Source organism: Dermacentor andersoni, chromosome 7 (genome assembly GCF_023375885.2).
Source record: "Dermacentor andersoni chromosome 7, qqDerAnde1_hic_scaffold, whole genome shotgun sequence".
Taxonomy (NCBI): Eukaryota; Metazoa; Arthropoda; class Arachnida; order Ixodida; family Ixodidae; genus Dermacentor; species Dermacentor andersoni.
The window spans coordinates 130,442,106-130,586,284 of NC_092820.1; the positions used below are offsets into that span (position 1 = coordinate 130,442,106).

The 144,179-nt window shown below is 43.4% G+C and overlaps 4 protein-coding genes across 5 annotated transcripts; 3 read left to right on the forward strand and 1 right to left on the reverse strand.

The window, feature by feature from the left end:
* Positions 1-50,190: 50,190 nt before the first annotated feature.
* On the reverse strand, positions 50,191-65,863 carry LOC129385613 (uncharacterized). The gene is made up of 5 exons (XM_055072408.2): positions 65,420-65,863; positions 62,331-62,665; positions 57,897-58,134; positions 53,405-53,698; positions 50,191-52,397 (listed from the first exon to the last, which is right to left on the reverse strand). Exons 1-5 carry the CDS (start codon positions 65,609-65,611, stop codon positions 52,146-52,148), a joined length of 1,311 nt encoding a protein of 436 aa, XP_054928383.1. The 5' UTR covers positions 65,612-65,863; the 3' UTR covers positions 50,191-52,145.
* Positions 65,864-70,832: 4,969 nt separating this feature from the next.
* Positions 70,833-81,147, forward strand: LOC140219608 (hapless 2-like). The gene is made up of 4 exons (XM_072289523.1): positions 70,833-71,157; positions 74,244-74,384; positions 80,727-80,838; positions 81,143-81,147. The coding sequence occupies exons 1-4, from the start codon at positions 70,963-70,965 to the stop codon at positions 81,145-81,147; spliced, it is 453 nt and encodes a 150-aa protein (XP_072145624.1). The 5' UTR covers positions 70,833-70,962.
* On the forward strand, positions 80,910-89,894 carry LOC126534531 (uncharacterized). Its single transcript, XM_055072180.2, has 6 exons — positions 80,910-80,962; positions 83,107-83,278; positions 84,764-84,895; positions 87,062-87,180; positions 88,610-88,652; positions 89,700-89,894. The coding sequence occupies exons 2-6, from the start codon at positions 83,114-83,116 to the stop codon at positions 89,892-89,894; spliced, it is 654 nt and encodes a 217-aa protein (XP_054928155.2). The 5' UTR covers positions 80,910-80,962; positions 83,107-83,113.
* A 1,088-nt stretch (positions 89,895-90,982) lies between these two features.
* On the forward strand, positions 90,983-101,700 carry LOC126533816 (hapless 2-like). Of its 2 annotated transcripts, XM_055072001.2 has the most exons (6): positions 90,983-91,389; positions 93,415-93,512; positions 96,190-96,349; positions 97,172-97,337; positions 98,631-98,790; positions 101,060-101,700. In XM_055072001.2, exons 2-6 carry the CDS (start codon positions 93,441-93,443, stop codon positions 101,147-101,149), a joined length of 648 nt encoding a protein of 215 aa, XP_054927976.1. In that variant the 5' UTR covers positions 90,983-91,389; positions 93,415-93,440; the 3' UTR covers positions 101,150-101,700. The 2 variants fall into 2 exon arrangements, with proteins under 2 accessions (XP_054927976.1, XP_050036978.1); XM_050181021.3 differs by lacking the exon at positions 90,983-91,389 and having other exon boundaries at positions 93,099-93,512.
* Positions 101,701-144,179: the final 42,479 nt, after the last annotated feature.

Sequence of the window (144,179 nt, forward strand, 5' to 3'; positions counted from 1 at the left end):
TAGATTAGCTCGGTCAGAGAGGATCTTGTTGTTGTTAATGTAGTCGATAGTTCGAAGGAAGTGGTGCATTTCATGAACAAAAGATTGTAGGGTGGCCAGGATGTTTGACAGGTGGTGGTTTAAGAATTAAGATAGTGACCCGATAGGTATGTTCTTATAATACACTATAGACCAACCTGGGATTTCTGCTGAAAATATTTATTCCACTGAAACCGTGCGCATTTTAGGAAGAAGATAAAAACAGCCTGCTTCTTTGATCTTGGGCATCATGAAGCGAATTTAGATTGGATGAACGGTTATCTGGATAGCAGCTCCGCTGATGTACTTTACACAAGGTTGCTGCAGTCTGAAGTTGGACTGGAGTCACTTTTCTGTAATGGGTGTGGTTCCTCAATTGTTTGGATGCCTCAGTATTGTGCTCTTCTATTGGCCAGATTATGGTACTGCCGCCATTGTCCGCTGGTTTTATTACTATATTCTATCTTTCTGCGCGTTCTTTAAGAATTTGGTGCTGACCGGGACACACATTTTCGCACCTGTGGCGATGGCGCGTTGAAATTGAGGTTAACTTTATGCATAAATCAAGGTCTAGGCACTGCTCGGTTTCCGGTGTCCATGTGCTAGGCCGTCAAAGACAGTCCTCATCCTGTTTTGCTACGTATGGCATATAGAAAAAGAATTTTTTGATGCACATGCGTCTTGAAAACTCTGTCATACGTTTGTAGAGTTCGTGTTGACTTACTGCGTTCATCGTAGGACAAAACGATAGGGCACGTTTGAGGATATCAACTTCATTGGTATTTAAGATATGTCTGCTACGTAGCTGCGGTTCTCTGGATGCTCGTTCATCGCACTATCGGTGCAGCCATGTGCTGTAGGGGTCACATTAGTTTTCGTGTGTAGTGTTTTCGGCCATAGTGTCTTGGGGGACTGAATTAGTAGGTTTTCCTTCCTAGTTTCGACGAAATGTTCAAGTTCTCTTTTTTCCTGTTTGAGATAAATTGATGCTGTCGAGCTGATTAGTAATTATCGTAAGTTGTTCCCGGCTGTATTCGACGAGAATATCAATTAATGAGAGCTATGCATTCGCTAGGACCGCATTCCACTTCAGTATCCTGGAGGGTAAAGAGCCAAGGGCACGCCTAACCCTAATTCCAAGGCCTTTTTGGATTTCCCTGTGTTCACTGCATCTAGTGTAGGTTTTTACGTGAAATCTGTAATTTGCTTCGCAGAGAGTTTTCGGGATTGGAGGAAAAGGCGAGATTTGTTGTTGCGTATGCTTTTCGTAGTGAGTGACAGTCATTTCTGTTTGGTTGGGCAGGCCGCTCGGACGAAACATCTTAGGTGGTGTCCTTGTATGCCTCATTTGGTTGTTGATGTCTGCACCGATGCCTGTGTAACTGTCTGCCTGTTAGTGTATGCCGCTCTTTGCGTGAAGGCTTCGCGGGTGGTTGTGAGCTTCTGTATGAGCTAGAATTGTCCAGGTGGTTCAGTTCTTGCTTAGTTGCAGTGCCTATACCCCGTCACCTTACACGCCAGTCTTTTTATACATGCAGTTACCAGCATAGACCAATGTGTCTGGGAAGTGCACTGCGCCAAAGGCGGGAAAAGGCAGTTGGACACCTTCACAAATGCGTGCGTTTGACCTTGTCTGAGTGCGTTCGTGCGCTTCTTCACGTGTGTGTATGTGTGTGTGTGTGTGATTACTCTTCGTTTTGTGTATTTTCCATTGCTCCGTTCAAAGATGCTTCTTTAATAATAAGATCGGTTTGACAACGCGTGTTTGTGGGAGAGTCACTTCTCTGTATCAAAATGAATTTAAAGAAAGCGTAAGCAAATTACATAAACGAGACAGAGAATAGCACTTGCGCTTTTCAGATCCCAAGTTTGCTTCTGCTATTTTTTTTTTTGTCTTGCTCGCGTCTTTTCTTTGGACTCTTTCACTTCATTCTAAAACTAGCTCGGATTCTGACCTTTGTAATGCAGTATAATTTTTTTTCCTATTCCCAATGTCAAATTAGATGCTGCTCTTCGCCTTCAAGCAGGCATTTTCGAGGAAGCTTTGAGGCCTCCGTAGGGGTTTTAACTGATTTAGCAATATTGTCGGATGAATCTAGCGGGATGTTCTTTGAGGAAACTTAAGCGAGCTTGCAGACGATTCCACAACATCCTAATTGGCAGCCGCAACTCTTGGAGTAGCAGTGCGCGTTCTTCAGGGAAAACCAGCGCCGCAGATTCCCTCGAGGCCGCCCGCTCGAAGCGCTAAGTAAGCCCCTACCAAGTACTCGTCCGTGTTTGGCAGGGCAATCCTTAGCCTTCAAGGTGACACGTGTAAGAAAAAAACCAAGAGCAAATGATGGAAGCTCCCATGTCTCTGCGTGATCAAGTTTCCTCAAATAGGGGATTTGTCACATCTATACTTTGTTGGTGGAGGGCTTAGCACTCGTGTGTCCCAATATTGAGCTCACTTTCGCTGCCACTAGTTCACTAGATCGATGGACACACCAATCAGTGTGGCTTCACAGTGCAGCTACTGGTGAAGTTCAACTTCTGTTTATTTGCACAATTGCAGCTATGGCGTTCTTGGCTGAAAAAAGAAAATGATTTCCCTGGACATTGCCCAAGCCCTCGAATGTACACGACGTCATCTTACGTCAAGAATGAAAACGAAATACAAAAAAAAGTGATTAAATTTTCAAAAACAACTACAATTCTTAGAGCAATGTAATGCACAAAGAACAACTCCACTGTAAAACACAAAAGATGTTGCAAAAATATCACGACAAAAAATAAATTGGATTAAGAAATGTTCTGCACTTTTCAATCCCTATATTTTGATAAATACTTTTTTTCTGGAAGGAGGGGGCTTCTATTTATACATGGGCGGTGGTTTGCGTGCTTTGTTTCCTGAACATGCTGATTATGTCGAACTCGTGTTCGCCACAGTTGAACATTTCGCCTTGAAGTGCCTCAGCAAATTATTTTTCAATTTTTCTACAAGGTGCCCTCAAGCTTTATTGCGGAGCCGGGCTGAATATGTTGCTGCCCTTCTTGTTGGAGAGATAGTGCGATAAAGTGCGATAGTGCGGAAAGATAATGCGCTTTGTCCGGTCGCCATGTGTATTTCTTCTGTCATATGCAGGCTTTCATGTTACCCTTAAAACATAAGTAGGTACACACTTCCTCAGTTTACTTCCTTGCCTATAGTGCTTCCAAACCTTTGCTTTAGCTCTCCACCCACCCGAAGGGCGAAATCTCAATCAAATTCTGAGAGTTCTAAGCGTGTTAAACATTGTTAAACAATTAAAGCAATACTATTCTGTCGCATTATTCTCACTTTTTCCAACGTTCATGGCTTCCCGTGGTGACCTCATTTACTTGTGTCACTAATTACGTCGGCGCCGTACTAGATCTGGAGTACTCAGAATGGCCAAAGAAAATTTAGCACATGTGGGAATAAGAAGGCAACACCGGTATCGCCTATATCAGCGAAAATGAGAAAGTGCAGGCGGTGCTTTGCACGCCATTCATTCGGTTTGACATACCTGTGAGGACGTATTGTCGAGTTATTAGAAGTGGGAGCAACGCTGTTGGGAATAGTCACCAAGTACAGAATAACACACGTAGACATCATGCGGTTTAGCCGCTAACAATTTTCGGAAACGCAAAGCGTTGTTAGTCTACTCGCATCACCGTCATCAAAATAATTTTAAAATTTTCGGAAATCTGATGTAATTTTTCTCAATAATTGCATTCCCAGTGAGTAGAAGAATAGTGCAAGTCAGTGGTACGAATACCACGGCGCAAAAAAAAAAAAAGAAAGATATGACACAAATACAGCTCATGACATCAGTGTGTTGTGTGAGCTTTCGCACTGAACTTATTCACGAAATATTTTCCGAGTACTCCACGTAATCCGTCTGCGGATAAAAGAAAAATGTTTACCAGTGAGTTGGAATGCTGTTTCAGCTGTTAACGCAGTTGTGTTGACAGTTCCAGTTACAGCAACCTCCACAGGCCACACTCTTGACCCCCACGCCAAATACCTTCGATACCGTTTTGAATGCAAATGCTATTAACTGTGCTTCTTTCATTGAAGCGTACTGTGCCGCTAAAGGATAACTTGTCTTCAGTAATCTTTACTATAATGCCAGCAAATGTTTGTAAAGCACTATCACTTTGCAGGGAACAGTATAAGAGACCGAACAAGCGAGTCTAAAACATACACACTGCCAACTGTGTTAGCGCATTTTTAACGTGATAGTGCCGTCTTTTTCTCGGTACCCTTCAAAAATATTGCTTTACTAACTAGTTCGATCGAGATCTTGCTGAGCCAGAGTATTTTCATCTATTCCCCCTTGTAAATTTAGATGGTGCGATTTATGTTCCGGGAATACTCTCGAACTAACTGTCATGTTTTGGCACCGCCATCGTTGCTTTTTTCTACCAACTGTAGGCGACTTAGGAGAAAATGTAAGTCGGCTTGGAGACTAATCCGCGCCATGCTGTGTGGCAGCCGCTGCAGATGGGATTGCACCTTGTGCTCTTCAGGAGAAACCAGCCCTGCCGCTTCCCTACGGACGACCAGTGCGAAGTACTAAACCACTGCCAAGTGTGCCGTCGTTCTTTGGTAGCACATCATTAAGCCCTTACGATGCTAAATATAGGAATTGAGCAAAAGTACACAACTGACACTAGTGTGCCTCCACTACTAGCTTCCTCTAAAATACCAGATTTGTCAGGTGTCTACTCTACATGGCTCATGCGTCGTGTGCAAGCACTCGATAATTACTTCACTTCGACTGCCACTTGTTCGAAAGTTCTTATTTAATCATTCTTTGGAGTGTACTCCATCAACATCTGCTGTCCTGTGACGCCTTATATGTACAAAACAAATGCGTAATTGGTTAACAAATGTTGGTGTGATAATAGTTTACTAGTCGATGATTGATAGTGTTAGTAAAAAAATACTTGTGACCGGGATTCTAAACGCGGAGAGCAGCGTGCGTAAGCGATATTTGGAGAGTACTCCCACAAGATCTGTGCGACACGTGACGCCTTATATCTGCAAAATAAAAGCATAATTAGTAAAGTGAGCAGATGTAATTGTTTTAATAATGTAATAGTAGATGATTCGTAGCGATGGGTAGGCATGCATAACGCTAGATAAGTAAGCAGAAGCAAAGCAACATCCGAGGCACAGAAAGCACAAGAATTAGTAGATGATTCTTATAATTATAGTAGCATTTTATTTTGTTCGACCTCCTCTCGGTATTTCGATTTTCTGTTCATAGCTACTGCTTATTTTCTCTCTCTGCTCAAAGCAGGGAACATATGAGGAAAGGAAAGGGGGGGAGCGTAATTTATACAAGGGGGAGGCCCTTTGTTAGCTTATTTTTGCTGAATGTGTGGTTTATGTCAAACTTTTCATCGCCAACGATGACGACTTCGCGGAAGTGTTTGGAGACACTGTAGCTTTTACGAAGAGCCCTGAATATATATTGTGGCACAGGGTCGCAAACATATTAGTATTCGTAAGGTTACTTGGGCAGCTTTCCACCTATCTGAATGACATTACAACATTGAAATTGCACGATCTCGAAGGGTGCTAAAGCATTATCAAGGGGCTAAAGCCCCATTATTTACGATGTCAACACATGCGCAATCGTAAGCATTGGTCTTTTGTGAAGCTGTCACTTAGCAAGCAGCTGAATTTATCGGCGTTTGATTCAACCTTACGCTTCACACCATACAAACGCCCGCGTGTACACGTGTGTATGAAGATGTATGTGTACGTTTGCACCAGTGCTAGCATTTCTGGCTATCCCAGATGCCGTGGCTGCCGGATTTATTTCCTAAGCTCCAACAGCCATATCACCGGGGAAAAATATACATACGGGTGTATAGATTGCCAACGCCCGGACACAATAGTGTGGCATCCAGATAAAATTCCCTGCGATATGTGTTCTCAAGTGGGTGCAGCTAGCCTAATATTTATCTAGGAGCGAAATGGTCACAGTCCGTGACAATTAGAGATGTAGTGGAACGTACATGGAAAAATCGCAGGTGGTGTTCATTCGCGGATATGCGCTGTATCCGTGTTTGAGAATGCATAATCGCCGGCTGAGAGTTAAGATTGCGGTAATTACAACATTTTCAGCGTATCGAATTTGTACGAAAAATATTGCAGTTAAATGTTACACTTAGAGCCGAATTTCAGTACAGAGGTGAACACCTTAAAGAAAAATTGTTCCCGTAGGTTTCGCTACATGGAAAACACGGGGAAGGCGTAGGTGGAAACTCAAGACGATAAGCAAAGCGAGAACAAGGTAACAGCAGGAACGAGCGTTTCGACAAGTGTACTTGTCTTTTTTTTTTAAAAGGCGTGATATGGAGCGCTATAACGTAAAACTATTCAATACTTTTTTATTCTATTTCTGCAATGAGCCCTCCGCGATTGGTCAAATACTTTTTTGGACCACCCCCACTTCACCTGTGTCACGCGACATAACGAAAAGCGCGATAGCTTTTCATTTGATACACTGATTATGTCTGATTTGGCTGAACAAAAGAGAGTTATTTTGATTCGACGCCTCTCCGCCATAAGCCCTCGGCTATTGGTGAAAAGTTTTCGGGCTGCACCTACTTCACCTGCCTGTCACGCGATGTCACAAAAGTGCCAAAACTCACCGCGTCAAAGTGACGTGTATGCGTTAAAGATGCATTAATATGCCGAACAAAACTATGCTTTCTTCTAAATACCCGCAGGCTGCCCTGTTCCGAAAGGAATACAAGTTGGCTGCCCCCGACCACTCAGGCACTGGCTTCGCACCTGCTGGAGTGCGTGGGTTTATTTGCGTATAAGAAAACTCTTTGCGTGGCCGTGCAACTTTTTATGGCACTTTCGGCACGTTTACGACCCCGTTCTGCAAACTCATCTTTGCTGAGTATCCATGTTAGCGCCAATCTGAAGCTTCCGTTGCATGCCGCCGCGATTTGCGACCAGCCACCAGAAGCTAAGTAAAGGAAAGCGGGCCAATCGCAGACGCCGGCACCGCCCTCTTTGTGCGGTTATCAATTTTTATTGCAGTGGCTCGGCCTCATCGAATCCATCCCCGCTTTAGCTTGTTCCTCGCCTCTTGTCAGCCAATTAGATAAGACAAGCCGCTCAGGGTAAGCAATGTTATTCGTTTTTCAAGCAAATAAAAGTGACTTCCTAAGAATGAGGAGAGCGCTTGATTAGTCTATTCAGACAACCCTGTGGGTGGCCGCCTGATGCTTGCGTCGGCGGTTACGCAAATTTGACGTCAGGAGATTGGAATAAAAACATATTGGCAGCAGTGACAGCTGATCGGCGCAACGCTAATAACTTGATCCCTGTACTGCAGATATCGCGAATCTTGCTGACCACCAGGAGCCTTGGTCTGCTTGCGTCACTCCCTTGACGGTTCTTCCGCTGAGGACGTCATCAGAACAAGCGGTACAAAAGCCGGCTGCCTTCGCTGGACCGACACTTGGCAGCAGTGACAGCTGATCGGCGCAACGCTAAAAACTTGATCCCTGTACTGCAGATATCGCGAATCTTGCTGACCACCAGGAGCCTTGGTCTGCTTGCGTCACTTCCTTGACGGTTCTTCCGCTGAGGACGTCATCAGAACAAGCGGTACAAAAGCCGGCTGCCTTCGCTGGACCGACACTTGGCAGCAGTGACAGCTGATCGGCGCAACGCTAAAAACTTGATCCCTGTACTGCAGGTTGGTGTCCCAATTATACATGCTTTGTAACTAGATAGCTTATGCTGTCGCTGCTGCCTTTCTGTATTGCTGTGTATCTATTGTATATTTATTATACCTTCTGTCCACTGGTACTGTTCATTTGCGAAAACATGACCAAATCTACAGCTGAAAGGGAAAGCCGATGCGAAATCCGAGAACTTCGTGCTGAAATGAAGTCTCTCGTGGACAGTGATAGATTTATGAGCGATCAATTTGAGGACATGAAAAAGAAGCTTAGAGAAGCCACAGAAGATAGGGAAGCCTGGAGAAAGGCGAACGAAAAGTTATGTGCTAGGTGCATGGAAAATGAAAATGTTATTCAACAACTTCAGAAGAGGGTTGTTCAATCGGAGCAATACTCGCGCAGGTCCAATATAGAAATTAAGGGACTTGTGCAACAGGACAATGAACACGTTACTGAACTTGTTGGGAAAATTGGTGATGCGCTGGCTGAGCCCATAACTTCTTCTGACATTGAAGTCTGTCACCGTGTGCCCACTCGAGAAGCTGGAAAATCTAATATAGTTGTCCAGTTTAAGAGCAAACAGAAGAGGGACAGTGTTCTTGAAAAAGCGCAGAAGGCTAGGTTGCGAAACAATCAGGTTGGAATTCCTGATGATACCAGAGTATTTATTAATGAGCACCTCTGTCCGACCTTGAAACGTCTTCTTTCGCTGGCATTAGCAAGAAAGCGCGAATGTCAGTGGCGCTTTGTCTGGACGCGAAATGGCAAAGTACTTGCACGCAAGACTGAAGCCAGTAGTGTTGTCCACATTGCCTCAGAGACTGACCTTCAAAAGATTGCCTAAACTGCAGCGTCTAAAGAAGTTAAACTTTGCTCTCTTTTGACTACACGATGTATCGTGAGTACAGCTTTCCAAGCGAAACTTCTCTGCCCGCACACGCAAAAAACATTTCCGCGCTTCACGTGAATGCGCGTTCACTTGCCTATAAGTACGACATAGTAACTATGTTTCTAGCCGAGTTTACTTTTCCATTTGACATTATCATGTTCTCTGAAACATGGTATCAGGAACACAGTGAAATGCTGATCATAGATGGTTACAGACATTTCTTTATTAATCGCACCGATAAACGTGGGGGCGGTGTAGCATTGCATGTCAAGCGCGGCATACAGTGTGATGTGCTTGAGGAATTCACCTGCGTCACGCCACATTACGAAGTGCTAAGCGTTAAATCTGACAATAACCTGTTTGTTGTGATGTACCGACCACCTACTGGTAATATATCTAATTTCTTATAATTTACTGAAAAGCTATTAGAGCATGCTACTTTTCACAATTACAAAGTGCTTCTTGGTGGTGACTTCAACATTAACGTGCTTGATGAAAGCGCTCCAACTCGTGCAGTAACTAATGTAATCAATTCTTCCGGTTTCTGCAGCGTTATTACGACACCTACTCGCGTGACACCAATTTGTCAATCAGGTCTCGACAATTTCATTGTTAACGCTGGTGCAGAGATATACACAGCCGGGACTATCAGCTATGATATCAGTGATCATTGTCCGATATTCATAATATGCTCATTTTATATTCACGAAAGAACTTTACCTGATACCACGTTCAGCTACAGATGCCTGTCAAGCGAAAATATGGAACACTTTCGCGCACTTGCTTTGCGCACAGACTGGTCTTCTCTTTATAACAATAAAGATGCTAGTCAAGCGTACGATGAATTTCTATCCATATTCAGTCGCCTATACAATCTGTCTTTCCCGCTTAAAACAGGAAAGGTAAAAAAACGCATTAGAAAGCCGTGGGTGCAACCACAGCATGCTAGAATGATTAACAAAAAAATAGGATGTTCAATAAATTTCTGCGTACGCGTCAGCAAAGGGATCTCGCTGCATTTAGGAAGTTAAGGAATACATTAAATAAAGAACTGCGAAAAGCTAAAGCACTCTATTACGAGAGCCTTTTTGCAGCCGTACAGAGAAAAAATCCAGAATAGACTTGGACAATTATCAATGATGCAATCAGACAGGGGAATGTGAATCGCAGTTTGGGTGAGATAACCGTGAATAATGAAAAGGTTTCGGGCATCCTCTTAACCGAATGTTTCAATGAACACTTTGTGAACGTGACGGCATCATCAAATAGCACGGTCAGTGGTACTACTGTTAAGAGATGTACGCACAGCATTTTTCTCGAGCCTACTGACGATGCCGAAATTTGTCGTATATTTTTGGGCTTAAAAAACAGCAATGCTGTTGATGCAGACGGCATTCAAATCAGACCTATAAAATTTGTAATTGATGTCATCGCAGTTCATCTCGCATTTGTGTTTAACCTTGTTATAGAATCTGGGCATTTTCCAACAAATATGAAGAAAGCAAGGGTGTCAGTTATTTTCAAAGGTGGGAACCGAAATGACCTGGGGAATTGTAGGCCTATTTCCATTTTATCCGCTTTTTCTAAGGGTTTAGAAAAACTGATTTCTGCACGCATTACCAATTTCTTTGCGAAGAATGACATTCTTTCTGATTGTCAACACGGATTCCGCTCGGGCAGGTCAACCGAAACAGCTTTGTTACGCCAAAAAGAACTAATAATTAATAATATTGATGCGGGCAAACTAACGTTGGGTATATTTATTGATTATAGCAAGACATTTGATCGTTTAAGTCATCAAATTTTAATAAGTAAACTAGAAGGATATGGCATCCGTGGCGTGGCAAATCAGCTCTTTCAATCTTATCTGTCTGGGCGGACGCAGTGCGTTGCTATCGAAAAATACTGCTCTTCATATAGGGAAATTAAGTCAGGTGTGCCCCAGGGTAGCGTTTTAGGCCCGATTTTGTTTAATATCTATGTAAACGATATTGCTGAAATAATAAGTGACACATCCATTGTACTATACGCTGACGATACGAGCCTGTTTGTCTCTGACAATGATCTTGATAATCTGTTACAAAGATCTCGCAGTATCCTTTCTAAACTGTCGAGTTGGTCTCGTGATAACGCCCTAACAATTAATAGCTCCAAATCAAAGGCCATATTGTTCAAGGCAAGAGGCAGGCGGTCTTATTTAAATGAAGAATTATTGTTGGATGGCGCGCCCATTGAGATTGTAACCAAATACAAAGTATTGGGCGTGACGCTGTCAGAAGATATGAACTGGACATATCACATTGAACAAATTATGAAATCATTGTCATCTGCCGCAGGTGCATTGTCCCGTTGCCGTCATTTTTTCCCAGAGAAAGTAAAGTTGTACATATGTTATGCCTTGTTTCAATCGCATCTGAATTATTGTGTGCTTGTATGGGCTACCACCACGAAACGTAATCTTCATGCGCTTCTTCAACTTCAAAAACGAGCACTTCGACATGTAGCGAATGTACCTTATTTCCATTCTACTGCGCAACTTTTTGAAAGTTATAACATAATGCAAGTAACTAACATTTACGAATACAGGCTACTGTATTCTTTCTGCTTTGGCTCCGAAAAGTTTCAGATATTTTTAAAAAATACGTCACGACTTGAATATGACAGAAGTGATGCGCGTACCCGCAGCAAGGACAGGTGGTTAGTACCGTACAGGCGTACAAATTACCTCATGCAGTCGCTAAGACACACGCTACCTTCACTGTTCAATAAATTTGGGAAAGAAATTGTTATGACAAATACCTTGACTCAAAAACAGCTTAGAGCATATTTTTGTAAAGAAATTTTTGAAATGTTATCTTTGTAATTATTGTAAATGTAACCCATTGCATTGTATACTGTATTTGTATTTGTACTGCTGTCATGTGAGGGCCTTCCGGCACATTCAAGCTGTATGTCGCAGCTTTTCGCCTGGAGGACCCCCAACAGGTTTGTTGGAAATAAAGCATTTTTGATTTGATTTTTGATATTGGAAGAGTTTTGCGTTATACGGCCCATAGTGTCCAATCCGAGAGAAGATCGAAGCTAGAAGGACATCTTCCCTAGCAGAGCTCGTCTAATCGAGAATGTGTTGTTCTTGGCAAGTGTTTCACTGGAGGGCCACTGCTTCGCGACCATTTATTGCGTGTAAAATAGAAAGCCGCTGCTCTAACAGATAATTCACGAGGTGCAACACGACACGCTGTTGTGGCTCAGTGGATATGGTGTTAGCCTGCTAAGCACGATGTCGGGGGATGGAATCCCGGCCACGTCGGTGCCATTTCATTCGGGGCCAAATGTGAAAGCACCCGAGTGCTTAGATTTAGGTGCACATTATGGAACCTGAGGTGGTCCAAATTACTCCGGAGCCCTCCCAATATGGCGTGTCTCAGAACCAAGCCGTGGTTTTGGCACGCAAAACCTCGTAGTTGAAATTTTGATGTGCGATACGACATACTGCACTGTGGCTGATGGCGACAGTTAAAGTTCACATGACTCGTGCGAGCGGACGGTCGGACGAGCTTGCACGTGAGACTTGTCGCGACGGGTTGAAAATAAGCGAAACACGCGAAAAGAGCACCAAAAATAAATATGACCTAAAACAAGGCCTTCGCGGCCGTATACCACAGTGTTTATTTCTAAGGAATAAAAATTACTTAATTCAATCTTGAGCCTGTATAGGCAACAGTTCCGCAAAATTGCAGCCAATAAACATCGAACTATATCCTAGTGCGAGCGAAGCCACTGCAAGAAGTCTCTCTAGCCTCCACAGTGCTGAATGCTGTGTATGGAACTGAGTATACAGACTGCCCTGACATGCGAGAGAAAAAAATATCGGCTGTCAGCTGTAAGGGAAGAACAGAACCTTCTGAATATTTAGCGACCAAGCGCTCTTTATTTCTGACGACAACAATGTAACGCCAAGAAAGGTTCATGATGAGTGACTTGACATTAGCCTCTGGGAATATCTCCCAACTAAGCGTGCAATGAAACCACGCGCTGGAAGTCTTCGCCCAATGCACCTCCGGACTGCCGTGTATAAACATTTCTAGAAAAGCATGCGGCATTTAAGCACACAGAAAGTAGGTGTAGCGAGAGGTTTAATAATATTGATTGCACTTTATGTGTCTGTCAAAGGGAAGCAATATTTGTCATCGCTTTGTAGACTCAATAAATACGCGCAATGTTTATGGAGGAAGTTACGAAACGAAGATTGATGACAAGCGAAGTGTTGATGCATGACGTCTAGGCAGTTGCAACTAAAGTAAATATCCCAAATAGCTCTTTATAACAGCATACATTGGTTTCTGGAAGGCAATATTTATTGAAAACTTATATCCTACCTTCTATCATTCATCTTACGCCCGCTAATTGTCATGCAACAGGTAACCCGAAGGCATTTTATTAGGCGCATCTGGTTCGGAAGAACTTTATTTCTCAGTTACTTTTCTTGTGAACTGCTAAACTGCGATTCACAAGGGTGAAGTGCACAACAAGGATAATTGCTGGCTCTTCCATAACCGAGAGTAGATGTCAGCTTGAAATGGCAAACGGCAAAGCAGATTGGTTTGCGTGGTTTGCAATTGTTTTGTAATCTGACTGTATGTGCGACGCGAACTGTGAAGTGCACACTGGAAGGCAAGAGGAGCCAGCGATTAGACTGGAAACTTCTAAAAGTCATTCATAAGAGCCGACACGCTTGGCACGCAGATCAAAATTTCCACTATTGCCGACTCTGCAATATGTCTCTCTCAAGTTATTTGCCTCAATATATCGCGAAATGAAAAATTGTGTAGAGCTACGCTCCAATTTTTCATTTGGTAGTATTCTAATCGTCAATCATTTTTTTTACTTCACACTCAATACCCCAGTGTGGCATCGTAATTACTACAGAAGTTCTATGCAATTTAGTCCTTTGTGTTGTATGCTGTAACATTACATTGAATTAGCTTGTGATAACACAGATCTAGTTTTAAAGGTCAGTGTGTTCAGTTGGCGTTGCTTTCGAAGGTGCCAGCTGAGCCATGTCATGCAGCTAACCCTCGTACAATGCATCTCTCAGCATCGTTATGATGCCGTCCCAATTATACCTTCTCTCGATGCACTCGGATCCTCTTCGGAAGAGTCAAGGGAAGCAATTAGCCCCAACGATGGCTCGTACGTGCCTCGTCGCAATACACCCTGGCACAAAAGAGAAAGGCACTAATTAGCTGCGACTTCCTTCCTGTTAACGGCATGAATGTAGGTTGAAAGGGTAGCATAGCCAAGAAATTCAAGCTGCATGAAGTGGGGAGCGCAAAGGCAACTACCAGGTTAATACAAGGTGTAGCAAATGGGGCACCTAATGTAAACAAACTGATGACAGCGATCTCTTTCTGCCACAGCTGCAGAAATTAGGAACAGCAGTAGTTCCATAGCAATGACTGCGAAAAATCCGCTTGAACGACGGGCATCGCTGATAGGCAATTTGAAAGCACAGATATGTTAAGAACTGCGAAGTCGGGCTAAACATTGAGAGCAGGCATTCGTGTATCTTAGTTTAAGGATGTGGTTGCTTGTCAAATTATATTTTAAACATACTATAGGCAGATTCGGATCTACATATTCTTTAGGCAATGTTGGAGTGTTTTAGATTTTGAAATTTCGGGCCTTAAACTTAAATAGGCAGTTGGGATTGCACAGAATATAATTTTATGTTCAATCAAGTACAAAGAATAACAAAGAGAAACGGAAAATTTACTGCTGTTTCAGTTTTTGAAAAAAGACTGTAAATGCAATAAATACTTGTTTGATCGATTATGAAATTAACGAACCAACTGCAATAGCCTTGGCTGTATTAGTGATCTAAAGCTGCGCCGTGAGTTCATATGGCAGGCTAGAGAAATGGCTCGTAAACCAAACGTAAACTAGGGACCCTATAACGTAAAACTATTCGAATCTGCTTTTATTACAATTGCCTGACGTCAAATTTACATATCCGCCGACGGAAACATCGGGCGGTGACCCGCATTGTTGTCTGAACAGCCCGATCAAATGCCCCTCTCGTTTGTAATCGGTAACTTTTATTTGCTTTAAATACGAATAATATTGGCTAAGTTGATCATTTTCTCTTTCTAATTGGCTGACGAGAGGCAAAGAGCACGCTCAAGTGGAGAGGGTCTCGATAGGGCCGATTCAGCGCGCTGAAAATAGATAGCCAGATAAGGAGCGTGGTGCCAGCGTCTGCGATTGGTCTGCTTTCCCTTAGCTTGCGGCGGCTCGTCGATAACCGCGACGGCGTGCAACGGGAGGTTAAAAAAGTCGCTAAAACGGATCCTCAACAACGAGGAGTTCGCAGAGCGATGTCGTATACGTGACGACAGGGTTCGATAACGTTATACCGAGAAGCAAAAATATTTATCATAACCAAATAAATCGATGCTTTCAAGCAGGTGCGAGTAGTCAGTGCCTGAGCAAACGGCGGGCTGCCATCTTCTATTCATTTAGGAACGGGGTAGTCTCCAACTGCTAAGAAAAACGTACAGTTTCGTTCGGCATGTAGATGCATCTTTAACGCGTACACGTCACTTTGACGTGGTCACTTGTTGCGGTGTTGAGACGACGCGTGACCGGCAGGTGAAGTGAGCGCAGCCCAAAAGATTTTGACCAATAGCAGAGGGCCAATGGCGAAAAGGCGTCGAATCAGAAGTAGTTATACTTATTTTGTTCAGACTAATCATACATAATCAGTGTGTACATGTCATATCAGATGGCGCGCTATCGCGATTTTTCGGACGTCGTGTCCCAGACAGGCGAAGTGCAGGTGGCCCAAAAATTTTTTGGCCCATCATGGAGGGCTGATTGCTGAATTGGAATAGAAAAGTCTGAATAGGTTAATTTATAGTACCCTAGCTCAGATTTGTAATGCATATCGCATGCTATACAGTTTGATATATATTAAATCAATTGACCATTTCTAATTCCAAATGATTCTCACTTGTTGAGAAATTAAAAGTGTCGACGGCCCGCTAGAGGTCCTACAGGCCCGCTTCGCGAAGGTTCTGCTCTATTAAGGGTAATGAACTAGATAAATTGTGACAGTGAGTCTGAATTTTTTCTACGCACAACCATAAGAAGCCATTAAACGAAAGAATACAAGGAAAGCAAGGGGGGAATAGTAGTTGCGGTTGTAAATGAAATACACAGAAACAACTTTCCGCAGGTGTGAGCCGGATCAACTAATGCATTACTTATTGGCCCTTTGTCAATTCATCTGATCTCCCTGTGGCCAGCCTTGAGTGTTTTTGTATGTATACGAGGTCTCGCCCTAGAAGTGATAACCAGCGCCACTTGAGGTCACGGTCGCAGGTGTGGGAGATTATATTTTTAAGTAGTGCTGACAGGAAATTCACCGGTGATGATGTTTTACTCTTTGGTAATACATTGCCTCCAGGGGACCCTAATAAACGCCGGCATATGCTCGATTGTGTCCGATTTTAATAATGAATGATTTTCTTCACACAATTACAGATTTTAAAATTCCATCCAGCTGTGGTGGATCAGTTTTGAGTGACGTAAATAATTAGCACTCGCGGCGACGTGGAATCCGCGGGGACCAGCAAAACATAGACAACAACGAACTCGTCTATAGTCTGCTCAATTTCACACCTTCACTTACGTTAGTCGACGCGTTGGGCACGCGCACTAGCCTGCATCCACCAACGCACATACAGCCACTCTGAAGATGCGTCCGCATCACTGTCTTTAGCACCACTGTTTTGCTCTCAACAATGACGTTTTCATGATGGCTGTTGCGACGACCCCAGTGAAGGCAGACATGTTTAACTTTCGGACTTTATAATTGAAGTAAATTAGATTTTGGGCGCCTGATGTGAGTCATCCTTCGTGATGGCAGTCCTCGGAAGCATAGAAAACTTACGCTATAGTCAATTTAGCGTCACGTTTTGGTGTCTGCGCTTCGTTAAAACGGTGTACAATATTCTTCATCAGTACTTGGTTTCGATAATATTTTGCTGTCTGTCTTGCTTACGGCAGAAAGCAACAATCCTTCGTCACAGCATTGATCTCGAAGACGAGATATTTATTTATTTATTTATTTGTTTACTTATTTGAAGTACCTTACAGGCCCGTAGGGCATTGTGTAAGGGGGGGGGGGCGAGAAATCCCAACAGTGCATACAAACCAGAAAAGAAAAAAAGTACAATACATGGTAAATAAAATTTGTGGACATAATAGCAGTAATGAAGAGGGGAGTAAGCAATGCGGAAATAACGAGATGAATTATGGTGTATAGATTAAAAGCACACCAGTACATGAAATACCGCATGGCACATAAATAAATGCGCAATTCATCAAGAGTGTTCTTGTAAATAAAAAAAACAAAGAAAAACATCCTTCATGTCTGTCATGTTTCTTTCTTTTATCTTCATAACAAGTCATTGCACAGTATGATCTAGAAACTGCAGTGACCTGCGTGAGAAAACATAAAGAGCCCCCAGTTGTAGGTGAAAAACAGAACCATCTGAATATTGAGCGACCCCAGCACCCTTTGTTTAGGACGACAACACTGCCTCCCCATGAAAGGCTTTATGATTAATGGCATGTCATGAGTCTGTGGGAATATCTTTTAACTAATTGTGCGACGAGGCTACATATCAGAAGTCATCGCCTAACGCATCTCCGGACTGACGTGTAATAAGATTTTCTAGAAAGGCATATTGCATCAAAGCACACAGAAAAGGAGCTGCAGTACGAGGTTTAGTAATATTGATTACGTTTTACGTCTCTGTAATTGGTGAAACATATTTATCGTGTCTTTGTCGGCTCAATAAATACGTGCAATGTTTACGAATGAAGTTACGAAGATTGATGACACGTCCGCTATTGTTGTATCATCTCTATGGAGTTACAACGAAAGTAATTGTCACAAATTGTTCTTTATGACAGGATGCGTGGAGATCTGGAGGGCAATGTTTACTGAGAACTTGTTTTTCTACCTTACATCACTTATCTTGCATTCACAAGGCGTCATAGAACGGTTAAGCCAGAAGCATTTAGAAACATCTCGTTCTGACATTTTTTCCACTATATCTCGTGTGGAGTGTTAAACTGTGATCCACAAGAGTAAAGTACACAAGAAATAAACTATACAAACCTCGACTGAGTGTGCTTAACTTTCAACTTTTGAAACCGGTGCAGGCAGAACAAAATAGTGGGCTCCCGATTACAGAATGATGAAACAACGGTTTTGCTGGTGTTCAACTCCTAGTTTTGGTCAAAGCGATATTCGTTAACGTAAGAGGTCCGGATGCTCTTGCATAAGCTTTAGGTAAGCGTAACCTGTAGGTAAGCACCAGTTTATTTATACTACGTAACACCAAATCAATTAACGCTGTACTGGTGCATAGTACTTCTGCTGTTTGTTTCACCAAATGGAAGCTTACCTAATCACTTCATTAAAACCAGGCGCTTGCACTACTCTTTGTGAACAAAAGTGAATTCCGTACTGCTACTTACAGATATATTTCTAACCAAGGGGCATTCACCTATATTGCGAATCTTCAGTGTTCCGTGCCCTTAGATCCAAATGAGGTTCGCCAAGTGAAATACGATAACTCCAGGTTGCGATTAATGTTGAGCTGTTTGTTGAGCACCAAGGATGCTAATGTGTGTGAGTAAAATTTAAAACGTGCTCCGAGATATAATTAGGTGGTTGACGTTCTATTTCCGGGGATGATTATCCTTTTTGCAGATAAGACGGATCAGTGTACTCATTGATTTTTCAGGGATTTCTTGGAACAGAGTACAAGTGTACTGCTGGAGGAAGGGGATGTGATTTCTTTAATAATATTTTCAATTTGTCCGATAATTTCTTGTAAGCGGTAATAGCAAATTGCTCATCTAACTTGTCAACTCATTAAGAGTTTGATTAATGACTGATATGATTAGGTAGTAGAAATGTTCATGCTGAGTAGCATTGTGCTCACTTGAATTTGATCCTTCCATTGCATTGAAAATGCTGTATTCGGTAAAACTGAACTGCGTTACTACTGCATTATGGTTGGAAAGAATGTCGCATAATACGTGAGGAATTAATAAGCTAGGTTTATGTCTATTGCCGCGGTCAGAGAAGTCAAGCAAACATTCTATTCCATGATAATGGAAGGTGTTGGTGCATGTCAAAGAATAATTGTGAGCCAAATAAGTGATGTCAATATTCGTGTCACCGAAAGTAACAATATTTTCCTTTCGTTAGTCAGATAACTAATTATATACAATTATACATAGCCGCTATAGATGTACTGCAAATATGCTACAATATCTATACAAATTGCTAGAGTGAAACGCATGTAGAAAATACTTGAATAACGCAAGCAGGCTAGTTGACTATTAAGGCGAATGCATTAAATGGCTCGTTGCAATGGCTGATAGCTATAAAACGCGCCGTCTAATGGAGTGGTATCACAAATATCATCAGCAACAATATCTCATACCCCTGTAAGCAAGCAAAGAAACAATGGCACATACCCTCGTAAGCAAGCAAGAAATACAATGGCTTATACTCCCGCAAAGCAGAGTCTACAAGCGTTCAGCAAATTTCACCGAATAGTGCACACATTAATTGAAATCACCCATACCACACACAGAACAGCATGCGTTTCAATTAGGAACAAGCTCAAAACAAGCATCGGAACCATCAATAAAACATAGCATACCCCCTTCGGAAGTACGCTATGGTCGAATATGCTCGTCAGGCGAGAAACGAGGTGTTACGTGTGGAGCGGCGGGACCAAGTCGTCCGACCGCAAGTGCTGTTTCCGCTGCTGAGGGGATGCAACGTAAACTCGAAGAGAAACAACGTTGGGGCGGCGCTGGCTCCGATATACGAGCGGGCGTAGCCCCAGCTAAGCGTCGAAAACGAGCCGAAGAAGCCGAATTGCCAAAGCAGCAACGAGGCGATGCCGCACGGCAGCGCAAAGAAGCCGAAGCTCGCAGACAAAGGCTTGCTGCACGTGCACTTCTCATTACGGCTCGTTATGTATTGTATTCGATAGTATAACTTATTTAATTACTAAGTGGCCAGCAGACTTTCGCCTTCACGTGTTACAGGAGTGTAACATGTTGCTGAACTTTTTGTCCCCGCCCCGTTTCAAAGGGAGCGCCAATAAATCATCATCATCTAATTTTAACTTCAGCGCAGATATCTTTGTAGGCTGATCAAAAAGAGCGCTAGATGGACCTGGTGACTGTATATTTCAAAGATATAATGGACTTATCCAGTTTACGGAAGCTGACTCATATTTATGAGTAGTGAATGTGATGTGCCTGACGTTTGTGTAACACCGTGCTTGAAATGAATATCGCTCGATCGATGATGATATGCTGCTTACTACTTAGGTAGGCTGAACTAACTCAAACTGCCATTGAAGGACTAACCCCAGCATTCAGACATGCATCTAGACTTGAAGGCCACGCTTGACTCGATTGAAATGACGCCTGTCGTGAACGCACCAAAGGAAACGCAACGATCGTCTTAGGTGCATTCGAGCCAGCAGTCATTTATACCAAGTCCAGCATGGGCTTCAAGTTAAGATGTATTTCTGAATATGGGGGTAAGGCAACGTTTCGAACACGCATATCAATATAAATGGATTATTGTGGTGTGAGCTTCTCTTCTTGTGACAGTTGTGGTGTGAACTTCTGTTCTTGTCTTTTGCCTTTTGTGACTGGTTTTCTTCTCTTGAACTATTTACCAACAGGCCCGGATTTCAACCTTTCCCCATCTACATAAACGATTAGCTGACCACAGAAAGAAAAACGTCTCTTTGTACCCACACTTACACTAAAGAAAAGAAAGAAAATTGAAGCTTCTGTGGGTTGAACACCACTACATAAATGGAAGAAAGGCATCAGACAGCCATGTGTATTACATTCTGGAGCAAGTGATTTTGTTACCTCCGGCTAACTGCGCAAGAAATAAAGTACCACGACTGATATGACCTTCTTATCATGGAAGAAAAGCCCAATTTCACATCTCAGTAACGCTATTGACTCCATTACAAAGGCAAAAGACAAGAAGAGAAGTTCACACCACAACTGTGGTTGTGGTGTGAACTTCTTGTCTTTTGCCTTTTGTGACTGGTATGCTTCCGTTCAACGATGTAGAATGGATTATAATATCTTAACTTTGAAACCAATGATTCCTGTTGTGAGACATGGTTATTGTGTCTTTCTCGCAAATTGAGCCTTCTTAGCTTGCAGAAGAATTAGGCGATGATGTTTCGGCCGCCCATAGAAGTTGCGGGGCGTACGATGTCAACGTGTTAAGAATACCCCGGGACATTGCATTTTACCACCGATTCCTTGAAAGTCAGCAGAAAAATATTCGTCCTGCGTCGTCGGAACACCTTTGATTTCAACATTATTGACATTTGAATATTGCTCGAGGTGAGAAGTCGCATTGTGAGCTGTTCGTTTGCTCGATTCCGTTTCTTGTTTTACTTGACTAATGTAGCTCGCTTAGTCCTAATTATCATATAACTAATTCGCAACCTTTCTTCAGATCCCTCAAATTCACTGCTCAGTGTATACCTGTTTAGTAAGGTCACCTACCGTTGGCATGATATAAACTTCTTGAAAATGACGCTCAGTGGCAGCAAGGCTGTGGCAGTGAGAGAAACTATAGCACAAGGCAATATTTATAAATAAACTTCAACTGACCTGCACAGATTGCACGAGAGGCGTCAGAACATGCAGTGCTGCCGCAACCTTATCTGCCAAGTGGTCAATTCATGGACACAATGCTGCTTATGCAGCAATACACTCTCATATGTGGATATGTGGCCTTGAGCGCATTTCCTTACTTCGCTATTTGTACCCTTGCCTTACTGCGCCGTACACATAAATAATATCTGATATCATGCACGCGACACCAACCGGCAAGTACAGTCACATTGTATCCCGCCCATAAGAAAATATAAACGCTTTTTAAGCCACACATTACAAGAAGGACAGGACACAATTGCCACCAGCAGCGGCTCTGGAGTTAACCTTCATATTTGAACTTACCCCGAAGATTGTTGAACTAAGGATTAGTGACCGCGTTACTTTAGAGACCAACACTAAAGCTCTCGAAGCCACAAAAACGAGGCTGTTTTAGCAATGGCCACAAAAGAAATTTTCTCATAATGGTCTATGTTAGTAACCTTACGAAGCTTCAGAGAGGTACTTGATGGAAGGAAGGGATATCTGTGCGCGTGCTCGGTGGTACTCAAACACGCGTTCTAATTGTTTCTTGGATCATTTTTTTTCGAGAACGCTTGCGGAATCCTCACGGAGCACTCATTTATGGTAGGACGTAATCAGCATGTATACATCCGACATCACAGAGATTCAACGCCTAATCCAAAAGGCCCGTTATTTCGGCCTTTATGTGCCCTCCCTTCACCAGCATCATGGGTCATTCGGCGTAATGTCCGTACCGGAGTCGCCATTTCTGTACTACAATAAATAATGCATACGTTGCAATGCGCAAGAGAATGACGATTGCTACGACAGTGTGCGGTTGGAGTGCTCAGCCCGAAGCACCTAACTTTTCTGCTCAACAGAGGATTTCAAAGCACGGAAATGGCTGATGCTGACATTAATTAACAAAAACATCCTTTGCAGCTCAGATAGAATTTGGGTGGCGTTGAGCAGAGAGTGGTCAGTGAAAAGGTTCGTGTGCACGAATGGAATTTCATTGATTATAGTGATGCGTTTGCAGAGCCTGGTAAAAGTGGAAGACTAGCTGAACAGGCGCCTATTACTTCCGAGTGGTGCGAGAACTCCTGTATAGAGTTTCTCTGTCTTTTGTGTATGAGTTGCTGGAATTAATATTTCTCTGGGAAGTTTTCAAAGAGAAGCGTCCTTTCCCTGTCCGCGGTGGTTGCATTTCTGGATATCAGAGCGTCTGAGGTTCCATGACTTACAAGGTTCACGTTGGCGTCACAAGAAAGCAATTGATTAATATTGCTCAGTCCTCTCCAGCAACCAAATATATTTTTGCACTTGAACCTCTGTCACCCAGAGCTTTATTCACCAAAGCACTGCAAGTTTGTGAGGCCAGGGCAACCCTGGAACATATGGTATGGGAGTGCGAAAAAGGAGGTGTTCCAGACGGGGACGCAGCCTCGAACCGAACGCGATGGGAGACTACGCTGCTCAGCTCCGCCCTCGGAGACCAACTTTTGGCCGTCCAGCGGGCCGAGGAAGCAGCCGAGCTCAAGGGCTCCTAGCCGACGCCTTGGCGGGGATGTTCGCCCAATCCCCGAATAACTCGCCGGACCTTCCAATAATGTTCTTCTTCTTCTTAAAGTTAGGTAATTATTTAAAGTAATTATTTGGCCAAAGTTTTAGGTACTTCTTTCGAAGCAAATTCTTCAATGTATTAGTCGTAAAGCCCTATTGAGATATATTCGAATTATTTCATTCTGCGATGACAGCTGTTGCTGTTCTAATTTTCCCTGGCTCCAGAAAAAAAAAAGCTCACAGGTTTTTGAGTACCCAACACGCGACTAGGTACTTCGGCGCAGTGACCTCGGCGCCCTCAAACATGTTACGAGCGGTCGTTACGATCGATGCGGTCGTTAGAAGGAAGGCATGAACAGGCCGGAATCAAAACTGATTCGCGATGGCTACAGCCGTCGTCTGTGGTACGTCGACATTTGCCGCCGTAACTCGCTCTCCTTGACGCAACCTGAAGAAGAGCTAGAACGCCAATTAAAAGAGCTTCAAGACTTGCCTTGAAATATTTTTTGCGTATCGTATGGATTCGTTTGCTTCACTTTTCAAAGACAATATATGTCTGAACAAACGGAAGCCAATAGCATTGTATTCGACCTATTTCGGTTAAGCAAGGCCTTTTCATCATCATCATCATCATCAAAAACATTTATCGGTCTGTGCAGGATCTTCTGTTGTAGTGCGTCAGGGTCTTCTTAGAAGCTCTGGACTGGGTTTTGCATGGGTGAGGCCCTTTGTCCAGGGCTCCAACAGCCTCAGCTGCAGGGCGGGCTCGCTGTACGAGACAAATTGGGTCCTCGCAGCAGTAGTGGCTCGCATGGCCCCGCACTTCGATTTATGATTTCACGCGTTCTGTATGCGTGCAGCGTCGACCATTCTTTGGTATAGTATGCTTGACGGCACTATTGTCGCTGCCTGCAAGCCCGTAGTCACGTTGTACTTTTTTAAAATCTCTCGCCGTTTCTTTTCAGCCCGCAATAATGAAAACCATGGAAGCTCCATTCACCAAGAAAGTTTCTTAATATTTTTGCTAATAGGCTAACCATATCTCGCGTTTGAAGCAAGGCTTTTACGGTTGCAAAATTTATTGCTAATAAATACCGTATAGACTCGTGTAAGCGCAACACCCCCATCTTGGCAGCCCAAAATTTTAAAAAGGAAAATTTCCTACACAGAAGCAATCGTATTCGATGTCCCGGTGCTGTACGCGCGCATCGGCGAATTTGCAATGCGATGCGTACTTCAGCTGCGAGTTGATCTCTGACCCAGTGGTACATCCGGGGATCCTCGGTGTGCACAAATCGCCGCCTGCGCAGGCACTATTCTTTACCGAATGGTTCGGTGCCGTGTAAGGGCTGCACCGTCAAAAGTGGGACCCTTACACGAGTCTATACGGCAATATCCTAAGCATATACTAAATATAATTCCAGTAGCTCAAGAGCGAAGCGAGCAATGCTAATTTGGTTACATTCTCGACACACCCACAGGATCTTCTTCTTTAAAAGTTCGGTGTGGCTAGTTAGCCTCAACACATTGTATATACGGCTGTCGCAAGCGCACTGGAAGAATGTACTATCGAACGGTTTTAAATAACCCTTGTATGCCACCAACGACATTATAGTGGAACCACCTGGGTTCTACCTAGAAAATAAATCTTAAATAATGCCGCAACCAATTATTTCGACTCGCAGGTATCTCTGAAGCGCACTGTCCTGTATGTAATAGAACAATGTGTTTAATAAATTGTTTCATTTCATTTTCCATTCAGAGGGTGCCACTGTGTGCGCGCTCGTTCTTGGCTAATCCTCCACAATGGGTGTGTGTTACTACAAAATTAATTACCATGATGATTAAATGAGATTACACGTCGCATAGGCAGACGGTAAACAAAATTTTGCCTATCGCAGATCATTGGGGAGGATTATAGCTTCACAAAGCTTTCCTTCACGAAAATTCGAAAAAGTGCGTTGGATCTCCACATATTTTGTCGTTAGCAAGACTAACTTCTCATTGCCGACAAAGTTCTAGCTTTCCCACAACATTCACATATTTGCCAGGATGTGTACCCCTGATCAGTGTGCTGTCTTCATGGAGTTCGTTAGTGATGTTGAAAACGTCAAACGGAAAACGAAAAAAGGACAGCGACAAAAATGGAAAGTGAGATAGCCGGCGGCGTCTGGAGAAGCGAAGTTTCCCTTTGCTTGCGATGCCACGAGGCGCGCTCTTGACGCTGGCTCCCGCTTGCTTAGAGAGAAAGAGCGCGTGATTGTGAAGAGGAAGAGGGGCTGGATCCGCGACGTCTCAGAACGGGGGAAAGGGAACACCTGCTACCGCGGTATTGCGCGAGGAGAGAGGGCGGCGCGGCGACGCCACGTTTGCGCCGCGTCATCCTTGCTCTCGCGCTCCCTATAGGGCTGCAGAAAATAGTGCCTCTTTCTCTTCACTATCACACTCGCTCTCACTCACTTTTTCTCTCTCTAGGCAGCCTGCGTTTTCCGCGCGTTCCTTGCCTGCGCAAGCTCTCGCCTGCTTTCTAACTGCGCTGCGGTAGGGCCAAATAAAAAACGCACCAAGCTTGTCAACGCGATAGCTTGCCCGCCAGGAGGTCCTAGCTCGAAGGAACGCTCAGCGGCGTTCAATGAGACACTAATGATTGCGCTTTCACAAGGCATAAGGAGTGCTTCGGTGCACTCGGATTTTGCAGTGCCATCATCTTAAACTAGTCAGGTGTAGGTGCACACCTCGCAAATCAATATCCAAGACGACGTCATCGTGAAATGTCCTACGGGATTGTGGGGACAGTTTTCCCTAGGTTTTTCGCGCTAACCTCGCAAAATCCTCACGCCTCTCGGTGTGCCGAATGCGCAAATGCAATGAGAGAAATGGGTCAGCCCTGCGCAGAAGACGATGGGACGCAGCAGTGGTTAAACGAGCGCGCCGAAGAAATATTATTAAGTCGAAGAAGACAAACGTGGCACGAAGCAGAAATGAGGCATACAGCCATGGGAGGCCTACGCGGCGGGGCCGAAGAAAAAGAAAAGTGAAAAGCTTGACAGTCACTAAGGTATCCTTATTTGATTTGAATTCGAAAGCGTTACGACTTCTCCAAGTTATGAGCATAAAGTAAATCTCCTCCTTAATTCTCCCTGTCTTTCCGTCTATGCCAACTTCCTTTCTTCCACCTTGCTCTAATTTGTACCAACCTTAGTCCGCACTAATTCACCTTAGTCCACTTTAATCCACCTTACTCCAATGTTGGGAGTGGGCCGAGGCGTCCGCCCCACGATGTGGCTGTGCGCTGTGGGATTTCACAGTGCGAGTCGCAGCAGGCCAACCGCCAGCAACGGGACGCCATCTCTTGATAATAGGGGTTTTCTTGCCATCTCATCTTATTGCTGGACGCTCACTGGATTTTCCACTTACTGGGGATGTTTTACTTCGTCTTAAGGTAGTCGAGGGAGACGGAGAAGAACAAGCCAGCGTGGAGAAAGGAGTTAACCGGTACACCAGGCGCAGGTGTGAAGTCGTCGGGCTTCATGGCCGTGCTTCGTGCCTCCTACGGGACCAGGGCGACCTTCCAGAGGCGTATTCACCGCGTTCTCCTGATCGCATGCAGTAAGGTGCCGATCGCCATTGGAGAAATGAAGCCCATGCACCGAGAGCCGAGGTGAAGCCATTGGACCTGGTGTCTGCCGTCCAGATTTCTACCGTACCAAGGCTACCTGCCCATGTTTACGACGTCACAACCGAACCTCCTCCTGCATTATTGTATCCCTCGTGTTGGTCTGGGTGCGGGCGACCAGGATTTTTCTTCGACGGTTTCTGACTTCGCCACTGCTACTCCACACCGAGCGCAACCTCCATCGCTACCTCTAGTTCTTCTATACGAGCGCCGTCCATGAAACTGGAGGCCCCTTTTGACTTTTAGTTTTTCTTTGTAGACTTCTTTTGTGCATTTGATTAGGTTGTAGAGGTTCGTTTTCTCGTTGTGCTGTATTTTCTTCGATTATTGGCTTGCTGTGTGCTAACGAACGATGTTGTCGCTTCATGCGTTAAGCATTTGCCTCGGCAGCAATAAATTCATTACGAGAACATCATCACATGTCTCTTGGTCGCAGGCGCCGAATCTTTTTAAACATTTTATTTCGATAAAAAATACTGAACTGTTATTGTAATGCTTCGAACGACGTTTATGGAGGAGGTATCCAGTCATACGCGAGTTTTCGAGTGCTTTAGTACTTACAAGAGCAGAAATTAACTTCAAGAATATTCCTCATTTCAGCCGGCCTTCATCCGGCAGTGCCTACTACATTATCGAAAAGCTTCTGCAAAACATCAACGGCAGTCGTTGCTAGATAATTGACAAGATTTCAGAAACTACTGGCATGCGTTGAATTTGTTGTGAGCGTATTTTGACGAATAATTAAGCTTGAGCCGCAATGCTGCGACGTTCGTTCCGCGAGTACTTACGAAAGACAGCAACATGAGCAACAGCGAAGAAAAGGTCAGGAGCTTTATTTTCTGCCAAAATCACTTTTTGTCGAAGATCGGCGCTGGTCGCGCCATTTGCCGTTACGTGTATGACCTGAAAGAAAATGAAGTTTCGAGTCAGTTGAAGATTTTTTTCAGGAAGAATGAAAAACTACGGCCAGTGCACTCGTATAAAATTGTGGCCGTCGCTACGTTTCTTTTTTTCTTCATCGTTTTTTTTTTTCAAATTGTGGTGGGCAAATTTGTTTCTGCTAGAGAGACTGTTAATAAGCAATTTTTCTAGAAGATATTACGGGAAATAAGAATGAATCTGTGAGGGAACCGCGCAAAAATTGAGCAATGTGGATGATTGGTTTCAGCATCACTAGAGCGCCGCAGCTGACACTGCTGTAGTAATGACGTGATATTGAGCCTTTCTAGGATAGAACAGCGTTCCCCACAAACCCTATTCATAACAGCGAGTCGCATTTTTTTTTTCTTTTATGCTAAACAATATAACTTTACCAAGAAAAAAATAATAATACTGCTGTGCACAAGGTGAAGGCCACTTTGCAAAGGCACTCGAAAGTATTCGTTTTGGGGAGTTCTAGACTCTATTAGAAAAGTAGGAGAGAAAGTTGGACAAATACATTTGCTTCCCTAAGTATTATTTTACACGGAAGTAAATGCTATTTGTCGCACAAAGACGATTGTATTTTGTTCTTTTTTTTGGAGAGAGCCCTACTTTTACTCTACTATATTTTTTTATTTTTGTGGGGGGGAGGGATGTCTCTATTGTGTACGTTTGCGGAGAACGACGGGAGATCAGCAATTGGTGGTAAGATACAAGAAGAGAAAAACACTTAAAGGACACTTCTTTTTTGATACGCTGTCCTGTGTATAGGCTTTTTTTTCCAGAGCTTCGGGAGTTTGAAACAGCTGTGAACGCTGCAATTGCAGAAGAATCTCTTCATAACAGTATAGCCTTATCCAATTTCGAACCCTAGCATATACAAACGCGTTCCACCAGCCTTGTTGCCATCGCCGCAAACGCATAACTTATGCACCGCCTTTCCTCCACGACATATCGAAAACGCGACTGTGCGACTGGTGTCCACAGCGGCTGTCACTATTGTATAGGGCAGCGATGGCTTCTGACAAAGACCAGCATGTTCTAGCGCGCGCCTCGTACAAACACAGAACGAAACCTCCCATTTTTGTTTCTGATATAGCCTCCAACTTCATCAAGAGCCATCTTTTGGGGCATTCATTATAACTATTTTCGCTTTCTACGTTCTACTTAACCAGATGGATAAATACACTATCCCTGTTTGCATGCACTGCGCATTTTGCGCTGAACAACGACGTCATTTTTTTTTCGGGCCCTCAGTGCTACGAAATAGAGAATAGCGAGTCCGTGCTGCCTTTCCATTGCCCAATCAAGTACTGTGGGCGTGCGTATCCTTGTTAGCGTGTATTTACGCCCAATTCCAGCCACAAGATTGCGATTCCTTCTGAGCCCCCCGTTTAACGAATGGAAATCGAGTTATCGATCACTTAGGAAAGCGAGGTAAAAGAGTTCAAACTTGCTTTGGCCGAGTTCTTCCTTTTGCTTCAGACAGCCCTTGTCTGCACTGCTTTGGTTCGGCATTTCGTAAACCTTATTCCCACCGCGCATGACAAATGCGGTTTCCTCATCTCAATTTGAAACCCAAATCTTTGCTCTGCCAGGTCAGATGTTTGGGAAATAAACAATTGCTTAATGAAAGTATTGTGATAAATGATGTGGGCTCGACATGCGAGATCATATCAAAGCAAACTAGGTGAGCGTGTGTATAATCAGAAGACAACGAACGCGTTGTCTAATGAGAACACTGCATATAACTTTATCGTGTTTCCAAATATTTGCGTTGTTAATTCGTCTTCGACACGCACTTTATTCACAGTATAAGACATTTCACTGGACTGTTAAAGGTAGTATACCGCGCTACCCTTGAGGTCACAGGACTCACACCTAAAATATTTGGAACGGGGTTTTAAGTCAACAAAACTTTGCATGCAGATCAAAGTGCTCCGCATATTGTCATGCAGTACCAGCAACGTTTTATAAGGCAGTAAATTTATTCCCATTTTGTGAAATATAGAACTTGCTAAAATAGGAGTAAGTAGGGGAAAAGCGACAAAAAATCGAGTGCCCTGTATAAATTTCGCCGAGTGTAATATTGAATGGAGAGCAACATGAGATCAGAGAAATTTGAAAAGAGCAAAAACGACTGCACCTGCTTGAAACTTGAGCAAATAAATCAAGGAACTCAAGAAAGGATACGGTCTCACGTAGCGCTTATGGCATATGTCGGTATAAAACGGAGTGTGTCAAAAAGAACGAATAAAGCTGAAGTCTGCAGAATATGTAAGCCAACACGCTCCTTCAAACAACAGAGAAACGAAACAAACAAAAATATTTGAAGGAACTTTAACGTTTCTGAATACCTCTATAAAACAAACATACGGACTTGTAATTTGCTTCATTGATTTGTTGATTTCCTTCCGTATATTCATTATATAATTTTGCATGAAATTACACTTCGGAAGTTGAGTTCAGCGTCGCTGACATACCCTTTACCTCATTTTCTTTCTTTCGCTGAAATATATTTTTCGAACACCTTCATTTTTCTTTCGCTTTGGAAGGCTGACTACTGTAATACCCATCATTTTATTTTATTTCTTATTTGTCTTCTTGTTACCGCATTACACCGACGATTCATGTATATGGCGAGTACTGGCCAATTACCAATCGTGTATGTGCTGCTTATGAAAGAAATCGTCATCATCGTCAACGAACATGCTGGATGCAGGAATCTGTTTATCTGGGCTCATCGCTTTGCATTGAAAGCCGAAAATAACACATAAGAACAGCCTTGACAAAATGGATAAATGAAAGTCAGGAACCTGTGCTGCTCAGCGAGCGGCCTTTTTCTTATTTCTTTCTGTTGCTGTGTTTTAGTTCTACTCTTCTAAATAAATGCCCAGCTTAAGCGCTTCCTTTTGTATGACATTTGCTCCGGCACGTGCGTCTGAAGTGACTTTCTGCAATAGCGAGCATCGCAATGTGCTCTCCCGCCAGCTTGAGCTGATAGCGCGTGCGAAAAGGTTATTAACAAATCTGCACCGCAGAGCAAGCCTAGCGGTAGAGCATCCTCTTCGTTTGCGGTAGGTACCGAGTTCGAATCCCCGTGCCGCCAGAAAGCCACCGGTTTTTCTGATTGGTAGAGATGTTCCCTGGCCTGGTGCTCGGCTCTCGTAGGGGTTCGCATCTCAAATAGGGGGTGCAGTGGAGATTTACGAGGCGTATTTGGGTGCCTGGTTGTCCAACCACAAACGGCCCTGTCGAAGAACCTCCGCCGCGGCTGTGGGAGCCAAGTGCTGCCGCCGCTTACCTACCGGTGTAACAGGTACAAGCGTGAGCCCGGCCTCGTGCTCGGCCACTGTGGAACTTCAACGCTCAGAAATTTCCTGTCTTTCTCTCAAACCCGAAGGCTTCCCCACCTCAAGAATGAGTAAATATGCCTCGTTCACTAACTGCCCCCCTAGTATCTCGTAAATGGAGACTACGTTCTTGCCTTTTGACAAAGCAGAAAGATAGCGAGAAAAGTAACTTACGCAGAAACCATCCAGCATGAATGCCAAGTCGAGGAAATAGCTGAAGGCCTACATAAAGGCACTTGCTTTGCTATTGGAATTACACGCTCGGAGGCTTATATTTGTTTCAATAAAGTGTTTAGGCCGCGTTTGTTGTACTATTTTGGAATTACATAAAGAACAGGGCCCGTATTCACAAAACGTTCTTACGATGAAAGCGTTCGTGCCCGCCAGTATTGATGTAGGACACAGTATTAGCGAGGGCGATCGGCCAATGAAAAGCAGAACTTCCGAGCGAAAAGTTTTGTGAATTCAGCCCTAGATCCGTTAACCAGCACATGTGAAAGCGTATCCAAAGTGAACAAAGCGGGCCGATAGACGGAGTAGCATTGTATGGTATAAAAGGTACAAAGAGGAATAAGATGCCTCAGTGAAGCTCGCCTGCATTTCGATAGACAGCTCTATCCACGTCAACTATGAGAGGTTGACGAAGATAGCCAACACTTCCTTCGCCCCCCCCCCCCCCCCCCCCCACGCACTATCAAAATGTAGGCCAGCCTTTCTGAGGCGCCTTATTCCTGTTTGTAACGTTTATGCCATTTCAGTAAGAGTAGTACAAGTGCATGTGCCTAAGTGCATTTACGTGTAGTTCTAATGTGCGCTGTCTCCAGCGGTGTGAGCTCTAGCATAAAAGGCAGCTGCCATTTTCCTCTACAGGCTTCGTAGGATTTTTCCCGCCACCATTTCAAGACAAGAGGGCGGCGGGAGAAGCGGAGTGCCGTCGTTCCGCAACACTCCGCGACACTATGCAAATCTAATGACGCCCCAAAGGTGTGGTTCGATAGCATGGGCGTCTCCAAAATATATGAGTCTGCATTTGGCTAAGAACGCGTCAGTAATGGCGCTGTGAGAAGCCATGTGCCGTTCCGAACTACACCATCGTATCTGGGCTGATAGTCCAACTACAGCCAGGGACAACAATCGCCGGTGAATGAGCGAATGAAAGTTAATGGCTTGAAAAATCCAGACGAAATAATGCTTCGATAAATGAGCAACCATGTTCGTGAGACATGTTTCCAGGTGATTTCTTCAGTACTTGGCAGTTCATGTATTGATTTCACACATTCTATAAGCAGCCTTGAAATGCCTTGATCTTTATTCTATATAAACATAATTTTTTTTAAAAATAATAAAATTCTAGCAGATCTACCACGCCTTAGCGCTACGTATAATTGACTTGTCTACTCCTTGCTGGGTGCTCATCTGAAAGTATGCTGTTGTTATGCTAGTTATTACTAAGTGCATATTGATGTATATTGCTGTCACACCTTGTGGGCAGCTGCTCCGTTGCGCTGTTGTGTGTAGTAACTTTCATGCGGATGTTCCTTCCTTTTGATAAGTTAGAATAAACATGACTTGACGTGACGGGCGCGTTTTTTCATCACAATTTGAAGAGATGGTACATATCACTAACATCTTTCTAAAATTGACGCAAAGGTTTGTTCACTTATGTACAACACTGCGTGATTCCCTGTCATACACGCGCAAGTTGGGAAATGTAACGCAGTCAGAAAATGTCATTATGGAGAGGCAATCTCTAATGTTTCGACTAGCGCGAAAAAGATAAAAATCTTGGTCACAGCACCACAGTGCCAACGTAAACATCTACTAAACCAAAAATACATCATTGCTCACTTTAGGGTGGAGCAAATTAAACGCAAATGAATTGCGTTTTTGCAGCCATGCTATCAGTGTGTAAAGAAGTTTTAAGTGTTGATGTCGTTTGTATCACTGCTGGTAATTACTGTTCTGTCTCGAATCAAAATGCCTTCAACTTATTATGCCGTGTATCTACGTGTAACAATTATTTCAATTATTTTCACGATTCAATGCATCGTCTATGACATCTCAATAGCCATAATAAAATAATTTCTGCTTGCGACGAATGACTTGGAGAGTCCTCCATATTCGTGCTGAAAGTTCAATCGTTTTCTCTAAAGTATACGCAATTTAAGAAACAAAATGTAGATTTGGGGACCTTAGGACCACTCATTCATAACTTTGTACCACACTCTGCGTCCATTCATGGGCGCCTCATCAAAAGTACCTTATGGTAACTTTGAAAATTCTGCAAAACAGATGCTGCATTCATTTCCCGCCACTTTAAACGTTATTCAAGCATAAAACGGGTTATGCTAGACATTCCAGTCCATACGTTGAGCACTCCTCAGTTTGTTATTCTCTTATGCTTACTACGCAAATACAGTCACAGCCTAATGCCATCCCTTTTGCAACTTGCAAAACCCATACGTGCGTCCGAGAATATTCATAATAACCAAAGCGTAAACGCCCATTTCGGAGAAATAATGCTTTTATTTCTTCAACTTTGCCACAAGCCATCAGCATTATAAAATTTTTTCCAGATATATTTCTTTATGTTGATGACCAAGCGCTATTACGAGAGCATTTGGGTGCTGATTGCTGCCAGTATGACGTCAGTTCGCTACTAATAGTTACTTCTGCCTTCTTGTTCATGTTTTCTAAGTATTTTATGCTTTTGTTTCTTAGTACTCAATGTTCTGATTGGAACCTGCATATAGTTCTAAGTAAAAGAAAGTTGGATACTAACTTCACTAGCATACAACAGAACATTTTCTTGATTCCTTCCGGCTTGACTTGTACCAAATGTGTCGAGTAGAAAAATCTGAATCGCCAGCGCGTATGTATATCCTAAGCAGAAGCATTTTTTTTTTCAGAAGCTGATATCACTCAAGATTGCAAAAGCCGCTGTCGGGATCGGGGAATTTCCTTTTTCAAATGCATTATGCTCCTTTTGATATTTCGTTTTTTCTTTCTTTGTTCTTACTCTGGCCAAGAGTTTATACGGCCCAGTTTACCTGTTATTCCAACTGTTCGTGTCACAGGAAGTGTTTGATGGACATTCCCGACTTTAATTTCATTTGATGAAGCTGGCCAAGAAATCTAACCTTTCACGGTGGGCAACATTTCTTTTCTTTTTTTCTGAAGTGGTTTGACAAGGTTCGACGCAAACGTAGGGTATACTAGCATAATACCACAAGCAATATGCGAGCTCGAAATGCGATTTTGTGGTAGGTTTATTTATATACGGGTTGGTTGATATAAGTTCATCTTAGTGCGCTATGCGTCGAGCAGAAGGCCAGAACTAAGATCAACGGCGCGCCAAAAAAAAAAAGAAAAGAAAGAATTCTACGGTTTTACGTGCACGCCAAAATCCCTAGATATAGGACGTGCAGTAATGGGCGACTCTATTAATTTTGACCACCTAGGGTTCCTTAAAGTGCCATGAAGCTGTAGTGCAGGATCATTTTTGCATTATGGCTCAATATAAGGGCAACGGCCACTGTCGGGTAACCAACCCGCGACCTCGTATTAGGCAGCGCAATTGTTTTGCGCCACCAGCTTTGTTCAAGCTGGGAGGTGCAGGTCTCTTTTGTAATTTTCTTTTTCTTTATGTACATTCATGATTTCATTAAACGGCACGCATATCGCGTCGAAATTATCCTGTCGAAGCCAGTGCGATGAGGCAACTAATGTTATCTCTTAGAACCAGATTTATTTATCGAATATAAATAAAAGGACAGATGGAAACGCTTATTTGGACATGTCATTGCGAAAAGAAAGTTGTGTTTGCTTTGGATACAATTATTATCTCTGCTAAGATCACCGCAGCAGCCAGAGTGGTAAGAACGTGGGTACCCCTAGGCGCATGATTTCTTGCAGGTCACGTAACTAGGCTATCGTATCCCGTGATATTGATAAAAATTGCCAATGCCAGCAGCCCATTTGCGGTGTTACAACTGTTAACTGGCCGTTATACCTGAAGGCAGCTTTCGACACCGTCCGTCGTTACTCTTTAGTGTTTTACACAACATTGCGCTGCAATATTTACATACCGCGATGAATAAAGCACAAGTGCCACAAAATATCTGAAAAAAGGAAGTAACGTTACGATTTAAAGGCAGCATTGGAGCTACCAGTGGTGTCCTTCAGGCTGCCTTGTTTAAGTTTCAGAAAACACGTAAAATAAACTTTGCTAAAGTCAATCTTACACAACCGGTAAAGTCAGTGTTGCTGCACGTGTCACTTTACACGCACTTAGCTAAATAGGTGAGTGAACAACTTCAGCCTGATCATGCCCTTGTTGCTTTACAAAAAAAAAAAAAAAAAAAAAAAAACTGGTTACATAAGTGAGACGTTAACGGCAGGGAAATGTCGATTTCATGCGGTACAGCATTTTCTACAAACAACAAAGCCTCAAAGCTCACTTCAATATAAGGCGCACTAAATTATTCTGCTCACTCTTTGACATCTCTGTTTTCATATACGCATAACCTGATGAATGTAACTAGTTTCTGCACCCTGCGCTCTCATCTCGACGTAACCGGGCGTGAATTGTTTGGAAAATAAAATATTTTATTAGCGCCCTGAGGAATGTGCCTGCACCATCGTCCTAACGCTACGCGTTCTTACATACGAGCAAAGTACGGAGCGCATGGCTCGGGCAAGAATGCTGGCTGGTTAGCACCGGCCTGTCGTAGAGGACGTGCGTGGAGGCGTATGTCGTTGCGTGCCAGCGGCTTCACCCTGTCAACCGAGAAAGCTTCGTCGGTAAGTGCTTCGGCCCATTATCCCGAAGCTGGAGGCTCGCTCGCTCAGGTTTCTGGCTGTACGTTAGCTGGACCACGTCCTACTGCAAGATTTATGAGCGCGCCCTAATGGGCTTCATGCTCGCCTTTGCTGACGATAGGGGCTCTTCAGCAGCACCGCTGGCCTCTTACACGCTATGTCGCTGTCTTCTTTAACCTTTGTGCGAACTTCTCTCCGAAAGTGTTGCATCACGCGGCGCTATTTGTGTTTGAAAAGTGTGTTATAGACTTAACTGAAACTTGTCGCAACACATAGAACGTGAACACCAAACAACATAGGCCAATATGAATAATTCATTTTTTTGTTAATCGGAATGTCCTAATACAGGAGCTTGCTTCTGCAGAACCGCTTTACAAGGTACCCAGGCAGCGCGCTCGCAGAGGTGCACCAATCCGAGAAATGTAAGGCGCGGTAGTGCCGTGAAATCAGATAAACACAGTCCACCCAAGAAAATGACACTCATAGTAAAATATATGTATATATATATATATATATATATATATATATATATTTTTTTTTTCATGCAATCGGGCGCAGTGCATAATTCACAGAAGTGTTTGTTATGGTATGATAATTCCATATTATTGCCTTAACTAAAAACGAATTCGATCATTGCATACATTAGACTACGTAAGTGGTCGACAACTTCTTAAACGAAATAAATCCCCTATTGAAAATGTAACACACCCATGGGAACATATTTTGATGTTGCAGAGAACGAAATATATTGTGAAGAACCAGGCGCGGCGACAACTGTGAGTCAGGATTGTAACTTTCTTTTTTCTGTGCACATCTGTACGCCCCCTCCCCCTTTTCACCTTTAGGACTATAAACAAAAGAATGAAACAAAAAATCTCCCACCACCCAGAAAACCCCAATAGCAACAATCGTCGCATACAGTCCGTTGTCGCAAATCCCAGCCGCGGCAGCCGCATGTTTATGAAGAAGAAGAAGAAACTTTAGTAAAGAATAGTCCGGCAGTTCTTGATGTGGAGGCCTCAGGTGACGGCTCGAAGTTCTTGGACTCGAGCGGCATCTTCGGCTTGCCGGACGGCCCAGAGCTGGTCCGCCAGCTCTGAACTTCTGATAGCCGCCTCCCAGCGGCGGCGACGCCTACGGAGAAGGTCCTCGGTGTCTCCCGTATCCGGGGCGGCGTCGGGAAGAACGGAGCTCGAGCCTTCTCCTACTCTGGCAACAGCCGCGATTATGGACGCGTCGCCAACGGAGCTGCTTTGATTACCGTTGTTGCCGGCACACTCCCAGAGCATGTGTCGCAGCGTTGCTCTGTGTCCGCATGTTTTACACGCGTCTGTTGGATACAAACGCGGATAGCAGTGGTGTAAGATAGCGGGGCTAGGGTAGGTGTGTGTCTGGAGCAAGTGTAAAGTTACGGCCTCGTTCCTGTTCAATTTATCGTGTGGTGGCGGGAATGTGCGTCTTTCGAGTCTGTAGTGTTGGGAGAGGTCTCTGAACGTGGTTTATGAGGTTTATTTATAAACGCATGTTTATGAGGCGAAAAGAAAAACGCCCGTGTCCCGTGTATTGGGGCCAAGTGAAAGATCCTCTGGAGGTCAAGATTAATTCGGAGTCCCCCACTACGGCACGCCTCATAATCAAATCGCGGTTTTGGCACGCAACATTCCAGAAATGGATTCATTCTTCTTCTTGCTGGGCAGTGCGCTATGTCTCCCTGCGTCTTTCGCTGCCTTTTGTGAAGTCTTCAGGCAGTTTTCTTCTTCTAGCTGGACAGCGTCCATATTGACCCATAGAGTTTCTCACTACATTACCTAGCGGGAAATCTGGCGCTGCTGCGCTGTGGTATGCATGGGAATGCCGGTATATTGTGACTTCGGATTGGCATCGTTCTCGGAGAGACAGGACACCTTGAAGACGCGCTTGGCAAGCACCGTTCCGTCTGTCACAATGATTCATTTTCTACTAAAACAGCACGTGGAAAGCGGTTCTGGCTTTATTATTACGCAAAAACATGTTTTGTTTAACTATGAGAACTTGTTATTGCGTGTACGAATACATGTTACGTAAAAAGTATCAGCTGGCCGCTAAAGTTGGAGGACAGACGACAAGGTTCGCGCTCGCTTTGAAACAGTTTGTCGTCTGTTCTTGCTTTTCTTCGCTTGGTCATGCATTGTAGGTGAGTAAAGACGTAATATGCGTGAATGGAAACATTTTATGAAGATTTTACTTTGAGAACGCGTTATTTGTGTAGCCACATCCACGTTTTAGACGAAGCATCTTACAACATCAGTCAACACGAGCCTCGCAGACACATATACCGTCATTCACATGATGGCACGGTGCCCCCTTAAATAACTCCCATAGACGGTGGCGCCAGATTTCCCTCTAGGTGTTATAGTGAGAAACTCTATGTATTGACAAGTGTATGCAGTATGGAGTGATGCAGTGTCATGCGCTGTGGTAAGACGGGGTGTGCCGTTGCGGACATGCACTACACCTATTTTAAGATTGTGGCTAGTACCATCTCCATGATTTGCCTGTTGCCATCTCATGGTTACATCTACTCTGAATTACGGGAGGATCAGCAATTTCTTTTTTTGTGTGTGTGTGTGTGTGTTTGTGTATGCATTTCAAGTTCTCCGTTAGAGAGCAAGTGGACCGAATAATTGTCAATGAATAAACATTTCCTACGTGTGATATTGTGTGCGTCTATTGTACCTGGCGCAAACGCTTTGGGAAAGTATCGTTCAACGCATTGATCAGAACGGTCGTAGATCCCTCTCAGATAACATTAAGTTTCGTTCGCTCACGAAAGGGAACAGTCTCGTAAAATGTTTCCTTGAAAAGAACCCAACGGTAAGTAACATGGCAGCGATCATCAAATATTCTTTATTGTACAATTTTCTGTAATAACTTAGAGAAAATTTTCTTTTCGTGTGGATCGTTTTTTCAAATAAATGGCATATCTAGAACGCGTTGCTTCTGCACATAAGCTTTGTTGCAAAGCAAAACGTAAAGAGAAATGAAAATTTCTAAGACGCTTTGACTACATTATTATATGTCATAATTAATTCCTCATTTCTAACTTTAGGCGCATATTGTATATGCGAAACTGAAGCTGAAGAGGGAAGTAGTGTCTCTTCAGCAAAAATACGGATATACAACTTTTGAAATACTCGCCTAAAATTCTCTTAGAAATGCCGGGGTGTTCCAGTTTAGATTGATCCGAATGGTTAGCGGCATGTTTTTGGGAAACTGTTACCTAGGACGCCAAATTATTCTGTATGACATTTTAAAGTTGCACATCGATTAAATAGTGCAACAATAGGGCTTGCTCCCTCAGCAAGCGTATTCGCAGTAGAGGCAAAGATGCCACAGTCCAAGCAATGGTGACAACAGTCGTGAAGCAAAAGAACAAAAATGGTAGGTATTATTAACATTTTTCACTGAAAAGATGAACACCTATCTCAATACCGCTGAGGAAATATGGACTGAACTAATTATAGCATTATAAAGCACTGTAGCTTTGCTAAAAATAAACAGTTCCTTTGGATGTACAGACAGTCTTGTAGGGAAAAAAAATATCCAGGCGGCACTTACTTGCGTCAGTTTATTTGCGACCTCTTAGTTTGCAAGAAAGGCACAGGAATATGGATGAAAAAAAAAAAGAAAAGGCTTTATTCGCCGAAGCACGATATTAGAGGCTGCCACAGATTTCCATCTTTATAAATGAATTAATTCCGAAATGCACACTTTTATAGAACGCATTTTCTATCAGTCGTCGATGACTTAGCGTCCATTCTAGCTTACGTCACGAGAAGCCAAACCGTAAAAACCACACCACACAAACAGAAACTTCTTTCTGTTTTCTAAAACGCTCCCAGGACTTTTTCGATCGCAGAAAACATTTCAAGCCTGTTTAATAGAAAACAAAACAGGAGGGTTTCAGCGCAACTCACCTCATAGCCCATATAGCTTGGAAACGGCCTGCTAGTGCAGGTGTCGCAAAGTTTGAATAATTCATAACGGCATACGTGCCGCTCGCGCGTTTTCACGTAGGTGCCTTTTTCATTGTTTCTCAAGGCTATTGAATAGTAGGAAGAAGAGCTCTTGTTTTGCAAGCATAACGGTTGAACCGGTATAAGAACGAACAAACGCAACGCGGCACCGGAGTTCATGAAAGGGCTCTTGTTTTATGCATGAGAATTCATCTGCATGGCAGAAGTGACACGCCTGCTTCACATCGCTAAGAGCTATGAACGGTGCAGACGTTTTTTTTTTTTTTTTTTCTTCTGCGAGAAAACGTTCCATTGACGTACGTACATATTACGACTTTGTAGTCGGCCTTACTTTCTAGCTCATGAGAAGGTTTAAAATTTTCTTTGAAACCGTGATCACGTATCTCCATCGTGCATTCCGTGTGCTGCAGTTCGAGGCACTGCGGTCTCCCATACTCGTCACTGCAACCCAGCGCCGGCGGCAATGCACTGCTGAGTGCAAAGTAACCCGGCGTTTGGATCTCGATTGAAGCGACCACATTCGGGTGGGTGCGCAATGCGAAAATGCTCGTGCATCGTCCATTAGGTGCAGGGTAAAGAACACAAATGCTGTTAGAATTATGCCCTCAGCACCCCACTACTCTATCAGGTCCTGACTTCGGCCACTAAAATCCCAGAATATTCTGAGCGTATGTCTTCTACGCCAACGCACTGTTCGCGCCAAGGCTATTTTTGTGGAAGTGTGCTTAGATTTAAACAACAACGATTATCGCCTAACATTAAACTAATATAGATGCCAATATATATCTGCCTATTGTGCCGACATTTTCTCTTTCACCTTCATTCTCTGTCTTTCCAATAAGCGTAAGGAATCTTAAAGGGTTATTATCGCACACAGACGGCGACAAAGAGTTAAAAAAAAAGCTTGCGTATGCTACTCTAATCCCCCCTAACATTGAATATGCTGCGTGGATTTGGGACCCCGATCCGGCCTACGTTATTTCTAACGTCCAATCGTTGCAGAGTCGTGCTGTTCGTTTTATTTTTTTCAGACTACTCATCCTATACAAGCGTGTCAGAACTAAAAAAGCGCGCCAAACTGGAGGGGCCATCGCATCGACGTAAACTTGCTCGTTTAACACTTTTCCATAAGCTTTATCACCATCCATCTCTTCACGACAGTTTCTTTCAGTCACCCCACGCCATCTTTCAACGACGTGATCATTCTTTCAAAGTTAGCGTAAAGTGCCATTCATCCTCTCATGCCAACTCATTCATTCCTGGCACGATCACTCAGTGGAACAATTTGCCATCACTCATCGCCATACAAATTGACGCAAAACATTCCAAGATTTACTTCGATGTGATGGAAATGGGTAATAATATTTTGTTCATTGTTCCTTGGTTCATCGTTTCCTTTCGCCTTATCTTTTACGTTATCATTGCTGTTTCGTTATTATTACTTTATGTATTGTTGCTTTTTCTAATATGTACACCGTTACCAATGATTCTATCGCACCCCCCCACCTATGTAATACCCCTCCCCCCCCCCCCCCCTTGAGGGCCTTCAGGGGTAACATGAATAAACAGGACACAATGCTTAAAGCGTGATGACCAGGGCAGGCAAATGATAAAAAGAAGAAAGAAATGTTATTCATGATGCCTGGCAAGCACCGCATCGCACACAATCGCAAAGAAAATAGGCATGCGCACTGGTGCAGATGTTATCGTCTCTGCCCCCAACAAACCTTCAAAAATTTGTTCGGCGGTCAATCTTAATATCAGAAAGAAACGAGAGAGAGAAAGAGAGAGAGAGAGAAATAAACGGAATAGGAGAGGTATGGTAGAAAAACCAGGATGCTTAATAAATCACAGGGAGAAGTGTGTTAATTGCGAGGAAGGCTTAATTTACTCTCCCCCTTTGGACTGCGGGAAAAGGTATATTGGCCAGTCGGGTAGGTGTGTGAACGACACGCTTAGGGAGCACAAGAATCTGGTTAGAAAGACTGTCGTGTCGGGCCACATTTCATTACACTGTAGTAATTGTACTAATTAAAACTGTGTCCTGTTCTTCTTTTGTCTGTCGCCGTCTGTTTAACGCTTTAAGACACTTTATGAACTAGGCCACCACGCAATCCTTGCGAAGCATAATGAAGTTGATGTCAGACAAGCATCTGCAAACCGCCACGGGGAAAGAACAACCAACGCTAAATGCCGCAGACGGCAGCAAACGCACCGCGAAAGCACAGGACAGCGGCAACATTTTCCTGGCGCGTAGCGATTGGATCTCGGAGCTATACTTACGGTATGCCACTCACCGCCAATTGAGGACTCATAAGGAGCAGCTGATTCGACCAAGTGGACAAAATCCGGGAGAGGATGACACCGTCCATCAAAATCGCTCATCACAGCCAGGGCGATTTCAGCCTAAAAGACCTATCACGTGCTTCCCGCCGATAATAAAAAAGCTAATTTTGTCCAACTATTCAACACTGCTTTACGCTGGTGCGGGGACGTTTCTTGTAACAATAATTAGCACGCTCGTTCTTCGCGCTATAAAAAGACCCCTTTCTCAGGAGCTTCCTACGTTCTCGGCTAAGCTTATTCCATGGCTCCCTTGAATGACAAACGTTCAGACGCCTTGAGGCACACCATGAGGCCCCTGTGGAGCTAAGCACGGCTCCGGCTGCATGAAAGAAGCAGCTCAATTCCCTGGGACGAGCCCAGGAAATGAGATCTCTTCGTTGAAAGCAGATACACCCACTCCCTGCGGTGTTCGCATACGACAAGAGTAATTGCGCCCGAGAAATGTCGTGTCCACCACCAGCGCTCAAAGAACACGAAGTGCTGCAGGTGTCAAGTAAGTGAAACCTAATTAGGGCTGACGTGAATGACTATGAAAGGCGAACTTTCGATTGCCACTCTCCGCCGTTTCATTAAAGTAGGGCTGACGCAGAGAACGTTTTTCATCAGTCGATAACAAAACAAATGAGAAGCCTCTTGAAAATAATTAACGAAAAAGAAAAAAAAAAGAACTCTAGGTTTCGTGCGCATCCTTTGCATGAAGGTTGAAACGATGTTACACGGAGAACCGCGAACGGAGGGCACTCTTGGGCTTGGGCTATACACATACCGATTTGCTCAAATAAACATCATTGCAGTACGGCGAATTCTCGTGTTTACCTAAGAATGAGATCACAGAAAACAGAAGCTAAAAGTAAAGTCAATGTGGCTCTTATGTATTACACTATGATTGAAAATGCTTCTGTTTTTTGTATTCTTTTCAATTTAGGCGTTTCTCTGTGTTGTCTATAACTGCGGTATCCAAAATGCTGTGCTTAATATAATATAGCTTGTTCCTCGCATTCTGTATCTCAAATGTTTTGGTTAGTTTTTTTATTGTGAAAGGGCCACACCTGGGTTTACCATTTACCTTTACTGTTGGCTCTTTTTTTAACTTGTTGTTTCGTTTAGGGTGAATGGCCCAGTCAAAGTGCGGTTCGAGCAGATTTTTATCGATCTTACCTAACCACGTATGAGCAAACACTCAAGCTGGGCCATATGGGTAAACAAACTCAAACCTGATCTAAAATTTTATAGTGGTGAATACTATATCGACTTCGTAAACATTCAAACTGGGCCATATGGGTAAACAAACTCAAACCTGATCTAAAATTTTATAGTGGTGAATACTATATCGACTTCGTTGTGAGTTACGCCAATTTATGGTTGTAGTATAACCTAGACTGAGAAAAAAACAAATGTTTACTCTGTAGGGGTGTAATGGAAGTTTTACCTCTTATGCAGATTCAAGCGCCGCGGATCAATGGTTCCTCCTTTCGTCCACATTTGTAATATATTGAAGTATTAAATCTTTTGGAATGTTTTGACAGCGTTTCTTTATTTGACCGCATTTTATGTTACATCGAAAAAAAAGATGTGGGGGCGCAAAAATATTTTGAAACGACGCCTCAAATAGTAAGATCTCGAAAGCCAGGATATATGAATTAACTTAGGAGAGCCGATGTTCCTATGAAAGAGAAATGCTGGAACAAAGTGACCTATATTCTTGACCATCCCAGAACATGTCCTAGTGAAGGTTCCAGACATAAAAACACAAAAACGAAATATAACGGCTCACAGTTGTAGCTAAAGTCAACAGAGATGTTTGCACTGTAACCCCTACGTCACCTTGCGTTGTTTACACGACTGCGTAGAATATGCGACAAATATACCGAAATATCTTGGAATCTTTGTTTTCTGAGTAAACTTAAGGCTCAGGAATTGTATGATACATTAGTGAACACGTTTGGTTTGATCCTGTATATTCTTTAGTTTCACTATACATTAGGTTTTTATATAAATAATGTTGCTGAAAGCCTTCAGTTTACCAACCTGACTGTCATAGTGCATGCGTACGTCATGCCTAATTCCCCTGCTCAATGTGTTTGAGATATAGTGCATTATTACTATGCAGTATTTGTCTAAATCTTTCTTATAACTATCAGAGATCAGAACCGGCTGCAAGAGACGCAAGTGTTCTGTGTAGATGACGAAGTGTTTTATTTAAATCTGTGACCCCCCTGCTGCGCCTTTTGGCAAAGCGGGGCTCTTACTGAACAAAGAAATCAAGTTTGGCCGTCACACTGGGTAAAACTACTGAAATATTAGCTAATTCATGTCAGACGCTTGAGTATGACTCAAGCAACGCATGTGTGCGGGTAGAGACCCTCAATTTTTTAATACTTTCAGAGTAAAGATGTACATTTCAAAGCTGATACCGCCATACTTTAATATCATTGCAAAACACATTGCGGCAAGCAGAACCCAGGCGTGCGTGGTGGTCGATCTTGTGCTTCCTTTAGGCATATCAGGAACATCAATCTGCGCAGTTGTTCGCAAAAGGTTACTAAACATTTTGCTCACACGTGCCATGAATTGACAAAAAATGTTAACAAAGACTTGCTATTTCCCCCAAAGTACAGGCGTATAATAATTCATTCTTTATATCACAAACTTGTCCATTACGAACTACAGTTAGGATGTAAAGAATGTACATGCAGTACTACAAATAGCTTAATGCTGCTTTAGGCCCGAAAGCAGCTCTTATTCAATATGTAGCAGTTATTCGAATAGTGCCTCTTCAAAAAAAAAAAAAAAAAAAAATCAACTGCACATATAAGTCAAAACCTTGCCGACCGCACGGCGCCCTTCTCGACGCATTATTTTCCAAATGCATAGACGGACATTTCCGGCGAATCCAGACATGTTATGAATGAATTGGCTAATTAAATACGGCAACTGTGATGTTCAAGTAAAAAAATAAACGATAGCCTTCGCTTTATTGGAAGAAGCCTCTCGTAGTACTCGAGGATACAACTCTCTCTATAGTGAGTTGGCTATCGCACTTGAATTGGAGAGATGTGTGCGAGCAGCTTTATTGTGGGATGCGTTGCACTGTTCGGACTAGCGCATGTACAGTGAACACGCCGCGTTACGGACGGTGCGTATATACCTCTGCCTGCTATTCGGGTAAAAGAGAAAGATGTGCAAAGGTGGGTACGATATCGTTCAGAAGGAGCTCCCATAAAGAAAACACTGCAGGGAGACCTCCTATAACACGCTACGTGAAATATAAAGCTACTAAACGGCAAAAGGGAATGATAATAACAATTGTTACAATAAAATAGCAGCAGTGATACAAGTAATAATGGAATAAGTAAACAAGTACAATTGTTGAAGGGATTAAAAAATTATTGTCATTAAATTAATAATTATTATTCACCACAAAAGGATATCGGATACGTTATTTCAATCGTCAAACTGTGTTACTGGCTACAAATAAAATAGCGAAACAGTGGGTAATGGATGACACAGAAACAACACATTTATTATTCCAAAGTAAGCAACTCCCACATTTACTTGAAACAAAACCAATGTTTTGCGCACCCTAGTTAGTGTGGACTGTGAGAGAAGTTTAGAGAATACATTGTTTTTCACCTTAATCCACTGTAATCAACCTTGCTCTAATTTGTGCCAGCCTTACTCCACCTTAAGCCACCTTGCTCGAATTTTTACCAACCTTAGTCAACATCAATATCCTTGATTAAACCTTAATCGGCTTTAATGCACCACAATCCCATTCAGTTCTGCCTTCATTCACTTGCCTGCACCTTAATTCACTTTACTCCACCGAAAGTAGCCTAACTCTGGGTTGTTCTAACTTTAATTCTGTATTACTACTGAAGTCATACAAGACGCTGACGCCCCTGATGATGATGGTATTTGGTACCACTCGCTGCCTGGAACGCTCGATTTTCTCCCTCATGGCACATATAATGCTTTCGCTTTGATAAAAACCGATGGGAATAGTATTATGTTATAGGGCCCATAAGGAATGCCGCACAAGAAACTCTGCAGCCACTAACTCATGGCCTGCCTTGTGTAGTTTCGCCACACTCGAAACTCGAAAAAGCCGCAATAGTAAAGGCGATCCAGAATCTCACAGATACGTGGTAAAAACAGTCAACTGAGGCATCTTCTTCAGAAGCAGTATCCATCAGCGGCCAAGAGCTTGGAAACAGACTGTTAACGAAGCTTTAACACGCTGTAGCTGAGCGAAGTCCACCAGCTTAAAGCCAAGCGTATGCCAGACGGGCCCAGTCCACCTTAAACAATACGTGCTCCAAAAGAAGCATCAAACCTACTGCGTAATACCGAAGCTTGAGAAGAGACTTAACTAGAATAAACGCCTTCTAAAATTTTGCTAACCTGTGATAACTTTCGGGTGGAGAAACATTTGTTAACTAGAAAGCCAGTTCTCATGTAAAAGAAGGGCGCACGTGTCACATATGCTCGTCGGTTCGGCTTCCCTTGCCAACAAATCCACGTCTTTCAATTTAACTAACCGGTGACACCACCTGTGTAACGCGTCTTTAATCTTTATGTTTATTCTGAATAAACTCAGCTCCACTTCTGCTTTCGACTCTGGTGGTCCAGTGCGCGACTCTTCCTAGCAACAAACAATACATGAGAGGTTCGACAGTCAGTTCAATCACTGTGCGCTTCGCGCGGTACTTCAAATAAACTGCATTGAGGTTTCGCAATCTGGTATTATAATGCGGAAATAGGTTTCTTGATGAAGGAACTAAAAAACTAGATCACTTATGTTTACCGAACTTTGGCATGCCTACATTATTTGTGAGTCCAATAGAGTAGAAAAAATTTTCCAGTAAAGAGAGAAAAAAAATTATCACAGATAAAACCACTTCTGCATGAAAGCGTTCTGCTGCTTGATTTTTTCTAGATTTCGCAATGTGGGTGCTATTTAATTATTCAGTAAATAGGGGAAAACACGAGCCAATAGGTAAGAAAAGGGGCCACACTTTGAAGATCTTTCTATATAGATTGCGTCCGACCGTTCTTCGTAAACAGAATGTCAGAAAACATGGTCACCAAATAGGGCTGAAAAAGAAGTGAAAAAAAAAAGACATAAAACCTGCACAAGACAATTTTGTTCGCGTCTTTGTGTCTTTGGGGGTTACGTATACACACCTAAGTCGAAATATATAACGAATAGCGTTGGTCTGTAGAAAGTTTTCAACGTAAATGAATCCACCCAAATTAGGACATTCTGACATCGGCGTAGACATGAAAGAGCAGCATTCGTACACGAAAGCCTACACAGGCGCAAAATGTATCCGAATCAACGTAAGGAATATGAGAGACAATAAGATACTTCTTAAGCGTTGCTATTGTTTTAGTGAGAAGAGTTGGGGCTGATTTTCCTAATGCATGTTATAAATAAGGATTATTTGCCTAGAATACCGGTCAAACGTAAATGAAATGTCATGCACTTTTGTAATGTTACGAGAAGGCACAAAATGAGCAAACCGAGAACTAGCTGAAAGCAGGAGCTGACGTTTCCACAAGCAGCCTTGTCTTTTCCACGGCGTCAGAAACTAGAAGGCAGAAAGTATGATAGGCGTGCCGCTATGCCTAAAACTGTCAGCTTGATGCAAACTTAACTTTACGCACTGTGTTATCATGCTTAGGTCAAAACTAAAAAGAGATTCTAACGTTTTAGGGCAGATACAGTGATTCGTGGTAAACCATTCGCAGAGGGCGCATAATAATGGCTTTTATTTTCCACCAGTGGAAGTGTCCTTCAGGAGTCTTCGTGGAATCTGCTTTAGTGCGTATGATGTTTTCTATGTCTATTATAATTTGCATTGAAGATTAAACCGATGGAAGAAACTTCTCATCGAATAAGCCTTTTATCGGCTAATCAGTGGGCTTACAGATGTATTTACTTTGCGAAGTTACATAAAATGGCTCTCAGACTTGCTGCGATAAATTTTGATGAGCCCTAGCATTTCAAACCGAAAGACAATGAGAGTGTCGGGCATTTATAACTCAAGCCAGCCTCCCACTTAAATCTCCACAACACGCCTTTCGAAGCTGTTCTTTATGTTAGATTGCTCTGAACACACATTACACGCGACCAGTTTTTCAATGTGCATGTTCAGTTATAATGCCAGTCGCATGCTTCTTTATGGCACCTGAAATTTTGTCTCGCCCATATCTTGTGAAGCCTTCATTTTATACTTCCCTATTGAGATCCAAGCTACAGTGTTCCATTCCTGCATAGGATGCCGCCACTACTGCTTTATCGTATACTCTCGAAAGTGTCTAACGCTGTGTAGCCCCTTTCATTGTTTACCATCACTCTAGTGAAGATAGTCGCAGTTCTTTACAAGAAACGCGTACCCTCGTCTTTAGAAAGGGGCCTTAACTTGAAGCCCATGGTTGACTTGAATTAAATGACGCCTTTCGTGAACTCTTCAAAGAAAACGCAATGAGTTCCATGGGCAGGTTCACTTGAAGCGTCATTTATATCAAGTCAAGCATGAGCTTCAAGTTAAGATGCGTTTCTGAATACGCGGGTTATTCTACCTGCTCTGGAAGCGCACCTGAGATCTTTTCCCTTTTGCTTTTTTCATAAGATTTATTTTTCTAATACGCTGTTTAAAACACTGATACTTCCGCATTCCATTTAGCGTTTATCTCGCCACCCTAATGTGGTGTTCCGATATGTCCTAGAATTATGTTTTTCTTTTCCAGCTCTACAATTCACAACCAATGACTTCAATCATTTCCCTCATTCTGTTAGTGCAACTACTGATTTTGTCGCCTTCAAAAAGACAACGTCTCGAACTTTTCTGAGTACAAAAAAGCAATACTTTGTGTAGTGCCTGCGTGAATATTAAGTTCTAAAATAAATAACAGAAAAACATATTGCTTGCTTTCCCTATACAGTTCACTGGTACCCCTGATATGTTTTTATCCTTTTTTTTTTTGGTCAGAAAGAAATAAAATCGTTGAAATTATATGTCTTAATAGCCATCCAGTACAGTTCCAGAGAAACGGTAGGAAATACGTTGCTGAGGTGTTTTGTACGGTGTACTGTACTGTCTGAAAATGCAAAAAACGTTAAGGTCCGCAAAACAAAGCACAGTGTACATCCCTACCAAAGAGGCCAGCAACACATAGATTCTATACAAGTGCAAGTGTAATAATTGCTATCACACGTTTTCTTATGTGTGATGCAGACGTGCAAGTGAAGCGGTAGAGTGTAACGTAAATACAATTACTTTGAATTGAGAGCTGGAACGCTTGTCTAGGTATAACAAAAAAATACAAAGCTACATTTAGATTACTGACATAGCTACATATTTATATACTGCTTCTTGTATTTTATCAGTTGATGCTCATATAAAGCGTCTACACACGGCCTTATCTCAAAAACATAGTAAAAATAAAAACTAAACGACAGGGTTGAAGCATGCGATAACTTCACACTTAGGAACAATCTCTAAAAAGGCGCAGGGAAAATGGTTGCAGTTACCCAGAGCAAAGTGTTCAGTTGATAATTGTAACTTTTCATATACCAGGAAAATACCTATCATAAATACCAATGTAAGTAAAATAAAAGCAGCTGAGTTCCTTATTTCATACCATTTTATAAAGAGAGTATGAGACTTCACATTGAGAACGACTTATAGTCAAGCTCAAACTAAAACACTAAAACTGTGAAAAACGACATCCGAATTCTGCAAACTGCAGTACTGGGGCGTCGAAGCTTAAAAAAAAGCGAATAAATATGCGAGTCTGAAACACGCAGACATATTGTAAACAGCAATTTTAGTATACCCCTATAAACAAAGCAGCAGTATGGTGGAAATAACTGTTGAGTTTCTCCCGTTTAAAAGATCATTGCGATACGGTTTACTGAATTGTTAGGTTGTCCTTCATTTTTTCATGGTTAGAAACTTCATGGTTCAATTTCTTATATACTTCTGTTTGCTATTTCATATGCAGAATTTCATACCCACATTTTTCGTTCTGCATGGAGGTAAATTATTATTTTCTCCTAAAGGCCGGCCAGAGGGCATGCGACGTCGCGGAGAGTCACCATCTCCCTGTCCCGTCGTGGGCGGAGCCACCAACTTGATCGGGGAACCTTCGGTTCCCCCAATCACGTTCCTCAGGACACTCTTAATAAAGTTCTTGTCACTGTCACTGTCCTAAAGGCATCAAGTGTTTTTGAAGTTTGTCTTGCAGTTTGCTTATTGAGCCCGTTCCTGCGTTTCTCACGTAAGAAAATAGATAAATTCGCTTGACTGCAGGCTTTCTCGTGACAATTGTTTTATTATCACGGATGGCTTTACAGCGTGCTTAAAATAAAGAAACTATAATTTTTTTTGGTTGGAGCTGTAGAGTTCGAGAACGACGTCTTTTATTTTTTTTTTCATCGCATAAGAACGCAGTTCGCCAAGCACTGCAGAGTTTAGAGCCTCGTTCCTGTCGCGTCGCGAATAGTTTTGGGGCCCTCAGGAGACCCGGACACCAAGCACTTTAGTTTCGCTCTTATTTGCTCTGTGAATGTCCTTTCTTCTCTCTTTTTTTTTTTTTTTGGGGGGGGGGGGGGAGAGTGCCTTGCCAGCAACCGCTTTTCTTCTTTTACAATGCATCGTCCGATAAAAAAAGAACACTTCGTCTCCTGAAAAAAAAAAAAAAAAACACGTACAACCAATTTTCATCACCAGCAGGACATATACAGCGCCATTGACGAATGCGCAGATGTCACTGACTCATATTGCAGGACCCAATCTGAGCAAGAATTGTAGAATAAGAATTGTTGCATGTCGATGGCTTTATTATTACGTGCATTACCGTGTGATGGTTTGTGAAAATATCGAGTGCAACTGTTTCTCGTGGCAAGAAAAAAAAAAGGGTTAGCGCCTAGTGCTTTGTCACATCCCCACTTAATTCAACGGCGAAGGGCTATTTATGCTGGCTGCTCAGAGCTGATCCATCTACGAACACTTCTGCGGCTCTTCCAGGCAGTACAAGTTCACCTCCATCTTGTTCTCTTCAGTTGTAGTCGTCCTTCACCAACACAGCACTTCAGGCTCCACTACAATAACGTTAGGCGGGATTAAGTACTGCACTTTTTTTTTTGCTCCACCTAGAAATGGGATGTTTCGCATCTGTGCTGCGCTGGTTCAGAAATTTGGTACGCTGCTAACATTCTCACGCCCAAATGGATGCTGTACGCTTTAGTCGTAGGTTCTGTAGTAAAGAAGCACACTCTGAGCTTGTTTGTAGTGTTTCTAAAGTGAAATTAACTAAGTTGTATTTCGACTTTTCTCACGCACTGTACTACTAAAGTAAACATTGACATTTCAAGTACATGCCCATTCTCTCTAATTTGCAGTGGTGGTATTCCTCCTTTTTTGGTGGCCATATTATATCCTGCCATATTTGTAACTCAGTAGTTCCGCCAAAATAACAAGGGACATAGAACTAGATGAGCCAAGAAAGTGCTTTTTTTTCATTAGCGTGATACAGTTTCTCGGTTTCTGCAGGTTTTGTTTTTTGTTTTGTTTTATTCACTTTCGCACATACGGGTTCTCAATGAGGACGGCAGCACGCAGGTAATCGCAAAGTCGTCCGCAAGTGGGAGCTCAGACGCCATTTTTTCTCCACTTTTCGTTCTATCTTCCGCATCCTAAATTTAATTAAAAAGGCGTAACAGTATCGAAAATTTCTTTCTCTAGTAGTCGGTTCACGCACACTTCTATGCAATGAAGAGGACTTCCTGGTTGTCTACACCGAGGTTTTAGTCACAAGCCTGATCGCAGGTGTTTACATTTCTCTTGGGTCGCGTGCGGTATTGTATAACCGATTCCTTTTTTCGATTCTGCTGCTGAGTGTGCAATTTTTTTTTAGCACAACTCGAACCGTATTGTTGAAAAGACGACGGCAGTAAAAAAGTGAATTCTTGATGAATTGTGGCCCATCTATGCATAGATTTTGTGCAACGCATCGCTTTCTTTACTGCTTGCAATTTTTCGGCTACTCTAGGTCTTGCAGTTCGGCGGGATAGAGCCACAGCACTTGCAGGCGTTGCATACGGGACAGCGATAGGGCGACGGCGACTGCGGGGAACTGGACGCGGGGCCCTGATGGATGGACGATGAGGTTTGACCAGTGCAGGCTGAGGAGACGCCGTCAGTGGCGCCACCTGCGGGCGCGTTTCGAGAGCCAGGACGCTTGCTCACGGCAATATCTGTAGTGGACACGCGACTGCTGACGGTCGTCGCCTTCAAAACCTGCAAGGAAGTAATATTGCTATGGGACAGACGCCGTATTCACGCACTTGTTAGAATCTGCGCTAAGCGAAGCATTATAGAGACGTTTCAAATAAACCTTATAAAACAATCAATATGCATGAGGATGAGCAAAACGAGAACAAGGTGAATGCAGGCTCCTGCATTCACCTTGTTCGCGTTTTGCTCATCGTCTTGAATTTCCATCTCCCGCAGTCCCCGTCTTTTCTCTAAACAATAAGCATGCGACTTTATTTCCTACTACGCGTAAAAAGGGTTAGAGTTTTTCTGTATTCGCAGAATATTTATTGCGCAGTGTTGCTTCTCTCATAGCCACGTTTTCTATGTGGATAAAACCCTGTTTCACCTCGCTTTGGGCGTTTTCGAGCACGAGAAAAAATATCACAGATCCGATGAGTAATATTACATGTAGAAGGGCAGCGGATTGGGCGAGTTGGTGTTGCATATGTTGACTTTTTACTTCAAATAAATCAGTTGTAAGTTCAGCGCCGTGTTTGTCTCCTCCTCATTCTGGTCCTGTCGTTTAAGCGCTGTTTGAATTTATAGTTACCATATTACATGTATTCTGGGAAAAATTACTCTTACCATTGCAAAATACGAGACTGCACATGGAAGGTAAGACCTAATTATATTAGGTCAGGTAGGCTGCGTGACTGTTCACCGCTACCCGGTTTTTTAGGTGGATGGCATTAAAAATGATAAAGTTACAGGTTCGCCTTCTTCGGTGAATCCACTTCTTGATTCTACAAAACACAAGGGATGAACCGCACGAACATGTGTGCACAAATGGACGACGAACAATGCACGTGCAAACAAGTGAGCAATCAAGTCAGCTTGAAAGATTGCACTCGTCTGCACTCATGACCCCTGTCGGTTAGTCCACTTGAGCACTACACTAAGTCCTACAAATCAGCTTCCTCATATTGTAGCCTAGATGATGTTGGAAGTCGAGATAAAAGTGCGCGTTAGGCCCTAAATTCCCGTCCTACCTCCTTCCTCTCGGAGGAAGCCAGGGGCGACGAGGCGCGCTGGAATTGCCCCGCTTTCCCCTTCAATTCGCACAGCCGCTCCGCAGAAGTGATCCCAGCTTCGCCTTTCTCGACTCGCTTGCGGCGCACAAACTCCTCCAGGCAGTCCAGGCAGGGTTCGATTTCGTTGCCGTTGGCTTCCAGTTGAATGCCGGCGGCTGATGCTGCTGCGGCTACGATTGCGGCTGTCGCCGACGATCCGACCGGGGGCGCCGGACACGCAGAGGGCACGATATCGGTGACCTCCCTTCGTCTCTACACGAAAGGCACACATGTATTCAAGTCTCTGCCGCCCACTGCGGGTTCAGTGATCCCCTTAAACGACACAGATTCTGAAAAATCCGAAATAAAACAATCCGCAGCAGTGGCTTACTGGCTTAGGCATGTGCTGCTGAGCATGGGCTGGTGTACCTAAGTTAGGCGTGGACTAAAGAAAGAGCAATCTCTCGCAATGAACCATGCCGTCCATATTCCACTACGTATCTTTGTTACAGCGTTCTTTTTTCAAGCCAGGTAGTAAAACTATGCAGGATGTCGGGCCCATATTTTATTATCTCCTTAAATTCTTAGCACGGGAGCAGTAAGAATGGCTCGCATTTGCTTCCCGTATTTATTGATTAGACAACTATAGCGCGTTATTTGCGAAGTTGATATCCTATTGTTGCGCTCGATGTAGCCCAATGCCGAAAAACATATGCGTACGTATAATTTTACTCGAATGGCAGCATCCTCCCTGGATGACTATCAAAAGGTTGCCGTTAATATCAACTCTCAGTTGGAGAGCTGTCGATATATGACTTGAAAATGCAAAGCTTGAGAGCGGGTTAGCATTACATTACTGGTAGAATTGAAGCGCGAAGAGGAAAATGCGGACCACAGGAGGGATAGGCCTAAAAGCAAAGTACGCAGCTCGATGGGTCCATGCTGACACCCCTAACTTTCTTGCGATGACAAGTATATGGACACTCCAGCGCGATACCATCGCGGTAGCGTATCCTAGACTATCCTACACTGTAGCGTAACAGTGTGCAAGCTTTAGCCCAGAAGAAGGAAGGTGTGGAGGAGGTGCGCCGACCTACTCCGCGCGCAGTGCAGCAGATAGGGAGGGGGGGAGCTCCTACTCTGGTCTCTGCTGTGTATTGTGCTGCTGAACGCGGTTTTCCAAACTGAACGCGATCTGTGGTTGGTACAGAGTCTATGTGGGACGTTGGGTGATGGCTTCGGGTGAGCTGTTCTCGCAGCTAACTGCTGCAGCTGCCGCTCTTCCTCACGCCAGTATTTTGACAGCCAGTGTCCGCGGACTCCGAGTCAGATGTGTTCATGTTTGCCTGCGTGTGCATGATAGGACGCTAATTTAGGTTTGAGTTTATTTCACGACATGATACACAAGCTAGGTACATTGATGGTAGAGTATTACGGGAAAAAAAGATGCTTAAAAGCAACTTGACGAATCTCGCCAAGCTTGAAACCAAGCAATTAACGAATGTTGAGAAGCTCGTACGCCTCATAAAGTTAATATCCTTGCTTCGTATGGATATGTAAAAGTTTGCTATCGCATCGATGCTTCGTGTTCCGGGCGAACGTGCGACATTTTTGTTTTCATGCTTCAAGGTTGCTCTAGCTACCAAAGAAGCGTCTCCCACACTCGAGCTTAAGAAGCAGTCGTTTTTTTTTATAACAATGTTTTTTCAGTTGTTTTTGTCTCAGCAGGTCGCGTTATACTGCATCTGACTACCGCGCATTGATTTTTGTTTAGTTATTTTTTTGCGTCCCAGTAAGTCTTTCAGGGACTGTGATGTTTCAAATTTCACCTGCTTCAAGAACTTGTCTGTGTCAACTTATTCGAAACAGGTGCCTTTCTTACATCATTCCCGCACAGGAAAACTTCTAACAGTAAAAAAATATTTCTCGCACAACACCTTTTGCTTTCTCCGCACACGTGTCAAGGTTTTCTAGAATAAGCATTTCCAGCAGACGCTTCGCTCTCGTTTCTACCTCCTCGCGTTTCACCGAAACTAGTTTCAAATTCTTCCCCTGAACTTCCATTGGCTTTTTCGGTGAAAGTATACTAAATGTAATAGTCACAAAGAAACGTTCTTTATCAGAAGTAAGAACTCTGAGCTTGTTTTCGGAACAAAAATATAGCGAAGGGCCAATACTCAATTTACTGTTATTGCGACGAGTAGAATTCCGACAAGATATTATCTTCACCGAAAAAGCCATGGAAGTTCTTGGAATGAGTTTTAAACCAGTTTCGGTGAAAATCAAGTAGATAAAAACGAGAGCGAGCCGTCTGTTGAAAAGGCTTAATATAGAAAAGCTTGCCTTGAGTGTTGTGAAAGCGAACGGTGTAGAGCTAGAAATAGTTTTCAGCATTCAAACGCACAAAACTAAAATGTCGTTTAGAACAATTGCGTCGGAAAAGGACACGTGGCAGCTAGCCGTGTCTAAGTATCTTTAGAAGCACCTTTCTGCCTTAACCATAACCGTATATAGGTACGGAAACCTACTAGCGAAATTTTTGGGAGCTGAATTTTCGTAAAACTTAGTCGAACATTTCATATAACCTATTTACGGGCAAGTATGCCTATTGCAGGCGGTTAGCGCCTTAAGAAAAACATCAAATTCAATTGTTTTGCGGCGATATATATGTCTTGCGTAGCTCTATTTTTATGGTGCGTATTTTTATGACACAGCGCGTCGCGTTTGAGCTGGTTCTTGTGGCGTGCCCCAATGAGGCATGATGGGAGAATCGCAGGCGTACCAGAATGTGGCCACGGGAAAGGGAAAACATTCTTCGAGAAGCGAACAAACGAATTGGGTAGCTCACTGCACCGGCACAGACGGAGGTTGTGTGCAGGAAAGCTGGAACGAAACTGCCGACCGGTTATATTCAGTACAACCGCATACGCAACGCAACGTGCAGAGTGTTGGCGCACTAGAGACCGAGTGATTGCCTTCCCACTGAGCAGGTTTGAGAGCCCTGTTGGCGGTGCCCTCAGGCGCGTAGACACATGATATTTAAAGATAATGTCACGTGGTAGTGGCGCCAAAGAACGCAGTAGCAATACTGTGAAAGACAAAACTAACTTTTGTTGGGCGAACCTGTGCCCACAAAAACAGGCTCAGTACATGATATTTCAGTAATCAGTACATGATATTTAATTAACAAGAATAAATAGAACACGTGACGCTTCGTTAGGGTGATGTTAATAACAGAGCGGTACACGAGGTCAACCTGATCCATGAATTATCGCTAAGGTCCATTTTGGGCCCTCCGTTGAGCGTTCGTTTCATCGGCATAGAAGACATGGTTCTGTTGTTTTCTTTCTAAGCATAGGGCAGGCATTAAGAAATAAAGACGGACGGCTTACCGCTATTCTTGAAAGGATGCGTAAAATCATTCCATTTCACTGGTAGTAATATACGGGGCAGAAATTTTAATAACATGGAAGGCGTACGGCTAAAAGGTGGGTAGACAGCGGTTGGATTACACAGCAAACAGAGGTAGCGGATCTTGACGCATGTATTTGTTTGCCTTTATCGGGCGACGCGTTTCACCGCCTAACAACTGTTATCGCACAGCGCAGCACGCGCCTGCACGTACCGGAAGTTTCCGGAATGTTATCGATGCTTCCATGCGCTGTCTGTGACCAAACCTTGCGTAATCTGATTGCATGTGTGCGCGACGCGATTAATGTAGAACTTTGTGGAAGGCACGTGGGTCCCAGCGATTACTCTGGAGCATTCGACGACTGATGTATAAAAACCACCGCGCTTGACCCACTGATAAGATTTTTTACGTTCGCCTAGCGTATTCGCCGCCATCGTTCTTTGAGTGTGGCCTGCTTTTGAGGGCACAATTTCGCCCAATAAAACGCTAGTTTCGTTAATCAGTTTTGTTGCCTTCTTCACCGTCACTAGCACGTGACAATATGCTGGTTGACTATAAGAAAAAAAATTGCTAATCAAGCCGTGTAATGCGTAGTGCTGGTAAGCAGTGGTCTCTTAGAGTGACAGAATAAGCGCCAAGGGAAGGAAAGCGCAGGACGGCAGAGAGTCAGGCGGTATGATGAAATTTACAAATTTGCAGGCGTATCTTGCAGCGAGCTATCGAAAGACTGGCACACTGGAGATCGCAGCGAGACGCCTTCATTCTGCAGTGGACACAAAGCAGGCTGATGTGAACGACGGCTGAGTCCTGCAACAAGGTTCTACTTTTACTTGGTGGAACTTACGTTAAATAAATATTTCCGGAGGTCATCTCTTCCTTCTACGGTACTCATCTCTGCTTTTCATATATACATATTCCTCCATTCTCGTCAGACATAAGCTCCATTAAAATGTTAAAGCATACTTGTAAAAAAATGTTCCGCTTACTTTCTGAAGCTTACAGAACGAGATTGAGGGTGTGCCATATGTGAACACTGGCCGCCCATGCCGAGCGACATACCTGCAGGTCGTTCGGACTCGCGGCAAGAGCTGCGCGCTGTTCGTCGAGCATCTTGCTCTTCTTGGCACAGAGCATGCAGTCCTCGACGATCTTGAGCAGCGCTGTGCCCGATTGGGGCCTTGACGAGGGCGCCGACCTCGGGAAGGGCCACGAACCCGAACGGCTCCGCTTGTGGCCGATGCACCGGGAGTCAAGTGCCGGCTGCGGGAACCGTGGTGACATCGGACTTCCAACGTTGCTGTAACGAAATATTGAAATTCATTTGTTAAACCGGCAGTGTTTCCCAAGGATGTCTATCACTCGTGAAAAGCCGCTGCCTTGTTCCGAATGATAGCTCCGTATTTACACAAGTTCTCGTGTTCGTAAAATGATGCCTACTTACGCTTATCTACGTTAATTACTGACAATCGACCCTCTTCATAAGAAGGAAATTTACAAACGAGAAAAAAATGGGTTGGAGTGCACACGGTGGCAAACATTACATAATCCCGACTTTTCAATGAGCACTGTCCTTGAAAGAAAGAAGTGTAGATATGGGACAGAAAATTAGAGGTTCAAAAGAAGCTCAAAGTCAAGTTAAGCAATGCACTCAGAGCGCAGAAACGAAAAATGCTAGGCGTAACGTTAAGACAAAGGAAGAGAATGGCGTAGACCAGCAAACAATGAGGACAGCCCACCTTCTAGTTAAGAAAAGAGAAAAATGGAGCTGGGTGGGCCAAGTAATCAGAATGGGAGATGAGCGGTGGATCATTAGTGTTAAAGACTTGCTGCTAAGAGAAGGGAAGCGCAATCGAGGATGCCAGAAAGGAAATGGGGCGAATAAATTAGTAAAATAGCTGGTGTAAGTTAGAACGAGCTAGCACAACACCGGGGTAATTAACTGGAAATCGCTGGAGGGGTCTTTCTCTACAATGCACGAAAAAATAGGTGTCGGGTGCAGTTGCTGCTGCTGCTGATGATGATGATCATGATTGCAAATGCCGTGAGGTTTTTCCGTTGACATTCAATTTTTAAAATTATTTTCCTCATGCTGTATTGCTCTTCCATGTTGAATAGATCGTCGAGAAACTTCCTGGCATCGATTTCTAGAATGATTCTGATCTTCTATGTGGTAATCTCTTCTAACTTTTAGATTTTTATCTAACATCCAATTTCATTTCTTGGGAAGAGTGCCCTCATTTTAAGGAAGACAGTATTAATTCATATATTATTAGCTCGCATAGCGATATGGATTTAACTCGTCCTGGTGGTGCGCTGTCCAAAAATTGACAAGAAACAGTGGTTGTCAACACTTCGACATGTCGATGATTTTTTTGCTTATCAATTGCTCTTAGGCACAGAGGCTTAGGTCAACACTCTGTTGCCGAAAATTCCAGTGTGTTCTTCAAAGCTAAAAGTGGCCTCTCAGCTATCGGAGAACGGTGCCATGTATTTTTTTTTGGGGGGGGGGGGCAGAGAGGGGGCTTCACTAGTTGCTTTAGCATGATAACGTTTCTTCTTGTTACGAGATACGTGCAAACAAACCTCTCCTGTTAAAACCGCTCACCACGTTCTAAATATGTATAGAAGGCTCTTGTATATGTGTGTTTAAACAATGCTTTGAAGAAGTCATGCCGACATGCAGTAGACACCACATTTTATCCAAAGCAGCTGGTTGACGCAGGCTATACCAACGGGTTGCTGGTATACGCAACTGAATATATCTATTGAGACGCCATGACGTCAGTCATTCTGTGAGTGGAGCCGGGGAGAATTGAAGTCCCATAAGTGTGCTGCTATGCATACACTCTGTCCACCATACTTTGAACAAAATTTCTCCGTGTGAATTTATGCACGTGGTGTTTTCAGCTCCAAAGAAGCTGATTAAGCAATGCAAGATTACAAATTCAAAGGCTCTCAATTTCCCTGCTGCGAGAATACCAGCCAGGACAAGTTTATATATTGTACTGAGGGCTGGGTTCATTGCACAACCGCATCATTTGACAGCAGTTGTGTTTGTCAAACTTGCCGATGCCTAAATGATCGGTTGACGGCGCAGTTTTCCAACGCGAAAAAAACCTTGCTGTTGGCTTTCGTACAATGCTGTGGAAAATATGTGGCTGCCACCCATTGTTTGAGAGCTGGGGAGAACTGGACGACACAAGAAACAGCTTAAAAGAGTCATTATTGGAAAGGAAGTGGCAGGGAAACTTGGTGCCACATCTGTAAGCATGCCTTCTATTGACTTGGCAGCAAAATATGCTGCTTTTATTGCAATGCACCCATGCGTTACGTAGGTCTGACTGGTTGCAGCTTCTTCCTGGTGTTCTTGTATCTGCGGCACTGACACAGATGTCTGTGACACTATGCTGTCTGTGGGGTATAATATAGCAACAACGTCGCAAGGATAAGTTGTTGAAAGTATTTTTGTCTTTGTCCAGATTACACCTCGTTAGTCATCCTTATGGAATGCCAAAGTGCCAAACTTCCAACCTTGTGAACTTCTCAAGGTGCATACGTAGTAGCGAATTTTAATCACCACTGTGGGCTTCGCATGTAAGCTAGTAGCTTGTAAGCTGACTGACTATTGCGGTATTTCTTACAGAATTGACAAAGAAAGCAAGAATAGTTGTAATACTGCAGAAGATGTACTTTAACTCACGCCGTACAGAGGTTGTATTTGTAGAACTTGAGTACCGGCGGGCTTCAAGATTACGCACCGTATATACTATTTAGAATTTAGCCGACGGGTTTTAAGGAGCTCATGAATAAAACAGTCGTTTCGTGAAATACGATCTTTTATAGATTGCACGATGCGTTCGCCAGTTCTTTGGAAAATGAACTTTGAGTGCAACCTTAAAATAACAGATCCGTGGCGAATCTGAACTCTTACGTCTATATTTTGTATTTTTTTTTGTACGTGAAGTATAGCGACATTTAGGTAGGCTTCGTTCTCCTTCAAAGGTATTCCGCCATCGTAAGTCGCTGTAAGATTGCTATAAGTGACGCTTGACTATTAAACCTAATGAGAGAAACAATTGCACTGCGCCGATATTGTGACCTGGAAAACGAGTACATACTGAAACACGCTCCATCGTCTCTTCTTCAAGCTCTTTTACGCATCCCTGACAAGCAACTGTGCTCAATGTAGTGCTTATACATATTACGAGTCTACAACTTCTCGTAATGAATATCGCTTTCCTAAAGCCTTCATTGCTCTTTTGTAGCGCTCTGTAGGTCTTGAACCGCTCTGATTGCCACTCGTGAATTTTTAGCATACTGTAGATAATAATGAAGTGGAAGTGCGTTCTGAGGTATCTCTTCTCACCTAGAATCTCTCGAAGTAACGTAAGAGTCACGTAGGCGTCATTATGTTCTTAGCGAAGCAGTGGCCCAGCCCTTCATTAGCGGGTTTCTTGGTTGAGTAATTGAGCAGTCTAAAATTAGGGAACGTGTATTGGCGGACATTTTTCTGTTCATTAAACATACAGACGTTACAGTCTCACTCATAAATTTCAGAAAGGCGGTGAAGGACTTCATGCAGCAAAAAAAGACAGTGAACAAACGAAAGGAAGAGGAAACGTCAGAAGCAAGTCCGTTCGCGCAGGGAAATGTAGCTGACATTTGTGTAAGTGGGACGCCGGGATCGGGTCCATTGATTGTAGAGGTATCTGGCGCAGCTATTTCTTTCAAAGCAGTAATAGTGTGAATAATTTATGATTTAACCAGTTCTCCAAGGGAAAACTTTCACGTGTCCATATTGCATTGTCTGCTGATTAGCTGGTAATATATTTAATCGAGATATAGCGTTTCTGGGATTAATTGGAAGTATTAGCTTTTTTTCTGAACGCCAGAACAACAGACATTCGGCCATATATATTGTACAATGCGCCTCAATTGTACGGGTCCCTTGTCCATTGCAATCAAGCGGCCCATAGGATCACCGTGAACCTTTATTACTACTCTTTTCCATATTCATTTAGATTTTGGCACGTGGTAGCTTTATTTTATTATATGAGTTGTGGGTCATGCCTACTGCTATCTTCTATATCTTCCCTGCTTTAAGGTAGTTATTCTTCGTATAGTAGCTGGTGTCTCCTAACATGAGAAAAATAATAGTGCCATACGCAAAGGCCCCTCGCGCATGTCATGTAGTTAACTTCAACAACCGGCTTACAAAGAAGACTAGATATAAAATCTCGTCACCGTAACACTGACTTTTTTACATTGTTACGTGGGAAGACGCAGACGCGAAGCCATATTCAAGCATACAAGCAGATACATAGGCTGCACTTGGCAAAAAATGCAATATCCCGCACTAGCCGCTACTCGTCGGCGTCGTTTTCGCACCACTGCCTTCTTCGTCATTGGACGTCCGGAATACTGGTCTATAGCAATATGGCAAAATTAGCGATTCATTCACGTAAGAGAAACTTCAAAAGAGTGCCTTCTTACCTGGTATTGGCCGCCCTGTACGAGGACAGCCTGGCCACCTGCATTGGTGACATGGCTCTGAATTTCGGAGACGAAGGGCGTGCAATGGGCGTTGGGGGACGACTGAATGGAGAAGATGTCCGGCTTAGTGGTGACGGTGAACGGCTCACCACCATGGGTGGCTGCGGCGACGACGAGTGTCTGTTGGAATGAGCCTCACGGTCGATCATTTCCACGTACGCCCTGGGCCCATGGTGAACGAGGCGAACGATCGGCGTCCGGCTTTCTTCCTCGAAGGCAACGCCGACGTTACATTCGAAGTCCTGCCCGTTGGTCTCTTCAGTCACCACAGCGTTCTTCGATAGGGGAATGAACAGCACGTACGAATCAGGTTATTGATTTTGACGCGCGTCACGTATTTAATAGGACGCTTCGGATCAGAATTGAATCACAAATCTCTACCTTGTGCCAATATTTTTAAACGCGCTCATGTGTTTTTATAAAGCCTTTCATAAACGCCGGTTTTGGGAAGCAACGTGGAAGCGTTGCCGGAACAAAGCAAACCGTGTAGGAAAGCTGAACCGTGTTTACTGATCACTACGAAAATGTCGTATGTCAACCGAGTTCACACGTTAGCTGTAGTTGTTAGCATCATTAAATAGACAATAAGAGCTGCTCTTACAGTTCAATATATGAATAAAACGGGAAGAACCCTAATTTCGGTAGGCATGTCGAAACGTGCTTTCTCGAATATTTGATTTGTTATGCTGCCGTATTTCTGTGATATCCTTTGTAGAACGAAGGGCGGAAAACCGGTACAAAAAAGAAAAAAAAAATCGGCGAGCGCGATCTGGCCAAAGCAAGAGGTGCCGGGCGACCGTCATCCGTTCCCGCATGTTCTGTATAAAAGAATACAAAACCATTGAAGGAAAGCACTGGAACCCACTGCAACGATGCGAGAACAAGTCTCATCGGCTGGAAGCAACCATGCAGGTCGGCGTACCGGTTATCACTAAAGCGCGCGACGAACGCCCAAGCCTCTGCTTGAGGCCGGCATGCAAGGCCAGGCGATCATGAGTGATCGCATCCGGTGATGAATGACACGTGTCGGCAAAGCCACCATGACAGAACAAGGCCTGTGCCCTCTGCTTGATGACGCCCTGCTACTAGTGCCAACTGCCTCATAATGGGAATGCTGCCGAGTAAACCTTGGTGATTTGGGGCCACTGCTTTCGTCGCGTCGGCCTTGGCACTGGAAATTTTGGCCCTAGTAGCATGACGTCATAAAGCAGATTGCAGGGGCCTTGAAATATCTAGGTTGCGTTCGCGTAGGGGGTGCTTCGTTCTCCATTATTTCTCTCCCCTGTTGCCACGGGACACCTACCGCCCCGGCGCGCAATGCTTCTTAGCACTCCATCCCCCCCCCCTTTATCTAGCCCCACCTGGCGCGCGCTCCTACCTCCTTTTCACTCTCTCGGGAGGTGCGGAGAGGTTTTTAGCGACAGAATAACGTTACCGTACTTCATTCCCACTCTGGATAAAGTTGGTGCCCTGAAATTATTTATTGGGGTTCGTGAAGAGCTTCGTCATGTTCACTGAAGGTACGACCACACTATAGGCGTGAGTGCGCATGAAAATCTACTCGTGACAACAGGCGCTAATGTGGACTGGTATTAGTCTCTGTCGCTGCAGTGATTCAGGATGGAACGAATAGGTTGCATCAGGCAATAAAATTCATCGAAAATGGCGGCTCAACTCATGGTCCTGTCACGGTATGCTTTAGTTTATTCAACCAACGCGCTCTTACGCAAATCCATAGTGTGCAACAGAAACATACAGCTGCCACGTTTGCAGATTGCTAAGAAGACAATAAATGTATACGTTGTAATGAAAGACCGAATTTGAACACGCAAGCCGGGATAGAATATCGAAAAAGTGGTCTCTGCAAACGGCCGGGAAAACTACGCGTCGATTAAAACTGATCAGGAACTGAGTACATTGGACCCAGTTCGCCGAGTGCAAAGTCGCCGGTTGGGCTGACTTTCCGAGCAGAGAAAGAGATGGTGATGGCTTCACGGACAATTGGCGTGCAAATGCTCGCTGTTAGTGCCTTATACCTGATAACGCCTCCAACTTGGTGAAAAGACGATATTTTTGTGCATTCATTTACGCCCTCCTCGGGCGCCGCAACCAACGCAGCAGTCACGTGATGCATTCGATAGAAGCACTATGACTGCGATGAGCGACGATTCCTGGAGCAACCAAGAGAGGGCCACTTTAACCGCTATGCCAGTCCCTGTGAACTGGCATAGCGGTTAAAGTGGCAAAAACCAACGCAGCAGTCACGTGATGCATTCGATAGAAGCACTATGACTGCGATGAGCTACGATTCCTGGAGCAACCAAGAGAGGGCCACTTTTACCGCTATGCCAGTCCACGTGGACTAATCTGCCGCTTATCAATGAGTTCCGCGACTGGTGGCACGCCGTGCACTATAAGAAATAGGTTTGGAATCCAGTTTATCAAAGACGCCAAGATTTTCTCATCTATCTATTTAGTGGTGCGCGTTATTTCGCTAGTGTGGACATACCGTTACGTTTTCGTGGCCTTTCACAATCTGTGAAGTTATTTGCGTGAATGCCCTAACTCAGAGAATACAATATCATAAGCCCATAATTGCATCACAGCTTTCAGCAGCAAATAGTATTGTAAAAGTTTGGAAAGATGGAAATTGAGCAAGTTGGTGCGGGCGTTTATATTGAATACTCATGGAGCAGCGCATAGTCAGAGTACAAAGAAGGAGACGACATAACTGTTGCACTCGCAGCTAACAACTTTGAAAAGCGTAGTTCTTAATCGGTACAACAGCGTATAACCATTTCAGAACACAGCACTTTATATCACTGTGGAAATAAAAAAACTAACCAACAATATCATACTCGTCTTTTTTTGGTTCTTGTCACGCTTCGACGTTTACGCAAGCCTTCCAGAGATCATTCGTGGACACTTTTTTATCACATTACGGTTAATTCAAGGCTGAGTGGACGTCACGCGAGCGTATCATGGAGGCTGAAGCGACGAAAATACTTGCGGTCAAACAAAGCGCTCACCTGCGGTTGCTGTGCCACGACGTACGACGACCTCCGACGTGACGAAGTTGGTGCCTCAATGGCTGCCGCGCTCGCTTGTCGCTCGTGTTCAACGGCAGCCGCCGGGCCGCACATCCTTGTGTGCGACGCGCTTACCAGTACCACCATGTCGGAGCCACGTCGCGGCGCCGGGCCCGGTCTGCCTTGACTCATGGTTGCTGACGCTGCGGACTCCTACGTCTTCTAGATGGGGTTCCACGAAGACAGCGTCGGGCTTGGACCCTCGCAATTGGGGGCCGGAGACGCCGAGGAGCCGAGCGAGCAAATTTTGTGATGGGTGTCTAATGGTTCGCAGCGCTGTCTAAGGATTATGATGATGATGATGATGATGATGAATCTCTGTCATGGCTCGTACCCACTAAGTCCAGGTAGTCCTTCGCCACCTGGGCCCGGTTTAAGTTCATTTGCGTGAGTTTCGTGATCTCTCGCGTCAGAGCAGATGCGGCGTTATCGATGGACTTGTAAACACCGGATGGCTTGATGACTCCTAAATTTCGACTTAGAAGACAATGTAAAGAATAGAAAAATTAATTACGCTCCAGAAGGTCGTTTGTAGTTATCGTAAGTTGTTTCTATTTTTTTGGTTTCTGGTGCATGATAGCGCCGAGTTCCTACGCTGAGGGCGATAATGATTATAATTCACGCAGAAGAGATGTGCTGAATGGCTAAGTCTTCTTGTCTAATTTAGAGAATTAGAATTTGGCAAAAACAATATGGGGGCTTAGATGTGACTGCAATATAGCCAATGCGTTCGATAAACGGACGCAGAGATGCTGTGATGCACTGCGCATGAGGCCCAACCGATGGTCATGCTTAGGCTATATGGGCATTTGTTTCTATAAAGACAATTCATACCATGTTTACATTGACGCATATTTAACGCACACGCACTTTGTATGGCTTTCGAGTGTATAATATGCAAGCAGCGAACTAAATGCAGTAGGCGTTACATATGAATAATCATGAGCAGGAAAAAGATCAATAAAAGGAATGAACTGCAGTTCATAAAGAACACACGGCCAAGTTTGTGCCATGCACAGCCATTTCAAAACGTCAGAACAATTACGTCTGACCTCCATGTAAGCAACCACCAGTGAGGCTTCACATGCAGCGTCTTTTTTCAGTGCAGTTTCTTTCTCTGCATGTAGCTATGGTTTTCCAAAACCTCGTGGGTGGCGTCTGAAAGTCGCTTTAAATAGCTTCAATGAATCCTGATACGAGGCTGTAGATTGTGCTTCGCTGTGCTTTCGATTTTCGTCGCCTTCTTGCAGCGTAGAACTTATGGCCAAGCCCTCTATCCCCAAAGTGAGTGTGAAGAGAAAGAGGTGCTGTTTTCTACAACACATTAAGCCGGTTTCTTCGCCAATTCCCCGTAGTGGGTACGCGACATGGCATTGGAAACGAGCAAACAAGCAAGGGAGCACGACTTCAGTAGCATGTTCTTCTTAAGTGTGTTATGGAATGTCTTTATTGTAAGAGTTTATCGATAGTCTAGCGGTAAATCCGAGAGAAGTGCAGCAGCACTACTTCGCGGCTCTTTGAGGTCCCGGATCCACAATTTAAACGCTTTCGCCACAATACAAAGTGTTGTTCAGGAGCTCCCTCGACACGCTTTTTGGCTCTTCGAGGAGGGAATTGCCACGCATGGGGGCCCGGAACCACCACCGTTAGTTTCAATATATATATATATATATATGTGATGGAAAAATGGGCCAAACGTGTACATGGTTTCTTGGTGTCCGCGTTCGTGAATTGGGTTGGATTGGTGCGCGAAGGGACGCGGACACACACTTGAAGCAGACAGGACGATCGTTATCTCTCAACTAAAATTTTATTGAAACGAAGAACATATATACAATCACAACATAACATAAGAACCAACTCGCCCAACTTTCTATCCTTTTGTATAAATGTCGTTCACTCGATGCCCACACTTTGAGTTTCTTTTGAAATCTGAAGTGGGCACTTCGTCCAGTAATGGACGAGATGACGTCTGCAAGAAAGGTGCCGTTGAGATTGCAGGCGTGGTGTTGCGAAAGTTCAGCGCTGTCGCAGTTACAGCTGCCACGCGCTGAAGCGCCCATCGAAGACCACAACGTTCGAGGCTTAAGTGCCAAGGAGCGTCCGGATTGCGTCTCAGCTCCAGATAGCGTACGCAGAAGGAACGCGAGGTGGCGCTCAACGAGGTCACGTCAGAAGTTGCAGAGTGTGACGTAGCGTCCGTAGTCATTAGTGTGCCGTCCGCCGCCTCACGGGTTGCACCGGATGCAATATATGCCGGCGACTGCCGCTAGGAGCGCCGCAGTGCAAGTGGGTACCGCGGCACCATCCGGTCTTCCTAACCCGCCTTGTTTCCACTGCATCTGCAAGCGGGCTGCTGCGCTTTTTATTTTTATGAAGCCGTAGCAGTTGCATAGTTAAAATGTGGGCAGCTACTGATTAGGATTTGTTTTGATTACAACTGGCTTCTCTAGCGCTTGTCGCTTGCGTGAATAGCTTGTGCTAGCTCAGCTCCGCATCGAGTGGGGAACCTCACGTGTTTCTATGCTGGCGACGAGAAAACGTAATTTTTAAGGCAGAAGCCTTAGACCTCCATGTTTGAAGGTCGTGTTGTGAGGTACAGAACATACCACACAATCCAACGAAGACCAGAAGGGAACGAAAGCATGTCCAGCCGTGTATAAGAGATGGTTATTGATTAGCAAATTTAATTATTGATTAGTGATTGGATTAAGGTGGATTAGAGCGGATGAAGGAGGATTAGGGTTTATTACAGTAGGCTTTACAAGGCGTTCACCTTGTTAAGCCGCGATGATGGAAGCGTAATTTTTTAAGGGTAAGCTTTAGGTTGCATTTCTTATTCTAATAAAGTAAAAGAATTTTAAGGTTACGTTACTGTTCTATCAATGTTATATTAATGCATAACCATTCAAGGCCGTTGTAACCGATCATCTTTTAAAATGACGCGAATTTCGCTGTTCTATCTTTTTATTTTATTAGCTGCTGTTTCTGCCTATTCATCTTACTGTCGTCCTCATAGGTTTGAATGTTTTTGATTGTTTGTAAACCCTGTACCCATCCTCTCATATTGCCCATTGGGCCCCGAGGGAATGATATTGAGTAAATAAATTAGCCTGTAAAATGAACTGTGGTGTTCCGTGTACTATACATTGTTATACTAGGTAAATACGTGCAGATTTCTTTTTACTTCTGATATACGTGAACAAAAATAATAAACAGATCTTTTATTTGAGCGTAACAAAGATTTTATTCGAACGTAACAACAGTCAAACGCAGGCACAAGACAGCACTAGATATGATATAATGTGCACATACATGAACAAGATATATCTAGTGGCAGTGACGCAGTTTAAAGAGCTTCTGTCGTTGCCTTTGCGCTTCCCTCTCTTTGTTGATGCATTTTACAAAAACCGAAACCTCATAAAAACATAGAACTTTATAACTGCTGTCAAAGCTGGTTTTTCATGCTCTGGGCACCCTAGTTGTGGAATGGCTAGTGTCTGGAGCTGACGTGAAAAGTCAGCTAGACTCGCTGCATGTAACTTGTTTTTGCTAAAGAACACAGTAAAATCATCTTCCATGGCCTTCACAGCGGTTGACAAGGTCTGGCTAAGATAGACAAGGCCTCCATTGTCAAAATGGGTACTGCGATATGAAGCAGCGTCGGCACTAGCTTCAGCTTTACTTACGCAAAAAAATTAAGCCGGCACACTGTGGTCAAGAATTTTCGGCAGGGATCTTTCCTGTAACATAACCTGCAGTATAGTAGTTCAAAGCACTACTACTCCTTCTTTCTTGTTTTTCTTTTTCCTGGCATTCACAAGGTGCATGCTTAGGATACTCAGGAAATATCGTTGGTATGGCGTAGGGTTTCAGGCGTGTTTTATCGCGGGGAATCTCGTGGACAACGCCGATCACGGTGATAAAGAACGCACGCTGGACTAAAGGGTTTTCTAAATATTTTTTCACAAACCACAGCAGTTGGTGCCAGCCTTCTGTCCGTTCTCCTGGTCATTCTTGCCCATTCTGTTATCGCTTCGTATCAGATGCTGGAGTGAACAAGGATACATGTCCTTTGTTCGAGCGGTAACCGCTTCTACACAACGGCCCAAAGAAGGTCCTCTCCACGCACTCTCTCTTTAACTTCGGCATTTTTTCGCTACCACCGCATAGTTCTCGTAGTGACAAGTACACGAACACAGCAGCCACGCATTCACTCTTTGACAACACCAAAAACAAACACGCAACGCTGTAATAAGACAGAAAACGCAAACATCGAAACCGATGCAACCACTGCGAAACTGATGTGCGAAGCAGACGACACGCGCAGTCTGCACTCACCCATATGGCAGTGACCTCTGCCGGCCACCGTGGGCATTCATTGCAGGCGGCGCCACGCTCCTCCATTGAAAAGAGCGGGTGCACGGAACACTAGCCGGTACATTCTAGGCACTATAATTGTAGCAGATGCGCCATAGATGCAGTTCGCAGTGCAGACGAACGGCCTTATAACAAAGTGCTGGGTGCCTGCGAGATCATTCGTTATACAGGTAACTTCGTCGTAAATGTCGCCCACCGCTCACTTTACAGTTGAACGGGGACAGTAATATTCCTTCGTTATAGGCGCCATTTCGTTGTACATGCTTTTGTTGTGTAGGCGCTTTACTGTAGTAGCAGATGTAGCCTACTTTGGAGGTCGCAGTCGTAGTAGAGCAGCACTTAGGTATCGCCGCTCGAACAGAGTCCAATATCCGCATATAAAGTAATAGAATTAGGGACGCGTCCCAGCAGCAGAATTGTACGTAGTCTCAGGCGTCTACAGCGGCAGCAGTAAGATATGTAGGGCAGGGCATCTTTGCGCTCATTCGCAGCTAGGTGGCCATAATACATATCAACAGTAGCAGCAGCACTTTGTGATCCTTTGCAGTTGTACTCCTGTCACCTCGTGTTCAAAATGTAATGTCGTCATCCTCGGCCTGGGAGGCTCACACCCTGCAGTATTACATGGGGAAGGTGCCTCAGGTTCCGCCGGCGACGACTTGGAAAGGATAGCTAAACCAGGGAAAACCCTATCATAACTCACCTTGAATTATATTTGTAGGAGTATAAACGTTGAACAAGCCAACCTCTTAAATTGACACCCAGGGGATGCGTAGTACCCTTCTAAAAGAAAAAAAAATTGATTTTGCAAAAATTATTCCAAATCTATTTTTGTTGCTAGACTTCTAACGTACCCTCTTTACATTGTCTTTGTATTTCAGTACCTTGATCCCTTTACCAGTTGGCTTAAGCGAATTTTTGGGCAATTCCCTGCAGTGGGCAAGCGCCATGGAAGAAGGAGCAGGCACGCGAACAAGAAGGCGGCCACCGCCGAGGGCCACGCTGTGCCCTGTAAACGCCGGCGCCGAGCCTGCGGTCGAGGCTCGGGACGGGTAGGGTTGGGGCCACCGATTTATGAAGACGCGTCTCGGACGACACCCGTCATGAGCCTCGCCGCCGCCTTGTGCACCATCGTCGCAGTGACGGCGCCCGGTGCTCTAGCTTTTGCCGACGTCCGGATGAAGGCCCTGCTGGTGCCATGTGACAACAAGGCGTACCAACCGACCGAAGTCCGCAATGGCCTCACCAAATGCAAGAACAAGATAGAAGTGACGCTACTCGTGAACAACACGCCTGGGGTAAGCACTCGGTGTTGTCGTGCCGTTTCGAAAGCTCGTCTTCCCACTGCCGAAAGCATCAACCTTTCAGTAGGCAACACATTGTCATATGTATGGTTATGGTGAGCCACACACTGCCTAATGTAAGCGTTAGGAAAATATGGTTACCACTTTATCTAACAAATTTTTGTCTAGAAAGGCATCCTATCTTAAAGTTACAACGATAGCGGCGAGCAAAGGCAAACACTGTGGTATCGTACTTTTCGGGTAGTCGGGTATTTATACATATGCGGGCAGGTAATTCGAAGTCATTCGCTGGTACTTTGCCCATATTTTAAAACGTGCACCACTATTTTCAATGAACGCACCATGAGATGACGCGTCCTGGGCTACATTGTGGAATTGACGACTTCAAATAAATCTAAGATGCTGTTGACTCATTTTCTTTCTTGCGAAAGTAATCCAGCGCTACTTCTTTAAGACCAGGACGCATAAAGACTCGACAGGACGGGTGCTGTGTCCTGTGAAGTCTTTCTGTGTCCTCGTCTTAAGGAGTAGCGCTGGATTACTTTCGCAAGAAAGAAAATATTGCATCACCAACTAGCCCCGCAACGTCTTTTTTTAGGCTGTCGACTTTCGTAGAACCGAGCTAGAACTTGATAAGTTTGATAGCAAGGCAAAAAAAAAAAAAAACATTGGTAGGAAGTAAAGCAACGACGCGGGCAATTTGGTCGGACTAGCATCCTCAGGATACCTCACGCTTTTTCCGATATCTTTGTGCCTATCCATTTCTTTAAGCGTTTTCCCGCCACTCAAAGCCCTGGGTGGTCATTGATTTATTGGGTAGTGCATCAGGCCAATGTGCCGAGGGAACTTTGCTCAACACCAATCATTTCACCAATTTTGGTCACCGAGCATGTTACACTGTGTATGCTCACCTATTCAAATGAAGCTTTGTCACACCAACATACATAAGTGAGTATGTGTTTCTGAACACGTGTCGCTTTTCAATCGACTTGAGGATGACTTCTTGGGCGAGTTGGTGTTTACTACATTGGGCTACAGTGGGCAGACTGGGTGCTGCGTCAAGGATGGAATGAAAGAGCACGCGAATATTTTAAAGATGGATACAACTGCGTACTTGTCTGCGCATTGCAGTTCTTGTCCCGAATGTGAACTACTGCTCTTTAATATTGGGATCCTAGGCAGAAGCAAGAACAAAACCGCACGTGAACTGTTAGAGGCTTACCATATCCAAACAACTAGTTCAGACAGCATGAGCCAAACAACTGCTACGCTTTATGATTCGGAACAGAGATTGCTAAGCATGTTAAATAAATAAAAAATGATGACAATGCCTTCAGCCGACTGGCATTCTTTGAGTGTTTTATGCGCTAGCGCATGTGTATCTTTGTGTATATAAAGGATGCTATGTTTTCGGCATAAACAGTTGTAAGCGTAGCGCTCGTCTTTCTTTTCCTTTTGCCTCTCTCTGTTTTCTTTTTTACGAGTTTTGGCGCTAGAAAGCTTCAGTCAACTTCTATGCCAACTCGGGTTGCAGGTTATGTGTGATTGGGCATTTGGCATTGCGGATGTGCCGATATTCAATAAATTCAGTTCACGTCAACTTGGGCCTCTGGATATGGGTCACTGAGTATTTGATGCTCTTCGTTACGAAAAAGCTTCTTTATAATTTTTTTCTGGTGCTGGGCGAAATTGAAAGTGCGTCATATTATTCATACGACCTTCTCTGAATTTATATTCGTACCCGCTTCAAGTGCGCACTTCGAAGAAACGGTGCCGCTAGCCGGTGCAACGTGTCGTCCGGAATGCCCGAGATAGGAGCCCGTCTGCATGCATGTCTCATGCATGACAAGCTTGGGCGGTGGCCATACAGTGTGTCGCTACATTCTTTCAATGCTAATCGACATAACAACGACATCCATCGTTCGATGGGTTCAGCCGAGACTTTAAGTATTCGCTTAGATAGAATGAAAGCAGAAAGTGCTCCCCAAGCAGAAGAGGGTATATAAATGTGTATGCCGCTTTTGATATTACCTTATTAGAAGCGACGAGCCAATTATTCTACAATGCTTATTTAGGGCGGCTTGTGCCGATACAATTTGTGCGCAGCCAAGCATCCGGCAATTTAGCAGGAGGAGGAGAGGTGCTAAATACGTGCTTGCGACAAGGGTTATACCGGCAGCTGGAGTACGAACATCGAAATTTACCAGACGAGACCATAGGCAGAATTCGTAATACTTCAGCTTCGGCACTATACACTGAAAGTTGTTCTTTAAGAACAATGCCAGATCAACACGGTGATAACATTTTTTATCAGCACTGTATTGAGAGGCACGTATTTTATAAAATATATTGTGCAATAAAGTGGTTTTAGTGCCAATACGCTTCTAGCCTTGGTACTTCCTTTGGACATAAGCACTTCTGTTGTGTTTTTGCAGTCGCTTCTGTGACCTCGATCACTGGCCGGAGAAACAGTAAAGTGCGCCCTGAAACTATTGGTTTCATTCCCTAGGGTCGATTAAAAAACGGAATGGAAGGCCACCATGAAGGAGTTGCCACCATGACGAGCTAAAAGCCAGATCGCTCGAAATGACGTACACTCTGCTATAATCGTTTACCCTGTGTTGGGCTTGCTCCATTACCCTTGTGGAATGCCATGTCGCAAGAAACAACGTAAGCTATGTTTGTAAAATTATTGATGGTTCTTTGGAATGGTACTTACATATGAAAATATAATGGTAATGACATTATTTAAGGCAGTGAGCTATTCACTTTCAAGCAGTGCCCAACATCCGAACACGTGGCAAAATTTGTTCAGGGTCTTGGTTGGTTCTTATGGTAACTTCCTTCAGTGCCCTTCCCCCGCCCTCGTTTTCCCTAGCTGTACTTGCACTAGTTAAATTTATTCCTTTCAGGACATCACAATAAACTCTCTATACCCGCATCCACTTGTCCCTATGCCGTTATTAATTTTAACTTCCTTGTGGAATTGACCGCAGACAATGAAGTTTTATCATATCTATACGCACAGTTCTCCTTAAGATAATAAATAGTGTTTTTTTGTGTGTTATTTTTTCCCAAAGGGCAACAAAGGAAAAAGCTATATTCACCTAACGGAAGTGTACGAACCAGAACTGGAGAGGACATCGCATCTTTTAAACACCATTGTGATTCAGCTCCGACAAGAGGAACTGCTGCTTGCGTATCCAATGAGATACGTCGCGGTGAGTTGTGAGCTTGCAGCAATTTTCTGTGATTCGAATTTGGTGATCGTGGATGTGGTTTATTGCGTGCTTCTAAAAGAATGTTTCATAGTACAAATTACATAGGCGCCTTGTTACAGTGGCCACCATAAAGCACTTCATACAAAGCCTGTGAAACTCATGGTTGTTCAGTGTTCTACATACGTGAGATAATGTTACCTGTCTTGATGGCGCCCCAATAATGCTCTAAAATGAGCCATATACTTAAGAGGTCTTCTACCATCTACGGTCTCGAATGATATCACAGCCATCTTCGCCATCTCACTACGAACAGGCCATTATCTGAATGCAACAATAACAAAATCTGTGCCAGTTATTGGTGCGCGATCATAAAAGTCGCAGTTTCACACGAAATTCTTACCCTTCATAGTGATAGCAAAGTATTAGACAAAAAATGAAGTGAGATTCGCTTTATTTGCCGCATTAGCCCATTATGCTTTTGCATAATTATATCGTCAGCAAGCATGGTGCGACGTGCAGCAGGCAAGCACAACAGATCTCACACAATGACTACGGGCCCTTGCTGTCACAATGGTGCCATTAGACGATACGCAAATTATGACGTAGCGAGACCAGAGGACCAATGGACCATGTGTTTTATTAGGCTTTCGGCATTCCCGTATATATTACACGCCCAACATTGAAGACATGCGCAGAACCGGAAGACAGCAGAATAATACAAAAAGAAAAGAGATGCAGTGAACACAATTAGCACGATGTACTTGAAACTAAATAATTCCTTCGTGATTCCAGTAATTTTTTTGTAAAAGCTACGCAGCGTACCTCTCACGATATAACAAGGTAAGCGCATTCAGAGAACGAAAGCTGTATTTAACGTGAATTCATGAGAGACTTAGTGAAATACACTGCTAATGTTTTCGTGCACACTTCGTCTGTTAGAATGTCCGAGTGCGGCCAACCATATTGAACAAAGGTTCACAACATGCTATGTGGCGAAACGGAGGTGCTACGCAAGATAAAGCTGCAGATCATCGAATGCTACTATCGCCTTACTTACTACAAAAATTTGTGATTTCTTAGGAGGATCTTCATCGTTGTCTCCATTTCTTAAAATTCGCGTCGTTTTCCCCCAAGATAGTTTTGAAGGTTTCATCGATCGGCAGTTACCACAACACTATCAGGTCGCAGTCAAACGCAACTTGTTCGTCAGCCGTCGCGCCTATCGATGAGTTACAACAAGCAGTCTTGTTGGAGCCGGACTACCCCTGGCATCGGCGCACATGTCACGTAAGCCGCTGGGGCGGCCATTAGAGTTAGCGCGGGACCAACCTCGGTGGCGTATGTGAAGCGCAGGGATAACACCAGTAACTGGCACTTGTTATCAGTCATCGATATCAGGCGTCGAGTATGCACTAATCCCTTCGTTGTACACGCATGTTGTGGTGCACACGCGAAATATCAAAAGTCCGCCGGTACCTATTCAATCCATCGTTATACAGGTCAGTTCTTACTAAATACGCTCGTTGTAAGCGTTGTTGAACTGTAATAGTTTCCTGGTATCGTGTCACATGTTCCAGCAAGGCCCTTTCGAACTGATACAAAGCTACATTTGCGTCATCTAAACCTCTATCTTCGTTTTCCTTTTAAAACTTCTAAAATTCTCTCGAAATCGTGCTTTTGCTAATATAGTATACTGGTTAATTTTGAAGGCTAAACATAGAAGTTGGTAGTGGTTATCATCCTGCCTACTTTGTGTATGCCTTAATTTTGTCCACCCTTCGAATAGCTATGTGTCACCAGCCACCTTGAGAAGTACTTCTACCGTTCGCAACGAAGGCGTTATGAAGAGCGCTGGAAGCAAGCATTCATCGCTTCGTGCGGCCTGTTCTGTCTCGAAGTATTGACATTTTGGCGAGTTGGTACTAGTCGAACATCTTGGAGGGGCAGCGCAATATGATGACGACAGAAGGCAGGAACACAGAGGAACACAGTCTGTCACTGCGTCTGCGAAACTTCGAAACGTGACCCTCAACGGTAGACACGCGGGAACATAGCGCGCATGAATTCACCAGCGATCTCAACTTTCCTCTCGCATCTTCACCCGCCGCAAGTTACCTCCATGATAGGGCGCACGCGATGGGTACGCACTAAGCTGCGCGGACAACCGTGTGCAGCCACGGCCATCCTGGAGCAGGAGCCTCCGCTCTCCTCCCTTAGCTTCCGCTCGATCAGAACCTCCAACGTGGCGCTGGATGAGGGTGCAAATCAAGCTACCATTCTTCACCACGCACCATCGTGCACGTTTCCTCGCACCTAAAGCATAAGGCCCACTGTGGCAACGTCACTTAGGCCGGAGGCCGGTGCACTCTATCTTATCACGTGACGCCACTTGGACCAAAATTCCTGTTCTCAAGCTCGACATGACGAAAGCAGTGGCGACAAAACGAACGCAGCTTGCTCGGGAACATCCCCATTAGTAGCTATATCAGTTGGGCAAGGTAGCATGAAGTCAAGAATTAAACCTGCACTGGCCTTGTGCTATCTAGGAGGCGTCAACTGGGCGCGATCGTATTGCAGGTGCACTTTATGTCGAACACTACATCGAAGATGATGGCGAAAAATTGCTAGATTGTCTAGATAATTAATATTGCCATAATATTATATTTGAACCTAAAGTTTAGGTAAAGTTAGTCGAGGGCACCAGCGGCTTAAAAACAAACATCAGTAATTTGCCTTACAAACAGCCATTACAGACATGTCTAGACACGCATAGTCCGTTTAAAAGTCTTTTCTCCTTAAGCTTGTTTCAGTGTCTACACATTTCCGCATAGGGGAGGACTTTTCACGCCCTGTCCGAGAAGCGCGAAAGCACCTTGTAAAGTTTGCCAAAGCTACTAACACTAAATTTTCCTTGCGCTACAAAACCTTGTGTATCGGTACTAAACGTTATGCATTCGACGAGTCATCACAATCTGTACATGAAATCTCATAGCATACGTCGTATCGCCGCGCTACTAATCTTCCTTGTAAAAGCCTTCGCGGTAAACTGCCAAATCTTTCTTTTTCTATTATTTTTACCAACATACGTAGCTTCCTCCCAAAGCGTGAACACATCTGTAATCTTGTTGCTTCATCTGCCAGCAATAAACTTGTACTAACAGAAACGTGGCTAACAGACGACGTCACCGATCCGGAAGTTTTGGCTGATTTGCCGCAATTTAACGTTTTTCGCAAGGACCGCAAGAGCTCACGAGGAGGAGGTGTTCTTATTGCCACTAACCAGCTGTTGCCTTGTTCTGTTATTAACATCCAATCGGAGCTTGAAATACTATGGTTAATCTGTCGTTCTATACCACAAATCGTCATACTTGACGTCTGCTACAGACCCCCCTCCAGTAATCCAATCTTTTCTTCGCAGTTAAACGATAGTCTGAATCAAATAACTGGCAAATATCCCAATGCGCGCATTATTCTTTTTGGTGATTTTAATTACCCCTCCATTGGCTGGCTGAACCTAACACCCACAGGCAACACCGAAGTAACTAACTTCGTTGACGTTTGTTTGAATTTCACTCTCACCCAGTTAGTAACTGAACCCACACGAGTCACACATGAATCCTCCAACATCTTGGACCTTATTCTAACTAATCACCCAGAAAGCTTATCATCGCTTACTTACCTCCGCGAAATCAGTGACCACAAAGTTTTACACGCTACTTTCACCGTCACCCCTGAATCGCGTAAAACTTTCCGCAAAACAATTCGCCTCTATGACAGAGGGAATTACGAAGAAATTAATAATCATCTGACGGCGTCATTTCCAAACTTTGAGACGGGTTTCGATGATCGATCTGTGGAGGATAATTGGCTCACTTTCAAAACTAAAATTGCCGAACTCACCGCGAAGTTTATTCCCACCATCACATTTCGTGCAAGTCACAACAAACCATGGTTTTCAAAGCTCTTGAAGACACTCGAGAACAAAAAAAAAAAGAGACAGCAAAACGAAACCCAAGCGCATGCGCCTGGAAGAAATATTACACAGCCGAATCAATATACCTGCAATCTATCCGTAATGGCAAACGCGATTTTTTCCAAACTGACCTGCCCAAGATCCTAACAAATAACCCGAGGAAGTTCTGGAAAGTACTAAATCCTCAACAGGCTCCGATCATCACACTAGCTAAACCACTTGGCGAGATGACAAGTGACATAGAGTGTGCAAATATTTTTAACACCACTTTCTCATCCGTCTTCACAAACGAAACCGATATGCCACTTTCTACCGCAACTACCAACCTAAGTTTGCCTATGCCTTCAATCGTGTTTTCTGCGCACGGCATTATATGTATTATAGAAAATATCAAGATGTCATCTTCAGCGGGTGCTGATGAAATCACCCCCAAGTTCCTCAAAAATACTGGCCATGCTTCCGCACCATATCTATCAAAACTTTTTGCACAATCACTTTCCACAGGTAGCATTCCCAGCGATTGGAAGGTGGGGAAGGTTGTTCCGGTCTTCAAATCAGGTAAAGAATCACCCCTTAACTACCGCCCCATCTCTTTAACAAGCGTGCCGTGCAAAATCATGGAACATGTCATTTATTCTCACATAATGAACTTTCTTGACTCTATTAATTTTTTTCATCCTGCTCAATATGGCTTCCGTAAAAACCTATCCTGTGATACACAATTGGCTATTTTCATCCATGACTTGCATATGAACCATGACTGTAACCTTCAAACAGATGCAATATACCTGGACTTCGCGAAAGCGTTTGACAAAGTACCCCACAAACGCTTGCTACTAAAACTTTCATGGTTAAACCTTCATCCTAACATTTTACAGTGGATAAGTGAATTCCTTGCTAACCACACCCAGTATGTTTACGTTAATAATCAAGCCTCTAGTCCTCTTCCCGTAACATCAGGTGTCCCGCAAGGATCAGTCCTTGGCCCGCTATTATGTTTAATATACATTAATGACCTACCAATGCATGTCTCTTGTAACATCCGTATTTTTGCCGATGACTGTGTCATCTATCGCACAAACAATAACACCTCTGATCAGCTCGCCCTGCAGAATGGCTTAAACAGCGTACAGGACTGGTGTAACCAATGGCTCATGGAACTAAACCCAAATAAATGTAAACTCGTGTCTTTTAACCGAAAACGTAATCCTCTCCTCTTCTCATACAATATCTCGCACGCCACGGTAGAATTAACTCACACTTATAAATACCTCGGCGTCACATTGTCCAATGATCTAACCTGGAACGCACATTTCACAAAAATCATATCATCCGCTAACAGAACCCTTGGATTCTTAAAACGTCATCTACGACATGCCCCACAAAACGTAAAACCACTTGCCTACAAATCACTTGTCCGTCCTAAATTAGAATACGCCTCTGCTATATGGAGCCCTAACCAAAATTATCTAACAATTTCCCTAGAATCAGTACAAAGTCGAGCCACAAGATTCCTATATTCGTGCTATTCATATAACGTTAGTATATCATCATTAAAAGCAGAGGCAGGTTTAACATCTCTTGCTTGTAGACGTCGTATTACTAGTATGTGCTTGTTTCATAAACTTTATTACAGCTCACTTCGTCATCCGCCCTACATCAATCCGCCGGCACGTATTTTCCCCCGCATTGGTCATCCCCTTCAAGTTGCACGGCCTCGTACGCGCACTGCTACATTCGCGTCTTCATTCTTTCCACGCTCTCAGCCCTGGACTGGAACGGCCTTCCACACGACATCGCCGCAATCACCTGTACATCTAAATTTCTGAATTGTATAACTACTGTATTTAACAGCGAATAATTTATGGTCATTACGTTTTTTCTTTGTTTGTTATGATTTATACATGTAACCCACCCCTTATGTAACATCCCCAACGCCGGGGGCCTTTAAGGTAATAAAGTGAAGTGAAGTGAAGTGATCAGTACGCCACGCTCTGTACTTATTCTTTACATTTTCTTAATGACAATTTTTTAGGGTTTCTGTTGCTACTGTAATAGGAGCATTTCCCTGCTTTCCCACTCCACTATTATACATCGTGCCTGTCGGTTTGATGGTAAACTCATAGTATCACCAAACGGAGATTCAATTTAAAAGGCCTGTGGAACACTTCGAAGTAAAAACGGCTGCATCATACGTAAAGACAAACTGACTGCATTACTAATGGCACAGAAGTATGAATTTAAGCACTATATCATTCAAAGTGAACCTTCCTTACAATATTCATAAGTTCAATGCGCAAATAACACTATACTTAGGGAAAGCGCGCGCGCTTTTGACTCACTCCTTCTATACCTTTATTCTTTGACAGACCGTGAACGGAAAGGTCACAGAAAAAATCGTGGCCCAAGACCTCTGTGACTTGACCGTATGCCCTGGCTACACGCAAAAAAAGAAGATTCCCCAGGCAAGTGAAGATGAGAGTATGCTCACGATTCAGGGCATAATTAATTTTCGACCGTGTACTTTGCTGTTTCAGGGTTACTGCTGTAACTGCGAGCGGGGCAAAAATTGCACTGTACACTGCTTGAAGCACAGTCCCCTTTGGTAAGGGCTGGTTTTTCTGAAGGGTAATCGTAAACAGCGCTCATTATCACCGTCGAGTATCCTTGATTGTTAAAAACAACGTGAACTAACCGGCTCTTTTTAGAATAAGTACAGAAAATCGCATCTCCGGGTTAAGGGTAGAAATGATGAACAATACCTTTTTGTTTCTGCAACTTACAGGGTGAGAAAACATTACGAAGTATGACATGCAAATTTGCAATTATTGAGAGTCATGCACGCTTATTTGAGGTTTGCACCTTACCAAAAAAAAAAATGATGCTGCTGCGATCCAACCTCGTGGTTGGCATTTTGCCAATATTTCAACCATCATGCCCTAAAAAAAGTTTTGGTATTTTTGTCTCCTGCTGCATTCGCAGCCGCTGTCATCATTTTGTATTGTCTAAATCATCTTGAGAATTGTTTGCTTTCTTCTACATTTCCTGAATGTGGGACTGTTTTCTCGGTACCGACGAAAGACGTTGGGGCAAAGAGAATTGTAATAGAGTTCTGCACCCTGCATTTCCGTTGCCGGAAGTGTAAAAAACTAAGCAAGCACGACTGTGCTATTTCAGTATTTGAAGCTTTTCTTTAAATGAGTTCTCAAACCCTACACTGCAATCCAAAGTTAATTGAACGCTGAGTAAACGCAAGACTGAAGAATGAGTCTTTTAACATAAGAACACATGCTTTGAGATTAATACAGTTCCGTGTATGCATTAGAAATGTGTGCCTGCTTTCCACTATTCGCCCAGGCGTTCCGAATATACTAATGGTACTTTAAGTGGTCCTCTTAGTAGGGCATAGTCGTATGACATGCATCCCTATTGAGGTGTTTCCGTACCCACAACATTACGCGCGTGTTAATTGTGATATGGGATTGGAAGCCTTCTAATCACAATTTTTTTTCATTTCGAATGCAACGTGTATTTCAAAAACATCCTGTAACGCCCCAATCAGAATACATGAAAGCGATTGCCGAAAGACAGCAACCTAATTGTTTTACACAAAAATTTTATCTCTGCGGTGTTCTTGCATTCATAAATTATACAGCCTTGCTACTGTGCCATTTACGCTTCTCTTGCCTTACCATATAATGGCATATTCTTTTGCATAAGCAATTTTTATGTAGCTTTCTCTTGTGATATTGACATGTGTACCTATTTATTTTTTCGGGTGACCGCTTTTTATCGTCTAACAAATGTTATCACTGAGCGCGGGACGCGCCCGCATGTATCGGAAGTTTCTCGAATGTCATCCATGGTTCTATGCGCTCTCTGTTGTCACTGAAGCTTGTGTAATCAGATTGCATGTGCGACGCAAATAGTATAGAATTGTCTGGAAAATATGCGGGCACCAGCGATTGCTCTGGAACCTTCGTTGACCCATCCATAAAAGCCAACGGGCTTTGGCGCGCAGATCAGATTTCGACGATCGCCGACTCTGTTCGCCACTATTGTTGAGCGTTGAGTTTAAGTTCCTTTCGAGGGCACAGGCACGCCCAATTAAAAGTTAATTTCTTCATTCACAGTTTGCCGACTATTTCCATTTACAACGCGACAATATATGTTCCATAATTCTGTGAGATGCAATATATGTGCTATTGGAAGCCTATACAAGTGTTTCCTGTATGTCGACCATATTCACACTAAAACACAAGGTCCCCTGGAGATTTCCTACTTTTGGACCACATCTTGTACTGCTGAAAATGCATAGTCGTGTCCTTGTGCGTTAAACAAATATACTACAAACTTCCAACATTGAGTTGGATGAAAGGCTTAATTCAGCTGGTGGGAAGGAGGACTTAGAAAAATGAGAGCCCTAATATGAATGCTAGCAATATGATAAAGCTAGATATACTTGGAGATAACACTGCTGGCTATTTTGAAATTCATCATGTACAATACATTAGTGAAAGAGTACGACTGAAGCTATAAGACGATAGTGGATACCTTTGTTGTTTTTCTCACGTTTGGGCAAACAGTGATGCGAGTTTGCAATGCCACCCTACAAGGCATTTTTTTTAGCAGCGCTTACTTTGCATACCAGTAATACTCATTTTCTGAAGAATTGCATGGGATGTTATTTGTTTCCTGCTTTGAACAGGCGCTCATTTTAGTGCTTCATGTGCTTCAAACCCTAACAAGGTACACCATGTCACTACTCGGGGCCCCTGTTATCAAAACAGAGACGTATGTGCAACTCTTTGTTCAAAAGGATGGCGCCAGTCTACCCGGGCGCTGGCACACTTTCCCTGAATTTCCCGAGGACCTCGAGTTGAGCGCCGATCATCCGGAGGATGCAAACAGGGAGAACACGGTAAGCAATCAGCCTAGAAGTGGCAGGTATATGGATGCCACCATAGCGAACCTATTGCGTTAATCTAGACATATTCATTCATAGTGCACACTGTTCTTTAAAAATAATAAATAAAGAAAAAGTTTAGGTGCATCTGAAAATGTCCAGTCAGACAGTCAGCAGAACTAGAGCTTGCAGAGTCGACAGTCACTTCACTGATATCCTGGCTTGCATAATGTAATGTATTAGTATTGTCAATAGGTCACATCAGTATTTTCTTTAGTTATGTCAGGCACTAATGATGAATGTGCCGCTTCTTACCTAGCATTGCTAGCTAACCAGTGAAGCTATGAAGGACGGGAGCGTAAATCATATTTATAATATAATCCTATTATAAAATCGTAACTCCAATAAACTGGTTTATTAAATGAGCATGTACGTTTAGAACGCATTCCACCTGATATCGCAGGCCTCCATGTTATGGTTCCTCGGTGATCTCCGGAAGACCTACGTGGTGCTTATTCATATAAGTGGCGTGATCCTTATACTATGGCTATTGGTTTTGAAGTACGTTAACGCTTTTTATGTATCGAGTCCCATAATTCCTATGAGGGCCCTGTGAAGCGCCAAGAATTGTGTACAATACGGGAAACACGTGCCAAAACAAGCTAGTGAAAGGCCTTAAGCTTCTCGTATCGTGAATCTATTGTCCGTTATAAACTTTTGCTCACAGTATTGGCGTATAGAATTCTACAATAATGGGTGAAAAAAGGAACTCTTCTCTCTCTCGTACAGAGGCAATATAGTAAAAAACTCAGTTTTTTTCAAAAAACAAACATTGTACCAGTCAAAAATCTTTATGACTCTAAGCTAACACTAGCCTTCAAACGCGAAGTATTTGATAATAGAATGTTTCTACGCGACTTATCATCACTAAAAGAGAACATTTCCATACACATTACCCGGCACAAAGAAAAATGGAATGTTATAACCCCTCGGGCTAACTACTCTACAGAAAAACTGTCCTTCACCCTGCCCACTATCCTGAATAATTACAACAAAACTACCACTGATATTTTAAAAGTAAATAATGCTGCAATACGACAACACTATGTATAAGGTAGTTAATCTTTCTCATTGAATAATTTTTGTGTTCATTTCCAGTGTCCATTTCGGTGCCTATGTATGTTTTTCGATGTTCTTTTCTGTAACCCTTTTACTGCCGCCTTGTAGAGGGGGCTGCGGGCTCCTGTCAAGCTGCCGTTCGTTCGTGCAGCTTTTACCTGCAGCCTCCTCCATCTTGCTTGATGGGAAATAAACATTATTATTATTATTATTATTATTATTATTATTATTATTATTATTATTATTAGATTATATATCTTGAAGGCAGCCACCCACCTTTCAAAGAAAGTTTATTACACTCCTCCTAAGTATGTGTTGTTATTAGCACTGTAATTGCAATTACAGGTCTCCAGTAACAACAGACAATTGCGTACCACGCAGGTCACCGCCAGCTTCCTTTCTGAGAAGGCTGCTGAAACGGCGTTGGTGCTCAAGAATTACAAGAAGTTACGCGTGCTCGTTCCTTTCCCGTCACAGAGAATCCCCGTTGCGAATCTGCCACCTGTTTACGCTGTGAGCATTTATGTTCCCAAGAGCATGTGTTCACAATATTACACATTCAACTCACTCTTTCTCATAGTTACATATCTAATGATTAGACAATAAATTCACCGCGGATATGATGCTATGGGAAAGTTCGCTATTATTGGATATAATCCCTTGAATCACCAGAGACTAAGAACGAAAGCTAACGGTATTCAAAACTGGAAAAAGATTTAAAAATCTAGAATGTAACCCACTAGACGACTTTGCAAGTTCTGCTCTCTGCAGAAAAAGAAAGAAGGCTAGTTCTCGCAATATTCTTTATGAGATATTCTCCGTGAGCATGTACACGCTGATTTTGGCATGTAAGAGTCAGCTGTCAAAAAAAAATGTTTTTTTTTTATGTTAGTAACACAGAACGCAGTGATAATAACTGATTTAAATAGCGAATATGTCTTTCCACTTCAGCCAGGTCTCGCACGGCTACATGCTCTCATTTTCTGGAACGGACGTCTCGTCGCGAGCATGTTCAGGGTCACTTGTTCTTAAAAAATTCCTGCAGGAGAAAACTTTGGAATAACGAATTGAGCAGTGTCCTATTCCATTCGGCCTTCGAATGAAATAGCAATTATTCGTAAATCTATTCGCGAAGAAATATTTTTCGAGGATTTCATAAAGTCAGGTGCACGCACACAAAGATAACATTGGAGCAACGGTACGATAAATTTTCCTCCTCACGGCCATAGTATAGAATAAAACATGAGTACTTACCTAATGGAACAGGCTACATCGCCTAGGTAGCCATACTCTACCGACGGTAGAGAGATCATTCGTGCCGTCTGAAGAGCCCTGTGCATGGAAGGAACTACCTGTTTACTTCTAAGGCTCTGTGCCCAAAGAAAACAATGGTTTATGACGTGCTATGCATTGACAGAAACTTGCTGTCTTTGGGAACATGTTTTACATGAAGTGCAATAACGGCTATTCTTTAGTCGGAAACTATTCAAAAGTATTCGATTTGATTCGATTCCTTTTTAGCACTACTCGATTCGGTCTAAGATATCACTGTTCGAACACGATTAAAAATCCGTGTGCGCGAGAAACCAAGCACTATCTTATACTTTCTTCAAACGCGAGTCATGTATGATGCTTAGGCGGCACCGACAGGCTATGAGAGGAGCCTATGAGACTGCCATAATCGTGTATCATTTTAAGATTGTGTACATCTCGGCATAATGTCGCTTTATTTTGATGCCTGTTGCGCCTATGAAAATTCTGCTACTGTTTGGGATGCAAAAATTTTGTAATTACTCCGTTTAGGTTTTAGGATAGAAATAAGTTTGTACAGTGAAATTTCTGTTTTACCCTCTGGTCTCTATGTGGGTGAATGTGGGTAAGTAAATAAACCAAGTTTGTTTATACGTATGCGGGGTAAGACCATACGTTCATGCAAATGTACCTTGGGCCCTATTCGTAGCCGTATTATTGATCCACTTAGGTTATATTACCGCCTCGGCCACGCTTTAGCCATCTGTGCGCGCTGGTTGGCTGTTTTAGCAAAAACAGATGAGCTACGTATTTCGATTTTGCTCAACCAGCCAATCAGCGCGTGCCTGACGGCGAAACTATGGCCGCGGCGAATGTATCTCGAAGTGGATCTTCTCAGAATACGGCCCCTCGATACTTTCGCATAGTTGCGTTGCTGTTGCTTTAAGGCAAAGCCTTCTTGGTAGTCCGTGCAATGTATTGATTTGTACCATGCAAGTTTTGATTTAAAGTACATTTGCAAAGGCCATCTACAGAGGTAAGTGCCCCGCAACGTTCCGAATTTCAAACGAAACGAAGGGCTTACCCGTAGTTATCGATGAAGTGATTCAATAGTAGGCGAGCAAGGAAAGACGAGTGAGTGTCATCAGTAGTCAATGTCAAGAGTAGTGGACGTGTAATCATCAGATCCTTGAGGAAGGGAAGTAGTTAACCGTATTCGAAACGTTGGCTTCAGACTGAAGCGTCCTTTTATTGCCCTCTTTTTACCCCTGCCAAATTTTTATTTCTTGGTGTAGGAAAGGCGACGACGTTTCTTAGAATGTGGACAGGATGGCCTAAAGAGACGCATTGCTTCTCGGCGGGATTATTTTTGAAGCCTGTAAAACCACACCGCCACACGCCAGGGTAACTTGATCGTACAATTTACAGAAAGGGTCTGAAAGTATTTTGCTGCTGCCAAGCAACTTGACGAAGCCTGCTGATGTCATGGAATGCATAAACAAGTCATTGGCGGCCACATCCGAGCACTGCCATCCGTCCCACAAGCGGTAAGATTGAAGTAGGAAAACAGCTACTAAGATTCTTTAAAGAAAGTAGATAATGCGTTTCGCCGCGGGACACACTGAAATTTTGAGATTTTAACGAGCATCAAGACCAAGGCATTCGGAGCATAGAAGAACTTTTAGGCCCTTCTCACTTGGATGCAAGCATTTTTCCTGCCGCTTGTAGGCTTCATTGGTCGCTTTATTTTTTGCCTCATTCTGGATATTGCGAGAGTTTCGATTACAAATGGGAAATTTATTTTACGGGTAGCGAAGTGAGCGTAGCTGGATAGCAGTTTTCTAACAACTAGATCGTCTGCTCTGTTGGCAGGTTAGAATATTAATATTGCCAAACAATACCATTTTTTTTCAAAAAAAAAAAGAAAACTAATGGCTGAACTTTTCGAAGCACAAAGTTTGTAAAATGTTCTTTGTTCCTTATTTCTCCTTTCACAGAACATCCGTTTCTTTTCATAGCCCACAAAATGTACATAATTATTACACTTTGTGCAAGTCCTTATGGCCAGAAGTAACGCGGTAATATCTAATAATCACACATGGCAATATTAATGACTGTGATTACAACTTTTTTGTTTTTCAGATTTCACAGCGTATTTCTCCCCTACCATATAACATCCTAAGTGTACAGTGCTCACATGGTAACACGGCTACATTGAACAGATCGTCCTCGGCTATGAGCATACAGAAGCGGACGAGCTGTGAAATTATTACGTAATAAGTGCCATGCAAAAAAATTTTGGCCTATTTCCTGAACTAGTTACTTTACTCACGTCCCTACCTTGTTTTTATGTTCTCTGTGCCTTTATTGCTCATAGTGCTTGCGCTCCTTAGGTATTTATATGTCACTTCTTCATTTCTTCTTTGTTTTCATCACCATTGTGATTATTCATGTATATTAATCCCCTTCATGTAATGCGTCACAAGAGGTGTTTAAACTACATGAACTGATGATGATATTGATTATGATAATGATGGCAATGATGATGATTATGATGCATGCGAGCCTTTGATGTGCTTCCATATTGGCTAAACTGTGCAAGACATACGCATGCTTAGGTTTATATAGAAGTGTGCATACTAATTCGGGAGAACCTGATAGAGGGAGATTGGGGTGAAGTCTCACATAAAGGGCAATTTCGGAATGTGGGTTGAGAAGTGAGCTCCAGCAGATATGCTACGCAGTTAATGCCTGCACCCATGTAGATGTGTAGAAGGCAGTCATGTCCATCTTCTAGCAAATCCACACGTACTTTCATTTACTTTGGGTGCATTCGTAAATTTCTGCCTTTTAAGTATATAGAGGCGAATACGTTACTCAATCCGGACGTGAAACGGTGGCAGTTTCCTGGATGCTGAAGTACTTAACAGAAAGCACTCCCTTATGTATGCATATTATACTTGCTTTGTTCTTCAGGTGCCTCGAGGGCGAGCCATACGATATCTTCCTCGATGAAGAGGTGAGGCAGGCGAGTTCTCTTTCCAAATTAGAGGACACTTCTGTATGAAATTATTGTTACCTGCACCTAGACTAATGAACGAGAAGAAAAGAAACCGAAGGCCCTATTTTTATTAGTCATGTCATTTGAAGCCAACAAACAAAGACACCAAAGACAGCATAGGGGAGGTTACTTCAACTTAATACTTGAACGAAAGAAATTATAAATTAATGAAAATGAAAGCGGATGAAAAGGCAACTGGCTCCAGGTGGGGCACGAGACCACGTCTTCGCATTATGCGCGTGATGCTCTTTCCAAGTGATATACCAATGCGTTGTTTTCCTGAACCAATTTTTGGGGTACTTATGTTTATCTATTGGAATTAAACCTGGGACTGTTGGTCAGCGCCGCCACTCACGGCATTCAGATTCAAATTCAAATTGTTTATTAATCCTTGAAAACACAATATTAATGTGTCCAATACTGTTTGGACCCGTAGCCATAGGCAAGTCATGAGTCTAAATGAACTAGCGGCCGATATGGCGGTGGATATGGCAGCTTAACGGCGGATATGGAACACCTCTTTGGCCGGAGGCATCACGTGTACGTTATCTTTTTGGATGAAGGCAACTAGTTAATAAGCCCACACATGCTACCTGAAGGCATCATTGCTACCGGATTTGAGGCCTCGCTATGTAATGAACACGAAGAGAGGAAATCGAGGCCGGATTTTTATTGGTCATATCATGCGCAGATGAGGAAGAAGACCGTGATGACGGCCGACAACATCTGCCACCGCTAATTTCTAACCAATTAGAGTAAATAAGGTTTTCCTCCTCCTCCTCCTCCTCCTCCTCCTCCTCCTCCTCCTCCTCGAAGCCCACAAACAAATACACTGAGTGCAGCATAGGGGAAATTACGTGCGCTTATCACTTGAGTTCAAGAAATGTTAAATTAATGGAAATGAAATTGGATGAAGATAGGACAGGCCGCAGGTGGGGCGTGCAGTACTCGTGCGATACGCGTGCGATACTCCTAACGACGCGTACAATTTCTTTTCCTTTCAAGGAGAGACAAGCCTCTGGGGAGATGCGTTCTCCAATCCTGTTGAGCTACTTCAAGGATAAGCTGCCGGAATCTCCGATTCTCTTAGACGAGACAAGTGGAGAGCGGTTCCTCACGTTCATCTACGAGCACCCGCACCTTAGCGTCATCCACCTCGAGCTTAATGCCGATGACATTGTTCTCCTCAGGCAAGGGTAGTCATTCTTATGTCACTCCACGGTGTTCTTATTTTGCTCTGTCATGTATCATAGCCACAACCGCATACGTACAGCAACTGTGGCCATTTGTGCATGCGTCCCAGCGTTTTCTGAAGGAATAGCTCTGGTTTCATGACAGCTGCATCGATAATATTCAGTAGCTATCACTTCGTTTGTCTTCCAGTTATTTTACATTTTAATCTGGGAGCGAATGATAAGGTCTTGGAAAAAACTGCTACGTTCTCCATAATGTCCCAGTAAAGCAGCATGTAAGTTTACCGCCATTTTTGCCGTCTAGAACGCTATCGTAATTGTTGAAAGGTATAGCAGCAGATCAATGCGATATGTCTTTATCTTGCAATAGACGCGAAATAAGTCGATATAAACATAATAAAGTCGCAATATGTGCCTGCCTACTGCCATACAGCACCACTATCCGTAGTTCTTCGAGCCGTGCCGCTTTAATGCGAAAGCACTATGTCCAATTACGCGAAAATCCGGCGGCGATGTCGTCGGCGCCGTGACGGAGGGATGTTAAGAAAGATGGCCGCAGGCGTAAAGAATAAAAACACGTCAAAAATGCTCGGTTTGATGTCAATTTTCTCAGGGAGACAGTTGTGAAGGAAGTGTAGCCACATCCTAAGTCTATAAAATAAGTGCGGTTCCTCCCGCACGTCGCTTGCTCTTTGGAACTCATCGGTGCTTTGTCTACCGCGATGGACTCTTGACGCCCCGTCATGAGTGCATCAAATGAGCCGGTCTGTGGCCAAGGTATATGGAAACACGAACACCGAATCAACAGAGAGAAATTTAATGCATGTCGAAAACACCAATCGAAAACACCAATCGAAAACACTTCCCCAAAGGGATAGGGATTATATTGCTTTCTCAATTCCACAGGTCTTAAGTGTGTCTGCCGGTTTTTCTTTCCTTTCAATATTGTTATATCTGGTCTATTTTGGTTCCTATCACAGTATTCATATAGTAATGCATTATCTAACTGCGCCAACTACAACGGACGAAGAAGGAAACGCACAAGACCGCGCTTGTCCTGTGTGTTTCCTTCTTCGTCCGTGATCATTTGCGCGGTTACATAATGCACACCAATTTCGACCACCAACTAGCCCGCCTCTCCCTGTTAAATATTCATATAGCAGAAAGCGCTGAGGATCCCACCAACGAAGGGGAAGCAGAACTGTTATAACCTGTCTTGCGTGCTCTTTTTTCTCTTTTTGTACGCTCTGTTTGCATTAGGACGAAAGGTCGAATCAACGTGGTTTCAGCTCAAAGTAGTGACTCCGGTTCCTTGGTGCGCGTCGAGGTTACCAATCTCGGTGAACTGGCAACCATCTTCACCGCGCAGGTTACGCAGTGTAGCCACGGTGTTGCCAACAGCGACACTGACTCGGCGCTGGTAACACCACGGCGGTCTCTGCTGCTGCTGACGTCAGTGCACTTCGGTGCCCTCGATATACGCGATGACCTCAAGTGCACGGGTACCTATGCTTTCACCGCTTTTTAGGTACATTTAAAAAAATTTCGCGCCATCACTCGTGCTTTAGAGAGCAAAAATTGGGCACCGTTATAACTTATGAGGCGTTATAGCTTATGAGGCCGACAAAGCAAGGCAGAACTTTATTTGAGAATCTAAAACACGCAACGGAGCGCTCCAAATAAATTTATTTTATCCTACAGTCGAAATGAAATGCCCTCCGCAAATACACATTCATTTACCGGACACAATAAATTCCCCTAATGTTTTGGTAAATACTAACATAGCACGTTTGAGGCCAGAATTAGGAATCTTTTGCGGATGTTTCCACGTGCTTCCGACGTACCTATATATAGTTCCGTATATTTCTTTTTTTACGACACAGTTTTTTTTTGTTCAACTGGTACTGTGCTTCAATTTAGCCGTCCCGGTAAAACCTGTTACGGGACTGAAGATTTACGAAGCTTTGCGAAGTACGCAAACTCTCCTGCTCAAATCTATTCTATTTAATCTACCTGCGCATGGCATTTTACAATGCTGAAAAGTTCGTCGTCCTCAACGTGTGTAATGCACGACCGTATAAAATTAAGGCTGCAGGAGTTATGAAAATGTTTCATCATTGTCATGTACCAAGGGCGTGTTTTATTCTCGTATCATATATATGTATATATACATATATATATATATATATATATATATTTCATTAATTTCCGCTTCTTTTCTGCATTACCAAAGCAGTCACTACAATGTCTGGCGCACGACAATCGGTGCAAGCAAATATGATACGACGACTAACACTTGCAGTTCTTAATGGGAACGCTGAGGCTGACGTAACAAATAATTTATACCACCGTACACCGCGACGAAATTTACACCTTTGCACAGCATTCCACACAATGTATCTAAGTCAACAGCTCAATCACCCTCTCCAGAAAAGAAAAAGCGTCAAGAAATGTTACTGCAGGAAGTCTCACCCACACCGGATTATTTATTACCGCTCGCTATATCAGTCACCAGGAAAGAGACCAACGCTGGCTAATTTTTATTGTTTATCATATTGTAGTTTTATCAAAATATTGCACTGAAATAATTGCTAGTGAAGTATCAGGATATTTTCTCCACAGCATTTCCCAGACAAGTATTTGAGTTAAAACACACTTTTCTGCAAATACGGCCTGTTCTCCCAGCTACGTCTGCAGAATTGACCGAGGCAACAAAATGTACATTGAGAACCCTTCTCTTGTGCTGCTGTGCCAATACATAAATTAGAAGTCTCTTTCCCTAAGTCCCTCATGTCTCTTATTGCAGTAGGGATGTGCTCCCTTAGGATTCCTACGAAGCAAGATAAACACGATAATTCTAGATGCTGGAACAGAGCCAGTCAGTCGCGCTGCTTCAGCCTTTCATCCGAGGTCTGAAATTTTACCTTCTCTCTTTCATTCTGTATAGTGGCAATACCGGTCTCTGGGTGACTTGATTCCCGAGATACAAATATGTGGAGAGTGTCGGTGGAATTTGCCAAATTTTTCTTGCTATGGCTGCAGATGCCAGTTAAAAAGAAGAGTATCAAAACATTCAACGCTGCATGCACGTAAATGTCCAATCAGTAAGACAGCCACAGGAGCGCTGAAGCCTAACTATAGAAAGGAAAACAAACATGGCGCGCTCAGTGTATTGGCCTCAACAACCGCGAAACAGTAAAACTTTAACAGTTCCGTTATAGAGATGAAAATGTTATTGGGTTTCAAAAATTAATGAAAAGTTAGTCGGGATTTTTATTGCGCCCTAGTTCAATAATAGGCGGCTAGGGTATTTGCGTCACTATCCGCAGAACAAAGCGTCCGCAATTACCGAAACGGCTAACGATCGGATAGGTCGCTGGAGGGAAAGTGCGATTGCATAACCAATACCACAGGCATACCAAGAAAAAAAGATCAGTTTTCTTTCTATGCACTATGCGCAAATGCGTTGAGTAAGCGATTCGCTCGAAATTATTGATATGGAAACGTCTTTTTTTTTTTTTTTTCAGTGGAACTCCACGATTCTGAATACGGCATGATTGCTTCGCGGTCTGTGACACTGAGGCCCGGCAAGCAGTGCATCTGCTACCTCTCATGCCACTGCAGCGTGAGTGCTGGTCATTTTTTGTTTTAAGAACTGCCGCTCAAACATAACTGACTGGTACTCTTTGTAGATTTGGGACTTTCTTGAGTAAGTGTAATATACATTTTTTTCCACTTTATATCTGCTGTTATATCCTTTTTAGTTAGTTCGCCACGCAACGTTCGCTAAGCTTAATATAACTGACGATTGTTGCTGCGTTATACATGCATTGTCCTTACTTTTAAAGTACCGAAGCCCATGTTCCCAAAGCATTAAAGGAGGAGACGCGAATAATTTTTACCATTCAGAATGTGTCGCTACGTATCACCGTTCTACGAACAGCGCCTGTGCTTTCGTTATTCTCAGAACGAGGCCTTCGTGGTTGAAGATCAAACTGGTGATAAATTGCTCGTCTGCCGTAGCTACTTGAGGCGCCGAGGTGCCTTTGCTCTGCTATACTGACAACATCAAATTATTAACTAGATTACTTTGCATAGCAGTGCACTATTTCTCTTTCGTGTTCCTATTCCTGCGTATTTCGTTATTTATAATTTCTGTAATTGTGCCGATTCAGCTGCTGTTTCTTACCAATGTAACTTTTATGTTAACATGAACGCGAGGTCCCAATCCATTCTTTACTATGGGACCTCGTTCTGTATACCTCTATCTGTGAAGTATTTTCATGAAGTGATAAATATTAATAATCAATGAATGAATGAATTGATTCATTGATTTGCTACGAAATCTAGCAATGCGAACGTGTTTTGAGATCAAAAAGTGAAAATCTAAAAAGTGAAAAGTTTGCGTTTGCAATGTGCTGTTCGCTTGCCTGCTGTCCGAAACAATATTGCACTGTGACGTGCTAGTTATTGCGGATCCTAGTGGTTCAAATAATTTGTGCGACAAGTAGCTTGGCGATTATCTTCTTAATAATGATAATTTTTCTTGGTTACTAGCTACATGTCTTTATATCAGTTCATGTCAATATATTCAGTTAGTTAAATATTTCACACCAATCGCCAAACTACGTCGGCTTAGTTTTGGTCGTCACTCCCGGTTAACATGGACATTAAAATTTTATTACCTATTCCCACGATTTTTTTTTAAGCTACCGAACGGCAGTTACGGTATGAATGCCACAGGAACGCAGCAAGCACTTTTTTGGCTTATCCTGTCTGATTAGGTATGCGAACATAACGTGTCCTTCACCTGGTGTTGGAGGAGTCCTGTTGCTTATGCCACATACGTAACTGTCATAAATATCCCTAAACGTTTACACTAATAATACCGTACTTCTCAGGGCTTATGCTTTAGGCTGTTGATTAGTACTTGTTCGTTAAAGGGACCCCTCTTGCTTTAAGGCCAATCAGCAGCTCTCAACCACGAAAAGCAGTTCCGAGATAAATAAATTTGAGCGATAAAACAACCATGCCTAAATTTAAGAGAAATAATTTACGAAGAAGTACATGCCCAGATTCAGAACGCCGAGTGCAAACAAAGAGTTGCTAATGTTATTTTGAGAAACCTATGAATAAGATGGTGGAACAAAATATGTGGCCCCATCTCCCGTCCAGTCACTATTCACTGATTGAGCACTTCAGTGTTTGCTTTGCACATTGTTTCAGTAAAATTTTGCGGTGATAAACTAACCGGCTGTACGATTTTCCTGAACAAATGAAACAGAATATAGCGTGCAGTGTGCGGCCGACGCAGCGAATAAATATTGTTCGTGCGGCTACGTACCTTATAACAGTAACCGTGCCCTGTGCGAAACTGAACACCAAAGATATGTGTAATCACTAGTTGCTGTAATGTGATCTTTCTTCAGTGACATACGAGCCATACTACCGTATTTTTTGTTCTGTCCTAGTGACAGCGTCATCATGGTTATTATTATCGGCAGCAACATAGTCACTGTCATAAACACAGCCATCGATCTCGTCACGCAATTTATCGCTCTTTTGTGGAGTACATCGGAGCTCGTGTAGTTGGACCTATATTCTTTTTAGACCTTAAGAGCAGCGCAGACACATAAATCTTATTCGAGTCGGAGCTTATGTTGATCAGTGCTTTAGGAAAAAGGAAAACCCAGTTTTTTTTTTCTTCAAATGCAAGGTAGATGTCACAAGTAGCGTCTATATGGACATGGGCAACGGGACCATCTGCTGAAATTTGCTATGGTAAAGTTGCTTATCACTGTATTAAGTAAGAGATGAAGACGTCGCACAGTATATGAGGGGATGTCATATTCATGCTGCATCCTGCAGTTTTGACATATCGCAATATCTTAAAAGAATGTCATGGTTGCTTTTCATCGTATCTGTGGACATGACGGCCTCTATGTCAAATTAAAGTGACCTTGTGAAAGGTGGATGTAAAAGAAAAATGTTGCGCGACTTTCATCCCGTAGCGCAAGTTTGTATCCTACTTATTTACATCAGCTTCCTACTTATTCTAGGCAGAATTGAAGGCAACGTGCAAGTCAATGTACAGAAGTTCTTAGCAAGATACCACAGTTTCTTGTAAAAACGTATCTAGCAAAACGTAGTTTACAACACAGAAAAGCGAGTGATCGGGACAACAACACTATGTATTTTTCTCTATCCGATCTTGCATGTCTTGTTCATTTTCCCGAGCTTTCTTTCCTAATTTCTATATAACTAATCAAAGCAATCACTGTATGCTTTATCTGTCTATTAAGTGTGGAAATGAGAGCCTCTCCTGCCACCTCATCACCGAACTGGACGCCCTCAAGGCTGGCATCTACAAGAGCCGCGCCACGAGATCCAGCACCAAGAGGCGCCCTTATGACGGCGTCAAACAATTCCTCATTTGGTTCCTCGTGGCGAAACTTGCTGCCGGTAAGCATGGTGCTCGTGTTTGCTTCCATGCTGCCGCTAGCACTAATTGTCTGCATCGTAGTGTCAAAGTGCCGCTCACACGGAAACCTTAAAAGCGAAACTAAAGAGGTGCAACTGTTGCAATTACTTAGAATAATGAATTACTTTTCCGTTACTAAATATAACTATATCTGAATTTTAGCGGAGTAGATGGAGACGAAACTGTCCGGCGTACGTTTCATGTCCAACCACAACGCTAAGATGTCATGGCCAAGTAAAAAATTTCGCTGTTTTTAAACCACCTGGTGGGCAGAAAATGTTGAACAGCTTTTCAGGTTCCGCTAATTTTTGTGTATAACCTAATCTTGTGCGTAACGTAGGGCAGTCGTAGTTTCCGACGTGAACGACAGTTGATGCACAAGCTTTTCGATGAAGTCAAAACTTCAGATTTTTGTTGTCTATCTTGCTAGGTGACCTCCGATCCCGCCAAAGGTTGTCGAAAATCCTATGCGCAGTGTACAGGTTCACGTCTAAATCATATGGCGCGCTGGGTGGTTCCAAAGCAATTGGTTCCAACTATTGGTTAAAATACCGCCGCCTTCAGAAACTTAGTACATCTACAATATACAAGTAGCGTGTAGTGCGTCCTCAATTAGAACTGCGCTATGCGCTTCGTAGAACAGTAACCGAAATGTTCGCAATAAATCTTAGGTTCCATTCCGTATTGCCTATTTGCCAAAGAAACAAAAATGAACTCGTTTGCAAAAGGCGGTCTGAGTATCACTGAATGATGTGAACCATGCGACAGTGCTTCTTTCATTCTGATGTTCCTTTGCACCGCAGGGTTTCTGAAGGCCTGTCTCGGGTGCCTGGGCTGTGAACGCGTTGGCCAGTTTGGCTTACATTCCTTGATATACGGCAAAGGCCACCTCAAGCACTACTACGAACCCGAAATTAGGAAGTACACTGTGCAGCACGACAGAGAAGGCCACCCCATTCACCCAAAAACGTGAGTGTAACGTCATTCGGTTTGCTGCGGGAAACGAAAGAAACTTAGCGAGAACCTAAAATGCAGATTGGTGAAAACAGTATAACCAGTAAAAATACGTTTTGCAGAACCTAAAAGCGTTTGCGACAACACACTTTTAGCAACGGGAATGCAGTCGGTTGGACTAGCAATATTTAGGTTACAATAATGGCGTCAATTTAGCGGAGAGGTATTCCATGACCATCGATCAAGGAAATAAAGTAGGGGTAAAGCTAAAAATAAATTCGGCGATTTTGTTGGCTCGAATGTACTAAGGATAAGAAAAACGGAACAGAGGACATGGTGACAGAAATAAATTAAAAGGAGACGCAAAGAAAACATGAAATCTATATGAACTAACAAAGTATTGTTTGACTGCTGTAAGTTTGTTGGTTTTGCTGACATATATTGGCTTCTAAAAGAGGAAAGGAAAGTCAATATTTAATGTCGGGCCGAAGCTACAGTGCTTATATTTTGTGTGACTTGACAAATTACAATCTATTTTTGTACATGGGCAATTGAGGCTCAGTAAAAGTTATTGAAACTTCTGAAATCTTATTTGATGTAAAAAATTGCAAGTGATCTTTACCTGCAATAAATAGCTCAAGCAAGAGCAGATGCCTTTATACATGAGGAACTATATCAGTGATCATGTGCAGGAATTTTAAGGCGGTGTTATAACAATCTGTCGTTCACAGCGCCTTTTCTGGGTATACCAAGCGCCCTAATTTTTCCCCACCTGTAGCTTTTCTGGTATGGTATCAGGCTAACTTAACAGTATAGCTCGAAAATATTTTCTTCTATGTGCTACTTGAAGTATTCGAATGTATCCAGCATGCTTCAGTGATGGAAATTCGGTTTCTTTCGGATCACCTTCAGTGCTTCAACATTTAACACCATAATGACAATGAAGTAATATGTTTGCGTATTTTCCCAATCATTACACTGGTATTCTTTCTGCAAAGTGAACATCTGAAGATTGGAGATAAACCGAACATTTTCGGTAGCATTACGGGGAAACAAGTAACACCGTTAACATCGCAAAGTCCTAAGAGTTACTGTTGACTGGGTTATCAGTTTGTCACGTTTTCCTCGAAACACATCGTCAAAATATGGCATCGCTTTCCCCAAAGTTCATCATTTGGAGCCTCGTTGTCTCTTATTAGTTTATTTGGCGACGTCCTGCGGTAGTGATACCTGCTTTCGGGATTTTGGCATGCCAACTTTCACCGCGGTATTTTGCGGGGCTTTAATCACAAACTGTTGCTACTGCAGGAAGCTACGTATGAGAGTGATCAGCTACAAGACCGAGTTCCTGCTCAACGTCTTCTTCTTCATCATCTGGCCTGTGCTGCTCTGCAGGAAAAGCGTCGATAGGGGGTCGCCTTCCAAGTACCAGTACCATGTTCTTGACAGCAGCAGCACTAGCCTTGACGTGAGTGCATGATTCGGAGCAATCAGGTTCTCCATCAAAACTGCAACGAAACAAGGCTGACAGAAGACAGGGACATAGGCAGAGACTTCAAACTTATCTTTTTATTAACAAATGGAGACAGACATTATCATTTATACAAGTCATTCCTAATAAAACTACGTATTTTAAAGTCGCAAAACAAAACATAACCAAAAATATATAATAATTTCTTTGAGGCAACAATGATTTAATTAGGAAAGCGCATCAGTTTTCGTGCATCAAATGTGTGCCTATTTCTTCTGAGATGATGTAAACGTAACCTTGTAGATGTGTAACCATAGACATCACCTTTAACCGCGGCCTCAACTATCAACCTTATATAGCTTACATCAAAGCTTCATCAACCTTACGACCACTCTTTTTGTACTATTCATTCATTCCTTCAACTGCAGCAACAGTACCCATGACAACAGAAGAGAAAAAAGATAGATTACATTGGAAGTGAAACAGAACAGCCTGCAAAAAATAATGAAATAAGAGATACAAATGCTAGTGCGATGAGATTGGTACATATACGGGATTTAGATCTATCAAGACGCTGCGAAATTTCGTCGAAGCACAAGCCAATACATTGCACGGTAGCTTATTTGGCGTAATAATTGCATGAGGGATTGAGTAGTATTGTTTTTATTGCTGCGGTTTTGAAACTTCGCTGTGCGGCACCGGTTCGATTGCAATTGCGCATATACAATATATATATATTCAACAATAAAATCTGAATTGCAAGCTAGTATTTTAACCGTATTTTATCCCTGATGCGCTCTATTTAGAATCACTTAAGAATTACCTAGGCGACGTAGTGCTTTGCGATTCTATCATAATTTGTGTAATTCAGACAGCACCACTGCGTTCACAGTTTGTGGAAGGCACATCGATGGGCTAGAACTGAAAAGGCATTGATGCTGAGGTAGGCCTAAACAGGAGCTTGCGAATTTCAATTCCTCGAAAGGCTAAAAATTTACCAAACACGTGCTTCTTTTAAGAATAAGACCTGTACGTGCGTATTGACATTTCCAGATCTTCTACTGTGAGACGACAAAGACAGAAGGCTAGCAGGACAGTGCTGTCCTGTGTGTTTCCTGCCTTCTGTCTTTATCTTGCACTGCCCCTTAAGGATGTTCAACCAGTACAAACTTGCCTAAATGTCCATTCTTTAACTGCATTATGCGTTCGCCAGTGATAAGCCTTAGGCTGTAATTCAGCTCCGGATATCTTATTGATACTGATGCGCGAGTATATTATGATGTGTTGTGCAAAAACATTTGATCTCGTAGATGGCTACGCAATCACAAAAAAACAATTGCTCGCTTACAATTTAAACGTTGGTTTACAACGAAGGCCTTCAAAACTTTAAACTTCTGGGAATGAGAAAAGTTTTTCCCGACCGATTTGCCAGAATGTAGCGGATGTTTTAGCTGAAAGTAAATAAGCAGTAACAAATTCCTGCTGTTTGACTGCAGAACGAGCGGGCACTGATATTTGTTGTTGCAAAGCGTCAGTGACCGGCCTACGTGTTGGCTTTAACCCTTTGTGAACGAGCATTGCGTACGGCCAAGAAACAAAGAAATATGTTTTTTCGCTGAATTTCAATGTTCAGATGGAAGTTTCTGGCACAAATGATTTGGGCAGCGTTGAAACATATGCAGCACGCGGCAGATTGTTTTCTATAGGAGCACAAATGCAAGAAGTGCGATCAGAAATTTGTGGGGAAACACCGATGCAAATTCCACGGCTGCAGTGGTATTACGCTGGAAGTGTCGAGGAAGTGTAATGCACACCTTTGCTTCATATTCCACCTGAACTCTCTGTACAAGTTACACCCGATGTCAAATGCGACATGTGGCGAAGCTCGCTCTTGGTGTCCTGCGAGATGTGCCCCACAAAACTATTATTGAAAAGGCTTCCGCAAATTGATATTTATATGCGTGTTGTAGATGTGTTTTGCATATCTAAAGAGAAAACCATGTACACTTATTTCCAAATTTTTTCTCTTTGGTCTTTAAAACGTCACTGATTCAGTTTGTGATGTCTGAAGTTGCCCTGACTCCGAACTGGTGTCACTTACCACGGGTACATTTCTTTCTTGAGGTGGTGCACAAGAAGAAGTCGTTACTTGAGTTAGTAGCTGGTGTGAAACGCTATTCATTTAGAATATGAAAATACTGTAGTCGGTTTATCTGTGGCTGTGTTTGAACATTTTTAAATGTCAGTTTTCTTTTGTCAATTTCAGGATCAGTCGGCTCGCATCACGCGACCCACAAGCGAATTCATCGTGCCAACAAAATTTATCGACGAGAGAAGAACGCGTTCGCATACTTAGGAAAAGAAACCGCAGGATTCGTGTTGGTTTTTCTTTTTCTGTCATGCACCAGCCTTCTTAACATTCTCTTCAAGATCAGGGCCCTTGCGCTTCAATATAAACAATTGTAAATAGTATTCATTTCTTCAGTTATAGGTGGCGCCCGTATTGAAAAGAGAGCAAACATTTCGACTAATTAAGGTATTCCAGAAACTTGGAGCGCAGCATTCTATGTCGATGATTCAATATTCATGTAAATTTTCTTGTTACAAGACGGTATCCTTAGTTGTGGGCGAACAAAGACTAGGTCGTTTCAGAACAAAGATCAAACAGCAGCTCGAATTAAGTTATGCGATTTATGACGGCTGTGTGCACATCGCTATTCGAGGATTATTTTGATAAAACACTGTAAGCCAAGCTTTTAGTTATAAATAAAAAAAGTGCATGATTTGTGTCGGATCTTCGGAGAAAATCACGACACGAATCTGTTCACAAATATCTAATAACAGTAGTTCGCCTTGCGCAATGGTGTTTCTGCTAAAGTCAGCAGAGGACTGCGGTTTGAAACTCGAAAGTTACAAGCAATAAACTGCAAGGTCGTTTAAACAGATAATATCTTTACATTTATCGAATCGACACCCTCAAAAGAGAAGCCGGAGTAGCGGAATGGTTCATTAGGCAAATTGAATCCGTCAGACACAAATGCTTGGTTTGTGTTTTTGTCAGGCGGTTTAGGAAAGTGACCAAACAAGGTGTGTTTTTGTATCATCAGCCCATTTAAAAACATTGCAGTGTAATTATGGTACTATGGTATTTCACCAGTAATTTCTTGGGCGCTATTCTTGGAAGGTTAACAGGATTTTTAAACAAAGACTTCTGTAACCTTTCGCGAGTTTCCTGATGTTAGCAGAATTCGAAAAAAATATTTCTGAGGCCGTGCTTACGCAAGCATTACAATCACATTTTAGATATCTTTGCTTGATTTGCATTTGAAAAGAAACTCAAACTGTGCTTTGTAATCATACGCCAGTGCAATCGACAATGATTTTTGGTCATATCGACTGTTTGCAATGTTTGTGCATAAATGGCGAGAAGCAGCTCCTGCCTAACACCAAACTAAAGCTACTTTTGTCGTTGAATTTTTCAATATTATAACCATTATGCACTTCTATTTGCATTCAGCTTCGTCTCAATTTATACCCTATATCTCTCTGTCTTTATATACCAATTTTTGTTAGACACTCAGTACGCTGAGGGCGTTGTCATAATGGTATATATGCGCACTATTATGACGCAACCCCTCAAAGCATAGTTGCTAAATTTAGAGGCCCTCTTCTTATTCCCTCGCATTTTAAGTTCACAGATTTCACCACTCAGTCGTTGATCTGTCACTGGGGCGCACGCTAACGTGACAACGCGTCACTATTCATTGGTCGGAGGCCGTACTTAAGGCCATCTCCCTGCTCCTAGGCTACAAAACGGATCGCTTAGCTTCCTTTGGCAGGATCCCTCCGTGTGAGACGTTTTGGTAGAGCATAGAACAAAAATAAAGTGCGGTTGAAGTAAAAAAAATTGCAATGTATAAAAGCGGTACCCTTGACGCTATTCGAACCCAAGATCTCACAAAGAGGAGCCCAATTCTCTTCTGCGACGCCATAGAAGAAGGCTTAAATGTTCGCCATTACAAAAATTCTGCATCGACTTTTGTTAGCGCGTCACTAGGCTATAGTGACGAGCCCCCTCACTATAGTTGGCTCGTTTTAAGAAATTTCAAAATCAGTAATCGTTTAAAAGAAAAGGCGTCTACTACGGCGTCCGCGATACGCGAGGCCAACGCCGTAGTAGACATCGCGGTTGTCTCCACTCTGTACGGAGCGGCGGTCGAGGAGGACACCGAGGCACCCTAGCAACCGCCGAAGGAGAGCGCCCCTCCTCCCTCGCCTGACCCTGCTATCCCACGCGCGACCAGAGAGGGCGCGCATCCGGGCTGTTTTCCTCACTCGCACACGCAAGCTTGAAACAAGTTCGCTCACGTTACCCTCATACGCTTTCTCATACGGAACCTCACGGCGACGGCGCCGCCGACTGCATAACTGCACCTGGACTATCCATATAATTGGTCACACAATAAAAAAAGCGGGAGAGGCAGATGGGTCGCACTTAATTAAAGTGCTCAGGGTTGCCCACATGCAGCGATCGCAGAGACAAGCCAATTTTCGAATACGTTTTTAGTAATAATTGTGGTATAATTAACTTGTTATAATTTTAGTAACCTCCACCACACGGTTTCGTCAGCATATCAGCCGCACGCTTTATCGAGTGGCGAGTTGTAGTTGTAGAGCTGCGCCACGAATGCAGCGGGTATCTGCCCCTTCTCAATGACCCTCTTTCAAGTCAATTTGGGCATCTGGGTCTTTGCGGCTGTTCATCGCAGGGAAAAAAATTCGTGGCGAATCCATCCTGTGAAGGTAATTGAAGAAACGAATGCGATTGGCAACGTTTCTAACAATTTCTGTGCATTTGGTGATAATTATTATACAAAATTTATAAAAAGCGGCACATACCTCCTAGAACGTGTGCGCTGACACATGCCTATAGTGTCATGAGCAGGTTAAGCCTAGCCGTGACAGACTCTGTGAGGACGTTAAAAGCACGCATATTTACAGTAAGCATGTTCCAAGGGTCTCAAGACTGGCTTTGTGGCGCCGAGGTCGCAGCTGGCATTTCCGTTGGCGTTCCCGTAGCGTTCCTTCCGATCCTCTGGAGCACGAAATACCGCACAAAGACTGCGCCCCACCATACAGGCCAACGCAGTGAGCACCACGCGCTCCCATGATGCACCCCCCGTCTCATTCCAGTACCGTTCTTCACGCGCGCACATTCCTTGAATACACATCATGACACCCCGTGACTCAAGTAGGCGTCAGACAGGTTTATTGATATGATGGCACATACCGACAGACCGAAATCGGAGGAAACATGTTCAGAGCGGCACACACCCGATGACTTAAGTTTGCGTCAAAGGACTTCATGGAAGAGCAGCACATGTGCTGTCCCAGACTGGTTTTAAACTTATTTTCCCTGGCACACCAGTCTGATGCTCCATCCAGTTGAGCATGGACAACCTAATGTCACAAGTTCGCGTGAAATGAATTAGGCGCGGACGTACACACCGAGAAATGAGGGAGGTTCCTAAAGAATCCTAATAGTGTTGAATACACACAGTTGTATACTGCGTAGGGACCGACCTTAAATGAAGCTCTTTCACACCAACTTGGGTTACTGGTTAAGTATAACTTGGTCTAAAAAATTGTCAGCAGCCAGCTCAGGATGTGTTGGTGGTAATACGTTCAATACTGGATCAATATAGACACATAACGTATTGTCTCCGTCGAAACGAGTTATGTATGAGGCGGGTTGGCAGTGGGATTCCTTTTTCACGCTTCCCTAAGAACACTCGACGCCATCTAGCGCAGTCAACGCGAAACCTGTGGATGGCCTCCGAAATAGGTGGAGTGCCGGTGCGTGCGAACGCTTAGCAACGCGTTGAGAAACACGGTGGAGACACTGCACCATTTTGTGCCTCTGCCGGCCACTCGGGCTGCTTTCTGGAGTGTTGGGCCATCTTGTGCCACGGCCGAGAAGTCAACGCCTGATGTCCGAAACAACAAGCGTGGCTTGCTAGTGCGTTGCGAACGCTGAGAATTGTTCCATCGCTTGCCGCTGATCCACTAGCACGCACGCAGTGACCAAAGCAGGCGAGGATTTTTTTTCCGTCATATTAGAGCGACACATTCCCATTGGCACGTAACTAATTGCCCAACTAATTGTCGAAGGCGTTCATTGAAGACTGGCACATTCCTGCTTGCCCAGACCCGATGACTCTCATTAAAGCATGAAAGATGGTCGTTGAAGAGCAGCAGAGACCTAGTGGCACATGGCCAGTGCTGCAATTCTGCATCCAAGAGTTTTTTTCTAGCAACGGTACCTGCTCACTCCGTCGTCTACATTGACCCATGTCTGCATGAAAAAGGTTCGTTTAAGAGTGGAACGTATGTATATTTTTCCACATGCTCGGTGGCCCAGGCAGCTGTGATGGCTGGTTTCAAGCCCTGTTACCTCAACCCAGCAACCCGATGCGCTACTTATTCGACTATGGAATACCTAGTGACACAGGGACGTGCAAGACCGGTTCGACAAAAACATAACTACCGAGATAGAATAATATAAAACCTTGGCACGTCTTTTATAGAGTAATGGCTAATTGTGCACATGTACCAAATGAAATACGCTGTGCCGAATTTATTTGCTCAGCAACATGCCCAGTCCCAGCGTACAGCCCGACAGTAGCCAGCCACAAGTTGTTTATTATGGCCCTAGTGGCCTAGTGGGACACACTCTAGTCGCCTATCGTTCAGGTCGGCAAGACCACGGCAAGACGGCAATTCAACCGACACCATATGACCCAACCTAATAGAAAACTATGGTCTCAGGTATGTTAAAGAGGTTAGCTAAGGTAATATTCCAGCAGAACGCATCTCGCGATGGATGGCAACGCTAATGTGATTAGCATTCAAGCAATCCGTCGGCACACTGTATCGCCACTGCCGAAACGAGTCATGCATATTGCGTGAATGCAGCCGTGCTTTTCTCTCACGTTTTTGGATGGATGGATGTTATGAGCGTCCCCTTTGAACGGGGCGGTGGGTTGCGCCACCAATCTCTTGCTAATATACGGCTTAATCTCCTACCTAGGTTAAAAGAGAAAAAACGAAAGAAAAACACTACGAACTCTTGACATGCTCCGCCATTTGGCGGAACAACCCCGAAGTGCCCGAGTCCCGCGCGGGGAAGAGAAGTTGGTCTGAGTATCTATGACGCGGGTTCCGTTCCGCGTAACGTGCGGTTCCGCCTAATCGTCCACCTCAGGGCACACATGGCTATGTTGTAATTGAAGTCGCAGTGCAGTAAAACCATATCGAATTCGAAACATTTTAGGTCTATAGGCCCCATGCACCGTTCAGAGGTCACTATGACGCGTTCATTTTTCTCCCCACCATGGCCGACACCAGCTGCTATTGAAAGGACGAAAATAATCGGCCATTTCAAACTGAGTGGATCAGGTGTCGCCACTCGCCTGAGTGGACTGCGCCTTGACGAGACTAAGCTCACAATTAGTCGCGCTTCTGATATAGATAGTGAACGTGTGCGGTCACATGCAGAGAATGCACACTTCAACGCTTTCTCGACTCGGACAGACTCGCCTCATGATAAGCGATCGAAGGCGTCACGGTGAATGTATACAGCGTCTCTGCCGTTTTGCTTCCGCCACCCGTTAGGCTGTGTGTTGTGGCGCTGCTGTCAACTCTGAAAACCTTCAGCGCTCGTTACCTGCTGACAAATGGCCGCTGGCCACCCTAGAGTTTCACTTTTAGGATTCGCAGAGGTCGCACCCAAACGGCGTTGTAGCGTGCCTATAGCACCCCGTTCATTTTAATCATTCCTATATTGTACAACGAAATAGGTAGGCATTCCAGTTTGCCAGTTTCCCCAGAGTGTCCCTTGACCGTTTTCGCAGTCAACAGGAACATGATAGCGCGCTTCAAGGTATCCAGACAGATGCCTCAAAAGTATTGTTGGTCAAAAATCTTTTCTTGTTAAACATGGCTTCATGATTGCGCACTTTCACATAATTAATTGTAGTATGCGACAGAAACCAAATCGTTATTAGATTTAGTTGTACTTTTTGCTAACAGCAAGTGCGCATGACCGGCATGAATCCTTTGACTCGGATAGTTCTGCCAGCAGTTCAAGAAAACCGCCCCACTCATAGCTACGAATTCTTGTGCAAAATGCCCGTAGCATCGTTAATAAAGTCGCAGAACTAGAATATATTCTACTGGCGCATAGTCCCCATGTAATACTACTTACAGAAACATGGCTGCGTGAGGGAATACGCAGTGATTGCATTGTTCCTTCCGGGTACAAATTCTTTAGGTGGGACAGAGATTCACGAGGCGGTGGTGCTGCCATCATAGTTAAAAATTCCGTCCATGCTTCCACGATTGAATCTAATGTTCCCGAAAGTGTATGGTGTAAGCTTACATTCGAAAACAGAACGTACTTCATTGGCGTAGTATACAGACCACCTGCGTCTTCGCCAGCGTTTCTGGAACTGCTAAGCGAATTCTTGGTTGACGATGTTAACAGGAACACGAGGCTGATAATGGCTGGGGACTTTAATTTGCCGCACATTAATTGGCAAAGTTTATTGCCCGGCGATACAGAAACAGCTAGCTCGGAAAAGCTCTTGGAAATAAAATTTTGTCATGGCCTCGAACAAATTGTTCAAGAACCAACTAGAGTTACAGAAAAGTCAAAGTCATTATTGGATCTTGTTTTCCTATCGCACAACATAATAGATTATACATTAGATATATTGGAGGGCATATCAGACCATAAAATGTTGTCTTTAGACATACAGACCAATGTGGGCAGTATAGGGAGACCGTTTCTACCGGTAAAAGTAAAAGACTTTAAAAATGCAGATGACACCGCCATCATAGATTTTTTAGAATTACAGCTTAGTTACTTCGAGCAGGCATCGAAGAGCGAGTCTGTGGAACAACTGTGGCAAAGATTTAAAAGTAGCATCATAGCTTGCGTCGAGCACTTCGTTCCAACTCGTATTAAGAAAACGCGCAAACGAAACTCCTGGATAACACGCAGCATTATCCATATGAAACGGAAAATTAAAAGACTACGAAAACAGAAAGTGAGAGCGATGGAAGTTGCAGCTATAAAAATTGAGATGAAAGAAGCTCTTGTGAAATCGAAAAAACAGTTCTTTGATCACACGCTTGCCAACTTTCTTAAAAGTTCACCACACAAATTTTGGCGTTACTTCAGTGAAAGAAAGAAAAAAGTTGAACAGATCGAACATGAAGGGAAAGTCCTGACACGAGTTGAAGACTTAGCTGATGCTTTCAATCGCTTCTTTCAATCTGTTTATACGACAGACAAAGGTGATAAGATAGGCGAATACATGAACGGCGACATGAGGACCGCAATGGAATCAGTTATTGTCAGCCGTGAAGGTGTTTTACAATTGCTTCTTGAAGTAGACGCGAAGAAGGCAAGCGGACCGGATGGTCTACCAACTGAATTTTTGAAACGATACGCCGAATGGGTTTCCTTTTACTTAGAGATAATATATGCGAAGTCAATTGAAACTCGTTCACTGCCACAAGACTGGCGCAATGCAATAGTAATCCCTGTTTTTAAAGGTGGCAACCGTATGCAAGTAAACAATTACCGACCCATATCCCTGACGTCAGTTTGCTGCAAGGCTCTAGAACACGTTATTGCAAAGCATATTATTAGCTTTCTTGACACTAACGAGTTACTTTCCACAATTCAGCATGGATTTAGGAGCGGTCTTTCTACGGTGACACAGTTAACAGAAACACTCCATGATTTCTACCTGAACATGGATGCACACCTACAAACAGACGTAATAAGCGTTCATTTTAGGAAAGCTTTCGATAAGGTTTCTCACCGTAAATTACTTTTTAAGCTCGATAAAATAGGAATAGGTAAAGAGGTAATACAATGGATAGAGGCCTATTTATCTATGCGTCAACAGTCCGTAAGGATTGAGGATTGCATTTCAAATCCATTGCGTGTGTACTCTGGGGTTCCCCAAGGTTCCGTTTTGGGACCAATACTTTTTTTGTTGTTTGTTAATGATATCGGTGCACTAGTCGAACCGCCTGTTAAAATGAAACTTTTTGCTGATGATTGTTTGATTTATTCGCCAATAGGTTGCGAAGATGACCAAATTAATCTAAATAGATGCTTACAGGCATTAGACGAGTGGTGTTTAACATGGGACATGGAAATAAACTATAGCAGAACAACATTTACGCATATTCACTCAAGCAGGAGCAAATTTTCCTTCATATACCACATCGGAAACCATCCTCTGAATAATGCAGCTTCTTTCAAATACTTAGGAGTCAGTATTATGCACACATTGCAATGGCACTCACACGTTGATAATATATGTTCTAAGGCAAACCAAAAACTATACTTTTTAAAGAAAAAACTGGAATGCGCTACACGGGACGTGAAATTAACAGCCTACAAAACTTTTGTACGACCAGTCTTGGAGTACGCTTGTGTTGTGTGGTCCCCTCATCAGAAAGTCCTGAAAGCAAAAATAGAAAGAATACAAAGATTGGCAGTCCGTTTCATATGCGGTAAATACCGACGCATGGAGTCCGTCACAGCCTTGTTAAAATCGTGTGAACTAGAGCCTCTGGAGGAACGCAGAAGTAAGCATAGGCTAAAGTTTCTTTTTAAAATCATGAGTGGGCGAACGAAAATAAACAAGGATCTATATCTACAACCCCCCGGACGGAGATGCGATCGTCTAAACAATAGCAGAGCTATTCAACCTTATTTAACACGTACTGATGCTTTTCGTTTCTCCTTTTTTCCTGACACAATTGAAATGTGGAACAGATTGCCTGATGCAGTTGTGAGCAACGAGGGCTCTGCCGAATTTGAAAATGCGTTGGATACTTTCTTTTACGAGAATGTATACTAAATTGTTGCTGCGAGCACTTTCGCTGACTTTTCTTTGTATAACTACTGTTATTTGCTTTTGTTAACTTCCAAGAGCGCCAGTGCACTTGTATGTTACATAGAAAGAAAATTATGTATCATGTATTCTTGACACATCACCCTCCCTGTAATGACCCCAACAACGGGGTTGACAGTATCAAATAAATAAATAAAAATAAAATATTGTTTATTGAGCTACTTGCATAATGCCTTCTATCGTGGAAGACATGTTTGGCTCGTCAGGTAATTCACCTTAACAAGTCCATTAGCGCTACACGCTCTATGCAATTTTCGTTAAACGTTGTTTGAACCCGAGCGAAGTGAAGCCATTATACAAGACATATAAAAGTTCTATCGAAACATCCACTTCTCATTTTGCGAAAATAGACAGGTATCGAGGAGTAATAAGATGAGATGCGGAAAACCAATCGGTGCACAAAATTTCTGTTTCGGTCTGTCCTGCCTATACATCCATGGCAAAAAAGGAACAATTTCCTGAATAAACGTATTGCGACATCGCGTTAGCATGCTCGAGTGCTCTTGTCATTTTGTTCACGTAGATTTCGGGGAGTTTGACTATAACCTAACGGGGAATCTAAGCTGCCCAAACAAACTAGTTCCTAAAAAAAACGTGACACCAGAGTTTATCGTAGGAAGCGTGAGACGCGAAATATTTGTTGTTCGTATTCGCTGCATTCCTGAAAACAGTCACTGCTGCTAGTACGAGCAATACTGCTTAAATACTCAGATGTTTAAGCGGTCACATGTCAGTGGAATAGTTTTTTTTTTACTGAAGGGGACTAATAGTAGCTTTTATTTAAAATTTGTCCTATCGTTTATTAGCTCTCACAAACGCACATACTAAAATATACGTGTTCATTTTCACCGACATTTATTCGTTTAAAAGAAATAATATATTGTCGCAACGACGACAGTGTTCCATTTTTAATGCACCCGAGTGAAACGACATCAGCAGGTGTTGTTTGCCTTGGTTCCCTAACTTTTCCTTCCTTGTTAAACTGTGGCCTTTCTTTCTTTCTTTCTTTAATTCCTGATATGAAATTTCGCGATAAAGCTTCCGAAAAACAAGAAGGAATCCTGATGAAATCTCCAGTAACGTTATTGGTAGTAAGAATTTGTTTTCACATGCCGGTGCGATGTAGCTAATATTTTTCTCTCTGACGACAGTATTGGCTTACGATGGCATTATTTTCTTGCACCTCATTACGCCGCAAGTCGGTCGGTGGACGCCGTTTGTTTCAGCTTTCCTTACAACATATAAACGCGGGCCATTATACTTTATAGCCTCATAAGGCGTCGTATAACACGAAACTCGACGCACACAAATGACGCATCGATGCAGAGAAGTGAAAGTGGGCGAACGATCACGTGAACGGAAATATTGATGGCCGCTTTCAGTGGCCCGCATCCGAGGCAAGCGCGTATATAGTGATGTACTTTGGAAGCAAATTCATTCATGCGGAAAACCTCGCGAGAAGCATGTTCTATTAAAGCAAATACAAAGGAAAATGATTTCCCGCAACAGTTCTGGGATGCTTTTAGCGATTATTTCAAAGAAAACCAATATCATTTTTGTGTGTGTGTTTGTACTTGTCGTTGGACGCTCGGTGATGGCGGTTCTTCTGCACAAATCAAAAGATTCCACGAAACGCAAGTCCACGAAGTACCAGAGCGGAAACACTCAATAAAACCCCGCTCTTAGTCCGCATCTCTATTAGCGAGAGTGTTTTTCGGGTTCCTTCGCCGACTTCTCTTCAGGCGTAAGAAGTAAATCTCCCAACCTTCAGTCATACTAATGGTATATAAATGCCGAATATGGTTTCTTTCTTTTGATTTTCCTAACTACTAAGAATGTTGTGAAGTAAATGCTTACTTTTTCATCACTGGCGTTACACGTCAGCTCTTTGGCCATCCTTGCAGATTTTAGTAGCAAAATCGCGAGCCAACTCTTCCGAAACTGGGGGCAATCAATGCCACCATATGAATGCCCCTTCGCTGAAAGATGGCCGGTTGTGTAATTCTCCTTTGTTACCACTTGTGTTAGGGAAACTTTTTAAGTACGGTAAGAAAGCGTGTTTTTGAAGTTTGTGTAACCCACTCATTCTTCTTATTCTTTTCAAGTAGTACACTGTGGCACGCCTTAAGTTCCTGGACAAAGAAGAAAGATCAGGTATAAACCGCTTTAGGATTCGGAAACCAAGTTTCCAGCCAAAATCAAGCAGAAAATAAGCCAAGGACGGGTACAGAACGAATGTCGGACTGCAACTGACACATATGTATTAATTTCCTATCTGAGCAAGGAATCGTAAAAAGCTCATTTTAGCGGCACATGTCCGCGAATCGTTTTCTACCTGTTTCGCCATAGCTTTCATCATTACACTGAGAGAACTTCTTCTGGCTGGTTAACATTCCTGCCTTCCGTATATCTCCCCCCCCCCCCTTTTCTTTCTGTCTCTGACAGAAGCTCAGATAATGCAGGCATCTCCTCCATGTCTTTTGTACAGAACGCATCCAAGGCCAGTTTGTTTCGTTCTTTTCGAAAACTAGCCCAAAATTGTGTAATCAAAGGGTTGACGACATTAAAAACCTTGAAAGTGATCAACTAGACGTCGTCGAGCCTTGCTGTTGCCTCAAAAAAATAAACGCCTTGTCTTCTCTCAGCCTATTATTTAGGCCCCTTGTACACTCACTTCTATAGCATCTGCAACAGGAGAGTGAGGAGGCAGTTGTGCTGCGTCGGTATAAATCAGAGCGAACATCACTATCCTTTATTGTCTTTCCCATCGATAAAGGAATCGATACTGCTTCTGTTGGTATCATAAAAGTATTGTGTACCTAGCGAGAGGAAGAGTACGTGACAGCTGCCTTTGTTCGTAATTCTCGTTCGTAAGGGTTGTTGTCTGGTGTTGCACACTAAAATAGTAGGTCAGTTGTCCGGCGTTTGTGTTGTCTCTGTTCTCTTGGGGAGCTTTTTTGATTTTGCTTTGGTGGCATGTTTCACGCATCCAGAAATCAACTATACCGTCTAATCGCTAGGTTATAGCTAATAAGTTTATAGCCTTCGAACCTAAAGTACATATTGATTAGCGGTATTCTTAATCATTTGATTAGCGATAACCTTACTTGGACTAAACATATCAATCTTGTAACCAGCAATGCATGCCCCAAGATTTCCTTCCTTAAAAGACTTCGTAAGCTCCCTACATCTCAAGTCAGTCTGCACGCATACAAGGCAGTTATACGACCAACACTTGATATGCTGCAATTATTTGGTACCCATACACAAAAATCGCCTCCCAAGCACTCCGTAGACATGGTTAACCAGCGAATCTGAAACGTGTGGCTTCAGTGTTTATCACTGGGTTAATCTCGGCTGTTCAGTAAACGACGGCGTGGTAGGCTGCCGGATCCTCGGCACGCTGTTGCTGCTTGCGCTCGGCTGCACGTCCCTGTTCTTGCGTCGAGGCTACAGCATCGGCATGGCATAGGCGAGCTACTTCCCGGTTATGGTGGTGGCTTCGCTGATCGAAAGCTGCCTGCTCCTCGGGAGTAGGTACGAGGCGTGGCCTACCCAATTCGGAGCCGGAACGAAACTGATGCGCGCGCGCTCGGCTGCGACGGAGCAACGACGTCAACACTGGCACAGCCAATCGCACGCCTCTCTTTCTCTCTCTCTCGCTTTTTTTTTTTCATGCATGCTCGTGGGGCTGCGCCGGAGGAGTTTTCGGCCAACAGGCGACAGACGGACGCACGAATCGGCTAGCCATATGCAGCTTCGCTGTGATAACAAATATTGGGATACTGGAAAGAGTGTAAAAGAACAAGAGCTTTTATTCTTGTTTTTAACAGTTTCAGCCGCCCATCGATCACTGATCGATTGTTGAAAGCCAAACTACAGGCGTAAAGCCACAGAAACCGCTGTGGATGTTTGTAATTTCTTTATCAATTAATAAAACGCATTATAACATAGACACCACAGAATTTATAATTTCTCATCTGGATATCTCATGTGGATTTTAGTAGGTAAAACCATTATTTATGAGTAACACATTTAACTACTAGAAGTAATTTTTTTATATGTTCCTCTTTTCCGAGAACTGATACTGTGTGGAATAACCTAGCTAATGATTCTGTGCTAGCTCCAAACGCTTACATGGTTTGTTTCTAGTTTGGAGTGACTGCATTGCGTCTTTTGTCGCGTTATCAGGTTGATGGGAAACCTCTATTGCTTGGCTGTTTCTACCAATTTCGTTGGCCATTGCATCTTGTAAACCACCCTGATAAAATCCCCAGAGATGGGATGGCAGTGTTAAATATTAAAGAAATAATTAAATTAGTAAATAAACAAATACTTTCAATTGATGATGTATGCTTCAAACGCAGACAGGGCTTTCGGAGGTACATGTGCGCTTTTGGGGACACAACTGTTATGACACAGTAGGGTCATTATCCGAGTAAATTTTTTCGTCGTTGGGATGTAGGTTTATGTAGAGTACTCGTTGACAAATGTATTCGAAGACAACTCTACTTTGTTGCAGGCTTTCAGACCATTGCAATAATACTTCGCTCTGTCCTGTCCCCTTTTCTTTTATTTTCTTGTGCATGTTGAGCAGCACATTTATAATTTTAAATTGCTTTTGCGCCAGATAATAATAAGAAGTTGGCACTCAATATGCAGTTTCTTTTACGCCAGAGGCGGATATATGCGCACAAAGACAAATCTCTTTGGTGACGCAGCTTATTGCGTTGATGGCAAGCCAGCAAATTTTTTTTTCTTGTTTTTGAAACAGCTCCACAGTTGTCCGGTGCGTCCACCTCCTAGACTGGCGCGCTCTGCGGAATCAGCCGGGGTGTATCGTTATTGTGTCGAGAATCAAGCCTCTGAAGGCCAACTTATCGGAGAGTCGCAAATGTAACAATTGCTTTCTTGGAAATAAGCGCTGTAGAATTATCGCAGACAGTAAATTATCTTCCAGTATTTCTTTAAATTTGAACAATTGTCTCGTTGAACGAAATATAATGTGTGCCATTATTTCGAACCTTCATTGCAAATGAAAGCATATTTGCTAATTATACCTTAATACACCATATTTCTCTGCCTGAATTTTGGCGGTCAAACCACACAATGCAGCTGTGCAAGAACCACTTGAGGAGCTGGTGTAGTGGAGGTTTTGAAAAAAGTTAGTCATAGAGCTAGTTTAACTGTCAAGGCAGTATACTGCTCAAGTAAAACACTTGCTTGGGCTAGATGGTTCATGCTTGAATGTGTAGAGAGTAGGGGACAAAGATCACGTCATTTGTGTTCTTCGGTCCTGATCTTTTCTAGCCCTTCTCATTACAGATTCAGTATACTGCTGTTTGTTCGTCTGCATGCGTCATGCATAAAGGTAGCGTCTTTCTTTTCCTTGATAGAAATCGAGGTACAGTAAGAAACATCTAAATAAAATATCGCAATTGGCCATATCCATGCTTTTCAAGCCTGCAGATAAACTATTCCAAAGTTTTGAAATGCACGAAAAGAAAGCAACAATAATAAAACATACTGCGGCTGCGAGAATATGCTTGAAAAAACAAATATAGTACAAAATAGCTTTTCAGGAAAAAAAAAAACTTGTTTATGAGTCACCGGGATACAGCCGAAAATACGAATTGAAAAATGGAGGCACACACAAGCCTAGCTACTTGCTTTCGTGCTTGCGTTTCTTCCTCTTTATTGCGCTCTATCGTTGGCAGTGGACCATGAAGCCCAACAGATGTGCTCCAGCAGAATGTGCTCCAGCGTGAAGCTTTTTCGATGAGGGCAGAAAAGACATCGAGCGTAAAACTGAACGTCTCTTTTCCCCTTGTGGATGATAGTGCCACTATACTTACCTTGTCGTCGGGTTGAAATTCTGTCTGTTTTAGAGGTTCATGTCCGTTGTTTCGCAGTTTGTTTCAGAACTGTCTTCCCTACCAAAACGTTTCCTTAATCTCTTCATAAAAAAGTGCGTTAGATAGATTCAAGGAAAGCTTATGCAGGACCTTCAAATCTAAACTATCAGCAACGTTAAGCAAAAGGCTCGCTACCTACTCAAATGAAGCTTGCACAGATGGCTTATGCTGTTTAGTGCACAAAATAATTGTTAACAAGCAGGGTTAGAGATACAGAATTAGCAAATATTTATAAATGTCGTTACTGTGATAATTGTGAAACGTGTTTGAAGAGATCCTGTTCTAGAATCAACCCATATTGTAATATTTAAGTGCTTGTGTTCTCAAATAATTGGAATTATCTCAACTCAAAGACGAACCCAACATATAAACCTGTTTAGAGATGGGTGTGCACCTGGATGCCTTCTAATCAGCCTGAATTGCCGCCAAAAAGAACTGGCTTGTGCTAAGTTCATTAGGAGGGTATGATAACATACTGCATATATGAAATAAAGTGTGGCATAGCACAGGTGAAAAGGCATGTTCCAATACTTTCCGTTATCAGTGTACTTATACTGCCGATGCGCTCGAGTTGGCACATCGTGAGCGGAGTGCATTTAAGTAAATGAACGGTGGCCTGTCAGAGATGGCTTTGTATTCTTGTAGATAAGGCCAGCCACCATTGGAAAATAAGTGATTAGCATCCGATATGGGTGCGGTATGAATAGTTTCGAGCATTTGGCTAACAACTAAGTGTCCTTTCGCGCATGTTTGATGTCGCCGCATTATCATGCTTTACCGAAGATGTTGCGTTCGGCACAGAGCACTTTTACTAGCAGCCGGAGTCGTCGCGATCCGTACGTACACGTATGTGCATTATATTGCGCATGTGGTCGTGATGAGAAACTAAGAGCATCTCCTATGGAAACCCACTTTCCTCTGTTTCTGCATTCACAGGAATCAAATAGGTGTTGTTTCGCTGCAAATTTCGTTCCGTTCACCTCAAGCCCGACGCAGTATCCTCAACCGACAGAAGTGTCGTTGAATCGCACTGCACCGAAGCACGTTTGGTGCAAAATTTTAAATGCGAACGCGGGAAGCGAGTGGCCGAGCTTGCTGCAGCACCCCTTCAGGCGATCGCTATAGTGACCAAACCATTTTTTCGTGTTGGCTTGGACATTCTCGGTCTTTTTACAACTGCTTCTAACCTCTTTTTGTACGAACGATTCGTTCACTAACCGATAAGCTTTAATGTAAACAGCATAGCTCTGGTGCACCGCCAGGAACTGTCAGTCTCTTGCACGTTCACGTTTACAAAAGGTTCCACAGGGGCATGCAAGAAAGCTGATAATTTCAACAGCAATGGAAACCATATCATGCATTTATTGTTGAAACACAACAATCATAATCACTGATTACACAACACTGAGGTGGGGAGTGTTACCTACCGTTAGGAGCCAATAGAAGAAGTACAACGCGGCATTAGCTATGGCTAAACCGGGACACGCAAACTCGCATATTTGCTCTCTGCTGTCAAGCTAAAATGAGGCCCTTTGTACATAATCACCAATATTCACGTTCCCTTTGAGCTTTCAATCGCAAGCGTTTCATGAGTGGTGAATAATATTTCACTCAGACAGCGAAATGAGCGCTTATCCGGATTTACTCACGGGCCTGGTCCATTAACGGCCGGGATACGCCTGCAGGCTTTCAATTGAGGAACGGACACGTGTTAAAATGGCGGCAGCGCACATGCGGTGGTGCTTTAAATTGTCATAATTGTCTAAAAAATAATGTTCTGTTTTTTAAAGCCGATCGAGAGCAGTACTGCATCTATTAGCAGCTTCATCCAGACTATACACTGGCGTTCTGTGGGCAGGAACCTGCTAATGCAGCACCGCCGACTAGACGAAGTGCATTTAATTTCAACCCCGTCGCCAGCTGTCAGCGCATTACTTACTAGGTTGCCGCTTTGATGACGGGGCATCTTGCGACACAGCCGTGGAAGAGAGGCAGAGCATTATCGCGGTTGGCTTGCTTTACAGAGAAGTTGTATACGGCTAGCTATTCGTACGTCCATCCACCGGTCGCCCTTACGCCGAAGACTCCACCAACACAAGCCGGTGCGCATGCGCGAAAATAAAAACTGAGAAAGAGGGGCGCCCGATTGGCTGCGCCAGTAGTGACGCCATTGCTCTCCGTCGCAGCCGAGCTCGCGCGGAGCAGTTTCTCTCCGGCTGCGAAATGGGTCGGCCACGCGTCATGCGTACTCCTGAGGAGCAGGCAGCTTTAGATCAGCAACGTGAGCACAACGGTGAAGGAGCTCGTCTACGCCGTTCCGATGTTGCATCCCAGGTACAACAACAGGCTCGTGCAGCCGTGCGAAAGCAGCAACTGCGTTCCTAGGATTCGGCAGCCTACTAAGCCATCGTTTAATGAACCGTCGGGATTAACCCAGTGATGAACACCGGGGCCGCTCGTTTCAGCTTAAGCATCAGTATGAAGTGCTTTGGGGGCGATTTTTTTTGGAAGCCCAGTAGAAGTGCTAGACGTTTTTTTTTTTTCTATGGGAAACCAGCGTTGAAATTTCGCGCGGCAGCAGACACACTGTAACACCCTGTCCAGAAAGCGTTGACCACAGTTTACAGCGGCACACACTTCGATTTCACGTCCGCAGATTAGCCGCTGATCTTGAGGTACATGTGTCCAGAGTCTATCCTCACCGGGAACTAGCGTGGCACAACATTTGTGCGCATGCGCTACCCCTAGGCGCATTTGCATGGCCCGAGACAGGCTGGACGCATATAACTAAAGCAAACGTCATACAAGTACGTGAATTTTAATGGTCAAAGTGTACCCTTTTCGTGGCCTCCATTTCGGATGATGCATAAGCATACGTTACTTGCACATTCAAACTACCGGACCAAGTACCTAATAAAAATAAACAAGTACCTAATCAAATTTACTTTTCTACCGTGAAATTAAAATGCTGATTTATATATTTTTCTTAGTTTTATAGTTATGCACTGCACGTTTGTGCGAGAATTGTGACCGCTAAAATACATACACCTCATTTGCAATGTTAAGTTGCCATATTATTACGGCCATTTTGTTACAACTATGGAGGCCTTCTATATTTACAACGGATATTTTGTGTTCAGGCTATTATCGTTGCACTCTCCCTGCAACAACTATTGCAACTAGAACTGCAATGAGATACGACAAGAATATGTGCTTTTTTCACAATATATTGACTACAACAAATTCTATTGAAATGGAGAAGCACAAAGCGCCAACAGGAATGAGATCACAAACTCCCCTTAGAAATATTCGGTGCGAGGTTCCGTCATTCAAGCTTGTCCAAGAAAGGCATGAACAGGATGCCTTTGTTTCATTGAATTTAGGCTGACCCTCGTTAAATTATCTGTAGATTCGTAGCTAGGTAAAATTCAAAGGGCAAAACGAACTAGCTGTTCATAACTCGTAAGATACTTGAAAAAATCAACTTGGTTTTCACATATTTCGCGAAACACCTTACTAGTTTATGAAGGCAATTATGATCGAACTGACTAATTAAGGAATGCGAAACCTAAAAGCACATTGGCATAAAATGTTCAGCATATTTGTGCGGTATGAACACGTACTAACATTTGTTTGAACTAGATTATACAATAAAGCAAGAGTACCACGGATTTGCCCTGTTCAAATGGAAGATGATGGTGTGCTAACCGGCACTCAACCTTTTCGGTTTCTGGAGAACAGTTAGTAGCAGTTTGACAAGTTCCTCCAAAAGCGCTCTACTTTACTCGTCACAAAGAATTACAAAAGCCGAATTTCAGGTATCCAGCAGAGCGCCGCTAAATAAATTTTGATTTGCATCGCCCTTCACCGATGGTCATGAATCTTTCGGCTATGGCAATCTATTGTGAAGTTCATTGTCCTAATTGCAAGAAATCACTTTATCACATCCCAAGCTCTCTTGTTACCGAACCTGCAAAATTATATTGATGATGAGCTCGACGACAGCGTAAACTACGCCAACTGCTGAATGACAGAATGTTTAAGTATTGCGAGCGAAAAACCTCTTTTTTAAGGCAAAGACAGAAAAAGAAACAGTGCACTACCGACTAATATATGCATACTTGCAACTTTTTCCAACCAGAACACGCGGGCATCGACCACAGTAATGCGACGTGATATTTTATTACCTGGACCCCATGCCGAGTATGCGCTAGCATACATGCGCCTCGGGCTATAACGGATGTCCACACATGCCGGACGCTCTCACCACGCGCATTGAGCTTCCGTGTTTTTTTATTCATTAGTATTTTTTTTTCGGATAAGCCCGGGGAAAGAAGCGATATAGTTATGGGACCCCTGCCAGGCACGTTTCTGGCTACGCATCAAAAGCATAAGAGGCATCTGCCAAAAAAGAGACGAGGACGATGGCGCTGGTGGTCCTCTCTGCATTATTGACTCGCGTTCTGGTCTCTCCCGCCGTGGTCCGCAGCGAGGGATTCCTGTGGCAGCGGCGACAAAAATCGGCCTGCAATCGACCAGCGCCGAGTGGGCCTTTTCGGTGGATCTCGCCGTCGCCGAATCGCATTTCTCGTTGCTCTAGATGCCGGATTATCCAGTATGAACGTATCACAAAATGACACGACAATTTGGCGCCCTGTGACAGTGAGTATCGGCAATACAGGTGACACGATGTGTAAGCGCAAACTTTGATGTTCAGTTTGAATGTCGTCTGTTACGCTGTTTCCATCAGGAGGACAAAAGTCCTGCCAGCCTTGCCTGCGCAGTCATATTTGTGAAAAGCCTGTGTGAGATTAGGTGTAGTTTAAGCAGCAGAAGCTTGACGTAGGCGAGTTGGTTTAGCATACTTGAACAAAAGAAATGGGCACTAGAAAGACGCGGACTAAAAGAAGAACATGCAAGACGGACAGACGCTATCCGTCGTACATGTGCTTCTTTTAGTGCGCGTCTTTCTAGCGCCAATTTCTTTTTTCCAAGTATGTAGTGTCAGGTTTTTCATCTGCCCTGCGATTTTAATTTTTTTTCTCCAATTTCTGGAACCTGCGCATCAACTAGGGCATCAATATTTAAAAAGACAACAACGGAAATTTATGAGTACTTGGGAGATACTGTCCCAAAGAAAACAAGCCGTACTTATGAATTCAGATCATTGTAGCTGTGTGGCCCGGGCTTGTGCGCGGTGAATTGCGGGGACTCGCGTATAAAAAAAATAGAAATAGAAAGGGAGTACGGCATGCGCACTCCCGAAGCGAAGAGCGCAGTCGATGTCATTTCAAATGGAAATTGCTTTTTGCGCTTGCGCATACAATTGCTGATTTTTACCAATTCTCACCGTTATAAGACGCTGGCATACTATGCTGTCGAAGCTCGCGTATTTTAGGTCAACAAATATTCCAACGGTATGCACTATTTATTCTTTGACATTCTGTGCAGTTAATAATACCTACAACACTGACAATGTCAAGTAACGTTAACTGTACGCCAGAACGGCTGTTTGCTAAAATGGGAACGGAAACGTGGTGATATACGACTCACTATCTTTTTTAACATGAAACCACACTAATTCGATTGTTTGGCTCATCTCCTTGAGATAACAATATCGTCCGTTGTGGGATAATTTTCCTTTTCCTGATCATTTTTGTCCTCTTCAAAAATTGCAGCACCGTTGTTTGTAGGATATGTAAGTGTGCATGTGAATTTGGCTTTGATATTACGAAAAAAGGGATTGGAGACGCAGAAAGTTCAAGAAACAGCACGAGAAGGATGGGCTATAATTAACTTGGGTCACCTTTATTCGGGGCAAAAATCATTCGCAGCATTTATTCAATACACCAGGGCATGGGGCATGCACAGGCTTTGGCATCCATATACACTGTTAAACAGTTTCTTTGTAGAAAATATAAAACAGAAAAATACGGCAATATTTTTCTATCCATTTCGTTCTCTTATGGTTACTACTAGCATGTATTTTTTCTAATTTTTGCAAATAATCATGATCATAATGTTGCTCTAAATTTACAGGAAAAGATTGTTGGGTAGCTTATTACATTGAAGGAGTAACGTTTACTTCCCTCACGACCTCAGTTCTCGTGTATAGTGCGTAATAATCGGAGTCGGGGACGCGGTTGTAAGACACCATACAGATAATAACTACGCTACGTAGAACATGTGTGAGATGTGACCACCCGTCACAAGAAACAGGGCGCCAAGACTCCGGCCACTACGCGACGCATCCAAGTGTCGACTTTACGAGTTTATGTGCTCATGCATTGAGTGACATCGCTCGCTATGATCACAGCTCGAACTTGTTCGGAAACTACGATCGATTGGCATATGGATAAGAGATCTATCTGCCTCTCATTGCGTGGCTGGTGAAGCTGTGCACAAATTGCAAGTGAGACGAACAGATGTCATTTCGCTCGTAGCAGTGAGGACACATTTTTCACTGTATCGTACGAGGACCGATTCTAGTAAAATGAGGAAAAGTTCTAGCTTTGACCACAAACCAAAAAACGGTAATTTTGGCAAATGAAATAATTGTATCCTTCCTCGCGAAATATTTCTCTGGTAAAAAAAAATGAATTTTCTGTTTTTCTTTCTTTTTTCACGTTTATTGTTTTACAGTGTATACATACATGTATGTAACAGACACCCATTCAAGCAGCGCCCTTAAGCGCGCATAACACTGCATGACTTTAATAACTTGGAACTTCCGAGTAGTACATGTACCCTGCAATGCTATTCGTTTCTAAATGTATGATGTGATCTTAACGATCTGGATTCTCAATAAGAGTAATGAAAGGAAAACGTGCCGACTGCACATTTCTGGCAACTCGGCATGTCTCCTTGAGGGGCGATGGTTGGCATGGACCATGCATATTCATGGTGCGTCTGTGAGGAAGCAGGCATTAAATAAGTATTTATATCATTTTTCAACCTCTCTGTTTGTTCTTAAATGACGGTCTGAGTTAGCTGGACGTCATTTGTGTATTTTCGGCCAAAGTAATTTTAAATTGATGTTGTGCCCGCATAACCGTATAAATCTGCAAATAATAGGTGTTGAAAATTCATGACGTTCTTTTACACAATAGCTGGTCATTTCGCAACGAAAGTTCGCGCCCATGGAGCATAACAATGTGAGGAAAGAAATCTCCTGAAGCGCTATGTGCTTTCAATCATTATGTTTCACATTGCTGCCTTCCGTATAGCTCTGGAGCTGTCTGTTCGCACTGCACGTTTTAAAGTTGATTCGACTAGACAGGGTCCAGACCAACAAGGACCCTATCACCATAAATCATCAATATGAACCAAGAGACATATGAACTAACTACTCAATATTTATACAGAGAAGGCCAACTGATTGGGGATATTGCAGATTGAGCTATTGATATAGTGCAGGCCCACGTCACTGATGTCACCTGTAGCATAAGCCGATTCAAGTAACTTATTTAGTAGCTCATATCACATCACAGTGATTTTAGGTTTTAATACTTAGAGCATTCAGAGCTGTGTTACAATTTTTCGGCCAATTTCTGATTACAATATTTGTAACGTTCTTCGACATCGCAGTAAAGTTTATCGCTCTATAATTTTCTTTTAGGCTGCAGAGATTATACCGTCTTTTTACAGCATTGTCATGTTTGAAATCCATGACAGTAATCTCAATTTTTTATTGCTGCAATCATTTTTGGCAGCTCTGCTATTGTCTTGAGCTGCAACTAACACGTCTTATTTCAGGATGGCTGGGCATTGTGATATGCAGTCATCATCATTATCGTCATTATCTATATTATCTTCATTATCTGCCTATTTTAATGTACACTGCATCGCGAAGGCCTCTCCCTGCGATCCATTACCTCAGTCTCGCTCTAGCTGATTTCAACTTGCACCCGCAAATTTCACATAACTGATATGCATTCATGGCATTGGTATATTCAGCACTTCCTGTCAGGATCACGCAAATTTGCACCACATGTGTTTAACACGACACCAGAATTGAAAAGACCCAGTTTGCGAGTGCTGAACACCGCGATCGCAGCAGGGAAGTAGCACTGGTACTGTTAGTACACGCAGGCCTCCATTCACTATAATGCACAGGGATGCGTGAATACTTGTCCATTCACGTGGGATCAGTTACCACAGGCTTGTCTCTGTTCCACAAGGCACTAATAACAACGGGTATCTCACGTCGGCAGACGTAGTCTTCAGGTCCTGCGGTCAGCTGTTGGTTAAGAAAAAAGCAAGATGAAAGAAAAGCGGAAAAGGACATTCAGTATCTCACGCATAGGAAATGTCAGCTCAGATTGTCCTGCTGAGTAGTTGAAGAAAACGACCCTCACATTCGTCTGTTACGGCAATTTCGGTGCACATTAAAGAACCACTGGTAGTTCAAATTTCCCGAGTCCCTCAAGAAGGCGTGCCTCATAATCATATTGTCGTTTCGAAACCTAAAACCCCATTTGTTTTTACATCCATCAAGTGAGACTCATTATTTTTACTGAGTGGAAATATTTTGAATATCGTCCCTCGGTTAATATACTTGGTGCCAACAGCTAAGCAAGAAAAGAAAATTAGGTGCTACGTTCATGCCGGTGTAAAGATTACTCAACGCTACACTTGAAATCAACTCGAATCATGCATGCAAACGGCAAGTTTGGCCAGGCATTTGTTAAATTCGTGAGATTAAGACTGCGCTAAACGAAAAAAGAAGGGCAATATTGGTGATGCAAATGAGCAAACTTGCCTCGTGCGAGGTGATAATGTCAGTGTCGGTGCTTGCTGTCCTTCGCGGGAGAACCGTTATTGCTACGCTCTACACAGTGTTCCTCGTCGGCAGCGTCTCGGTACACACCCGGGTACCGTGGTCCTTCAGCCTGACAATCGTTGTCCGGGGCTCGCTGTTATTTTCCGGCGGCTCGTCCGGCGGGTTCGATAGTCCGCCCGGCTGAAATCGACGGCAAGTGGTGGCCACCAGGAGCAGGATGATGGCCGCGAACAGAACGAACACCACCTGTGCAGGAAGAACGGCGGTGCGATGCGAGGAGCCAGTTGTAATGCACGGGTCTCGGTGCGGCCGACACGTAGTACCGCTTCTGTGGCGGAATCACTTACGCAAACGAGGATGCAGTCTTAACCTACGTACCCTCTACAAACACAAACGCAATATTGGCAACTTATTTTTTTTTTACAGTAGAGCATACTGTTACAATGATGCTAAACTGACGTAACCGTTACGAATGCGTTGGAATAATGCACGATTTGTATTTACTTGTGCGCACACGTTATTAACTGTGCGTCCCGTAACTAATTAAGGTTCATTAACCTTTCCGGATAAATGTGAAATATCTGGCAATTGTGGAGTTGCCATTATCATAATGGCGTGCTTCAATATCATTTTTCGCAGTCACCAGTTGACTAATTATCGCAGGTATGCAACAATTGCGCAACGTGTCAAAAATTGTTTGAAATTTCTTCAATGGAGGGTAACCCCTAACCCACTGCCGTACTCATATTTTCTTCTCCATAGCTTAGCCACGTCTTAAGAGGAAGCTTTAGCTCGGGTGCTCCTATCTAAATACATGTAAAAGGAGAATTCGTTTTTCTCGACAAACACTGTACCAAATTTGACGGGACTTGTTGCATTTAAAAGAAAACTTAAAATATAGTGACTATTGCTCTCGAATTTTTTATTTAAGTTGCCAACTTTTTATTAAAAATGGGAAAAAATCGCAAATTTTCAGAAGGCGAAACTATGAAGTTTACAACTCCGTCACTCAGCAGGAAAAAATGATACCGCAATTCTGGTAATTGTATCTGATAGCACATTTAAAGCGGACAAATCTCACATTTTACACATGAATCTCAAAAAATTTATTATTATGTAATTACAACTTTTGTAGAACCCTTGTAAACAACGTAAAAAATTCACGTAAGATGCAAAATGACATACAAAATATGTCCTCTTTAAATGATCTAATGGATTCCGTTTACGGAACCGCGATATCTGTTCTTGATGCAGAGCTATGAACTTGTAAACTTCGTGCTTCTATATTTTTCAAGCTTCTGAATTTTGGAAAATCTTTTGAACAGAATTCAAGCCATAAATCAAAATTCCGCTTCCAACAGTCACCAGAATTTAACTTTCTCTCTCAAATGCAACAAATTTCATTAAAAACGGTCCAGGGGTTGTCTCAAAAAAACGTTTTCGCGTTTTTACATGTATTTGAATGGGCCGCGTCGGAGTTGGGCCCGAGCTAAAGGTTCCTCTTAACAGTCAAATTACTCCGTCTCTCCTAATGCATTTTAATGGCTAACGTTTGGTATTCGCTGTCAAAAACCCAGGGCCGAATTCACAAAGCTTTTCGTTCCTAAGTGCTGTTTTTCATTGGGGGATTGCCTTCGCTAATAATATATCCTACATCACTATTAGCTAGTAATAACCCTTTTATTTAAAAACTTGTTGTGAATACGGGCCGAGATACTTTGTTAGAACATGCCTCAAACCCACTCTCTTTGAATGAAAGTAAATATGATAATAACAAAACGCTCATTAAGCAAGGATGGCGCCTAGGGAAGTTGTTTGGCTGGGTTAAGGCAAGGCGAACTTTCTTGAAGAGCGACAGCTTGCTATCAGGAGAGCAATCTTCAGCCAAATAGAAAATTAGGCATAACATGTGCTCAGTTCGATTAACTAAAATTGGTGCCAACAATTTACTTCATACATACAAAACAACCACATTACACACTTCTCTATAAGCAACTCTGCTCACACACTAGGTTTCGTACATATCTGCCCACATAACCATGCATATATCACCATCATTGGATTGAAGGCTGTTCTAATGACAAACGAGCAAAAGACTAGCAGCGGCGAATGTCATTTGTATAAAGAGTGATAACGCTTTAATGATAGCACTTACGCTGACATAGACGACAGCATCAATCGGCTGGTCGAGTCTAGTGTGGTGGGACCGACGCGCACCATGGTGGCGAAATGGAAAGTTGCTCAGCGGCATCGGACCTACAGAAGACAACACACCTAGAAGAGAAAATAGCGAGTGTTATGCTCTGTCAACAAGCACATCTAGTTCATGAAACATAACTTTCACACATCTGAATGCGTTCAAACGATACAGAGTGACAAATATCAGAATTCCTTATCTGTAAAATTTGTACATAAAATTACGTAGTTCCTTCAGGAAATCTCCTTTGAAGGGCACTAATACTCCGCTCAATCTGTGTTGTCGAAAAGGCATAGGAAAGATAGATCTCAAAGGACGTGCCAGAACATAACAAATGCGAGGATGATCGGAATACGTAAAAGAAATTTAACGTGCCACCCCGCATACAAGATGTCAACAAACATGACGCTTCCTTTGTCCATGCGCTGAAAGAAAAAGTCTTGATGAATTGAGTTTTTATAAGAGGTTATGACTGCGCATCCGCAAAGGAAAATTTACAGGTGTTTTTGCCTTTCTTTTAGCATTCTTCCTATGTTCCATTTTTCGATTTTTTTCCCAGTCTTCCTGGAGCATACGCAGGTGTTTTGCCACTTCCGGTGGTTGTTGCCAGAATGCACCTTTCTTCATTTGTAAAAGCGAAGCTTCTTCTTTACGACCCTTGCGGAGTTTCGTGACCGTCGGAGCTGCGGCCTGGCGGTTCCCTTTCCAAACAAGCCGAGTAATCACAGCGGAGAGCGAGCATCACGCTGGCCAAGGGGTTCATTGGAGCAACTCGACGGCACTCGCGACCGCGCAACCGCGGCAGTGGCGGCACCGACCATGCGTGGGAGAGAGAAAGAAACGTTCCACGATCGAAACAGTGTCTCCAGCGAGACCCGGTACCACCCCGACGTGGGAAGGCTCCTTACTCCAGGAACCCTCTGTCTTCGACTGCCCTCTTTGCCCTGGCGACGAGTTTCCGTCGACCTTCTGCGCCCGCATTTGCGCATCCTCAGCTGCGATGCAGTGAGGAAGCAAACGATTCTTGGGGATATAATGGAGTGGAATTGCTCTAAATGCGTATGCTCATGCTGCTTCTGAAACCATGATGCGCTCAAGGTGGCCGTCGTACTCATTGGTAGTCAGTAACTCCGCATAACCAAAGTCTCGGTATAATTTGTGTGTGTGTGTCTATCGTGTGTGCGTGCGTGCGTGTGTGCTTCGACTCTTCATGCGCTAGCACAAAGCTTCGCTGTATATAGAGTAAAAGTCGTTGGATCTGCTGCTTTTTCTTACGAGTGTATGTATGAATGCGTTTAGACTATATATATTTCTAATAGCCAGCTGAGGACAAAACTGAAAACTCCCTACAAAGAGTGAGATGGCATGCTTTCGCCCTGTTCTGCGCGTGAGCGTGTGTTTATGAACGCTCCCTGGTAGTTTCCTTTTTATCTCGGAAACTCTTTGCTTTTGTGAACGCAATGCCCACAACCCGAAATAAGAAAACGCACTCATGGCGTCGCAGCCGCCTTGCGTGCTCCTGCGATCGCCTTTCCTGCGATCACCTCTGGTCGCAGACGCGTTCGCAGCGTCTGCTCGTCTACGTCTTCAATCCGAGTCACAGCGCCCTGAAAAGGGGCTCTAACAAGCGTAGGTTGCGAGAATACTCCCCTTACCACCCTTTCACTGCGCGGTGGCACATTTGGTAATGCAGGGTAGTGTGATACCAGCATGTGGTGCGACACGTTGGCATGACGGCAAGGGGGAGGGTTCCCGCATTCTATCCTCGTGACAGTTTACGTTTCGAGATGCTATCGCGTACACGTGGACCCTCTGGTCCCAAATGAAGACGTAGCGTTAAATGCTGTGCCTCCGCAGCATATGTGGCCAGAGGTGTTCACAGCCGCTACAAAGCTCGCCCTCGAGCAAGTGACGCTCGAAGTAGCCGTTGGCTACCGCGTATCGCGAAGGCACGGTGTTGAGGTGAGCGCCATTCATAACGCATACCGCTACCTAGTGGCACAAATAACCACGTAACTAAGCATAGTACAAACATTCTTACGTAGCTAGCATGGTTGGCTCATCATGATTTTTTACGGAACTGCTACACGTGATTCTATTCTGCCATTGTAACTATAACTATCAAGCAGATTTTTTTTTCATACCACTCCCATCAATTTACGCATAGAACATTCAGCACCTAAATATGAAGTGTAATTCTAGCATTCACTACCGTTTGTAAATTGCTTTCAAATCAAGCCTTAGATCAGCTGGACTCAAAGCATTCACCATGAGATAAGTCGTCGGACCGTCGCCACATGTGTCGAAAGCTCAGATAGTGACAAGTGCATTGTTGGAGATTTCGAAGTAAGCCGACCTCTGTGACCGACTGCACTCTTTGTATAGTATATGTACCCCCGGTTCGATTCGCCCCCCGTTTTCGCTGTCTTTCTCCAAATTCGGTTACATTCTCACACACACCTCTGAAGTTAGAAGGCATTGCGTTCATATGTCCGGTCCTTGCGCTTGCCACAATTTGCTGCGTTCATCACGCATAATAGAACTTACAGTTTTCGAGGCTGTGGTCCGCGCACTGCCTTTCCTGTAATTCACATGTAATAGGATCAGGGGATTTTCATAATGTTCTTGGCTACACACGGGGCTGACGTGAACCTGACAACGCCAGTGAGGCAAGTGTGCTGTTTTTTGAAAGCGTAAAGCTACATTACGCGGGTTGGAGCCGAGTTTCGCGTGCTTCTGCGCCTGCCACACTGCGCATGCGTGAGAGCGCCCTCCTCGCCGCCACCGACTGAGGGACTTTACCGCCGACTGCGGCGCATTCCAGAGGTGTGACGTCACAGTCTCCGCAGACGCCCCGGTGCCGTGTGCGCCCGCTGCTGCATTTACGATTGTGGCGCCGCGCGGAGGACGCACGAGGAGGGCGCCCTCCGCGCATGCGGGAGGAGGGCACACCGTGCGTATAAGTGCGTGGGAGAGACGGTTGATGTAGCGCAATTTCTTTCTCTATGGCAGCGTGCTCGACGTGGAGGTTAAGGATAGTCGACCCGCTGCCAACCGGCGCAAAAGACTGAAAAACCTAAATTCTTCAGAACCCGAGGTTGTCGCTTGGTAGTTGGCCGTGAAGCGTCGAAAGAACGAGCGTGCCAAGGCAAAACGTGCGGTCGAGACTCCGGAGCAACGCGAAGAACGCCTAACGAAAAGACGTCGCCAAGAAGCTCAACGCCATGCTATGGCTTCCCAACAACAGTGGCAGGATCAAGAGAGTGTCACAGACGATGCGAAGACTCGTCGGTGCACTGAACACGCTATGAAACTCGGTGAAAGTGCTAGTGCGTCTACACTCTTCCTCTCGGACTTTGTGAACAATCCGTTTGGACACATTTGTGAACAAGGCCATAGCTGAATATTTGTGACAAAGGATGTGTGGTAATTATCGCAGATCTTGCAATAATACGGAGATTTGTAACGGTCGAACAATAATACCACTGGCGTTTCAGCAACCTTACATCGGTGCGCGCTTTAGTCTAGCCACACAGCGCACGCAGCAAAAAAAAAAAAAAAACTTAAAGAAAGAACCACCACGGCTTACATAACGGCACAATGTTAGCAGGTGCTCAAGGCGGTAAACCATTGCCTATGAGCTCCATTGGCCCGTATTGTAACGTACCAGACAGACATTCAAATAAATGCATAAAACGGCGGCTTCTAGATCATGCGACTGCGTTGGTATTTAGCCGCGTATAGATTTTGTCGATGAGTCAGTAAAATCAAACCATGTAAAGGCCTGCACGCCGTGGAAGGGTTAAAAATTGGGTGTTGTGTTTTCCAACGGGGACTTCTTCAAGTAACTATAATTGCCAGCAACTCTTATATTCTTCAAGAAATAAATAATATATATATATGTATATATATATATATATATATATATATATATATATATATATATATATACATATATATATATATATATATATATATATATATATATATATATATATATATATATATATATATATATATATATATGTACGTATATATTTTACTTATATACATAAGGTCGCAGCTTGCGCAATATTGAAATTAACACTAAAGTGGGAATTACTGCAAGGTGTCGAGACGGCCCCGTCTGTTATTGAGCATTAGCATTTGAAAGCCGTCGAAAATTTCCGATACTGTTATCCTTATAATAACAGAAAGAAAAGGAGACTTTGTGGTCACAGCTTCTATTTTTGTAAAAATACTGTTGCACCATAAGTTGTTATCTTTAGGTAAGAGATTGGCAGCGCTGAGAAGTGTAGTTTAGATTAGATTTTTTTCTATGTCTATTTCTTTTTTCCTGTTTTGCGAGTGGCATACAGATGTTGAATTTACTTTAACACAGACCAGGAAAGTTCCGCAGACAATGTTATTCATACGTTAGGTATAAAGCTGAATATTAAGCGAAACGACGTCCAGTCAGCTAATTAGTAAAATATGCAAAAGTGCGAAGCAGCTGGCAACAAAACTTGATCCTCTTTTACTGTGGTTTCCTACATTGTGTAAACGTAGACGCCTCTCCGGTGATGTGAAGCCTTAATTGCTTTGGTGCTCAACTCTATTAAAACTTCTGGATCGTAAGGCGAACAAAAGACCTTTATTTGTGTCCACTCTTTTTCTGTACGTCTTCATATTCTCAACAAGCTTCCGGGACAACTTTGTCGCATCTTTTATGTTCCGTTTGAAAGCACTGTGCTCATTATAAGTGTTGTGAAACGTAACAGGCTTTTCTAGAACATGAGAAACAAACGTACCAAGCTAAATTTAAAAGAAACTGAGGCGGATAATTTATTAGGCTTTCTCGGGATTACGCTCCCTTCGTAAGCAGCAAGAATAATTAACATTGTGCTTGAGTGGATCACGACTATTTAAACTTTCTCATGTTTTTATTTTCCACATGACAGGCTTTAGTCCAGATTATGCGTTCAGATTCTTCTGCCAGGCTGAGCATTTTCCGCACGCTTTAGTAGGTTCTTTCGCTACGCATTACCTTCTGCGTAGAACTTCGCCAAATACTAAACTATTTTGGCGTACAGCCTATGACAAAAAGCAACTGAAGGACAGTGGTTCGCCCTTTGCTGAAATTGGCCGTGTAGCCTCAAGTTAGGCAGTAGAAAAAAATAATTCCCTTGACAAACTGAAGAAAGTTCATCGCTTCACCACACTTATATTTGTGACAATCTATCCATCTATCGATAACGAAGCACATTTTGTTGGTGATATCAAGCTGAGTCTCGAAATGCAAGACGTGCATTCATTTTTCATTATGACGCCATACCAACTTGCGCAATTCATGTTCATTCTGCTAACTGAAAGTTGCATGGCAAATTATTTGCCAGATGCAAATCTATTACTCTATCAGCTATTTCTCAGCTTTTCTCAATCTTTCTTGTTTCTTTGCGTGGAATAAGCAGGGCTATATCACACCTGTTCTTATTATGTTATTTCATGCATCAATGTATATTATTTTTATCGTATATTACTCGATGCATAAATGGACACTCGTCAGCAACCTCGCGCACGTGCGCATGAAGAACAGCTTGCTGAAATATTGAAAAAGCGAGGTCCTTGAGGTACCTCTTGTTGGGCCACGAAAGCGCACAAAGATTTGTGTCATTTGCCCGCCATAGTCACGGAAAATCAATGCTTGCAGAACCATACCCATTTTTATAGAGCGCAGGTCTTAGCCGCCCGTAACCTTCGGCGAGTGTCGGCGTTTCCGGCGTAACCGAACACACGAGCACAGCGAGATATGAGAGCAAACGCGGCGCGCAGTGGGGGAGGGAAAAAGGAGCGAGTGAAAAGAGCCGCGAGGAGGAAAGCGGGTAGGAGTGTGCAGCGGAACCAAGAGGCGGAAAGCGGAGGAGGGCATGGCGAAAGCGTGAGAAGAACAGCGTAGTGCGGCGATGGTGGCTAAGTAACGCGCGTTGTCTGGGAGGTTTGTCGTGGCAGCTTTCGTGAATGGCGTGCACGCGTCACACACGCGCTGGCTCTCGCGATCTCCAGATTATACCAAGGCAGTGGCGCCACACTTCGCTCCGTTTGCAAAGTGCCGCACCAGAGATTGTCCACACCAGTCAATGTATCGTGAGATGAAACGCGAGCTGCGCTCTAATTTCGAACTAGGGAGTATGGCAATTGTCTGTGTGTGTGATAGCTTTATTTGGAATCCGGCGTGTGTGTGTGTACTATAGGTTTACTTACATACGTGTATATATATGCATAGATGTCTTTTTGTTGTTTCTTGCGTGCTTTTTTTTTCCTCTAGCTGACCTGTGCGTATTATGCTGTATATTTCATTGGACCGTCCACTAGCCACCTTAGGCTATATCGGTACAAATAATCTTTGTATGAATTAGTTTTTTGATGTTCCTGAAAATAAAGTTGCATTGATTGGTTGAGTTATATATATGTTCCTCTATAAATATGCCCCGCCAATTCTTTATCGCGCGCAAGAAGTACGGCACTTCGAATATCCGAAACGTTTTTCATGGTCACTGAAGTGATCCTCGAGACAGCGGGGCTTTTGAATATTACGAATCTTTCCAGCTACAGGGGGCACTTAGCAAACTAAAGATATCCCCTGGAGCTTTTTTTACGTTATGTACGCTACGTAAATCCACTCATGAATTCTTTATATTATATTAGCTGAAAACTTCGGAACACAAAAAGAAACAAAAAAAGAAACACAAAAAAGTGTTCAACAGCAGTCCTTCAGAGTTCAAGTGAACTCGCATTCGCAAGAATAGATTACACAAGTACATTTTCGTTTGATGTCTATAAGCTCCTAATTCATGAAAGCGCCTTGGTTGAAAAGTTAAATAAACTGACAAGCATTAGAAAACGCATCCAAATTGTCCTGCACGATTCTATCAAGCACACAAGTTTAAGCGGTCCTCTCTGTATTAATGTTCATAGGCCACCAAAAGAAAACCACATGAATGGTTAATTTTAAGCGATTCCCAAGCATCACTGCTTTATCTGAAGAAGATCAGTTTTTGAACACCCAGTGATACTTTGGTGTGAGAGATACAAATGTCTTACAACAACGCAACAGGACGACCTCATGATATAATACTCCATTGCATTCCAGTCATTGTGAAATTGCAGTAGTTGATGCTGAAGTTGCCTTAGCACTTGAGGCAATTAACGAAATGCGGCTTTGCTTCTTCGTATCTCAAAAAGTGATGGATCATGGCAATGCTCATAAAATCTGCGTCCAAATTGCAACACGAACTTCGTTAATTATTTACGCTGAATTTTCAACATAATTACAGATAAATATACACACGAAGTTTAATACAAGTGAATGCCATCGGCACTACAGAAACAGGCATGCTTACATTGCAACTTGGTACCGCCGACACGAAATCCTTCTTATAGAGGACAGTAAGAACTAATAGCAAAATTCATTCCCGCTAAGGATCCGATGAACATGTAGAACATCTTCTCCTGCGCTGCAAACATACCCATCCCGCGACGAACGCCTGTGAAGAAAACTGCAGATCGTGAACTGAAGACCACTGCCATTGGCAAAATCCCTGGGGGCGTGAGCAACACAAATATTACCAATATGGGCAAGGCGACTGGCGGAATTTTTCTTGAACAAAAGATAGTCTCGTAAGTTATGAGACAATTTTCGATTATTTGTAAGGTATTGGTCTTTTTTGCATTTTCTTGACATGTGATTCAACGTTTCCTACACTTGCGGCTTCACGGAGACCATCATTCGAGAGACGTGTTTTTTTTTATTGCGTGCATGGCCCATTGTGGTAACCTGTACGCTTTTTTCATTAATTTTGTTTTTCCTGCGCATTACGCTCGGCATGTTTGCTGCCTTAAGAAATTGCAGCGTATATGTTATGACTTGCGAATTATTCATGGAAACAGGTTATTGAGGTTTATATTGTTAATATTACGGCGCCTTTGTTATTCTTAGTGTTTATCTTTTTCTTCTGCGTCGGAGTAAAGTAATAGCCAGCGCCTCTAGAAGGCACCAAGATCTCTCTACATGCATGTAACGCCTACATTTAACAAAAAAAAAGAGATGCAAATGGACATTTTCTGAGAAGTATGAAGTAAAAATTGGATGACGACACCAATAAAATCCAACAAAATTGAAACTTTAATCAGTATTTATTGCGAATATCAGAAAGAAAATACTGTCAGCTTCTTGTGTAAAAGGACAGGAATAAGCACGAGATTTCGCAATAAGCGATGGTCGCAATGAGTATTGCAAACCCTTTTAAGCATTCTACTAACTTCGAGTTGTTTCAACGCGAATCGCTGACTGGTACAGCAAAAGAAACATATACTGGAAGACCTTGAAGAGCAAAACGTACACCGCTATTCTTGAAAATTACCACGCTGGCTCAAGCACGAAACGGCCGCTTCGATCAGGCTCATTGTGCGGCAGTCCGAATGAAGTTGCAGAGTACTTCCATTACCTTAAGACATGACAACATAATGAGGCTCACCTTGACTCCCTTCCAAATCACGCACTAGCAGCAGACGGCAGCAGCCCTCATTTCTCGTAGCTCACAGTTCCAAGCACGTGTCACAACACGGCGGCTAATTCAGAGGGATTTCCTCCAAAACCAAGTTAGGAGACAGTGGCTCCCGCCTTTAAGGCCCACAGAAAGAATTTTAGTTCGGCCTTTTCGATTTCTGGAGGATACGACAGTGTTCGCTGTACACAACGATACCCCTCCCCACAACACGACGAACGGTCGGTTCACACCGTATAATATCCACACGAAGAGGTCCGCGAAAGCCCAAAGGCGTGGGATATCCCGACGGCAGTGGTCGCTTTCTATTTAAGACACTCTCGCTGGAATCGCCGTCGAAATATACTGGATTTCAGGGAGCCGCCGCCGTGTCGTGACTGTCGGTGCGACTTTTTTTTCCCCCCCTTCTTCTTTGCGCGGTAGACAACGGCCGGGTCACACGAACTGCTCGCGTCAACGAACGGGACACATACTAAGCGCGTCGACCCAACGCCACTGCCACAACATAGTGAATGCAGATGGCGCCACTGCAGCAGAAAATGTGGGAGCGAGCGAGAGAGGGCGACGGGTGAGGTGGCGGTATTGGGGTTCCGGTAAAGGAGAGGGAAAAATAGGGAAGGGAAAGGAAAGAAGAAAGCGCTCTCAGAACCGTGGGGCGATCGAAGCGAGCCCAACAACAATTTGTGCGGTCTTGTGCGGTTTCGGAAGCACCGCTGTGCGTTTTCATTCTTCTTTTTTTTTTTGTTCTTTTAACGGATGTAGACGATGAAGAGAATCAGTTCTTTTTCTTGTCCCAATGCAGCTTCACTTTGTACAGTAAGCTCTGTCTTTGTGTAGGGAGAGCGTGGAGAGCTTTTCAATTTCAAAACACAAGTGTGTGTGTTATCATTAGATGAAGCAGTAAAGACCCAGGAAGGAGGGGCTCGTTGCTACTATAGAAATAGAGGAAGCACTGTGTACAGTTATTTAATCTTGTTTCTTTGTTGGAAGAGCTTGAAATGAGACAAATGTTCGCCGCTAAAAATGTAAAGACTGCGCTCGCGGAGTTAGATGACTGTGTTGGGAAGCGCAGGATCTATACCTAATCCAGGTTCCTGACCAACGAAAACACGCAAATGAGTCTGGGATGCATTTACTTGTTTCTAAACGTATAGAAATCTGAACGTATCTAAACGAAATCTAAACGTACAGAAATCTAAACGTATAGAACCTTCTGCATCTTGATGGAGAGTTAGGAAATCGTTTCAGTCATCAGCTGCGTTGGCGAAAGGAACAAACGATGGCGCTCCTTGGCCGTACCTGGTGGCCCCTTGCGCCACTAAACATCACACACTCAAAAAAACAAACGAACAAAAATAACTCACCGTTCTTATTATTCGAAGCGATCATCACTCAAAAGTGATAATCACTGAAACGCATAAGCAGTAACTATAAAAATGTGTGAATACTCAAATAAAACAGTCAACGGACATGGCGCCATAATAAGATTTAGTAACGTTGAAAGATTTCTGCTTCCTCAACAAGCTGCACTTTTAGATGCGCACTTCTCCGGCATTTCTGGTAGCCATGGACGTACCCAAGATTAGTCGGAGTTATACATGCGTCCTGTCAACAGCATGCATTCAGTGCTGGCTGGTAATTTTTTTTTTTTTTTTTGAATGAGAACAAACTGATTTATCGCAAAGCAAACCATACTCATCGAATAAACAATAAGATATGATATTAGTGTTAGTTTTCCTAGCTTTACATTAACAAAAAGTAAATATGGTAGCAGGGTCCTGCAATAGCTTTTTTTTCTAGTAAAATTTCAGGAAAGTTTCACGAACAGAATCAACCACGAGAGGCGCTGAATGGCGTAAGTAGATGAGGGGAAAAGCAGGGGAAGTAAGAAAAGATGTAAAGGATGGCGAGGAGAAGGTATAAACATGTCCGCAACAGAGATTAATAAGACGCGATTGGAGGTTCGATGGCAGAAAAGTAGGCAGACCCCTAACAACGGAGGCGTAGAAAAACGAAGTTCCCAGTATTCGTTCTGAAAGTTTTATGCTCGCAATTCTTTGTGAGTGCTTTCTTTTTTTTTTCTGAGAGATAGGTAGGAGATTAGGCAAAATAAGAATAGCTGGGTGGCACTACCCACCACCCTGTTTCAAAGGGGGCACTTATAGCATCTATCCAGCGAACCACGTGAACGCGACTGGCTCCGAAGCGAGAACAAGTAAGGAAGTTGAAACCGCCACACCGAAAAGCAGTGACGGACACGTGAGTGACGGTCACGAAGCGATGTTAATGAGTTGAGGCAATCGAGCCAGGTGGTACTAGTAGGATATATGAAGGACAATTTAAAGAGATGTACAAATTACGATGCTTCTCTAGTGCTATATCAGAGCGATGAACAGAACCTTATAGTAGTCAACAAGGAGAATAGGTGGAACGTGGCAATGCAGGAACAAGGCAGTAATGTATCAACTGCGTATTAGGTTCCAAAACGGTCTATGAACCACTAGACCAAATGATGATAGACGAACATGGAAAAAATAGTCTGAGTAGGGATTATAGACGCAAAAGTTTGTTAATTATATGGTATTTAGGAGATGTTGTCGCCTTTAATTGGGGCCAGCTATTCCTTTTCACATAGGGACTTAAGAAGACGAATAAATCGTAACAAAACTAGTGAAATCATAAAACACTAATTCCGGTAACATAAGGGCACTAATGTCACACAACAACTGAAAGACAACTCCTAATCCTAAGAACACCAACTTCAGTCACGTAAGCAGACTAACGCCACACTAAAACAAAAGTCAGCTCAGTAACACAGCAGCACAGAGTCCAGCCACATATGTGCACTTACGTAAGCACAAAGTCCGGTCACTTAGATAGACTAAAATGTTTAGTTTTAAAATTTGAGAAGAATACTAACGCAAGGCACGAACCAATGACATCATAGTTTCTAAAAATGAATGGAAAGCGAATAACAAAGATCGCAAGACACGGGAACAGGAGAAAGGGAGGTGAAAAGGGAGGCCTTTCCTACAACCGCCAGGAAATATAAGGAACTGGTCGACGTTATGCAGCAGGAGAGGATACAGAAACGGCAAAATAATTGTCCCATTGGAAAGAGGAAACCACGTAATTCCGCGCAATTCTCCACCGGAAAATACAGAAAAAAAACGTGTGTTCAGAAAATTGCACAAACAGGCCTGGAGTGCGGCCTGATCCCGGTGACCAGAACCGGTAACGCACTCTCTCACCAGAGCAGGATTGGCCACCCTGGTGCAGTACTTGGCCACAACCTCCTATATGAATACAACAATCGAACCCCGGCCCTCAGTCCCCAGCAGCCGCGAAGCAACTGACCACGGCGGCGGTCAGATCTGTGACGCTGCAGAGGGTGCTAAGAATACCTGGCTCCGGACAGGCCGCCATTGGAATCTGAACCTGGCAACGTTTAACGTTAGAACACTATCTAGTGAGGCGAGTCTAGCAGTGTTATTGGAGGAATTAGAGGGTAGTAAATGGGATATAATAGGGCTCAGTGAGGTTAGGAGGACAAAAGAAGCATATACAGTGCTAAAAAGCGGGCATGTACTGTGTTACCGGGGCTTAGCGGAGAGACGAGAACTAGGAGTCGGATTCCTGATTAATGAGGAAATAGCTGGTAACATACAGGAATTCTATAGCATTAACGAGAGGGTGGCATGTCTTGTTGTGAAACTTAATAAGAGGTACAAAATGAAGGTTGTACAGGTCTACGCTCCTACACCTAGTCATGATGACCAGGAAGTCGAAAGCTTTTATGAAGACGTAGAATCGGCGATGGGTAAAGTCAAAACAAAATACACTATACTGATGGGCGACTTCAATGCCAGGGTAGGCAAGAAGCAGGCTGGAGACAAGTCAGTGGGGGAATATGGCATAGGCTCTAGGAATAGCAGAGGAGAATTATTAGTAGAGTTTGCAGAACAGAATAATATGCGGATAATGAATACCTGTTTCCGCAAGCGGGTTAGTCGAAAGTGGACGTGGAGGAGCGTGAATGGTGAGACTAGAAATGAAATCGACTTCATACTCTGCGCGAACCCTGGCATCATTCAAGATGTAGACGTGCTCGGCAAGGTACGCTGCAGTGACCACAGGATGGTAAGAACTCCAATTAGCCTAGACTTGAGGAGGGAACGAAAGAAACTGGTACACAAGAAGCCAATCAATGAGTTAGCGGTAAGAGGGAAACTAGAGGAATTCCGGATCAAACTACAGAACAGGTATTCGGCTTTAACTCAGGAAGAGGACCTTAGTGTTGAAGCAATGAACGACAATCTCATGGGCATCATTAAGGAGTGCGCAATAGAAGTCGGTGGTAACGCCGTTAGACAGAAAACCAGTAAGCTATCGCAGGAGACGAAAGATCTGATCAAGAAACGCCAATGTATGAAAGCCTCTAATCCTACAGCTAGAATAGAACTGGCAGAGCTTTCTAAGTTAATCAACAAGCGTAAGACAGCGGACATCAGGAACTATAATATGGATAGAATTGAAAAGGCTCTCAGGAACGGAGGAAGCCTAAAAACAGTGAAGAAGAAACTAGGAATAGGCAAGAATCAGATGTGTGCGTTAAGAGACAAAGCCGGCAATATCGTTACTAATATGGATGAGATAGTTCATGTGGCTGAGGAGTTCTATAGAGATTTATACAGTACCAGTGGCACCCACGACGATAGTGGAAGAGAGAATAGCCTAGAGGAATTCGAAATCCCACAGGTAACGCCAGAAGAAGTAAAGAAAGCCTTAGGAGCTATGCAAAGGGGGAAGGCAGCTGGGGAGGATCAGGTAACAGCAGATTTGTTGAAGGATGGTGGTCAGATTGTTCTAGAGAAACTGGCCACCCTGTATACGCAATGCCTCATAACCTCGAGCGTACCGGAATCTTGGAAGAACGCTAACATAATCCTAATCCATAAGAAAGGGGACGCCAAAGACTTGAAAAATTATAGACTGATCAGCTTACTGTCCGTTGCCTACAAAGTATTTACTAAGGTAATCGCAAATAGAATCAGGAACACCTTAGACTTCTGTCAACCAAAGGACCAGGCAGGATTCCGTAAAGGCTACTCAACAATAGACCATATTCACACTATCAATCAAGTGATAGAGAAATGTGCAGAATATAACCAAACCTTATATATAGCTTTCATTGATTACGAGAAAGCGTTTGATTCAGTCGAAACCTCAGCAGTCATGGAGGCATTACGGAATCAGGGTGTAGATGAGCCATATGTAAAAATACTGGAAGATATCTATAGCGGCTCCACAGCCACCGTAGTCCTCCACAAAGAAAGCAACAAAATCCCTATAAAGAAAGGCGTCAGACAGGGAGATACGATATCTCCAATGCTATTCACAGAATGTTTACAGGAGGTATTCAGAGGCCTGGAGTGGGAAGAATTGGGGATAATAGTTGATGGAGAATACCTTAGCAACTTGCGATGCGCTGATGATATTGCCTTGCTTAGTAACTCAGGAGACCAATTGCAATGCATGCTCACTGACCTGGAGAGGCAAAGCAGAAGGGTGGGTCTGAAAATTAATCTGCAGAAAACTAAAGTATTGTTTAACAGTCTCGGAAGAGAACAGCAGTTTACGATAGGTAGCGAAGCACTGGAAGTGGTAAGGGGATACATCTACTTGAGGCAGGTAGTGACCACGGATCCGGATCATGAGACTGAAATAACCAGAAGAATAAGAATGGGTTGGGGTGCGTTTGGCAGGCATTCTCAAATCATGAACAGCAGGTTGCCACTATCCCTCAAAAGGAAACTGTACAACAGCTGTGTGTTACTAGTACTCACATATGGGGCAGAAACCTGGAGGCTTACGAAAAGGGTTCTGCTGAAATTGAGGACGACGCAACGAGCTATGGAAAGAAGAATGATGGGTGTAACGTTAAGGGATAAGAAAAGAGCAGATTGGGTGAGGCAACAAACGCGGGTAAACGGCATCTTAGTTGAAATCAAGAAAAAGAAATGGGCATGGGCCGGACATGTAATGAGGAGGGAAGATAACCGATGGTCACTAAAAGTTACGGACTGGATTCCAAGGGAGGGGAAGCGTAGCAGGGGGCGGCAGAAAGTTAGGTGGGCGGATGACATTAAGACGTTTGCAGGGACAACATGGCCACAATTAGTACATGACCGGGGTAGTTGGAGAAGTATGGGAGAGGCCTTTGCCCTGCAGTGGGCGTAACTAGGCTGATGATGATGATGACGTAAGTGGTGGAGCAAGGAAATAAAGCAAGCTATAGCAGAGCATAAACAGCCGTCGAGAGATTATCAAGAAAACAAAAACTTTGGACTAAACGATTAAGAAATGTATCTTAGTTCGTACAAATTCCGCGAAACGAAAGAGGAGGGGACAGCAGCTCCTGAAAGAGAAAATGAATGTGCAAGTGAACCCATTGGACGCATGACATTCCTAAAACAGAAGGCGCAGGAAAAATATTCAGGATTTAAAGCGAACGGAAGCATCAAGCGGCCTGCACTCCAGATAAGGAAGTACTTTTAGAGAATTGGGGGGGAAAGAAAGCAGGCAAGAGATTGATACGATCGGATCCGTTACAGCAGGGGTAGCGGTACAAAGTAGATAGAGAAGTTTACACGAAAAGAAACGACGATCGAGGAGATGCGCACAAAACTGCTAGAATGAAAACATGTATAGCATATTTGAATAAATCAAGCAGGATAGGTGACTATTTGTCATCGCCCCGCTTCAAAGGAGATGCCAATAAATCAACGTCATCATCTTGGGCATAAACCTGCCGGCTGAGGGTATTCGATCACGTGAATATCTCACGAAAAAAAAGGGTCCCCTTCCACATTTCTTTCAGCGTATTTGCGTACTGAACACGCAACGGGAACTTTCGGCAAGACAATCTTGCAGGCAATCTAAACTTAAGATATACACTACAGCGTGATAAACTCGGCTTGCAAAGTCGCATTGCTTGCCAAAAATATTGAGGACATCGCAGCCGCGCAACAGGGGCTAGCTCCGCCCCCTGCTTCCTATGGTCGTTTAATATAGCGTGTAACCGAGCTCTCACAGACGCGAAAGCCACGTAGCCCGTACAAGCTTAAATGGTAAGTGCGCGAGCCCTTTTTATAAGTATTACATGAATGCCTCTGTATGAAAATTGCTAGTTCAGTCAACGAAAAATTGTTTTGTACATTCATTCATTAATGGTGCATAACTTTTTAAATTCGGCTTTGAAATGCCAACCTACGGGGTGGGCTTTGGAACACGTAAACTCGTGCTTATCACCAGGACGGCGTATCGTCTGAGTAATCAGGGTGGATGCAGAACATTGTGGTAGCAAACGAATTGAATATGACGAAAAATAATTTATTCTTTATTGACTTCTTTTCATAAGTTGGCATTTCTTGCGCGGCAGCAAACAAAGTTATTTGGAAGCATTGTTGGGTAGGAATTTTATTATTGGCTAGCTTTCGCATTCCCTTGCTTGAAAGTCCGTTTAAAGAAAGGGAAGAACAGTTGCCACGGTAACTGCAAATGGACATCGTGTCAGTGGACAAGTAAGTAAGCCGGCAGGCCTTGAAAAATTATTGAAATGACGTCTGAATTAAGCTTAGATCGCACACGTCGCACCGGCACGACTATTTCACTTGCAGTGCAGACGTAGAAGTAACGGGTAACGTCTTTGGCATCAAAATGTGTGTTGTTGTTTTTCACATTTGCGAGCGCCTTTCCAGTCAAAAGTGAAGCGTAAGTTTCTCGCCGGTGAATGGCTCTGCTTCATTTGCCTCGTCGGTCCGCGTGAGTAGGGAAACAAAAGAAATATGCTTTTTTTTTGTCAGCGCCTTTGCCAGCGCACCGACACACACTGAGAGGTGTGTCGGTGCGCTGGCAACCTACAAGTAATAGGTTCCGTCGCTGTCACAAAGCATCGCTGTCACCACACGGGGAGATATGTATACACTGCTCAAAAAGTGAAACGCGAAGGCCAACAAGCGCCTTTTACGCGTAATTTCAGAGAAGTGCGACGCGTGCTCGCTGCATGGCCAATTACTTAGCAAGAGGTAGGACCAAGTACCTGTTCTGGTGTCTGTATTAAGCCGCTTTGCAAATGCAGGTGAGCTTGGAAATTGTGCAACGCATTCCAGTTGTTTCGGATTTGCTGGCGTTTCAATTTTGGACAGCCCATAGAAACAATGTAGCAATTTGCGCCTGGCGCCAGTAGCTAGTGTTCGCACGATGCTAATGTCTCCGCAGTGGGCGTACACCCGTGAGCAAATGTATACGGACCACCGGGTCGCCGAAAAAACTGAATATTCTTGTAATTACCATGCATAAACTGAAATTGACAAATACACTGGAAAGATCACAATGCCAAGTTTTGACTGCAGCGCTCAATTACAAATTGCATTCACAGACAGAGGAAAAAATCGGCTCTATCGAGCAATCCCTGGACCGTATACTTTTGCTCATGGGTGTACGTCCACTGTCCACTCCGATGCACCACATTCTGTGTCAGCGCTGCGGTGCATCCATCGCGGATAACCATATGAAACTCTCACAAAGCCTTAAGCGATAGTTACGTGACCCGGAGAAAAGTATTAGAACACCGTGATACCAATAGGCGGCACAGGTTTTTATAGAGCTTTTAGTTTATAGGATGCTTTGCTTGAGGCATCCGCTTTTCATTCAAGAAACGTGGTGAGAAGGCAAACGACACTTAGTCCACAAAGCTTCAGCTCAGTCAAAGAAGCCCACGTCATTCACTTCCATACCATTCTGTCATTTTCCCTCTGGTGATCCTTCAATGTGACCGAGCGCGCCTTTACTGTTTCTCTAAGCCAGAAATACACCGCCAAATTCATATAGGAGCTCTCGAATGTTGATTGATCGGTCTTTCCTTACTCAATACCCGTCGTACTTTTC

Coding starts and splice junctions, on each gene's coding strand:
- LOC129385613 (XM_055072408.2), bottom strand. CDS start 65,611: ATGAGTCAAGGCAGACCGGGCCCGGCGCCGCGACGTGGCTCCGACATG. Junction 58,135..62,330: donor TACAGGGCGGCCAATACCAG/GTAAGAAGGCAC, acceptor ATTTCGTTACAG/CAACGTTGGAAGTCCGATGT. Junction 53,699..57,896: donor CGAGTCCGAACGACCTGCAG/GTATGTCGCTCG, acceptor CCTTTCGTGTAG/AGACGAAGGGAGGTCACCGA.
- LOC140219608 (XM_072289523.1), top strand. CDS start 70,963: ATGAGCCTCGCCGCCGCCTTGTGCACCATCGTCGCAGTGACGGCGCCC. Junction 71,158..74,243: donor TCGTGAACAACACGCCTGGG/GTAAGCACTCGG, acceptor TTTTTCCCAAAG/GGCAACAAAGGAAAAAGCTA. Junction 74,385..80,726: donor ATCCAATGAGATACGTCGCG/GTGAGTTGTGAG, acceptor ATTCTTTGACAG/ACCGTGAACGGAAAGGTCAC.
- LOC126534531 (XM_055072180.2), top strand. CDS start 83,114: ATGTCACTACTCGGGGCCCCTGTTATCAAAACAGAGACGTATGTGCAA. Junction 83,279..84,763: donor ATGCAAACAGGGAGAACACG/GTAAGCAATCAG, acceptor CGTACCACGCAG/GTCACCGCCAGCTTCCTTTC. Junction 88,653..89,699: donor ATATCTTCCTCGATGAAGAG/GTGAGGCAGGCG, acceptor TTTCCTTTCAAG/GAGAGACAAGCCTCTGGGGA.
- LOC126533816 (XM_055072001.2), top strand. CDS start 93,441: ATGATTGCTTCGCGGTCTGTGACACTGAGGCCCGGCAAGCAGTGCATC. Junction 93,513..96,189: donor ACCTCTCATGCCACTGCAGC/GTGAGTGCTGGT, acceptor CTGTCTATTAAG/TGTGGAAATGAGAGCCTCTC. Junction 96,350..97,171: donor CGTGGCGAAACTTGCTGCCG/GTAAGCATGGTG, acceptor TTTGCACCGCAG/GGTTTCTGAAGGCCTGTCTC.